Source organism: Artemia sp. Qi Xiang Cuo, chromosome 3 (genome assembly GCF_049724085.1).
Source record: "Artemia sp. Qi Xiang Cuo chromosome 3, ASM4972408v1, whole genome shotgun sequence".
NCBI classification, from domain to species: Eukaryota; Metazoa; Arthropoda; class Branchiopoda; order Anostraca; family Artemiidae; genus Artemia; species Artemia sp. Qi Xiang Cuo.
In genome coordinates, this window is record NC_142796.1 from 1,413,356 (window position 1) to 1,543,028 (window position 129,673).

Consider the following 129,673-nt stretch of genomic DNA (forward strand, 5'->3'; position numbering starts at 1 on the left):
CCACCAACTGTTTCATATAACATTGCTTACATAAATTTGTAAGGTAAATTGATTTTTAAAACTATTCTTATAGAATAACCTATTTGTAAATGTTTGTACTTTTTAAATTTCAAGCATTGTAAGTTCTAGTACATTAAAATTGTTACGACCATTTGTTTTTTGCCGTTATGGTTAAGGCCTTTAACTTTTGATTTCATTTGCTTTGCCGTTTGATTTATCATTTCACTTCTTCTAAGATGAACAAACTTCCAGTAGATTACTGGTTCTCGCTCCCATAATAGTTAACCATGACCAAGTAAGGAAGCTATTTGACGTAATACCTGGTTAAAGTCCTTTTATAAAGAAGACGCTTTACTTAAAATCGGCATGTGTAAGTTTTCTTTATTATATTATTTTTTATATGTAACATCCAAAATAGCCAAGTCTGTAAGCAGTGCTATGTTCTCTATGGTATTTAGCTCTTCTCTTACTTTCTTGTTAGGAAGTTGACCGCATATTTCCGAGCGAACTTCTCTCGTATCATCTTGTGATCAGTCTGGCCTAGAATATAGAATTAATGAGAAACATTATTCTTATGAATGTCCGATTTCTAACAACAATTTTTTACTAAGCTTCAAACTTTTTGTTTTTTTAAGCTTTTTGAATAGCAGTAATCCCTTGTTAAAATATATACAAATATTCTTGCAATTACCAGTTTTTCTGCTCTTTACGCAATTAAATTTCTTTTCATACTGCAGTCTGTTCAAAGATATTTGTTATCTGTGTGCACGCGGTAGGCTTCTATAAACAAATTCATTATATGGATTCTCATTGTCGCTTGTCTTCTACCGTAGACAATTTGTTGTCTTTTCATACTGAGGTATTTTAAAAGATATTTGTATTATCAAAGCAAGTAAAATTTCTAACAACGATTTCTACTAAGCTTCAAACTTTTGGTTGTTTTTTAGGATTTTTGAATTGTTGCAATCCCTTGTTAAAATATGTACAAATACTTTTGCAAGTACCAGTTTTTTTATTCTCTTCTCAATTGAATTTCTTTTCATGCTGCAATCTATTCAAAGATATTTGATTATTACAAAATGTCTCATTTCTAACAACGATTTCTGCTAATCTTCAAACTTTTGGCTTTATTTTTAAAGGTTTTTGAATTGTTGTAATGCTTTGTTAAAATATAAAAATATTGTTGCAATTACTAGTTTTTTGCTCTTTCCATAATTCAATGTCTTTTCATAATTGCAGTTTATTCAAAGACTTTTGATTATTAAAACAGATCCGATTTCTGAGCTTTAAGGGTTCTTTTCAAGTTTAGGGTGCTCAGATAGGTTTGGAAATTAATGTTAAGAAGACTAAGTCGCTACGGCTAGGAATAAGTGAAGATGAAAAAGCGATGTTAGGTAACGGAAAGATTGTTCAGGCGGACAGCTTCACTTACCTTGGTAGTATTAATAATAAAGACGGTGGGAGCAGTAAAGATGTTAAAAGTGGAATAGCTAAGGCTCAGGGTGTTTTTTCACAGATAAAAAAAGTTTGGGAGAATAAGAAGATAAGTCCCCCTTTATATTGATCATTTTGATGACGTTTGTCTTAAGGAGCACAGGAAAGGCAATCGGAGAATACGGAATCAGATGAGGAGGAATGACTTTCCTGGACTTAGATTACGCAGATAATTTAACCATACTAGATGAAATTTCAAGCAAAATGAATAAGCTTTAAGAGGTTTTGGGGGTTTAGTGTCCTCAGATAGGTTTGAAAATTAATGTTAAGAAGACTAAGTCGCTACGGCTAGGAATAAGTGAAGATGAAAAAGTGATGTTAGGTAACGGAAAGATTGTTCAGGCGGACAGCTTCACTTACCTTGGTAGTATTAATAATAAAGACGGTGGGAGCAGTGAAGATGTTAAAAGTGGAATAGCTAAGGCTCAGGGTGTTTTTTCACAGTTAAAAAAAGTTTGGAAGAATAGGAAAACAAGACATGCGCTTGAAGATTTCCGAATGACTTGAACGGTATGGACACAAAAATAATAATAAGTGTAATAACAAATTTATTAGAAACCAAACAAGGCAATACAACACGGTGATCAAAAATATACAGTACAAAATGCATAACTAAATACTAATTTTCGTCCCCTCCCCCTACTATTGTTTCTTCGCCACTTCATTAAGCTATTTACAAACCTGAGCAGTCCTTTCAACAGTAGTCTGAGGCTCCCCTGATGGTTCTTGGGTATCACCCTCAAAAACATTATTCACAAGAAAGGGAGTGGAGAGCTTTTGTGGAAAAATGTGGGCTACTTTTTGACTCTTAGATTACACCTGAGGCAAGAGTAATCCATATCTGAGGCCAAAATATCACTGGGTATTGTATCCTAGCCTACTGGAGGCTTTGAACTTGCTCAAAGGCTGAGTTTCTAAGTGATCACAAAACGTTCAGTGATTTTTTTCCCATTTTTTAAAATTTCAATATTTTTCAATTTCACTGTTTTTTCAACTTGTTTTTTTTTAGGTTCCTCCACAACCCTATTCTTCTTTTGCTCGGGCTGGACAAGCTATACAGTAAAAGAAAAAGCGACAGAAATGGTGAGTTATGTCTATATTGACTACACAGAGTGATGTTCCCTAAGGTTTGAATGTCCCCTGATTACATGACCATATCGATTTTATTTGTGAAAGGGATGAAAAGTCGGGGTATTTTACATTATCAAAGCTCCAGTTTTCTACAATTCTATCACTTACAAATTATCCCTTACAAAGGACGTACAGGAGGTCCAAGCTACATGAGATTATAATACTAAAACCTAGAGATATATTAACCCATAATAGCGAATAATAATCAACATTTAAATAGTCAATACTTTTTTTTCAATGTATTTTCACAAAAACTAAATATATGTTGAAGGAACAGCATAAACAAAGACTTTCTCAGTATAAAAAAAAACAACAACGGATGAGAGCTAGTCAGAAAGTGACTTCGCACAGGGATACAGATATGCAGCTAAGAGGAACAAGCTCATTCAGAACAGTTAAGTTGTAAGTCAGATCTTTTAACTATTTTTCTACAAAGTCACTGTTCAAATCGCAACCAGAAGTTCCCTTCTCATGGACATTTCCCGTCATCCCCCCTCATTTTGTGGGCTTTTCTAAAAGAATAGTTTGTTTTCTTGGAAATACTTAAAATTAGGTGTATCAAGGTAAATAAATTACTTGAGCTACGGAGGCATTTTCAAAATCAGATCTTATTCGAAGTTAAAGAAGTTTGAGCATAGACGTCAGCAGGGGGAAAAACTTGGTGTTTACAAGCCCTGGAATAACAAAAAGGAAGTCTGCTATTTTAGGGAAAATTGTGTTCATTGCAACCGCATACGCGCAACTAACGGTCTCAAATATAAAGAGGGTGGACACGGGGTGACAGGCCCAACCCCTGAATGCGCTTAAGTTTCATTGAATGCATTGTTTTTTCAAAACGTTAACTTATAATTTAATTAACGAGTTTCTTTGTTTGTAAAAAATAGAAAAAAAAGAGTGAACTATCTTAGATGAGTAAATACTCTGATTCTTGTAAATTTAAATGTCCTCAATGCTTACAATTTTCTTCGAAATTAAAAGTCAATTAAAGCATTCAGTCAGATGTTTTGCATCAATTTGACTTGTTCTGAAGGATTTAAGAGCCCAAAAATAGAATAAATATTCCGAAGAACGATTCCAAAATAAATATGAAAGCCCTGAACTACAGTAGTTTTATCTTTTAAATCTCAATGCCCTTCTCCTGCTTTGTAAGACAGAGGATACCTGAAAGGTGCGTCCTTTTAAAGTTAGCGAAAATATGTTATATTTCTTTTATGAAAATATTTACACTCTCATAAAAGAATAAATATTATGAAAATATTTATGTTATTTATGAGGGGCCAAACTTGGGCCCCTCGAAGTTTGTTTACTGCCTGTCCCTCCCCCATGGAAAACTTATGTGAGCACCCTTAGGGGTTTAAAGGAACTTGAAATACTGAGTTTTGAGTTGTTATTGTTTTTGTTTCCGTTGTAGCCTATCATGATCATGTGAATAACATTTATCATTGTTTGGTATCTTTTATATGGTTAAAACCCTTTCGTGAAATCTTCAGATTTTTCCATTTCTCCTTGTTTTGTTCATTAATATATTTTGCCTTTTGAAATTATATTGAAGTTTACCCCTCTCCAAATATACCTTCTCCCCACAAAAATTGTGCTTATGTGTAGGGTTTTATTTTGTACTAATCCAAATAGTAGCATTTTTTTACCCCCGTATGTACAAAACTCTAGGGTTTCAAAATAGTGTTTCAACACAGGTTGACCTAATATGTTTATAAGCAGTGGGTCCAAAATTTCTCACTTTTAGAGCTACTTTCTCCCGTACCAGCTGTTGCGTGAGGTGACAATGGCATCTCTTCACTATGACTTCTGAAAAGTGATGCCAAACGTGGTACAATTGTACCATTTTTGTACATTTAACATCTACTGGTACAATTTACTACAATCCCACAAAATATGGTACATTTTACTAATTTATGGTACAGTGTGGTAAAATTCAGTATTTTTGAACCTATGTTTGTATTCTTTCATCTACAAATATTTTATTTCACCCTGATCTGTTCGGCATAGTCAAGATAAATTAAAAAAAAATAAAGTTTTTCCAAGGGAAGTAAAAAGTGAAGTTGAAACTTAAAACGGACAGAAATTATTACTTCACAGCATATTTATCATAAATATTAATATAACTAGTAAAAATAAACAAACTAATTATGTTTCCCTATGCTTTTATGATTATAAAAGTTTAAACTTCGCTCTTTGCTTCCCTCGGAAAAACTTTGTTTTTTTAAAATTAATCTTTGTTGGTTTTTGATTAAAATTTAATGCAGAAACAAGTTTTCTTTCGATTTAAATTAATTATAAAAAATTAACCCCAAAAATCGGAATTGAAAAGCTTTAGTACCCTTTTTAAGTGACCAAAAAGATTGAAAATTGAAAGGTAACTAGTCCCCTTCAAAGAACCATCTTTTCCCGGAAGGCGTCCAGTCAAAATGTTGAGATAACTTTTTGAGTCAATATAGTTGAAAGGTCCTTTAACTATGCCTTTGGAGATGGTATTGACCGCAATAGTTCTTGAGGAAAGGGCTGTAAGTTATGTAATTTGCCCATAGTTCATATAGGCTATAGTATTTGTTATTGGGAAAAATACATGTTTTTGGGAGGGGGGGTATTTTTCGTGGCAAAAAGTTCCCAGGGGAATGAAAACGGATTTCTTGGCATGGTTTGACTGAGGGTCGAAAAATGGTAGGAATTTTAACCAAGGCCGTATCCAGGGGGGGGGGGTTACCCGGTTTGAACCTCCCCCCCCCGAAATTTTTGACCGAGTTAGAAATTAGTCTAAAAAATACCTATAAAGACAAAACCTTACCAAAAAAAATATGCTCCCACACTAAATCCTATTGCATTTTGTGGGTAAACGGTGCTTATCAGCTTACGCAATTAGGTAACCGTAGGTAACCCCATGTTCACCTGACCTTGCATAGTAAATTAGGGTTAATATGCGCTATTATCCCTTTGTATTTTGTGGCATACAAAATCCTATTGCAATTTTGTGGGTAAAAGGTTGTGATCAGCTTACACAATTAGGTAACCTCATGTTCGCCTTATTATGCAAGGTCAGCCCTTGCATAGTAGATTAGGATTAATGGGGGCTCGACGTAAATGTTATAAGAGTGCAAGATTGTCAGTTCAGTTCAGTTCAATTTCGGACTTGGATAAGAGAAGAGCGATTTTCAACATGAAGAGGATGTGTGACATTACGTCGTTTTTCACGCCCAAGCGGACCAGGGATGTTTCTGATGGTGGCGTTAGCGGGACGTCTGCGGAGCAATCATCTACACCTGTGGATCTGAAGGGCACTGGAGCCATCGTTGAAGCTTCTGAATCACGGACCCTGGAACCAACTACGACGCACCTGCACCAACCCAGTCTCTGTCGTTGTTTGCAAATGACATCGGTCGTTTTGTCAACAAATCATCCAGTCTCGATGCAAATTCTAAACTTCGTTTGCTGAAGAGCCCTTGGACTCCAGATATATCCTACATTTTTCAAGTATCCGAAAAACGGAAGCTGAAGTTTCAGTTAATTTGGCTCGCTCGTTTCAGTTGGTTGTCCTACTCTCCGTCTGAGGAGGCTGCTTTTTGCAGATTTTGCGTTCTGTTCTCGTCAGAGACAGCTGGCAAAGGCTGCCACTAGCGCTTGGGGAATCTAGTCACCAAACCATTCTGGAACTGGAAGGATGCGATAGAATGCTTCACAGCTCACCAACAAGCAGAGTTCCATAGAAACTGCATCGTATCAGCTGAAAACTTCATTTCTGTCTCGGAGAAAAGGCAGGACAATATCGCGCACCAACTAGACGTGGCAAGGAAAGCGCAGGTTCAATAAAATCGCCAGAAGTTTGCGACCAATTGTTGAGACGATGATATTTTGTGGGTGGCAACAGCTTGCCCTTCGTGGTGCTAACGATTCCGGCCCCATTTTGGTCTCGGATCCAGAACCTTCCCACAATGATGGCAACTTCCGAGCACTACTGCGGCTGAGGGCGAGACACGGTGACGATTTTCTGAAGAACCATCTTCTTTCTGCGGCTGGAAATGCCACATATCTTTCTCCCATCATCCACAATGGTATTATCGCCGCAACCGGGGAGCTTCTTCAGCAATCTATTGTGGAAAGAGTAAACGCAAGTCCATGCTTTTCGGTGCTTGCCGATGAAACGGCGGACGTTTCAAACACGAAGCACCTGTCTGTTTGCGTCCGGTACACATTCAAAGGGAACCTGCATGAGGACTTCCTTGGTTTTACCCCAGTTTCTGATTTGATTGGGCAAGGTCTGGCTTCATCAATCCTGCGATTTCTCGAAAGCCTTGGTCTCAATCTGAACAAGATGGTTGTTCAGGGATATGACGGTGCAGCAGCAATCTTGGGGGTGTCCAGGCTGTTATACATGAAAAGTATCCGAAGACGCTTTACGTCCACTGTAGTGCGCACAGTCTCAACTTGGTCATCTCTTCTGTATGCTCGATTCTGGCGTTTAAGCATTTGTTCGGTGTCTTGTCACAAGTCTGCAGTTTTTACCATACTTACCCACTGAGGACACATAATTTAAAAGAGAAGATCAATGAAATACTACCGGATTCGAGGAAACATACTTTAACCGGACTCTGCAAAACAAGATGGGTGGAGCGCCACGATTCAGTCGTGCGTTTTTTTTAGCTGTACCGACCAATCCTGCGATCCCTGGAAGCTCTTGAAGAGAACGGAAATGCAAAAACTTCTGCAAAAGCGGCGCAGTTGCTGGACACGATGAACCAGTCGCAATTTGTTGTGTGTCTCCATGTGGTCAAAGAACTTATCTGCCTTACACTTCCACTGTGAAACACTCTTCAGTCAGTTGACTGTTATTTGGCAGCTACATGCAGGCACATGGAACCTGTCCTTTCAAAAACAAAGAAAATGCGAGGAAATGCTGCTACTGCTTTCATGTCTATTTTCGACGAAGCTCAGCGTTTTGCCAGCAACTTAGGACTGGAGATGACTCGTCTAAGGACGGGAGGTGGCCGGAGTATGCATGCAGACGATCCAGACCTTCTCAACCACTATAGAACCTCGCTCTTTATTCGTTTCCTGGACCACTTTACTTCCAAGCTGAAACAACAATTTGTGTTTCACCAGAAACTGCTGTCAAATCTCAGCGTCCTTTCTCCTGCCAAAATTGTCTCTGTTGATCTGAAGGCATTAAACCTGGAGTCATTGGTTGAATTGTAAGGCGATATTCTTCCCGAGCCAGACTGTCTGAAGCAAGAAATTGAGCTATGGTACATCAAGTGGGAAAATGGTCCGGTATCAGAGAGGCCTACTTGTGCTGTGTCTTCGCTTCAGGCATGTGACGCCACCTTTTTTCCAAATGTTTTTCTTCTTCTGGCTGTTCTTGTGACGTTACCTGTTAGCACTGCTACGCCGGAAAGAATTTTCTCAACGCTCAGAAGGCTCAAAACCTGGCTGAAAAATTCAACAGGAGAAGAACGATTAAGTGGCTTAGCCCTCCTTGCAGTCCATAGGTACGTTGACATTTGCCCAGACAAGGTCATCGCCATTTTTGCAGGGAAGAAAATCGTCGCCTGGATTTAGTTTTATAGATATTCGCCCTTTTAGCCAAAAAAAATTAAATAAAATAAAATAAAAAATATTTGGACTACTTCTACTATTTGGCTTCTTTTTGCGTTCTGTTTTTGCTGTCTCAAAAAAAAAATTATCTTGTCTTGTTTTTGTGTTTCTAAAAAAAAAAAAAAAAAAACTTAAAGATACGAAAGTATGCCTAGTGGACGCGTCCTCGTTCGCAAGGGGCGAACTAACGGTCTCGAGCTAACGTAATGTTGTTCGAGGATGTTAGACAAAGTCCACGGGAAAAAATCGGGTAACCCCCCCTCCCCCCGAATAAAAATCCTGGATACGGCCCTGATTTTAACCAAACATATGGGTAGCACTATGGATCGATCATCTTAATTACATATTTTGACGTAAACACGTGAAGTTTAATTTGTTTTCAACTTTAAACTATTTATTATAATCCCGGAAGCATTATACCTTTATTCATGCTATAAAACAAGGAGATTGATAAAAACTAGAATTTGAAAATAGCATATCATAAATCGTAATATATTATACGAATGTCAAAATTCCTAAATAAAAAAGTTCATTACTTCTTATGGTTGAAACAAATAAGAAATTGTTTGCGAATGCAGGGAAAATCACTAAAAATTGAAATAGCTAATAGTATGCCAACTGGCGGTACTTTTTGACTTGTGAATAGCGTTTTAATTGTCTATGTCATTTGAATTATTTTTGCCAACTCAATTTTAGAGAGATCTTGACGACAGGGTTTCTGATGAGATCCCAAAAAGCAAAATTTTGATTCATGCAAGAAATTATCATAAAGCTAAAAATGCGTGTATATCCTGAGCAATTGAGCTATTACAAAAAGTTCATTCATTATATTTGTTTATTTTTGTGTGAGTCTGTGCAGCCTCAAGACGAAAAGAGAAGAAATCCTAGAGAATTTACACTGGAAAAAGCCTACGCGACTACAATATTTGGAATTTTACACCCAGTCCGTTAATTCTATTTTTGAAAAAGTTTTTTTCAAGTATTTTTCTTTCGCTAAAAATTATCTGCAGTGATTCAGAATGCATTACATTACAAGGTATAAATTTCTGAGAAGAACATAAAAAAAAGTACAGGAAAATGATCGGAAGTAACATTGGAGTGGGGTGACAACACCATACTTATTTCTGGGATTTTTCTTTAATAATAAATTATCTGCAGCATTTTAAAACGTAGCAGGTTACGGGATAAAAACTTTACAGAGGGAGCAGCAAAAAACTGAAAAATGACGGGCGGGGGGAACACTGAAGGGACAGCAACAGCATATTTATTTGTGGTAGATTTTCTTTTTGAAAACACTGCAGTAATTCAAAACACTTTGTGTTACAATATATAAATTTCACAGAGAAGCATACAAATCAGAAAATGACGGAAGGGGAAGGGGAAAACACAATACCAAAGTCAAACTAAAAATTTTGGCTGTAACTTAAAAGCCGCTGTATGTTACAATAAATTTACGTTCTTGTAGATGAGCAAAGAAACACACTGAAAATAGGGGGTGGCATTAAGGGGGAGAGGGAGAACGCCATCCTTATTTGTGAAATTCTCTGTTCGTTTTAAATTTGAGATGTGATTTGAGTGACTTCCCGCATATTTCAACATTTATTTTCGCTATTCGCTTCTAGTGGAACACAGAGAATCCATGCTAAAGGCGTCTAGAGAATAAAAGTCTAGAATTGTGCAGCTATCCAGCAGCTATTTAAAATAAATTTTACCCTCCGGGCCTCTCTGAAACTTTTTTTTGTTATTGTAAACTCTCTGCGGTACTTCAAAACACATCATATTACAAAAAACACATTTTTACAGAGTAGTGCAAAATTCCTAGGGGGTTCCAACTTTCTGAAATCACGAACACCAGGTGGCACGTGCTAAGCGTGGTCAAAGTGCACCAAGTGCTGCGGGGACTGTTTCAAAATTACAAATATGTTATTTAAGGGGAAGAAATAAAGGCTTTTAGTAGATAAACGTCTGCCCCCCCCCCTTTGTTCCTAAGCGTGCCAATAATTAGCTGACCTATGTAATTAGCGACATCAATAATTAGTTCGACCCTCTTATTTATTTAAATTTGAAATTTCTTTTTACTGTTTTTATACTGTGTTTTAACTCCATTGCCACACCCCCTTTTACCTATTTTTCACTTCGGATTTTATTTGAATTTTAGTGTTCTGACTAATGCTATTTCGTTTTAACTTTGTTTGTCGTTTTTTTTCCATATAAAACTAAATAAACTTGTATGTTGTTGTTTGTTTTGTTGACAACAACAAAACTCTTAGAAAATGGTAATTAAAATTAATTGCTTGAAAAACATTTGCTGAGTGGGAGTCGAATCTAAGGCTCCTCGGTTGCTAGCCGAGGCTAGCAGCCATGGACCATGGACCATTGTGGTGTTGGTTTACGACCTGTGTCGTTTAGTGATTTGAAGATTGACGAAAGAAAGGAATTCGTGATTTATTGCCCCTGAAATAAATTCCCGCGTATTACTTGTCCAGTATAGGCACTTACCTTCTGTGATTAGCTTTTCAGACGCATAATAATACCTATTTCTACTGCTAGACATAAAATAAATCATTTGTGATAGTAAATAGGTTCAAACACATTTAAGGATACATGAAATTAACTCTTATTTTGGCCATTTCAAATTCATTTGCATTTGCAACACCATCGATTTGAGTTCACTGAGGATTTTCCTCTTTTTATGTGTTTGACAAGGGTATGAATCGGTCTGGGTTTTTCGATCAAACAATTTTGAATAATAACTAAGCTCAGAGTATATTTTATACAATAAAGAAATAAATATGTAAAAGTATAAAAACTGGTGGTGAATAGTATACATCCGGCAAGTATAATTGCTTGCTGGCGCCTACTTAACTCCCACGGCAACAGATATTTTCAAGCAATTATTTTTAATTATTATTCATTTGCAACTTGGTTGTACCGTCACAAAGAATCAAGGTATTTATCTCGTTTAGTGACTATTAGGGTGCAAATTAAAATAGAACATTGTTAACCTTGGAACTAAAAAAAAAAAAAAAAAAAAAAAAAAAAAAAAAAAAAACTTTAGGGAATGCTTTAATTTTAGCCAGGGGCTTATCCATTCCGCCACCTGGTATATATATTAGAGAGGAGCAGAACTTTTTCTGCCATTTAGGGTGAATTTTGACCACGCAGTGCCTCTTCGTCTATAACATGCATTCTTTACGCAAGGTTTGACGCGTGCCACAAAGTGTTTACGATTGTTGGAAATGGGCAACACCATCGATTTGAGTTCACTGAGGATTTTCCTCTTTTTATGTGTTTGACAAGGGTATGAATCGGTCTGGGTTTTTCGATCAAACAATTTTGAATAATAACTAAGCTCAGAGTATATTTTATACAATAAAGAAATAAATATGTCAAAATATAAAGACTGGTGGTGAATAATATACATCCGGCAAGTATAATTGCTTGCTGGCGCCTACTTAACTCCCACGGCAACAGATATTTTCAAGCAATTATTTTTAATTATTACTTTAAATTAAAGTCAGAGGCTTGTTTCTAGGTGTATTTATATAAACTTTGGACTCATTTATGCTTGTCGAATGTGTGGCGCCTGGGGTCAGTTTGTACATTTCTTTATATTCATTTCCTTACTGTATAAATTTTTTTTTTTAATTATGTGATTTATACGGAAGCGTAAAATAAATAACAATTAAAGAATTACTAGGTGTGCCTGTTGGTTCATGGCTGCTAGCCTCGGCTAGCAACCGAGGAGCCCTGGATTCGACTCCCAAGTCAGCAAATTTTTTCAAGCAATTAATTTTAATTACCATTTTCTACGAGTTTCTATACTTCTCTTAGAAGTTTTAAGGCTAAAAGTCTAAGTATTACCTCCTTGTTAATTACTTAGAAAAGTACTGTGGTAGCCAGGTTGCGTTGGGGGAAGGTTCGTTTTGTAAGCAAATTGTTATAATCAGCTAATAATGGAAATGCTCAAAAACATACATTGAAATGAATTTATATTTTAAATACAGAGGATATGGAAATCCTCTTAATTTAATTAAAAAAATAAATATCGGTTTATGTATATTGAACCATCAATCCCCTTTCATTTGTTTATTTTCAGCAAAGTCAGACTTCACTGAACCGTAAATGAAAAATTAACCGACAAAAACGGGTTTTAATTTTATTAAGGCATTGAATAAATAACAACAAAATAAACACTTAATTAAAAAACACTCCGAATATTTCGGCCCCATTTCCGGGAGCCTTTCTCATCGGTAAAAAAGGGAGGAAAACAAAAAAAATGTTCTTTTCTTTTTTGAACATTTTTTTTCTTTTTTTTTACGATGAGAAAGGCTCCCAGAAGTAGGGCCGAAATATTCGGAGTGTTTTTTAATTAAGTATTTATTTTGTTGTTATTTATTCACTGCTTCATTAAAATTGAAATCCGTTTTCTTGCCTAATTTTTCGTAAATGAAAAAGCAGTGCGGTCTAAGAAATTATGAACCGTAAAACTTACTAAAACACGTATTAAAATTTTACATAGAGTCAGACTCGTCCCACACTTGTTCAGTCAAACATAGTATTTACTATTTCTCTTTTAGGAGAAATAGTAAATAAAACTTGATTGCAATTTATTTTGACTAGACGCAGGCTCAGGAAGAGGTTAACTTTGAAAGAATAGAAAAGTGGTCTGAAACGTCGCTTACCAAGACAAAGCTACTAGAAAAAAATATATAATCAATTAGAATGGTCTTTGTCTCAGTTACTCTAGTAAGCTTAAGCGCCGTTTCCAGCATTTCATGCTGCAATAGCAGTATAGCATTAAAGTGAATAAATCTATTGACACAGATGGTCATCCAGAAGACTTAAGTTAAAATAACCCATGACAAACCTATTACATGGCTGGTTTTAAAGAAATTTCATTGTTTCATTAAGAATATATAAGAAATCTGGAATAGAACCGCTTGGAGCACGAGAGACCTCACCAATAAGCAAGTTTTTCCTGAGACTGAAGTTTCAACAAGCAGTGATTTGAAAACTCCTTCCACAATCTGTGAAAAATCTCTACGAAAGGAATATGCAATTTTATCCGACTCTTATAGAGCAAAACCTCCCTTTCATTTCTGGGTTCGGTTCAGTTATTCAAAAAAAATAACCAGACAAATCAAAAGCTGAATCATTAGAACCATCAAAAAAAGTCTCAAACAGACCAACAACATGTGGCTGCAAAGCATTCTTTAGAATCTTAAGTTGGTCAAAAGAAGACATTAGCTCTTGAGTATTTATCTGAAGCACCGACAGTCCCCCCTCAGCACACTCAGAATCTGTTACGTATTTATTATTTCAACGAGAAAAAGTTAAATTAATCACCTAATCATTACTCCCAATTGTATTATTTAATAAGCTTTCAATATCAAGCTGTTTTCCTTCTTGAATAGGCAGTTGGTTTAATAAAACGGTGGAATAGCCTGAACCTTTATAATTAAATATGAAATATTCCTTCTTCAGGCTTCTCTAGAGCCCCCTCCCCCGGCCAGAGTCGATGAAAATATGTTTCCTAATTAAAAATCATATATGAAAACGGAACTCAAGATTTGTAAAAAAAAAACTTAAACGTGAGGTTAGATAATAAATGGAAAAAAAACATACTGGAATTCTAACATATAGAAATAAGTGGAAAGGACAATAGGAAACAAAATAAATACTGCCGACTATGCAAGTGAAATATAATTGAGTCATGAGACACACTTTTAATGACCTCAAAAAAAAAGTGAACTATTGAATAATACCAAAAAAACAGACGATAAAGAGCCAAAAAAATGACATAAATACTTCATGAATAATAATAATAATTGCGTATTATATTGACAACACTTAAGAAATGAAGTTAGGCTAATCATAATGAAATACCAAAATACGATGAATATAAAATACTTTAATAATAAAATTGTGGATACTACAACAGAGCTGTGGAAATTTAGGCCGCCCAGAACGCATTATATTATATACCTAACTTAACCAACTCCACACATTAAATATTTAATTAAAACATACCTGCATGTTAGTTTATTTCAAGAAGGATAAACTAATTATCTCCGAGTGCACACAGAGAAACTGGTTTTACAACAGATCAAGAACGACAGTGTGGTCGATATAATACGTAATAAGTAGTATAATAATCTTGAACTGTTGAGATATAGTCCATTCCAATGAAATATTTTCCGGCTCAATATGAATCCTGAGCTCGCACGACTTGTTCTATTTGAAAACCTGTGTGGAGTCTTTAGCGAAAAATTCATATGTAAAATGGCTCTTTCAAAGTACCTTCGATAATTAATGGGAACGTTTATCTTACGTGTCGTCAAACTCCACCGTCGACCAACGAAGTGGAACCGTTTTCGTCCATACAAAAATTGTTAATTAACTATTTTACTAGCAATGCCCTTTCAAAGAGCTAAAAAATAATTTTACTTTACACTGACAGCAAATTATATTTCTTGGAAATGTATATTCCATTTCTATAAGAAAAATCTTAGCCGAATATTGCTTTTGAGCTCCCAAAACCTGTGTATTTGAAAATTTTGAGGACGAATTCTGAAAAAGTGTACCTATAAAAAACGAGTCTGGCAGATGTCCAGCATCTAATGGGGACGTTAGATGTTGATTATTTAACGTTATTCCATGCTAAAGTTAGGGGTGTCTTTCTTCCATCCTTACAAAATTGTAAGTTAACTATTTTTCTAACAGTAAATATTTTTAAGCGAACATTGATTACAAATATCTCTAGCAAACCGAATTACTGTTGTAGAAAATTTTTGGAGACTTCTTAAGATGTTTATAAAGAGAGAGGGAAACCTTAAGGGAGAGCATTTTTTTTTCTTGGCTTGTATTTATTTGCATTTTTTCCCAATTTGTCTATTTCTGAGAATTGTTAGTTAATAACAGTTTTTTTTTCAGGCCCTAGCAGGAAATTGCTAACTATTATTTCATTTAGAATTTTTTTTTAAATAAACGCACAAATCTTTAAAGTCAAATGTAATGAAAATGTATACCCAAATAATAAATATTTCCAAATTCTATGCCTTGCATATAAATTTATCGTAAGATAAAACATTAAAGAAAATACAAAAAAGCATAGTTGCGGGTTTCTGTATTATGACACATTCCATTAAGGGTTTTAATTGCGATATCCGCTTTGCAATTGTTTTTTATTGTAAAAAAAACACATTATTCAAAATGTTTTACTGTTTTAAGAAATCACCTGTCATATTTTTATTTCCCAGTATAGTCGTGAAGCTGACTATAGCTATATTATTACGCAAGTATTCTTGTTTTATGTAGCCTGGAAACATCATAGTAAAATAACAGCTAAACCACAAACATTACCGGCTACCATTCCCATGCAAAAATGAAGTTTTAATGTTATTTTTGAAACTTCCGACGGTATACTTTACTCTTACTTATTTCCTGTGGTTTCCAGTTTTCCAAAAAAAAGATGTCCGTTATTTTACTTTGCCTGCCCTACAATTGTTTTCATAATTTATATTATATAACAAGTGTTAGTGGATTATGCCCCTTTAAACAACCCAGGAAGGAGAAAATGACCCTATCGTTGTTTGTTTTAAAATGCAATAGATCTTGGATTAAAAGAACTAAATTGTAGAACGCACATCACAGTCTTTTCAATATATATGTCAAAATCAAATGTTCCTAACTATACCTTAATTTTTCAGCCATTACCTAAGCTGATACCAATTCCTGCGTCTGCTCCACTGTCAATGCCTTCTACACCGTCAACCAGTGGAGTCACTCTTTCAAAGAACTCGTCTTCAAATACTGACATTCGGAAGGTAGATATATTTTGTGTCGTATACTCTAATTTATAATCGATGTTTCTGTTGTTTTTTTCTTGTTTTTTTTTCGAATACCGTGACTATAACAAACGAAAACCATTTAGGATGAAACAGCAGTTCAAATTATTAGAATGTTAAATTTTTCTAAGGGACTCTCTTCGTTTTATTTTATCATAGACAGTGCAATGGTGCTGCTTAAGTGAAAGTGAAGTGGGCTCTTTGTACTATTTTTCTTTCACCGAGGCACTTTGTATGGAAGGAGTGGTAGTGCTACTACCTGTACTAGTACTAAGGGTAAGGATATTAATATGGTTGTTTTGTTGAATCAAAACAAGTTATGGGTAAGCAGCGTGTCAAAAGGGCATATTAGCAATTTCTCAGGATCGGCTTAGAGTATTCAGTTGAAACTCCCAGGGCATGTTAAGGGAGACGATGAACTAAAGAAAAGGCACGATGTGCATACTACTACTACTACGCTGCTACTGATACTGCTACTATCACTACTATTACTAAAGCTAATGATATTGAGGTGAAACTTTCTGGGATTAATGGGTATTTTGGACTAAATCAAAACACGCTATGTTCATACAGGTTATCAAAGGGGCGTATCAGCAGTGTATTAGAAACAGTCCAGAGTATTGAGTTAAAACTATAAAGATACCAAAAAGTCACTATATTAATATTACTAATGGTATTACTACTTCTAATAAGTCTTCTTCGGCCACTGCTGCTGGTTTTGCGATCAGCTCTATTGCTAATTCTAAGGGTACAAAAGTAAATCTCTTGGAGAGTGGTGAGGGTGGTGTTGAGCTAGGGCTCAACACCAGGAACAGCTAGGGCTGTTTCGTTGGAACTTCCAGAGCCTACTATTGGACATGTTTAACTAAATCAAAAGACACTATGTTCATCCAAGTTTGTCATAAGAGCGTATTTGCAATATCTTAGAAAGTGATAAATGTATTTCTAAAATCATAATATGTTCAATGGGTTGTTGGTTCAGTCGATTAATGTGTCGTTCTTTTACCTTAGGAAATCACGGGTCTCACGTTCGATTCTTATATCAAACACAAATTTCATAAAAATCGATGGGAAGATACTTAGAATGTAAAAAATTGCATCATTGGGAAAGGAAAATGTCATCATTTGAGTACAATAAAATGACATCAATAAAAAACTATTATGTGACAATTTGCAGTAGTCAAATCCATTTTTACACCCTCCCTCTGTCCACACCTTTTTGGCAAAGTTGTATTCATCAGGGGTGCACCTACGATTGTGCAGACTGTCGTAAAACGATTCAATTGAGGGAATTTTCTCCTCAGTAAATCTCGACATGGAATTAAAATGATCATAAGCGTAAACTCCTTTGATCGTTAACAAATCATATAAAGCATTTGGAAATTTTTAATGAGAAGGGAGAAAGCGTTGCAGCCGTCATCGTTTTTCTGTACTTCAATCAATTCACTAACATATCTCTGGTAAAAGTCGAAGGAATCTAAAAGCAAATTCTATTTATTTGCTCAACGCCGACATCAGAATATTTCCACGTAAATTCTAAAACAGGCAATTTTTCATAATATTTAGGTATTATTCTGCAGGAATTGCTGTCTTCCAACCTTGCATCATCTATAACTCCATTTCTTTGAATTTGTGCCATTGCTGGTAGCACAAACTTCGGATTGTAGTTGGAATTGTGTATAAAAACCGGAAGAAAGAGTTGTTGTTTAATTTTTAAATTACAATTATTATTAGCCCACCCACGAAAGTTACTTCTCCCTGTGGAATTAGCATCAATAAGATGATTGTGATCTCGTACTTTATCGTTCTCGGCAAGAGCACCCCTACAAACCCAACAAATTGATCCTATTTCTAGAGCACATTCTTCCTCATCTGTTAGTGACATGGGATAATTGGTATGAAGCAATCTTGATATCGACTTATTCGCTGTTTTGATTAGTGCTACAAGCGTTTTTTCCATGTTTCCCCACCTCTCCCATAGTCTCAAAAAACTCTACCAGTTTCATTTTGTTGTTGTTGGGGTCTTGCTGAGCATGTGCATATGAAACAGCTACAAGTTTATGTTCTTTGACTATATTTGGCTTTGATAAGTCAGATACATCCAGTCGTCTTGCTTCACAATCTAAAACCACCTGATCACTCTGTAATAGGGACTTTCTAAAGTTTTTAAATTGTAAAATTGGTTTGTCTGCTGTTGATATTTCTGCTCTTTGATTACCGGAATTTTACAATATTTTATATGATCATTGAATGATTTCTCAGTTTTAAATGGGGAAAGACGAATGGGAAAGTAATCTCATTCCCCCTTCTTAACACCCTGAGATAACAATTTACTAACTGCTGTAATGGGGAAAAAATAACCATATGAATTTATATCTTGGGTAGGCTCATATATGATCCAAACCAAATTTTTATATTATCTACTGCCGGTGTCCTAACTGAATACAAAACTCCTTTTTTATTTGTTTTCTTCCCCCCATCCACAAATTCTGTATTGTATTGAAGAACCACTACCCCCAACCCAATATTTTCAGTTTCTTTTTCAAACATAGTTATTTCTTTTAAGGACACCGGATACTTGCCCTCCAAACAATCAAAATTTACTTTTTGGAAATTTTCTCCACCATTTCGCGCAAATTCATCTAGTTTTTTCATGCTAGCTTCCGCTGCAAGAGGTTTATGTGCAGCAGCTAAAAATGCATATTTAAAACATTTCAAACCTGCGTCAAAATTTAAACATTGAACTTCCCCTTTAGCCGACAAATCTGGATGACATTTTATTCGTCGGTGTCCACCCACCCCTCTTAAAGTAAATTGTTTTTTTAATTTACTGAGTTTCAGATCCAGATGCTCTATGAATAAAATTGTGGACCCGCTACCCTTCTCATTAAATGTATCCAAAGTGGATATTAATTTATTGACCCAATTGAATAAATTATCATCAAAGTTTTTTAAACCAGGATAAAATGTCTGATTCCGAGTTGAAAAATAAAAATGAAAAATATTACCTGACTGTCCTTTTAGCAAATATACTTTTTGACTAATTGAAGCTTTAATACCATCTCTTCCGCCCTAGTTCTGGATCTGACTCTCAATAAGTGCTCAAATTTTGTCGATGTATGTATGGAGAGTTTCAACGAATCGATTAAAATAATACCTCCATCAGTTAAATTCTCCTCGGGGGGATCAAAAACTACCCTGTGTGTTTCAATGTGACCTAGATTAGATTCTAACAGGCAAAATTTACGTTACACTCTTTCTGGGGGCGTTACAGTGTTTTCAAACCCTGCACCATTTTTCTTTGGTATCATATCCAGTAATAACTTTACCATTGCCCCAGAAACATCACTATCAACAATTTCCACAAGCTTATTAAGCTCTTCCATTGTAAACTGAAAATCAGAGGGAATATTTTGCGACATACCTTCACTAATATCCTCTTCTGATATTTGGTCCCGTGAAATGGGATATTTTTCATGGATCCTTTCTAATTCCGAACCATGGAAGGTAGTCCATTTTATTACATTCCCCTGAAACTAAAAGAAATGAATTTAGTTTTTCCCTTTGACTGGATGTCTTCAAATACACACACACACACACACACACACACACACACACACACACACACACACACACACACACACACACACACACTCACTATACAATTGTAATTAAGAGAGAGAGATAGGATAAAATTAATTCTTTCTCTGAATCGATTTTTTTTATAGATGTTGGGGGGGGGGGTGTTGGGCTTATCATACACACACGCACATTCTTCCCTCCCCTTTTTTTGTTTTTTAGATACAATTTGTACTAATCCTATTTAAGCAACAAAAGTATGATAAGAGGCTAATGTTCAAACATACACATGTAAGAGAGAGAGAGAGGATAAATTTTATTTTCTTAAGTTGTCGTTAGAAGAGTTAATTATATCTTGTGGAGAGTCCATGTTTTTTGTCATCTGAGGACTAGGAATGGTTGCTACTATATTCAAGAGTGTGTTCATAAGTGTACAATCCACGTGACAAGGAGACTGACTTTCATTTTTGTCTTCCACTGAATGTATTTCGTGTGACATAGATGTCCTAGGACTAGGGATGGTCTCAATCAGCCTCAATAAACTGTCTATAACAGAAGGATCAACATGTCCTGGTGATTGATTCTCTTCATTTTCCCTCCGACTGACTGCACGTGGAATCTCTTTCAACTCAACAATTCTTATCTTTTTTGTTTTTTTTGATCGCCTCTTCTTGGCATCCGTCTAGAAAATAATAGCAAAATCAAATTATTTTCTGCAAATATATAACGTCTTTTTAATCTTGAAAAAAAAACAGTCTCAGTTTTTTAATTTCTAAGTCATGGAATGCTTACAAACAACTGTTTCTTTCTAGGACTAGGTATAGAGTCAATCAGTCTCAATAAACTATCCATAACAGAAGGATTGACATGACCTGGTGACTGATTCTCTTCTTCATCTTCCCTCCGATTGACTGCTCGTGGAACCTCTTTCAATTCAATAATTCTTTTCTTTTTGGCATCGGTCTAGAAAAAAATATAGCAAAATCAAATATATATATATATATATATATATATATATATATATATATATATATATATATATATATATATATATATATATATATATATATATATATATATATATATATATATATATATATATATATATATATATATATATATATATATATATATATATATATATATATATATATATAATATATATATATATATATATATATATATATATATATATAATATATATATATATATATATATATATATATATATATATATATATATATATATAAATATATATATATTGAATCTTGAGAAAAAAAAACAGTCTCAGTTTTAATTTCTAGAGGCTTGTGTTCAAACATACACAAGAAAGAGAGAGAGGATAAAGAAATCTTAAAGAAAATATTTGCATAAGTAAAGGAACAGCCCCCCCCTATGAACTTCGTGGACCCTCACTACTTTTCCTTATTTATTTTACATTTTTGTGGGCTTGAGGCTGAGTTATTATAGCAGAGTAGGACACAAAGCTAAAAAAAATATTTTTTTTGTCTCTTCGAAATAAAGAAGTCCATTTTAAATCTACATGGTTATAATTTAGAGTTTGACTCCATGTTATTTAAATGAACTTCAAAACAAGTCACCCCCTCCCCCCTACTATAGTGTTGCAAAAGACTCAGGTACATGTAATGGTCTTTAGGGACTAGTAGTTCCAATAGTATGTCCCCCCCTCTATGGGTCTTGTGGAATCTAGTGAGTCTCATTTATTTTACATTTTTGGGGGCGCCTGGTTCTAATTTAGAGTTTGGTTCCATGTTATTTCAATGGAATTAAAAAAAAGAGAAACCTTGAAGGTATTTTAGACCGGAAAATCTTTCCTCCCCTAGTAGAAAATTCACTCACTTTTTCTTCTCTGTTAATAATATACGATTAATTTTCTATGTTTTATTGACTTCGGTGGTTCTTAATGAATTTACATTGGTCTATAAAAAAAAGTCTTCAAACAGGGCTCTTCAGAAAGAAAAAATCATTGACGTGGTATAAATTTGATCTCAAATAGCGAGAACTAGTGTTTTCATACTACTTCAAAAAAGCTCATTGATATGCATTAAGTTTTAACTCAAATGACTATTATTCTATTTCTAATTTTAAACTCAATAAAATAAAATAACTACTTTTCTTAAAATAAATGCTTGATTATTTCTATTCAATCTTTCCCTCTCCTTGTCTTAAAAAAAATATCATTTTTTTCAATAGTGTTAAATACGCCATCTTATATTGGGCTCAAGTGAAAATAACCCTTTGAACGCCCATTGTCTTCAAAACGTATTACTTACGTCTTTATGCTTCAAGCCGCTAAATTTCTCGAGATACGGAGCAGAGTATTATAGCGTTAGCATGTTAAAATGGAATTTTATTGAAGGAATATTGCTTAAAAAGTGAAAACATGAAATAGGATTTGATTTTTCATTGTAGTACATACTTGGAACAATTTATTACGAAAATGGTAAGAAGTAATATATATATATATATATATATATATATATATATATATATATATATATATATATATGTTTATAAATTATAATCCACTAGATATTTACTTGATAATTCCATAGCTATGAAATTTATAAATTATATATTTTAATATAACTATCTCTCTTCCACTTACATTCACTAAGAATACTAAAAAAAAACTTACCCTCTCCACAGAATCACTAAAATCCAAATTTCTTTTCTCAGACATAATTTATTCACTTAAAACTATTCTGCACCAGTCGAGTATGGTCAAACTAATGATAATATTATCAATGATTTCTTACCTTATATGTACATTTCAGAAGGTCATGGGTTTCCCCCAAAGTCCCGATTTCATCCAATCACAATACCTATTGCTTAAGTGAATTGGATTTTCCCAAAACCAGCAAACAAGTTAAGTAATTGGGTTTTCCCCTTGTTACATAGTACTTCAGTGGTGACCCCATATTGAAGGTATATTTTTCCCCAAGGTCTTCCCCTGTTGAGAAACTAATTAGGTTTTCCCAAAATTGTTCACAAAAACATGTTATGTAACTAGGGTTTTTCCCAAGGTCTCTGTTGACAAAATCATTTCTGAGTTTTCCCCAGTGACCTTGACCTCAGGGCTCAGGGACTTTTGACTCCCTAGCAAACGTGTATAGCGCCAAGCTTATTCCAAGCCCATATACTACTGTAGCCTGAGTAGCCAGCTATACTACTGTAACACTGGGGTTCAGGGATAGTTACAGGGGATGGAAGGGGGTAGTTTTCACTCTTTTTATGATAAGACGGACTGCTTTAAATCGCCAAGTGTAAGTTTTCTTCATTTTATTTAATTTTTTTATGAAAAATTTAACCTATTAACTTCCTCATTACTTTTGAAAATTATAGCATTTTCAGAAATAAGCAGTGTAAAGTTAGAGATATTTTGTTTAACGTGAAATAAAAGTGTATCTTGCTAGCAGCCGGCAAATATTATCTGATGAAGGCTCTTTATCTGAAAAAAAAGTGAAATGATAAATCAAACCGCAAAGGAAATAAAGAAAAAAGTTAAAGGCATTAACCATAACGTTAATAATGAGCATTAATTTTTTTGCGAGCAAAAGTAATTCTGTAAGATTTGAAAACTAAATCAATTGATAATTGAGTCACCGGGCTGGTGTTCTGCAGGCTGTTGGTACAAATTAGGCCCGTTTTTTAGCACTAAGATCTAAAATCTAAGATCTTACATCTTTCTGCAAAGATTATCGCTTTTTAACTCATCTTTGTTCTAAGATCTTACAGCTCACTGATGTTAGCAAAAAGTGTGAAGACCGCCACTGTTTTGCCATATAGAACAATGATGAGAGAACTTTGATAATCTACTCATCATTGTTCTCAGACCGCTGATCAGAGAAGAACGATGAAAGACGTTTGCACAAAAACGACCAAAGATGTAAGATCTTTGTTCAAAGATTTAACTCTTAAGTGTTTTCTGACAAAAGATGTAAGATCTTAGCACATCGATGAGTGAAAAAACACCCCTATTATAGCGACGGTGTATTTTTTCGTAACATGTTTTGCTACATGATAAGGGGTAATTAATGTGGTCAAATACCCTTTAATAAGTCCACTGTTTTTACCAAACCTATTAAACCGGATGATTTTTTGCGATCAAAATCATTTTCAGAGAGATTTGTAAACTGAATCAGTTGAAAGGGAAGAGTTGAAAGAAAGAGTGGCCTAAAACTATAATGTCCCAAATTTAATATCCTGATGTAAGATAAAGTAACCCGATCCCCCTGCTTCCCTTGAGTTCAGAGCTTGGAAGCTAAAAAAGAAAGTTAGGACGTTAAATAAAAGAATTTGTTCGATTAAGATTTCAGCACTTGAATAAAAACTGGAAACTTTCTTGTAGGAAGTGTTGATCCTATTGGAGAGATTCTACTTTTATTCATAGTTCCTGTTTGCTCCATCTGTAGTGGAGGGCTAATTTGTCACATTCAACAATTTCTATAATCTGAAAACATAATTTTAAAGAAAATTGTATTCCTGATAATGATACCATTTGTTTTACTTTAGGTGTAAGACCTGAACGACCTAATTAAATTTATTTGTCGACCTCAGATAGCGATCGTAAACTGAAGCCAAATTCAGCCGGATATTATAGGCAATTTAGTTTTTGGACACCAACGAAATTATACTGAGCTGGTTTTTGCAAACTATTGAAATTTTTCCACGCTTGTTAATAGTGGGGTACTCAGTAATCCTTTAATGGCAGTTACCCTGTTCTCGATACAGGAAAACCACCTGCTATGTTCAACCGTAGCAGACTAGGCTTTTACTGTCCCGTTGCTACTTGAGTATCTGTTACTATTCGCCCGGCAATTTTATTCTACATAGTATTTATTTATTTCCCTTGAAATCAAGGCGTATATAAGACCCAGGATGAAAATTGCAAATTTTTAAACAAATGGAACAAAGCTTCGGTTTACAATACACTTAAAAACATAACTGAGTAAAATATGTCACGTTAAAACAAAATATTTAATCTCTCAAACATTGTTTTATTCTGGAAAATGGAAAAGGTTATACATACTGAGAATATTTTCAGACTTATAATAAAAGCTATTTATCTTAATCATAGCTGTTTCCAGCGCCTCATTAATTTTAAATATTGAAAATATCAAAACTAAAACAAATTAAGAAAAAAATAGTAAAATTTACAATATTTAAAACAGAAAATGTGTATTGATGAAAACTGCAAAATAGAAAGCACATATAAGGGACAGAAGGGATAGAAGCCACATGAGAGGGCTACACCATTAAAAAGATAGCCAAAAAATTCACGTTGATAGATATTTCGTAGCCGTATTATTATTGATCGATTCTAATTTGTTCTATAAAATTTTAAATTACCATCACCCACCAATCTCGAGCAAAAATACGCTATTCGCAATTAATTGCGGAATTTCGTAAGTTGATATTGAGAATCATTGTTTCGTAAGAACCATTGTTTTGATGTGTATATTTTGGATGGATTATTCTATGCCAGTTAAATTATGTTTTTCAGGAGGGTTTAGTTGCAGCTGAATATGATTATAATTATTATAATTTTTTTGGGTTTTGTTTGGAGGTTCGTTGGTTCTCGGGTCCGGTAAGTTGAGCTCTAATTATGTTGTTTTTGTTGTTGTTGTTTTGTTTTTTTTATTTATAAGGAGGGTTTTCTCCCGCACAAGCATACTTCAGGGAATCAATGATGTATTTTTTTTTTTTTTAAACAAACCCAGTGTTACTTACGTAAAAAATTCAGCTTGAATATTAATATTGACAGATAAATATTGTCATTTCTTAACTCTAATAGAAAGGCTTTTATTTTTAATTTTACTCGAAAGGGTATTATAATTCTTGATTAGACCAGAGTTAGAACAGCTAAGAATCTTCATCTAAGAACACTAAAGACAAAAATGGGAATTCCAATACTAACAAGAGCTGAATAAGCGGAAGCATTCAAAATATTGTCAAAAGGTCCTTTTAACTACTCTCTTTAAACGAACAACTGTTTTGTTTATATAAATATGCATTGTTCTGGAAAATGGCTCAATAATTTTCGTTTTAACTGGCATCCAGGAATTTTCTGGCATGGAAAGACGATCTACGTAGATTGGTCACGAGTTAGAAAAAAAAACATTTAGAGCCTGAATTTTAGAAGAACACTTTTTGTGTAAATGACATCACTTTCATCCATCTTCATATTGCCGTCTCAAGCAGGGTCTAAAAAGACAGTCAAAGCCAACAGCTGACATCTAAAAAGAGAGCAAATAGATAGATAGATAGATAGATAGATTTATTTTCCATATACCAGTAAAATAATTACATAACAATCTACAAATCCCCACAAAGGCTCCATGGCCTGTAGGAGGGGGATTATGAAAAGATCAAATAAATATTAAACTGAAATTTATATATTTGAATTCATCATTGAAATCGGATTCTTTAAAAAAAAACAAATAAATAAGTATGTCTTTGAGAATTGAACCCCCCCCCCCACAGCCCTAAGGGTAAGGATTGTAAGTTTTGCCCCTGGGGTATATAATATTTTTATGGACAGTGTGGTCGTTTAAACTTTTGAGAGGACTCATTGAAATGGAAATAAGAAGTTCCACAGTCCTTAGAGTCAAACTGGTCGGAGGGCAACTTTCCGCCTACTTTTTGGATGAAACAGATCCTGTTTAACTTGTTTCTTACAATCCTTGAATAGTCAAGAACCACCAAGGCCTTGCCCCTCCTCCATGTGATTACCACTCAATCCCTTGAATATCAGGTCAATGTCGTCCAATAAAAACACAATTGCAACCAACTATATTTCCGGTTCTGCTTGATTATTTAATTTCTTGGCAATTACTGTTATGGAAAGACATTAATTATTGCAATGACTTTTCAGGGGTATCGTTTTGCAAGAAGGTGTGAGAGGGGGGCTTTGTGCCTATGTTTTTCCCAAGAACTCCAAATCTTTACTTCATTTTTCCGAATAATCCGCCTATTTTCTTGTTTCTTAAGTTACATCTTATTCTTTTTTTCTCGAGTTATACTTTTTTTTAGTTCAGACAAACCTTCTGTAGCTTGTTTTACTCGTATTAAGATTTTTTATTCATTTATATTAGTACCTGTTGTTTGTGTTTTTTTTTTTTTTTTGCTATAATTTTTATTTAATTTCTGTTTGTTTTGGGTTTCATATTTATTCTTTGATGTTTGTAGCACTACGATTTGATTGTTTCAGCCTAATATGACAATTGACAAATGTTTTTTAGCATTCAATAGGCGTGATTTAACACTATCATTTTACTGAATTAAGTCACTGAAATTGGCTTTGTATTTTTTTACATTGAAAGATAAATTGAAAACAGGATTAAAGAATAGGAAAATAGATTTAAAGAATGAATTGTTGTTAACAGTATTGAGAAACCTAAAAATACTTCGCAGTTTTCTCACGTGTAAAATTTGATTTGTTCCTTTCTGACTATCAATATTCATTGATAAAATAAAAAATAAGATCTTGTCAAAGAATAGTTTGATTTATAGAATTACAATCACACTGAATGAAAGTACATTGACTGCGTTACTTTTATTTCAGTTACCCTACTATAAGTAATTAGCCGTCCTAGCCAGGTGGTTAGCGCGCTAGAATTTAAATCCTTCGTCCGTGAGGACATAGGTTCGAGTCTTGGTGCGGCTGGTTACTAAGTTTGGAACTGATGCCAGAGTTGTGACTCTGTTAGCTAAGCCATAGCCGACCCGGCTGTAAATGGGTACCTGGAGATATCTGGGGAAGGTAAACAGGAAGGGTGTGTGAAAGCCCAGTATTGCTTGGTCCAAAGCCCCATCGCACTTCGTGGCTGACGGTCCCCATTATCTAATATTAGTGGAGCATTTTTTTTACATTTTTTTTTTCAATTTAAGGACACTATACAAGATGAGGTAGAAGAAGTAAGAAGGGCTTTGCTCCGGGCTTGATTACAGCTCTTGGTGGCCAAATAACCAGTAGCCAGAAGAGCCAACTCTTTTAGCCATTTTTGTATAGCTCCCCTTGCTGGAGCCTTGGCTCTTGCTAATATTTACTGTAACTTATGTATCAAACAATCGAGTAGCTGACTAAGTCCAATGTATGCAATTGTTTGTTATTCCAATGTTTGTCTTTTAATGTAATTATGTAATTACAGTAATAATTATGATTAACTAGACTGATCCTTTAAGAATGCTGTAGTAGCTGCCACTTTTCTTGATTTTCAAGCAATTATATTTCCCTTGCTGTTCAAGCCAAGGGATAGAAAGCTTCATATATAGAGGTTTCAGACAAGGTGGTTTAAATGGTGCACTTTCTGTTTTGATCTGACTCTTTTTTTTAGGAGTTATGGGTTTTTATATTTCTTAACACTGGACGTGATCGTCTCTTACTAGGTTACTAGCTACTGCTGCAACCCGGATAACCTGGCTACAACCTACGATTATGACGTCATTGATCAATCTTTAATATGAAATATGCAGTTTTTCGTATAAAAATTGATTATATTTTAAAAATAATTTGTTTTAATTACAAAAGTTTTTTAACGCCATTAATTTCCTTTAAAATGAGCCATTACACAACTATCTACGATGTTCCAGTTCCAAGCTATCTGTGGGAGAAAATATCTGTGGAAGAAAAAAAGAAAAAAAAGATGCCGTTTAGGCATAATGCTGTAGTAGCTGCCACTTTTCTGAATTTTCAAGCCAATGTGATTTCCTTGCTGTTCAAGCTAAGGGACAGAAAGTTTCCTATATAGGGGTTTTGGACAAGGCGGTTCTAATGATGTACTTTCTGTTTTGATCTGACTCTTTTTTAGGAGTTATGGTTTTTTATATTTCTTAACAATGGGCGTGATCGTCTCTTACCAGGTTGCTAGCTACCGCTGCAACCCGGATGTCTATGCGTCATTTCTCTCCACTGAGCTTGCTTATTACGACCGGTGGTTGAGGCCTTTGGTTCTCGTATGCTAATACTTTCTCTACGTCCAAAATAGCAATTGATTTGTTCTTTTTTATTTTTAATGTAAGCATTTTTTCCCCAGAAAGCGTTAGATTTCATGGTTATTATATTCTTATGTTTTCAGGTCTATTCACTGCCACATCACATGATTTGAGTTATAGATGACACATTTTAAACACAATCACCGGATATGGCAGTATAGACTGCATGGAATTTGATCTGGAATTTTTGAACCAAACAGGAATTATAAGAAAACACCAAGTCTTATGTCCGCTTCACAAGAACGAGAATCAGTACCATCTACTCTTGTAGACTTTTTAGACTAAATCTGTTGCGTGTATGAGTCTATGAAACTTTATTAACTGTGTAGACGCTTTTTTTTTTTTTTTTTTTTTTTTTTTTTTTTTTTTTTTTTAGCGTGAATATTCTACAAGTCAATGTAATCTGAAGGAGGTGGACGAAAGAATGCCCTCCAATACAATGATATTTTTTTATATTACTGTCTTACAACGAAAATCTTTACCCAGCCCCCCCCCCTCCGAGTGGCTTCCATCTAATAAGCTCTGAATGAACATTTTTTTCGCTTTTACTGCCAAATTTTATTTCACAACATGAATTGACCACAGGCCTGAAGATATTTCATAGTCTGATGAAAGTATTCTGACATTGAATATTAATGGATGTTTCAATATTTTTGTGCGGTGACACAGCCCTACTATTTTTATTCCTAAACTGGTTACGCCTGGTATAATTAAATATTTGATTTGCCACTACATTTTATCAGGGTTCTAGATGACTGTTAAACCTACTTTCCAAATAGTCAACAGATAAACTTTTAGGGATAATGTCCCCAAGAAGATCATTCTGAGTCAAAGTACAATGTCGAATGAAGCTGTCCGCCAGGTCTCTTGTGCCCAATCTTAAAACAGCATGCTGAAAACAGGATTTTTGCAACTGTTAAGTACAACTCACTTTTTGTCGGATTCTTTTTTTATATATATAATGCCTTACAATCTATTTTTTTCAAGAAAAATATTTTTACTTTTATAATAACCAAATACAACCAACATACAATAGCATTTGCGCGAGAGATTGTTAGAAATCTGAATTCCGAAATTTGAAACAAAAGGTTTTTTTGTATTAGCTTAAGTTAGCTCCAAAATAGAAACATCAGCTCGGAGATATGACACCTTTAGCGAGTTTTTTTTGCATCAAAATAGCACACTATGACTTCTGTAGCTCACACAATTTTGAAAATCAAAGATAGCACACAGTTTTTTACATCAAAATAGTACACCATGACTTCTGTAGCTCACACAATTTTGATAATCAAAAATAGCACACAGTTTTTTACATCAAAATAGCACACCATGACTTCTGTAGCTCACACAATTTTGATAATCAAAAATAGCACAGAGTTTTTTACATCAAAATAGCACACCATGACTTCTGTAGCTCACACAATTTTGATAATCAAAAATTGCACACAGTTTTTTACATCAAAATAGCACACCATGACTTCTGTAGCTCACACAATTTTGATAATCAAAAATAGCACACAGTTTTTTACATCAAAATAGTACACCATGACTTCTGTAGCTCACACAATTTTGATAATCAAAAATAGCGCACAGTTTTTTACATCAAAATAGCACACCATGACTTCTGTAGTTCACACAATTATGATAATCAAAAATAGCACACAGTTTTTTACATCAAAATAGCACACCATGACTTCTGTAGCTCACACAATTTTGATAATCAAAAATAGCACGCAGTTTTTTACATCAAAATAGCACACCATGACTTCTGTAGCTCACACAATTTTGATAATCAAAAATAGCACACAGTTTTTTACATCAAAATAGCACACCATAACTTCTGTAGCTCACACAATTTTGACAATCAAAAATAGCACACAGTTTTTTACATCAAAATAGCACACCATGACTTCTGTACCTCACACAATTTTGATAATCAAAAATAGCGCACAGTTTTTTACATCAAAATAGCACACCATGACTTCTGTAGTTCACACAATTTTGATAATTAAAATAGCACACAGTTTTTTACATCAAAATAGCACACCATGACTTCTGTAGCTCACACAATTTTGATAATCAAAAATACCACACAGTTTTTTACATCAAAATAGCACACCATGACTTCTGTAGCTCACACAATTATGATAATCAAAAATAGCACACAGTTTTTTACATCAAAATAGCACACCATGACTTCTGTAGCTCACACAATTTTGATAATCAAAAATAGCACACAGTTTTTTACATCAAAATAGCACACCATGATTTCTGTAGCTCACACAATTTTGATAATCAAAATAGCGCACAGTTTTTTACATCAAAATAGCACACCATGACTTCTGTAGCTCACACAATTTTGATAATAAAAAATACCACACAGTTTTTTACATCAAAATAGCACAACATGACTTCTGTAGCTCACACAATTTTGATAATCAATAATAGCGCACAGTTTTTTACATCAAAATAGCACACCATGACTTCTGTAGTTCACACAATTATGATAATTAAAAATAGCACACAGTTTTTTACATCAAAATAGCACACCATGACTTCTGTAGCTCCCACAATTTTGATAAAATGCACACAGTTTTTTACATCAAAATAGCACACCATGACTTCTGTAGCTCACACAATTTTGATAATGCCGGTATTTAATAGCTATTGCACTATTTTTAGCGATATAAGCTTTATTCAATGGCGTATAAGTCAAGCAGCCCTCAAATGGCGATTAAACCACACAGGAAAGAATTTTTTGAAACGCATTAAAAAAATTTTTTTACTATGAATTAGATTAAGTTCTTTACTAAGTATCATCACACGCCGCAATTATCAAGTGGCAATTCTTCATCATTTGATAGTTTCACGGTTGCAGCAGTAGCTGCAATCTAGTAAAAAAAAAGTATCTCTAGCCCATAGTAACCAAAATTTAAAAACGAGTTTTGAAAATAAATTTCTAAAGAGAAAAAAATTTCACTTGAAAGTACTAATGAATGGCAACTATTATTTTGATTAACCTTAATGATAAAATTCGTTGCGAAGAGATTTATGGCAACTTCAAAAATAGTCTGAAATCCTCCAAAAATAGTGCATTGTCGATTTAAAAACTACACCATTGGAATCATTATAGCCGAAAACTACATTTAGGAGAATTACAGTACCCCACCTTGAGCAATAAGGGAAATCACTTCTTATCATTGGGTTGCAGTGATATTTCTTCCTTTTTTTTCTTATTTTGTCACCGCTAGTGGGGCGCTGAAACATCAGAGAGAGAGGTTTTATGGCTTATTTGAAAGGTAATTGGTATATATATATAACGCCTTTTGAAGCTAACAAAAGATGATATTAACGCTAACAAAAGATAATATTATTTGAGTGAATCTGCAACCTGTAACCGAAAATATAAAAACGGGGTTTGGAAAGAATAGCCAGGTGAGGAAGAATTGCTAGTTGAAACGGATTCAGAAATGGTACCCATGATTTTGATTATAAAAAAAAACCATTTACATATGCATATTGTAAAAACCTGTTGCACGTCCACAACATATTATTCTATTTTCGGCTACAGTAAGCCCTGACAAGCCCTCATGTTTAGATATTTCATTGAATTTTGTGTTAGGGGGACTCTTACTGAGTAAACAGAACATTTCCCCTGACATTGCAGCAAGTGTTTTAATTTCCATCTTAGGGCAATTTGGTGGTAAATTTGTCAAAGTTCTGATAAATTCTCTAGTTAAAAGATAAACATACCGCCCGATTTACCATCCAACACTTTCCAAAATAGATAACGACTACCATGTAGCTGTGTCCCAAGTCTCGTAATGCCTTTTGGCATAGTTTAATAGCATGAAACAAGGACTAATGAGGGGTAAATAGGGTCTTATGGCTAGTTCAATATCTCCAGAGGCGTAATAGATCGGCAAACTTTTTGGCTTCGGGTCACAATCAACCAAAATACGGAAATTAAAGAAACGTTTGGATCATTAATATTATCGAGAGGGGGTTCCAGAATTTAAGTATCTTGTAAGCATCATAAACTTTAATAAAAGCTTAGAGCGCGAAATTAATAGACGCATTGCTTATGCAGGCAATGTTTTTTGCCCAACTACAAAAAGTACCAGGAATCTGTGGCTATTAGGTTGCGGACTACTGTCCTGAGCAACTCCTGAGATACTACTGATGTGCCCTTTGAAAAACCTGCATGTCCGTAATGTGTTTTGGTTTAATTCAACATCTCTCTCAACATTCCTTGAAAGTTTCGCTTTAATACCTTTACCATTTTTGGAGACCCAGGATGAAACATGCCCCTGGCCCCTTTGTCTCATAATAAAAATTATATGCAAACAATGGGCAACCTGCATAACTTAAAGCGTTTTGCCACAAGCGCTGTGGGGGTAAAGCCACCTTCTGAGGCATAGCTGTTGGATGTATAAACCATCTTTAACGAAATCCCTATGGCAAAATTTCTATTGCATGTCTTTGGGGGGAGAAGATCTAAAATAGCGATGATATTCAATTTCCAATTGAACGAGCATCCTCCAAAGCTTCCACAACTCCTTCGAAGTGAAGTAGCCTGAGAAAAAAAATTGAAGCCTCATTCCTCTTTGCTTAGGCTAAGCGATTAATAGAGGAAAACAGTGGTAAAAATTTATTCCGTATTCGATTTAGTGAGGATCAAATTTTCATATAGTTCGGGGTAACGAAATATAAGTAAGGAGCGACTCGACTCAATAGTACCAAAACTCTTGAAAACGGAATTTTTGATACCAATAGATATTTCAAAAGAATGGGCGTTTTATGCTGATTCCAATATATAAATTTCATTAAGTTTAGTCTTACCCATCAAAGGTTACGAGCATGAGAAAATTCTCCTGTTTTTGGAAAAAGGGGGAAACAGCCCCTAAGAGTCAGGTGATCTCAATGAAAATCACACCATAAGATCCAGCATATCGGAGAACCCTACTGTATTGGTTTCAAGCTCCCATCTGCAAACATGTGGAATTTTTTATTTTTTGCCAGAAGTAAGACCGCGGACGCGTGTTCATTTGCTTTTTTTTTCAGGGGTGATCGTATCGACCCAGTGGTACTAGAATATCAGGAGAGGGCTCATTCTAACGGAAATTAAAAGTTGCAGTACTCTTTCTAAGTGACCAATAAATTGGAGGGCAACTAGGCTCCCTCTCCGCCCTTTTTCCGAAAATCGTCCAATTAAAACGTTTAACTAGCTATTTTGCTAAGCATAGATAAAAGGCCAACTGACCATGCATTTGGGTATAACATGACCCCCCTCCCCATAGCCGCAGGGGAAAGGTCTTTAAGTTATAAAATTTACCCATTGTTTTTGCATAATATTTGTTATTGGGATGTAGGCTTACATTTTCAGGTGAGGGGGGGGGGGGCAAATTGTCTGCTGGGGGTTTTTCCACGGGGGAACTTGCCATGGGGAGGGAAGTTTCCAGGGAGTTAACTTGTGAGGAGAAATTATACGCTGAGGGAATTTGCCAGAATTCTTATACAAAAAATTTTTTATATGCCTTGCTTTCTCTTTTCCATCTCAATTTTACGTGCAGAGTGGTATAAGTAATTGTCCAGGGTTAATGGGCGCCAGGGTTGGATTGTCTAGATGATATTTCCGTCGGAAGGGAGTTTCTCCATAGAGATTTAATCAAATTTTAATGTATAACTTAAAAACGATAAAAGATTAAATAGAAAACAAGGTTATTTCAACTGAAAGTACGTAGCAACATTAAAACTTAAAACAAACAGAAATTACTACGTATATAAAGGGGGTTGCCCCCTCCTTGACACCTCACTGTTTACACTAAGTTTGAATTTTGTCCGAATTCTTTAATAATGACTCCTGAAACACCAAGGCCGTTTAATTAGAACAGTAAGACGTTTTTTGATAATAAAAACCTTTAGCGTAAAGAGCGAGGTTTTAAGGAGGGGGCAACCCCCTTTATATACGCAATAATTTTTGGTCGCTTTAAGTTTTAATGTTGCTTCTTCCTTTCAGTTGAAAAAACTTGTTTTTTTATATTTAATTTTAGAAAGACGCTCATATCCAAACAAAAGAATTCAAAGGATTTTGAAAAGAAGAGTCGCCAAAAACTTTTGACTCTACAAAGATGGCGAGGTTACAGCTTATGAGTTATGCCTTGCATTTTATTGAACTCTGTTCAATAAATTGTAGTTACTTTGTCACGGCGAACTCTCAGTGATTTTGTTCTACGATGAGTAGAACATAGCACCTCAAAGTTTTGGTTTATCTCCTAAGCTTAGGCTTTCCAACGTTTCTGAACAAAATTACAACATATAAAATTTTTTATCAAATACGATTGAACATATAGTATAGGCGGGTAGCTGAAAACAGCAGAGGAAAAAAGTATTTCGGTGCTTTTTAAGCGAAACAAATATTTTTTTTTCCTATCTTGTTTTCTTCAGCATTGAGGTCCTATTAACCCAAGGACCTTATGATACAAGTTTTGAGGCGATCAGAAAAATAATGACCCTTTTTCAGACCCCATGGGGTGAGGCATGCACGGGAGGTCTTTTGGCCATCTTGATTAAAATTGCCATTTCAAAATTTTAATCATATGTGTGTGGGCTATGAGGGGGGTCACGTACCAAAAAAAGGCTGAAACTACGACCTCAGACTTGTGAAGATGTAAAATACAAACTTTAGGCGTAAGAACAGATTACTCACAATTACACATTATTATTTCTAACAGTCACAAGTTGCAAATACTTACAGTCGCAAAAAGTCTCTTGGGGCTAGTTCAACATTCCCTGAAAGTTTCAATGCCCTAGGCCAGGGGTTGACAAACATTTCGGCTACGGGTCACAATCAGCCAAAATATGGAAAGTGAAGAAACGTTTGGGTCAGTAATATTTTCGAGAGGGGGGTTCAAAAATTTAAGTATCTTGTAAGCATCATAAAATCTAATGGAAACTTGGAGCACGAAATTAATAGACGCATTGCTTACGCAAGCAATGACTTTACCAAACTAAAAAAGTACCTGGGATCTGTGGCTCTTAGATCGCCAACTCCTGCCCTAAGCAATTCCTAATATACTACTAATGTGCCCTTTGAACAACCTGCATGTCGTAATGTGTTTTGATTTAGTTCAACATCTCCCTCAACATTCCCTGAAAGTTTCACCTTAATACATTAGCTTTTTTGGAGACACAGGATCAAACTTTGTCCAATAATAAAACCTATATTCAAACAGTGGGCAACTTGCATAACTTAAAGCCCTTGCCCTAAGGGCTGGTCAAGCTATCCTTAGAGACATAGTTGTTGAACATTTCACGATTTTTTTCTTTTTTTTTAAATGACTGTATCAAAATTCTTTCGGATGTCGTTGGTGGCAGGGCATCTAAAAGAATGTGACATTTAAATTCCAGTCAAATGAGCATCCTCCAAAGTTTCCCTAACAAATCATTCCATGTGAAGTGGCAGGGAAAAAAATATGAAGCATTGAAGCCTGATCACTCTTTATTTAGACTGCAGGATTAATCTAGGAAAACATGGGTGAAAATTAAATCCACCAAACTGGTGGATTTAATAAGGATGCAATGATTTTTAGAAAGACAATGATACCCAAAGAAGAGAAATCAAAGGATTTGGAAAAGAACAGCTTTTGACTCCACAAAGATAGTGAGCTTAAAAATTATGCCTTGCAGCTTATGCTGTTACTTTGTCACGACAAACTCTGAGTGACTTTGTCCTTCAATGAGTTGTTAAAAACATCACCTCAAAAATTATCTCAAATAACAAATCAAAGTTTTGTTTTATTCCCTAAGCTTTCCAACGTTTCTGAACAAAATGACAATTTATCAAAATTATGGCCAAATACCACTGAACTTACGGGGTAGCCGGGCAGCTGAAACGACAGAGGAGGAAGGATGGTCAAATTCCTCGTCTTCCTTCCTTCCACCTCATTCAAAGCGCTTTCAGCCCTTAAAAGGGCGTTGCAATTTTCAATGTCCCACCGAATAAGCCCCACAAAAAGTGACAGAGGAAAAACGTATTTTGTCCTTTTTAAGTGTAACCAATATTTTTTTTTTTTTTTTAGGCATTGAGGTCTCATTATCCCAAGAACCTTATGATATAAGTATCGAGCTGATCAGAAAAAATGATAGCCCTTTTTAGACCCCATTGGCCGAGACTTGTTCTGGAGGTCTTTCGACTCTCTTGAGAAAAATTTATATCTTAAAATTTTAATCGCACCTCTTGGGGGCTATGAGGGGGGTCAAGGACCAAAAAAGGCCTGATACTACGACCTCAGACATGTGAAGATGTCAAATACGAACTCTAGGGATGAAAACAGCAATAAAATTAAATTTGGGTGTTTTGCACCTTTTCCTTTGTGCAGGAAAACAGGCTAATATAATCAAGCTGGAAGAGTGGATAGATATGCAGAATAATTTTGGAATCATGTGGATGAACAAAGGCTACAAAAAATCTAAAAAAAAATAAAAGAAGTAAAAAAAAAAAGGTAAACCCAAACAAAATGACAAACGTGACGTTGTAACATAAGTCTAACGGGTCGGAATCGCAAGTTGCTGACCTTAAAACCACAAAGATGCAATTTGACTCTGGTATTTGAAATGGCCAAATAAGATTAAACATCTCTCCATCACCTTTCAGACCCCCCCTCCCCCGAGGACAGAAAAAAAATAAAGAAAAAAAGGAGAAACATCACTGAGTCCAATAAAAAAAAAAGTGATTTTCCTTGTTGTTCAAGATAGGAACTGTCTCCTATAAAGGGTTTACGGCTACAGTGATTCTACTGGTGCAACTTTCATTTTGATCCGACACCAGTTTTCGGGGTTTCGGGTTATTCTTTAAAATTCCCATAGGTTTTTTTTCACACCGAACTTTTTAAAAACTGTTTAGATTAATTGGAATCATAATTATCATTACTGATTATCCGCTACAAACGGCGATTCATCCCCAATTGACATTTGGGGGTACGTATTTTTAAATTTTCGGCTACTATGGGTTTACTTTACTAGCATTAAAGTCATCAAAGCCTAAAGCCACTTTTAGGCTAACAGTGCATAATCTGTGTCCGATTGATGGGCTTGTTTACCTCAAGCATCGTCCCCCCTCGAGGGAGAATTCCTCGCGACTACAAGGTTTGACCTAAAAGTGCTAATTTTTATGATTACTAGCATTTATATGCTTAGTGAAAAATCTGTGAAAATCGAAAAGAATGTCTATAATTCAGCGCAGACTGAAAAGAAAATCTTGTCTAATAGGCTGAAAAGACGATGTATATTTATGAAAAATTCATTTATTTAGATCTAAAAAACAACTTTTCATGATTTATTTTTCAGCATTAAGAATTATCGTAATTAATTCCCACGTAGCTAATCACAGCGTATCAGGCTCTGTATAAGTAAAGCAATATTTTGTGGTAGGACGAGTAAGCACACGCGCCTTAACATACCAACTAAAAACCTGAACAGTGGCGATACTCAAAATTGCTTTGCCAATTTTAGCACCAATAAACAAGGGCATATCCAGCATTTTTTTTCCGGGGGGGGGGCACTTTTTTCGGAGAGAGGGAGTTAAAAGATAAAAGCGCATAAAAATGTGTTTGTATGCATTTTTGTTAAGTTTTTACGAGTCAAACAAAAAATACAGGGGGGGGAGGGAGAGGTTCAAACCACGGTACCCCTCTGGATACGCCCTTGCCAATAAATCATAATACCACTCAATATCAACTAATAAACTCATTCAAATCAGGCATATTTTTTTCTGCGTAGGATGTGCAATACGCTTTTACGAGTCGAACAAAACTTCAGGGAGGGGGGGGGGGGTTCAAATACGGTAACCCCCCTGGATACAGCCTTTACAATAAATCAAAATACCACACAGCGTCAACTAATAAGCTCATTCAAATCAAGCGTATTTTCTCTGTATGAGATCTGCAATACAATTTATTATGATCATAAAGCACTTTATTCTAAAAGAAGTCTCTAAAACATTTTTTCAAACTTTTATTGTTCAGAATGATTACAACATGCATAAATGCCATAACGTCTTAATAATAACTTTTCAAAATTAAAGCCCTGAAACAACTGCTGTCGTTTGGTTTTAATAAAGAAGGAACCTTTTTTTGAATACTACTAGCTTAGTCTTTTCATCTTTGAAGCAGCTTCAGCACACATTATTTGTTTCTTTTTGGCACTTTCTGTTGTGGTAATTCAAGGGACTGTATGTCATAAAAGGATTTTTAGAGAAAACGAGGGAGAAACACCTTGCCTTTTTTGGCAGATTTTGAGGATCAGTTATTCACTATAACCTTCTCGTGGCAGGCGCCAGGCGTGTACACGATTTTGAAAATGGGCAGCCCTTTCTGAAAAGAGCTGAGAACAACTAATTAAAGCAGAACAAATTAAATTTTACTTACTTTAAGCCACAGGATATCAAATTTTAAAAGATAGCAGGAGCTTTGACAAATCTCGGCTAATTTAGCTCATAAATAAATTGGAAAATACTGGGTTGACGATGGTTACTTCGACAGAGTGATTAGAATTTCAATATAAAACCGATTTGGTTCTTTCCTGATGAAATATCCATACAATTTAAGCTAACTTCTGACAAAAAAAGAAGAAGAAAGAATAATGCCCCTTTGAGAGTATATGAACTTTGAAAAAAGAATATATGAACTTTGACAGAAACTTAAAATCCCTGAAGTATTCCTAGGAGATTCCACGAAAAACAAAATCATTTGAAAAGCCATACCGAGGAACATTATTCTCAGTCAGGACGTAGGGGCTTAGAATGATAGGTTTAACTTTAAATTTTGATGGCACTATAAACATAGTGGAGTGGCATCCTCTGCTTTTTTTTTCCTGCCTTTTGTCTTGTGTTTCCTTTTTAGTGTCTTAAGATTTTTGTGCTACTTGGCTTTGCTTTCCTTCTGCTTATTTGTCTGTTGCAGACCGAAATCTGCTCTTAATCGCCTATGTGTTTAATTTGGTTTTAACTGTATTTCATTTTTTTATCTCACTTTCACGTTTAATATCAATGCATTAATGGTATATTTTTACAAGGGCTTAAATAGAAATCTTTAATTTATTTTCAACACCACTTTGTCAACAGAGGTCCGATTTTTTCCAGTTCTGATCCAAGACATATGGGAATCGAATGCTTGATAGAATGAAAATATTTTTTGTCATGGAGTGACATAATATTTGGCTAACGAAGTAAGTTCAACCAATCAGAACCTGGCTTCATTTAAAGCAACTGGAAATAAGCATGCAGATCCTTATAAAATGACAAAGGCATGTCGCAAAGAGCGTAGAGCTTTAAAAAAGACGATGCATACAAATGTAACTTATCACATAAATACAAACGCTAAAAAGCGTTTTAAAACAATTCAAAAAAGTAAAGCAAGTAAGAAGGTTAAATTAGTAACGTAGCAGAAGTCACTCCCACTCCGTAGTGCCAGGCGGCTTTGCAGTCAGATCGTATAGAACTCGCGAAATTCCTCGTACGTTTGCTATCTCGGCAACCATTTGATTTACAACCTGAAAAATCAACAAACTGAGCATTTCAGAAGCCAACCTTACTTTTACTTCTGCTAATTTATGATGCAGACTGAGATCCATTTCTGTTTATACCATTTATAGCCCACCCACCTCCTTCTTGATTCAAATTAATTATTTGACAAAACATACATTACAAAGGACTTAACAGACATTCCTTTCGGCCAAAATCGATCCTGAGCATTACATAAAAAAACTAACAGCATTCATAAAAACAACGAAGCATCTACCACAACATTAAAAACCATATACACCAAATTGCACTATGATAGTAGGGATATTAATATTTATAGGATATAAGGGGACCATGGGGCTACTTTCAAAGATAATACTGAAAACCAAGAAGATTAATAAAATAACAATAAATAAAGGCCTTACATACATGAATCAATTACGGATATTTTTCGAAATGTCAAATATTAATGGTTATCGATAACACCTTAGAAATGTTAGAAACGACACCTTTTATGAATATAACGTCGTCAATGGCGAAACTTGGGCTTTGGCTCGTAGGCTTGGATTTATTTTGATATAATCGGTAAATTGCACTTTTTCAAAGGCATTTCAACTAGTTTTAAGCTGCTTTTATCCGCTCATATCCTGTATTCGCCTTTTTAAGAAGTTTGTTTGTACATCATCTTATATATATAATTCCTTAGACTCACTGTTTTTCCATTGCAAATCAAAATAGAACAAAATTATAAAACTTTTAAAGGGACATATTTTTTTAAACCGAACAAAGTTTTTAATTCAGGCAGTGAGAAAAAATATAAATACACTAGTAAAAAACCAAATTTCTCAACTTAGCACCTCAAAGCCTGGTTATCACCAGAAAAAAGAAATCAACCAGATTAAAAAAATTAACACACAATATAAAATAACGTAAAAAGATAATAAAAAAGAAAAAAATGCAAGAAAATCACAAGTGATAGACCAAAGTGTCGGTTTTGACAAAAGATGCAGTTTCGTCAAGCTTCTAAAGATTGTAGGCATCAGAGCCACAGCCTCTCCTCTCTACAACGCTAAATAATTTCTGAGGCCACAATGCCTAAGTAGGACAAAACGAGACAACTATAATAATAGAGAAAAGTCAGGTAAATCACACCCAATAAAAATAAAATGCCTTTCTACCCTAGTATTGCTTCGTTTTAATTTTTGCTTTAAGGCTCTTAACTTTTTCCTTTTTTGTTTTCACCTCCCTACACTGAGGATAGTTGAGCGGAGACCTTGGCCGAAATGTTTCGATTCTCCTCTTTTTTTTACTGGCTTTAATTTAAATCTTGTTCTCGATTGTCCTATATTTTCTCGTTTGTTCTATTACAATTATAAGATATCACCATTTGTCATTTTTCTATGAATAGGAAATACCTTGTACAATGCTAATACGTTGTACACATGCTTAATAAACTGTAATGTAATAAACTGCTAATTGATTCCAACTTGATAATTTACAAAGATTCTGAACATACGAAGCGATTATTGAACAATACACTAACAATAACTAAACATAGAGACCACAACTGAAACAAAGAAAGAAAGAGCGAGAGAGAGAGAGAGAGAGAGAGAGAGAGAGAGAGAGAGAGAGAGAGAGAGAGAGAGAGAGAGAGAGAGAGAGAGAGAGAGAGAGAGAGAGAGAGAGAGAGAGAGAGAGAGAGAGAGAGAGAGAGAGAGAGAGATAAAGCGAAGAAGAGATAGTTTATTTCTTCAATCTGTATTCTAAAGGATTAATTTTTTGAAAGCAAGAGGTTTGATTCAATTTAGTTCCATATACTAGGACCACGCATCGAATCAAACTAGTGGTTACTAGGGTAGTGATCGTTGACTTTCTTATATATAAAACTAAAAGGTAAGTTCTTTTATCGCTGTCATTTGCATACCCTTCAGGGGAGACCAGGCTTGGATCAGGGTTTTCATACAATTTTATAGACATTCTAAGAGTATATTGTCTGTGAGGTATACTGTCAAAGAATTTGACTCAAAGTACTTGACTCTTAACTGTATGCATTCACCTGTATATTTACTAAAAAATGCTTCGACTAATTGCCACTTTAGCAAAAATCCAATTCAGTTTGCCAAAAAACTCACTGAGGAGTAATCTGCATATTCCAGGGAATGCACAAATACCGAAAGATGCTGAATATTCTCTTCACTGGATTATTGATTTTCCTTAGATCCTCGTGTGCCCCCAAGATCCCTAGAGCATCGACAAGGAGTTTCCAGTCTTCTTAGAGTCTTGCTGCTGCTTGTGTTGCCTAGTATTCCCACTCGGGTTGCAGGAATGCGATTCTAGGGATGAACTCTCCTCCTCGATCCTGCAGGCTACCACAAGAAAGCTGCCTCCGGAGTTCTAAGATCTCCATTCTCAAAACATGTCCAAAATGTTGCTATCAATGTTCGCATTGTTAACAGTTGGAGTCTATTTCAATTTTGAACAATTTGAGTTTCAACGCATTTTGTGGTGAAGAGCTATCCGACAATCATGTAGAAAGGGTAAAATTTTTAGACATCTGGTAAAAGTTCCTTAATCAAAACAAACAAAAAAACACCCAAGTATTTAATAAAAAGACAATAAAGAAAAATATAAATGTATCTAAACACAAGAGTGAGAGGGACTGCACAATTCAATCATTATGCTAACTGCAGCTACATTGATTCCTTTATTGGCATGCCATAATTTTTCTTGGAGACATGTAAGGCACCCATAGAAGTTTGTTTCACGGTTTTCCCACAGCTCTACAATAAGATATGACATAGTAAAACTATAAGGCATCTAGGTTTTGAAATGGATAGTGTATAAACTCATAAATTTTTCTGTCCAACCCCTGCAAAGGTTGTAGAAAGTAAAATAAAATTTAAAAGAATTCTCCCTCTATAAATAGACTAGAGAAATCTCCTGAGTTTTACTAATTTACGTGAAATCTCTTATCTTTATAACTATATGTCCAAACATTTTAACTAGTCTGTTAAAATTTGGGGTCTTTGAACTTATTCAGGACTTTGAACTTTAAGCAAAAATTATCAATATTAAATTTTAGCTAGTAAGGCTATTTTTTCTTCGCAGAATTAAGATTAAATCACATAGGAATTATTTTAATTCCATTGAATTCGGATTTGGGTAGCCAAGGTGAATTGTACGATTTGCACAACAATTTGTCTATACATTAATGCATACAATTGTATATACATATACATTAGCGCAACCTCATTACTTTATCTATAGATGGCAGCAGCAAGCTATTACAACTGACCCTAATGCTTTTATTTACAGCCTTTTGAAAAGAAAAGCTCGTATTATATACAATTTACAATATTATGATATCACACAGTGAAATTTCACTCAACACGCAAATGTAATCGCCTAGACCATTGGTCGACAAACTTATTAGCCAAAGAGCCAAATATGAAGATTATAATAATCTTTAAAGAATTCGGAGCCAAATCTGCTTATTTAGTGAACTTTTTTTGCACTAAATAAGTAATACACTAAAAAAACTACTTTTCATGCTTAACAATATTTCCATCTTCCATCTCCATCTCCATCTCCCTTTAAAGTTTGAGTCAGTCAGGTGCAAGCTTTATCAGCTGATCGTAAGAGTCAGCTGAATACTATTTAAAGCGTTGAAACTGCTCATGTCTTCCTTCTCCAGGTCATTCAAAGCAGACCATATGTGTTGTGAATTGTGAACTAAGATCGCATTTTTTCTTTTCCAATATTTTCTGTTCAACACAAATACGTTCGAATTTAGAGCGCCATATCTCCTTGTTTTTAAGATCCAGCAACTGTATTTCAATGCTACCAGTGTCAATTTCAAAAGAAAAAAAAATTAGCCTGGTTATCGCAGCATTAAGAGGATTTTTGAAAAATGCTAAAGTTGCTCTGCTGTTTTCAAATTCCTGAAACCTGCTGAGAAATGTTTCCCTCATATTTGAAATTACTGTTTTAAAATAGAGGAATTATTTTTTTGGTGATTCTTCAGCAGGCTCGGAAGGCGAAACAATGTTTCCTTTTCGAAATCCTGAGCAAAAATGGATATATTTTCTCGAATGTTATTGCTTCGACTAACAAGGAAAAAATTAAGTTTCCTTTCCCTTGTAGTTTATAATTAAGCTGATTTAGATGAGACGTAACATCTACCATGAGATAAAAGTTTTGGATCCACTGGTTTGTTAGTCTGTTAGTTCTGGATAGTGAATGCCCTTCACAAGAAGAAAAGCATTAATTCCTGGGAAAAGGGACACGAAATGTTTCAAAACGTCCCCTCTTCATAACCAACGTACCTTGTTATGAAGCATAAGTTCAGCGTGCTCACTATCTTATGCAAATATAAATTCCAAACAAACACAACTTAAAAACAATAGGGAAATGTTTTTTTTTCTAAAACAGTGCAATTTAAATCGGTGAATATTTCGGCCCTATGCCCAAGGGCCGTCTTCAGCACAAACATTAAAGAAAAATTATATATATATATATATATATATATATATATATATATATATATATATATATATATATATATATATATATATATATATATATATATATATATATATATATATATATATATATATATATATATATATATAAGCTTACATTAAAATACGAAGTTTAAAACTAAAAATGCTCTTAAGAAAAATTATATATATATATAATTTTTCTTTAATGTTTGTGCTAAAACTAAAGAAAATAATATATATATATATATAACTTTTCTTTAATGTTTGTGCTGAAAACGGCCCTTGGACATAGGGCCGAAATATTCACCGATTTAAATTGCACTGTCTTAGAAAAACATTTCCCTATTGTTTTTAAGTTGTGTTTGTTTGACATGGAAAGGCAGTGTGGTCTTCGTCAATATTTGCAAATGTAAATTCTTTGAATTGACGATGATTAAGAGCTTTAGCTAAAATGGAGTTTGTAATGGTAATCACTCACTAATTGCATAAATTTACACATTTCTTCCAGAAATGTTTGCGCGCGAAGCGCTTCTTGATGAATGATACAATGGTAAACAAGTATCTGGTGATTAATGTTTTCTTTCAAACAGCAACAAACCCTTTTTCTTAGGCCGGTCGTACTTTCGGCCCCATCTGTTGAAATCAACATAATTTTACCGAGGGGAATATGATGCTTATCCATACACTCAATTACAGCACTTGAAATATCTTCTGACGGGTCTCACCTTTCAGTGGTGATAATCAGAAGTTCTTCTTTAGGGCCTCATATAAATGAGATATAATGAGATTTTACCGAGGGGAATATGATGCTTATCCATACACTCAATTACAGCACTTGAAATATCTTCTCATGGGTCTCACCTTTCAGTGGTGATAATCAGAAGTTCTTCTTTAGGGCCTCATATAAATGAGATATAATGATATTTTACCGAGGGGAATATGATGCTTATACTTACACTCAATTACAGCACTTGAAATATCTTCTCACGGGTCTCACCTTTCAGTGGTGATAATCAGAAGTTCTTCTTTAGGGCCTCATATAAATGAGATATAATGAGATTTTACCGAGGGGAATATGATGCTTATCCATACACTCAATTACAGCACTTGAAATATCTTCTCACTGGTCTCACCTTTCAGTGATGATAATCAGAAGTTCTTCTTTAGGGCCTCATATAAATGAGATATAATGAGATTTTACCGAGGGGAATATGATGCTTATCCATACACTCAATTACAGCACTTGAAATATCTTCTGACGGGTCTCACCTTTCAGTGGTGATAATCAGAAGTTCTTCTTTAGGGCCTCACATAAATGAGATATAATGAGATTTTACCGAGGGGAATATGATGCTTATCCATACACTCAATTACAGCACTTGAAATATCTTCTCATGGGTCTCACCTTTGAGTGGTGATAATCAGAAGTTCTTCTTTAGGGCCTCATATAAATGAGATATAATGATCAGATATAAATCTTACAAAAAGGGAAACTCGTCCTGAAGCATTTATGTCACAAGACTTGTCAGCTGCTATTGATCTAGCCAAAACCAATTTCACATCTTCGATATGTTGTGTGTTTATATTACAACAAATTTTAATTGTTCTATTCTTAATGGTTTCGGAAGACAATGGTAACTCTTTAGTTCTTTCAGAATATCTGCTTTGTTATTAATATCTTTCAACTGAAACAAAAAATTTTACATGTTCTTGATTTATAGAAGAATTTAATTTATCAAAATAAGATGCAATTTTTTTCTTACCAAGTTTTGTACTTTTTTCTTACCAATGAAAATATTATTGCGCCTCCTGTGTATATTTGTGCCAGAGTCACACTGAAGGGACCAAAGAATCACATGCGGCTCTGGAGCCGCCGCACTTTGCCGACCATTGGCATAGACAATGCAATCATAGAACCTAATTTAGCCAAAAAAAAAAACGTCTAATAAGAACACAATCGGTCATATTCACCAAATTGTCCACTATCCCCTTTACCATTATTAGATCAGATTAAATAGAAAATAATGTATCCCACCCCCTTCTAGAACATAGAATAATCAAAGTAGGCAATATCAATTTTAAAACACGGTAAACAAATTTTCACAAACAAACAAAATTTAGAGAAACTAGTCTATACAGATTTAACGACACCATTACCACTACACTAAACAACCGATTTCAATCGGTTCATCGACTGAAGCAATCAGAACAGTCCATTCACCAATTCACTCAATTGACTCATATCAGTTTTTCCTATCATATTTGGTTCGCAAGATGTTTAGATATTGATATATTTCCCAAATGCGCAATCTCCTGTTTTCTCATCCACAAAAGTAGCAGGAAACTAGATGACAGCTACTTCGACCCATGAGTCACAGCCATACAAGCGACAATATCTATTACAGCAGACTCAAGCCCTTAAAAGGTCCAGTTTTAGCAACACATATCTACAAAATCTGAGTGAAATCCAAAAGGCCATCCTTATGGATGCTAATGACAATAACAAAACAATTTTCTCTGAGCAAATACGCCCAGTCGGCTAGATTGAGCTCGTTGGTTCGACCAACGCTCGATAAAAAATTACAATTATTCTTTAGCCCTCCTCTCCTCTCTAATGCCTGAATATTGGCTGGGCCCAAATAGAAGAGCTTGTTACTCTATGGTATACAAAAGAAATCAAAAGAAAAAAATGTACCTTTTGGTTCTCACTGCAATGTTCATTCTAAATATAATAATTACTGGTATCGCAATAGCAGTAAAGTGAAGCAATACGGTTTCAGGAACGAGATAGCCAAATTAAGTATTTGTAATTTTTAGAATATCAGGCAACCATTTCTGGCAACCAATTCGATTGGTTAGATCGAGCACAGACGTCCTTCAGCTTCACCACCGTTCACCATCGGAGCCAAGTTGGTAACCACCGTAGCCCCTCAACAAAACGGCCAAACATAGCTAAGCAAGGCAAAGACTATTACTAGAGACAGAGAAGCAATTCCTATTATTCCGTCTAATAATCACATCTATGGATGAGTCAAAATATTTCTTACCTCTAATGGTAAGTCTTTCCCCGGAATAGCTGGAACACCGGTCATAAAATCATTAGTAATAAACGCACGGATAACAATGGATCTTTGGCATGAAGGCAAACGGGATATCGGATCTCGATCAAAATGTATCGGTATCATCACTATTGGCATCTGAGCAATTCGGTTCATGCACCCACTCTGAGATAAAATCTGAAACAAGAAACATTTTTGATAAATACGAATAAATACCGAAATTATTATCGAATAATTCGAAAATATTGCGTTTCGTGAAGCTGATAAACTTGGATCGATCACTTTTGGCACCTCATAAATACTGCTCATGCAACCACTCTTCCATTCTTGAGACGCAAATCAACAATATGTATAGAGGTATGTGTCTTTGGCACAATAAGCCCTGCAAAGTCATGGCTACAAAAAAAAATGAAAATAAATAAATAAAAAAAAACACATAAACAAAATTTCAGAATCAGTGAAACAATTCATTCATTAAACTATTCTTTGCTCTTTTTTTTTGGGGGGGGGGGTTACTCCACTATTTACAGTATTGTGCGGTGAATAAAAAATAAAGTATAAAGAAAACCATTTAAAAAAAAGGAAAAATTATACTACAACAATATATCATCAGATCTATACAGGGTGAGAAACAAAAGAGGGACAAAAAAAGATTCAAATTTTCTAGACAATGGCCATTGTTGCCCAAAATTCACAGATGGAACGGCGGCTCGCATTCAGGCGGCTGTCACAGCAAGTGGTTGTTTCAAGCAGGTTGGTGCACCAAATAATCGACAGCAATTTGAGAACAATTTACTTATGGTGTGCAGATGCAGAATGAAGTGCAGATGCAGATGCAATTATCGACAGTGACTTGAAACTGTTTCTTTATGAAGGGCAGATCAAGAGCAAACTCAAGCTAAGAAACCGGTCACTTCGACATTGGCCAGACAGCGACTGTATTGAGAATGGCACTGGACTTTTAGAATTCTCATCTTCAGCAACGAAACGCATATCCATTTGAGTGTGCACGTGAATACGTAGAACTTCAGGTCTTGGGGAAGTGAAAGGTTTGCCATGTTCTTTTTTAGTACGATTATGGTCGTCCAAGGACAGTAATTACTAACTGATGCACTGAAAGGCTTCGGAGACTTTCATTCTGGCATCAAGGAGGAAAAGTTTTGATATAAGCACAGATTTGTCTCAAGAGGACGGTACACTACCTCACTGTTTTTATCGCCCTCTTCAATGCTCTAGGTAATACTTTCTAGGTGACCGATTAATCTTGATAAGGACCAAAATTCCATGGTCACCCTACTCCCCTTATCTGACTCTGCCATACTACTTTGTCTGATGCTACCTAAAGGAGAGACAGTTTTGCCTCAACAGGACGGTACACTACCTCACTGTTTTTATCACCCTCTTCAATGCTCTAGGTAATACTTTCTAGGTGACCGATTAGTCTTGATAAGGACCAACATTCCATGTTGGTACACTACCTTACTCCCCCACCGTATTTGGCTTTTCCCAATTTCTTTCATGAAGTTTGCTGTTTTTCATATAATTTGTCCTTTCTATATAATTTTATTTGAACTGTTTTCTCTTGCTAAAAATGTCTCCGTACGCGTCTGACCCGAGTACACCTGAGATTTAGAGGAAACTGTGGATTTAAGCTAGACAAAGCATGCTCAGCATTATAACCATGACAAAACAGAATTTATTACAACGGAAAAGGTCCCCTCTGATTAAAGAGACTGTAACACTGGGATGGAGAAAGAAGAAGAGAGCGAGAGAGAGATAGAGAGGGAGAACAGGAGAGAGAAATATTGAGAGAGGCAAAAGATAGAGAAGAAAGAATAGAGTAAAAAATATACAAAGACCAGAAATGGTACCTTATTTGCTCGATAATCTGCTTCCCTTAAAGTTGACAGAACAACTGGGGTCAAATGAGTTGGGGTTATGTCTCCAATAGCTTCTTTAACGACATCACCAAATATGTAGCAAATTCTATTGATACTATGACATAGACGAGGTATTATCCTAGCAACCCATATTAGGTCAGTCCAGTTGGGCGGATTCTTACTTGAAATGCCAAGAACGTAATTGTACGTCCTTCGATCACCCTAGAAAGATAAAAAAAAAAAAAAATTGGAATCGAGCACTTCGTCCAAATACGCATGGGGATAGACTCAGAAGTATCTCCACTGAGGGCTACTAATGGTTCTAGACTCGGAGAAACAGAGGAACAGAGATCATGGAGAAATAGAGAGTTTACTAAAAGTCTTATGAATCAAAATCTTCTGCCCTTTTTCTGGCTAAAAAAAATCTTATAGAAACTAATCAGGTTCGAACAAGGTTATTATCCCTATCGCCCTGTCTAGGATAGGCTTAAACTACCAATAACAACAAAATATAAACATTCTTGTCCCTATACCCATCTTAGGTCTAATCACACTTGAAAGCGGTAATTTCCTAAGATCTTGATTTTGCCTTCTTCAAAATTTTGAAGTTTTTCGGACAACACCACATTTTTGTCAGTGTTGCCAGGCTGAATCAAGGAAATAAATAAACAGAACTAAATAGTTTATGTATGACAGCTTTTTGTCCGTTAAAATCCAAACATGACCAATTTGTTGATTCCCAAAGACAGCACCACCTTCAAAGGAAAGCTGTACCTTACATCGCCCAATATGATTCTAGCTCTTTTTTTGCTGATTTTTTGTCCACGTTTTTGCTTTTGAAACCTGGTAATACTAAAAAATACATAACTGTATATAGAGGTCTTTTTCGTCAAAAATTGAATTCCCGGTTTTTCCTAATCTTTTAAGTCATATACAGTAACTTTTCACTTAACCATGAGCAAACAACCGTATTTACTGTCGCTGTCCCTGGTACTTTGATGAGTAATGTGTTAGCTTACGAAAATATTTCACTCACTTAAACCACTAAACTAATAACACTTTTGTACGATTATGGGAAAGAAGTCTTTGTTTTTCTCATTAAGTTAACTCTCTGCTGCCACCGCCTTAACTTAACTTTAGCTATGGTATCTCTCTGTCCAACTCTAATGAGTGCATTGATAGATACGTTATTCTGCCACTTATTAACTGAGACACTTTAGAGTCATTTTTCCAGTTATTGAAAATTTATTCATTATATTTCCTTTTGTTTTATTCAGCTGAGACATAAAAAAACATCTTGCCGAGATACCCGTTGTTACTGCCACATCGCCACTGATTTAAGACAAAATTGAAAGCGGTTTGTATATTTATATCGACACATTATTTTATGCTATCGACAATTAAATTAAATTTTAATATTTTTTTTTAATCTTTAGCTTACCCTCATCTTCAGTAGAATTTATTATATATCTTCCAAGTATTTGTGGCGTTGTTCATATAATTTTTTTTTTTAAGATTAAGGCCCTACGCAAATTTTCCAAAAGTTGTGGCAAGACAAATATACGTATAAACCGTTATCGTCTGTTCAGTAATTTAAGATTGTTTGCATGGTAATCACGACTGGATAGGTATAAAGAACAGAGGCTAATTGAAAAAACATACACACATATATCTGCTATGGCTTACTAGCATTAGTAATTCTTTTATTATGGTCTATTTTAAAGGCGAAGGTAAATAAAGACACAAAAAGTAAAGACAAATAGTATTTTTATCCTAATTTTTATAATTAAACTTATTATGTTACCTCACAGCAGCAGATGGTGCTACTTGCTTTTCTTAGATATGAGTTTGAGCTTCTTTTCTTATTAGTTCCTATTCTATTAATGATCTGCTAATGATCTATTTCTGATCTACTAATGATCTAGTTTCTATTAATAATCTACCCCAAAGAAACACTCATTCGTCATCAGATAGTTTGAAGACCAACCTGGAGCATTGAATTCAACTAGGTCCTTTTCTGCAAGAACTAAACTGAGTTAATTTAGGTATCTATTACTAAGAGGCTTTTAGTATATATATTATTTAAGCTTCTTTAATCCTAATCCTATATCCTAATCCTAATGGGCTGATCAAACTTTAAACAATTTCAATGTAAGTCATTAAAGCGTCAGAAGGAGGAAAACATAAATCCACTTTACCAAATCTTTGCACCATATACACCAGGGCATGCAGCTAACAAATGCATCAACACATATATTGAAAGCGGACCCAGAAATCATAAAATACATTCCAATCCCCTTCAAATTGGATTACACAGGATATATGTATTGGAGACACGGAACAAGTTTTCTATCAAGCAATGTTTCATTAAATTTGCTTTTTATAAAATAATCATGAAAGTACTCAATCATGCTCAACAGAAATCACAAACAAAATGACGTCTATAGTAGATGGCAGCACTATTGAACCAATAGTAAAATGTTCCCATTTTTTATTTCCACATTCAAGGGTTTATTATTATAAAAAAAATATTCAGGTGACAGGGACATGGAGTCTTCAAATCTCAGTAAATTGGTGGTCAGGCAACTATTATGAAAACAAATTGTTTTCCTTCAGTTGTGGGTACAGATAAACCCAAACAGCAATATTATGCACTAGGAACATATATAATAGCTTTTAATGCATAAGACTTGTATACATATGCATTTTACCTGCACACCAACGCTTCTAATTGGAAGTACTGTCGCAGTTAGCTGATTTCTGGACGTAAAGCTGAGCAAGGTTCGTCGCTCTAGCTCAGACAGACCATTGTCCACACGACCAATATGAGAATGACGCTGAAAACAAAGAAATAAAAATAAAATGAAATAGAATGATAAGACTTCCCAAGCCCATCGATAGCCTTGTTGTTACAGATGAATTAAAGCATCAGCTCCGTCTTGTCTTAATTAGCAATAACGGTTTGTCTTAATAAGCAAAAAAGGTCTTAATTAGCAATAACGGTTAGGTTTGTCTTAATTAGCAAATAATGGCAATAAAGGTCTTTCATTTTTGTGCAATAAAGTGAGTATGGCAGGTAGCATAAATAACAAAAACAAAGGAAACCTTTCATTTACAAAGGAAATGAAATTAATAAAGCAAGGAAACGAGGTCATTCCTTGTCTTAAGCTTGTGCCAATTACTGTAGTAAGGCTCATAGAGATTGTACCCCTTAGTAACCTTAAGTAATATTTATGGAGAGCAGATTTTGCCTTGTCTTAATAATTTCTGTATAAAACAACTAGAAAAGACTTACTTTCCTTTATTAGTTTCCTTTCCTTTATAAGGGAAAAGATTACCTTTCCTTTATTTGTTTACTTATTAGTAAATATACGACCATTAGAAGGTTGAGAAACAATTTTTGTAATATTCTCTTCATCTATTTATTTATCGATTAATCAACAAATGATCACTGTCATTATTACCGACAGTTCAGAGGCTATTTCCTAATATTATACTCATATATTCATTTAACGATTCAGTTATTGGAGAAATGCCCATTTCGTTCAAATCATTTTCTTTCATTTATGACTTAACTTATTCAATATTTTATTTCTTATTCATATTAGTATTAAACAAATATAACGTCACAGGTTCGGAACGACTGTTAAGAGGAGGGAGAGGTCCCTTATAATAGTTCTATATCTACTAAAGAGGAAACTACTAAAGGAAAGGAAAATAAACCTTTCCGGTCGTTTTATACATGAATTAAGACAAGACGAACCCTACTCTCCGTAGGTTCTGTATAATCTTCCTGAGGGGTACAATCTTTATGAACCTTACTACACTAAATTAAGGAAACGAAGTCATGGTATTTTACTATTATTCTTTATATTTAGATCAGCAGGTATAAAGGATTTTAATTTGAACGGACCAAACGTTTTAGTATATTTGAAAAATATAAGAAACTATAATAATTCTTGAAAAAAGGAGGGGGGCTTGTCGAAATGTCCCATCGAGCATAAGTGGCTATCATCTGATGTTTTCTGCTTTCAAATAAAAAAAATATGTCTAATATTAAAAAAAGATGCATTGGCTACTTTTTATAATACCCAATTACTGGTAATTACATACTTTTTTTTATTTTCATATACTTTTCATACCTTCTTTTAGAAGAGCTAAGAGAAGATCGTTTTGGAATAGCCTCTACTCGGTTCCAGTAGAGGTCCCATTTCTATTGTTGATTGTACGCAAAACAACAGTACGTCAAACAAAGCTCTATTTACGGTACTGGAGGGGGTGACACCGTAGTTGGTAGTCTTGACGAGCAACACTATGATGAGTAGATCTCACTATTTAAGCTTTGCCATATATAAGCTTCGATAGCTCCAACAAAGGAGGGTACTGTATATATTTGCTGGCTATTGAAATAGAAGTCAATCCAGGCACGGTTATGCTTGCTATGTTTTGGATTCCCTGGAGAGAAGCAATCCGGGTTTAAGAGGTACCAACACAAGGGGTAAGCTTATTCAATCAGATGCAAGATGTCAATAAAGAAATGGATTAACTAGGAAAAGGTTTTTGTGTTGAAGGATAGCCAAAAACTTCTAGGAACAGGATGATCTCAATCGACTACGAATTTCAGCCAATATGAGAGATTCACTCTTAGAAAAGGAAGCGTAGACCATTACTGACTCTCGTTTAAAATAAACGAAACTAAAGTTTTGATATAAAATGTTTAGTCAATGTTTTAATATAATTAATATTTTTAACTAATAACTAAGTTTTAATTAAATAAAGTTATGCTTCACAGCTCTTTCTTGGCAAATCAGCAGCTTTTTGCCATGCAATTTAACGTCTTCTCAAAATGTTTCAAGGGAAGGCGTCTTCCAGTGCTCCCTATAGGAAGGCCCCCTACCTTTCACCTTCCCCTTCATTTTTCTATATCATGCATTAATCCTAGGACTTGAATGTTTTCTAAGCAAAGAAAAAAAAAACAAGAGCTTTACATAGATCAAAGTTATAAAGAAAAAGGGTTTTGAATACAAATAGAAACCGAATATTCACTAGCGTGATTTGAAAAAAAAAGTCAAAATAAAAAAACAAAAAAAAAACAAGTTTTCCAACCGAAAGTAAGAAGAAACCTTAAAATTTAAAACGAACAGAACTTATCCCAATATGAGGAGGGCTGCCCCATCCTCGACCCTCGCTCTTTACGTTAAAGTTCGACTTCTTTTCATGATTCTTTAAGAAAGAGTTCTCAAACACAAGCGCATTGAACTTGTACGAGAAGGTATATATAAAGAACTTAAGACTTTAGCGCAAAGAGCAACGGTTGAGGAAGGGACAGCCTCCTTCATTTACGGAATAATTTATGTCGGGTTTAAGTTTTTTGTTGCTCCTTACTTTCAGTTGAAACAACTTGTCTAATTATAAGTTAAGACGAGTAAAAATTAGGATGCTTTGAAGAGGAGCTCGTAACAATCCTTAGACCCCGGACCTTAGAGCGCAATAGGATTGGATTTAATTATTGCTCTCCTTTATACATTAAGACTATCCGTATATGGCACCAATTCTACCCATATCTAAATGCGTTCTATTAATGTTTTAAGTAAATAACAAATTTTATTTCTAATATATTTCTATTATCACTGAGGCATGTGACATCCTTAGCATAAAACTGATGCACTGACATGCATATTTTACCTTAACCTAAAAAAAAATAATGAAAAACACGTATCAAGCGAAAATTATGAGAAAACCGAGAAATTAAAATGTCACCTTTTGCACCATGATGGCATATTCCGTAATCAATTTCGCCATAAGTTGAGTTTCTACAAAGTCTCTTTCAATGTACGGATCCTCCGCACAGATGACTCTGATAGCTAAACCTGGACCTGGAAACGGATGACGCATCAAATACTCTTCAGTAAGCCCAAGCTCTTTTCCTAAAAGTCTTACCTATAAAAAATAAATAACTGTCAGAAAGAAGAAAACTCAAAATACCCCCTCCTCTCTCTCTTTGTTGATATTTTTTAACACTCAACCTCTGAAAAATACAATATAGCCTTTATGGAAGTACGACTGTTGTTACTATTTACAACTTAGTTCAGAACCAAGGTGCAAGAGGCCAACACAACTGCGCACGCTCCCTCCTCACGATCAGTTAAAAGCTTCACTCTCCGTACCTCTCATGAAATTCCAACTTCCTTTATATCCTTTCTCATAGCCCCCTCGCCCCACGTGTTCGTGGGTGACCGCTTTCCATTTAGCCCAAAGGACAAAAAGCACAATCTTTGGTAATCTACCAACTTTATTTCGTAAAACGTGGCACAGATATCTTAGCCAATCTTTCATTATAGCCTAAGAAAGTGGGACCAGACCATGATCTTCGTGGAGCTTGTTGGTTTATGTACGATCAGCCAAATGAACACCTACAACTATCCTGGAGGAAGAGAATTCCTCCTGAAAACATTTAGAATACCTTCCTGAGCCTTTCGAATCACATGCTTCAGAACCATACTTGATCCTCGTCATTACCGTGGCTTCCAAAGTTCTAATATTAGTTCACAACTTATCTCTTTCTCATTCAAACTCTTTTCTATTAAAATAAAAAAAAAATGAAAAAAAAATAAAAATGAAGCTGTCCACTTAATCCATTTTCGCGTTAAAGGAACACCCTCTCTTGAACCATATTTATTCTTAGTCTAGTAATAAGTCTAGTATCTAAGTGGCTTAGTATCCTTAACACTAACATCAAACCTAATTAATCATTATATATTTTTGTATTGTTTTCAAGATAATTATCATACGCAGCTTGCCTTGTATTGTATGTTCACAGTCAGAGTTCAAAGAGTGAAGAGGTAAACAAGTTTTCAATTAGATGGAATATAGCCATTGTGGAAATTTGTTGAACTTGCGTGAAAAACCAAGCGCATATTACAAACGGGTACTATCCCATTAGGCGGGCCTCTTGGGTTAATCACTTTAGAGTAGGCAATGATAAAACCCGTTTTTGACGTCTTAACTGTTATAGAGTAGGCAATGATATCAAATTTTTCATTGCGTATACGATATTAAACTGTGGTTTTTTGGGGGTTAGGGGGGGGGAAGGTACCTAGGTTAGGTTACGCATTTAATATTTACTATGATTTACCCCCCCCCCCCTAATGTGCAAATATATAGCCCAAATTTGTTTATAAACTATTATATATTCATCCTATTTTATTTTATTAGCATTCACCAAACTTGACTTTTTAGAGGCCCGCATAATGGGATAGTACCTACAAACGTGAGCAAATTCCAATGAACGTGCATTGTCAGGTTAATATACTTAAGTTGATATTTATTCATTAAAATCTTAATTAATTTTTGATTTCTTAAAGTTATAAAAGTGAAAACATTTAAGAGAATTTTATTGAGGAAAGTACAAATTATATTCTGGCTTTTAGAAAGCATAGGGGTTTTGAACCCTACTCATATTAATTTCTGCTCGTTTTGAGTTTGACTCTGTTATTTATTTTAATTTCTGTTCGTTTTGGGTTTCATTTATTTATTTATACTTATTTGTGGTAGTTGTATGCTTGGTAGATTATTTGATCCTGTTTTTGTTCATTTTTGGTTTAATGGAGTTCTTTACTTTTTTTTGAAAAACGTATTTTGTGGAAAAAGGTTGTTTTAATTAATATCTGTTCGTTTTATATTGACATATTTTTTTTAGGAAAAAAAAAAGTTTGAATCTTTCCGGTTTTCCTTTAAGAATTTATACTTTGACCTGCTATTTATATGCTGGAGAAACTTTATCAGCAATTTTTAACAACATAAACTCTTTTGAAAATCATGACAAAAATAGTAATATTTAATTTAGTCATATACATCCTCTAATTGACCTAACAAACAAAAGTTAATACCATTCCCAAAATATTATATCTATGCTCTTTCACAGTCTGGATAAAATTACACTCTTTTGATTTAGTAAAATTTTAAGAGCAGAAGTAGTAATAGAAGTAGCCTCAAAAATGTGAACTTAATACCCTCAGTCATTCTTGGTATATTGCTGAGATGTCTTACTGGCAACCAGCATACAAACAGTGTGTTTTAGTTTAATTTTAAAGCAACATTTAGTTCTTAAGCATAATGGGCAAATCAAATAACTTTCGGGGGTTGACCAACCCAATAACCCTAGAGATATAGTTACTAGACCATTCAGCTATGCTGACCAAAATGGCTGTCTAAAACTTTTGATTGTTAGTGTCTGGGAAATTATGAGCTACAGAGGAGGGCTGATTGCCCTCCAATCATTTTTGACTCTTAAGAGGGCACTAGAACTTTTGATTTTCAGTCAAATTAGCTCCTCTAAAATATTAATGATATTACTAGCTATGATAGAGCATCGCTGCCAATGTCCTTATATGCCCTATAGTGCTTATATGCCCTTTTAATGCCAGCATGCATTGAGGTTTATCGTTTAATTGAAACTCCTTCTAAACGTTCCCTAAAAGTTTCAACCTAATGCAATTAGTGTCGTTAGTTACAGTAACCGTAGAAGCAGCATAAAATGAATCCACATAGTGTCTTCTGGCTAGCTCAAAATCCAGAACCTATGAAGGGCTGAAGGTGAAATTTTCAGAGAATATGTCTGATGTACGGCTGACAACCAACCATCCCTTTGCAAGTTGTCCAAAGAACATATCAGTAATATCTTAGGAACAGTTTCGTGTGTGAAATTCAAAATTATAACACTTGTTGTGGGGAATATTGAACTAACAAAAAGACAATATTTGCACCATAACACTAATACTTCTACTCCTACAACATGCTACTCTTACTAAGACTACTACGATTAACTGTACTTCTACTGCTACTACTATATTTACTGGTGCTAATACTCCAACTAATAAATTCTAAGGGTATTAAGGCGAAAATTTTGGGCAATATTGTAACTGTATTAAAATAAATCGAAACACACTATGCGCATATAGATTGTCAAGAGGAGGCATCAGCAATGCTTCAGGACCGGTTGATAAGTTAAAAATTTCATCGTGTGTTGAAGGGGATGTTGAAAAAAGGGTGCTATTTGCAAACTGCTACTAATGCTACTACTGCTACTACAACTATTGCTACGCATAATTAATTAACATTTCAACAATGCTGAAAAAATGATGTCTCAGAACTTTGTTTGGATATTACTATGGTTATTTTTTATGGGAAATGATAGGCTGGGGGTGGGGGGGGGGACTATGACTTCTCTCAAAATGCTACTTGACTCTTAAAAAGGAACTAGGACTTCCATTTTCAACCAAACGAGCTACCTCTAAAGCTTATACAACTATCCCTTCCATAAGAACCTTAAATGCCGCAGGGGTACCTGAGCATTTAAGGTCCACCTGAATAGTCCACCTGAGCCAAGGGGCTCAGGTGGTTTGTATCAACCTTAAAAGTATTTTTATGTGATATTTGGACTATTTTGAATAAATGGGCTGTTCCAAAATATTTTATTGGATACATCTCAGGAAAACACGACGTGTTTGTGTGTGTGTGGGGGGGGGAGGAGGGGGGATTAGCTGCGCTCTGATCCCTTTAACTCTTAAAACGGGCACTACAGCTTCCGATTAGAAATCCAATGAGTCCCCTCCAAAGAATATACGACCACCCTTTTTATAAGAGCCTTATATGGCCCAAGGGCATAACTTACAACCCTTTCCCTGAAAGCTGCAAGGGATTGGGGGGGGGGGTTGTCTTCCTCACAGACATAATTTCTGAAACATTCAACTACGATGAATTAAATTGTTATCTCCAAATTTTGATTGGAGGTGTTAAGCAAATTCTGAGCGTGGAGGGGGGCGGCGGTCTGCTCTCAAATTACTTTGACTCTTAAAGAAGGTACTACAACTTCTAATTTCAAATCAAATAAGCCCCATCTAATGTTTATACGATCACCCATTCAATAAAAACCTTATGTGCCCTCATAAAATAACTTACAACACTATCCCTAAGGGTGCTTGGGGGTTTTGTCATCCTTAGAGACATTATTTTACGTTCTTTGGACTATTTAGAAAAAAATCACTATCTCGTGATTTCAATCAGATGCGTTTGGTAAAGGAGGGGTTGTAGAAGAGGGGGGGGGGGACTAAATGCTGTCCATTACTTTTGACGCTTGAAAAGAAACTAAAACTTCCAATTTTCAACCAAATGAACCTCTTCTAAAGTTAAACAACCATTCCTTCCGTAAAAATCTTAAATACTCCTTGGCATAAATTGCAACCCCTAATCTCTGAGGTTTGTTTCAACCCCAAAAGCCTTGCTATATGATCTTTAGACTATTTTGAATACAATAGATATCTCAAAATTTTTGTTAGATGCATTTTGGGACAATACGACGTGTGGGTAGCTGCCCTTTGGTCACTTTGACTCTTAAAAAAGGCACAAGAGCACCTGATTACCGATCCAATGAGCCCCCTCCGAAGTTTATATGACCACACTTTCTAGAAAAACCTTATTTGCCCCCAGAGGCACAGCTTACAACCCTTGCCCTGAGGGCTGCTGGGAAATGTCATCCTCAGACTTAATTTCCAGAACTTTCAACTACGTTGAACAAAATGGCTATGTCAAAATTTTGATTGAATATGATTTGATTGGAAATCTTTCCCTGAGGGCTGTGGGGGGAGTGTCATCCTCAAAGACATAATTGTCGAATCTTTCAACTAGGTTGAACAAAATGGCCATCTCAAAATTTTGATTGGATGTGTTTGGGTAAATGGTGGGCGCAAGAGGAAGTTTAGTTGCCCTCCAATCACTTTCGACTATTAAAAATGTGGTAACCTGTCCAATTAAGCATAAAAAACTTAATACGAAATCAAATATTTACAGCACAAAATACAAATTGCTAAGTTTCGAAATGCCACGGTTTACTAAGATGAGAGAAAACATCCTTTATGTGAGGTTGGAAAAAGAAATAGCTACTAACCACTTTCGTACGTAAATTGGTGTGTTTTGATGGGACTGATTTTTTGTAGATAACATCAGATTTTTGGGACCGAGGTTGTAGTAATCTATTTGCAGGACTGACCTCTGTCCGTTTATTTGGGGGAAACTCTTAGACTTCAATGAATTAAACAATCAAAAAAGGAAAAAAGGTGTTCAGGTTGGAAATATAAGTCGTGGCTATTAATAAATCTTTTGTTAGCCCGGTAAAAGTGAAGTGAAGGAAATTAAATAGTCTACTAGGCTTCGATATACGTGCATATTGAACTAATCAAACAAGATTAATACAAATTTTTATACTAGATTAGTATAAATAAGTGGCATATTATACTAGGGAGACACCTAGTGGCCACAGGTGTACCTATGGTGTACCAAAGACCGCTTGCGCTAATGCACGGTATATAAAAGGAAAAAAAATATGAAGACAAGGAAAAAAAAAACCTTGGGAAAAAGACACCTTTAGATTAAAAAGGAGAGCCCACGAGAAGATTGCCGCCAAAGAAAAGAGAAGAGTCTGGCTACAAATACTAGATCGTTGTATTTATATGTTCTTTATAAATCTATTAGCTTCAACAGAATCACAAGGGAAATTTTTTTGAGCCTACCAGACGCTTCTTATGGTGAACAAGCACCAAATAGATACTACTGAGATAAGGGTACAACAAGAAGGTAAAAAGCAAGAAAATTCCATCTCAAGCTTTTTCAAAGCTAATTCTCAAGCTACAAGTTTAGCTATTGTTGAATTAAATTGAAAAAAAAGATATATTTTCGTTTAGAAAACGATAAACCGTGGACCAATGAATTATAACTGTTAAACCAGGTATTATGCAAAAAAGGACTAAAAAAAATGCGAATAATTAATGTATATAATCGTGTTAACTAGTGTTGAAAAAAATTTAGTTATAACTTTATTTTGCTAACCTTTAACAACTATGGTATTATTATCGTCAAAATTGCATATGTTAAATTTTAATAGCAAAGTCGTGTTGTAAGACATGTTGCTAAGCCCTTAAATATCGGCTAATCTCAGTTCTCTGTTATCGTTTATAAATCTCTTTGTTAGAGTTGAAATTTTCTTAACGTTTTAATGGCAGTTTAAGGCTTATCAGATTAAAAGTCTTGCGGGGCTAATTTAGAATTTTTACAAAGAATAAACAATGCAATGATTAAATAAATTGTAAGGGTACAAAATTATATGTTTTTTTTTGAAAAAAATATGTTTGTCAAAAACAAAACGAATGCAGAAAATTGGGAGAAAAAATAGCGGATTTCTCAATACCGGAGGATATAAGAGGGGAAAATCCAGGTTTTTAATAACCTGAAAGACATAAATAAAAATATAGAGATTGATTACCTCCTATTTCAAACGGAAGCAGAAAGCATCACTTATTATATAAACATATTAGCCTCGACAGGGGGGTATTTCATAACTACTATCGTAACTTTAGGATTGATTATATTTGCAATTAAATGTTGGTACCATAGGAAACATCAAACCCCCGGAGGGAAGGATATAAAACTCCCTGTCTGCACAAAACCATAATCCCTCAAGGGAATACTAATTAGTTTCCTAAAAGAGATAATCACATTTAAAAAAAAAATCTTATCTGCAAACCGCAGACGTTACGGTTGACATTACGTTGCCCTAAATGGGAGAAAAAGTAAAAGAGAAATTATATGAGCTGAGCAAGTTTTTTGTTGTGTCTGTAATAATTTAACTTTGGATTTCATAATCATGTATCAACATAACTTTTGTTAGTATAAATCATCATTACAAATATATTGAACTAGTATTTTGAGTGTTTTTGGTTTTGTTAAAAAAAAATACACAAAAAGTGTTGTTTGTGTAGAACCTACAGGGAAAAAGATTTTTTTGCTTGTGTGTTTTGATCAAGTATAATCTAATCTTTACGACTTCTGATCAGTGTGTTAGTCTCTTTAATTATTAATGCTAATTTTAGCATGCAAAGATAAATGCGACTTAAAGCCGACCAGAAACAAAATGTTTGTATATTCAGCAGCAAATAGTGTTTGAAGGCGCGATTGAGATAGACTCTCGCTTAACAAAAAAAGGAATGGATATACAATTGTGTTTTTCTTTTTTCTTTTTTTTTTCGTATGTATACAAACGTTTATGTTTTATTTGTATATTGATATAAAAAAATCTTTTTTAGACCACTGACCTAGTTTTTTTTTTTTACAAGCAGCCTTATGTTCATTTATTTTGCCGAATTCAACCAAATTATGATGGACTTTAAACAAACTTTTGGTTCCTTTTGTTTCACCAATTCCTAACCCCGGAAGATAAATATTAAATCAACCACATTATCCAAGTAATTAAATGATTAACGGGAATTCAATTCCAAGTGAAATTAATCAAATAGTTTCAAATATAACTTTAAATCTAGTTTAAGTAAAAACACTGATATCAATGCTTAAGCCATTGTGGGTAAAACTAAGAGAGAAGATGCATATTAAAAAGGATTTGAAAAGAAAAGTTTATAGTAATTATGACAAAAAGAAGAAGAGAGAAAAGAGAATAACAAGGATAATCCCGAAAATCGATATCCCTGAAATCAGACCTGGAATGACATTTGGCCATAAATCATAACCCTAAATAAACCAATTGAGGTTGTATTTACATATTGACCCTTAAATAATGGCAGGATAAGGAGCATATTCAAAATACTTGAAGTTTGTTTTTCCAGAAGTAAATTATATAGAGTTATGGAAAACTCTTGCTAAAAGGGAGAGTACTGTGGTAACATATGGAATTAAGTAAAAAGAATTTAATATGAAATAAATATTTACAACGTAAAATAAAATTGCTAAGTTTCAAAATACCACTCTTTACTAAGATAAGAAAAAACATCCTTTATGTGAGGTTTGAAAAGGAAATTGCTACTAACCACTTTGTGGCTAAGTACGTAAACTGGTGGATTTTGATGTGGTTTATTTTTGGTATATAAAATTACATTTTCGGGACCGAGATTTTACTAATCTATTTTCCGGGCTGACCTCTGTCCGATTATTTTGGGAATACCTTGGAATAATCTAAGTGTTTAGATATCTTGTTGTATTGTACTTTACCATAGATTTCTTATAATTGTTTATTATTTGGGACCATTAGTTCCCGTGGCATATGTAGCCAGAACTTGTAGAGTGTTTTGCATCAATAAAAGTATTATATTATAAACAACCTCTCTACAAAATTATTTAAGCTTCTCGATTAACTCCCAGTAGGTACGCTTCAGATAATTAGTCAAGCCAAGGCCTAAGGGCACGCTAAACAGATTTACTCACCTTAGGACCATAATTATACTCCTCTGTAAAGGGTAATAGCACAACAACATAAACGTACTTTACCACAAAAGAGGCACTAGCCCTTTCAACTTCCAATCGAATGAGCCCTTTTTTAAGTTTCAACAATAACGCTTTCTATAAAACCTTATATACCCTCAGGGCATAACTTACAACCCTTGCCCTGACGGCTGTGGGAGGAGTGTCATCCTCAAAGATATAGTGTCCATACCTTTGAACTACACCGTACACAATGTCTAGCTAAAAACTTTGATTAGATGTGTTTGGGGACATGGTGGGTGTGAGAGGGGTGCTAGTTGCCTTCTAATCACTTTCAGTTATTAAAAAGGGCACAAGCCCTTCTAATTTCCAATCGAATGAGCCATTTTCGAATTTTCTACGACAACGCCTTCGATACGAAATGCTCTGGTCTAAAAGAAAAAATAATAGATTGTGCCAACATCATTCTTTACTTAGGCAGCGCTATTGTACTGCCTATGATAGATTTAAGTAAAGATTTCCTTTTGGTTCATCTGGTGACTTAAATAGACTCCAAGTAAAACCTACTTTTGTCAATATTGTAAGGCCTTGAGAGGTGCCTTTGCGAGCTCAAAAATAATCCTTTTAATATAATTAGTATCGTAAATAATGCTGTGAGTCAGGCTAATCAAAATCCAATTAATACAAACCCTATTTGTAATAGTAAATATGTCTCAGATTTAGGGGAAGAGCGGGTTACCAAAGGAAATTATTTTCTGACTGCACTTCAGCTTAACATTCAGGGTCTCTCCTCGTCAATACACAGCTTAGGACAAATTGTTCCGGAAGGACAGCCTGTTGTTGGTTTACGTGAGACGTTTTTGGATTGTGGCAATAAAATGCTATTGGATATCCAAGGTTACGAAATGGAACATATAAACCACTTCAAGATGGCTAAAGGAGGTCTTGCCATGTATATATCTTGTAATTTGCATTATTGCATGTGGGATGACTCACCAAGGAATTTTGAAAGTATTTTCGAGTTGCAATTTATAGAAAGCAGATCTAATGGTATTTATCTAATCACGGGCAATATTTATTGTTCCCCTAGTGGTGCGATTCCGTTGCTTCTTCGGAATCTTAAGGAAATACTTGATATAATACTGAAACGTCCGTGTCAGTTAATCATAATGGGTGACTTTAATATAAATTTGATGGATTCAAACTCTTCAGCTTCAGTTGATTTTTTTTCAACCATACTTGCCGCAGGAACTCTACCAACTACATCCATCCAAACACGGGTAACTAAATGTTACAGCTTCTTTGATTGATAATATCTTCTCTAGGCTTAGCTTAAAGGAAGACTCAATTTTAGTTAGTGATATCTCCCATCATTTTCCAATATATTCTCGGTTCAGCTTTCTACAGGGAAGAGTAGCCGGGCTCAAGTGCTTTATTCCTATTCTATTAGGTTTGTTGAGAAAGAGTTATCTCTTATTGGGTCTAAAGTGGCGGTAATGATAAGGATTTTTCTTGTTTATTTTAATCCTTTTATGGAACCATTTTAGAGGCTAATCTTAGCATTTGTAAAGTACCACCTTCTAATCATAGGTCTAAAAGGATTGTTCCTCTAAACCGATGGATGGCATCCGAACTTCTCAAAAGCTGGAGAAGGAAAAATTATCTCTGGAGGGCTTATAAATGCGCTACACTTTCAGTGGTTGCTATTCGTCTTTGTCAGTTCAAGATCTACTGGAATATATATAATTCCTTGTGTAGGAAAGCCAAACCTCTCTATTATCTAAATAATTTCGCTGCGTGTGGCAGCGATATTCGTAAAACTTGGAAGGTAATAAATTCTGTACTTAAACCCGGTTCTCAATCTAGCTCTTTACCTATGAGTCTGGTCATTGGTGATGAAGCCGTAGAGGGTGAGTTTAATGTCCAAAAGGCATTCACTTCATTCTTCGCTAGTACTGGTGAGATAATATTGCTTCTATAGTTACTTTGTCTCGGCCTAAGCCGGACTTTAGATCTTACCTCGGGCCGTCTTGTGTTAAGTCTGTTTCTAGAGCCAGTAACACTAAGTGAGAAAAAAAAAGATATGAAGATCATATGTTAGAACTTTTAGCAAACAATTTTATTAATAATTACGTTTTCGTGAGTCGAAAAGATTTGTAAGTTGAAATTTTTAGCGAATTCCTCTAGAGAGTGGAATTTTTGTGGAAAGAATAGTCGGAAAAGCAACCATAATGCAAAGAGAAAAAGAGAAAAAGATAGAGAAAAAGGATATAAGGATAATAAGAAACAAAGTTGATAGGATATAATCAACAGGATATAAACATAATGATAGGTTAGGCAAGGATGATAAGCAGGATGATTAAATTATAATATATAAAACAATGCGGCGACATTTGTAATGACGCCATGTACTACTCTTGTTGGTTGTAATTTTGTTCGTTTTAGATTTGACTTGAGGATTTCATTTAATTTTTCACTTGTTTTAACATTTATTTATTCATCTATATCAATACCTCAATCTTGATACTTGATTATCTACATTATTTTCAACTCGTTTTGGGTTTCATTTTCTTAAAAGTAATTTCTAGACGTTTTAAGTTTGAATTCCCAACTCTCAGATTTAGCTCACAATGTGAAATTGTGCTTCCTGTTAGTAAATCGGATAACAATTTTTGGTTTGCATCTTCTTTATCCTGGCCCATCTTGTTCTGGCACAAGCGCTCACTTTTATTTTGACTCAGAGATTCCATCCTGCTTGGGTTCAAACCTATTTCTTCTGCCTTCCCAATATTGGGCGTAGCCTCTTCTTTTCTCAGCCCTCCTTCATACAAATATGTTAGGTAGGCAGCTTTTCAGCCATTTGACAAGGGTTCTTCACTCTCATATCTACTCCAAAGCTCAACTTCTTTTTCTTATCCACTTAACAGCCAGATCGGGCCACAAACTTTTCTCTTGTTAAGGGAGGGATCTTTACTATGATTTTCCTTAATAGGATTCGGAGAAAAATCATTAGGATTTTGTTAAACCTCGTGCTAATGGTTTTCTTCTTTTTCTGGGATTCCAGGATCTACTGGAGTTCCACAAAGGTATTTTCCTCTCTTTATGCCGTGTTCTTTCTTCAAAGCTTCGAAATCTGCCTGGGTTCCAGGGGATTCCGTCATTCTTAGAAAACCTTGCATTCCTTTTTCAGTAGTATTGTTACCTTTCTCCGAAAATTTATTTTCCGTGAGCGTTTTTTTAAATTAAATTCAAACCAAAAACAGATTAGCAAAAAAAAAACAGCCTTTATGGTTGCTGGCCTTGGCAGTGTATTCACATAGTCTCAGAAATTTTTATATTACTACCACTGACAAACAGAGGGTTATTTGTAAAAAAAAAAGATGTTATGACTCAAAAACTTATTAATAGTTGACAATTTACAATAAAAGAACTAATTCCGTTTTGCTTTCGTTTCACTAGCTAAAAATTCATCATAGCGACAGCAGGAATAAAAAAAGAGGCTATTTAGCTTTCTTTTCTAACATACGCTCAAGGAATAATCTGATTGCCTTGCAAAATAACATAACAAATCTCTTTGGGGGCTCTTAGACAGAAAGTTACAATATAGTCTCTTGAATATAAGATATACTATCTTATATATCTAGGTTGTAAACATGGATAGAGAATCCTTGACTGTTAATACTCCTTACAGTCACGATTTTTTTTTTTTTTTTTTTTTTTTTTTTTTTTTTTTTTTTGCCTCCTATAAACATTATCAGATAGGCTGGCATAGTAGGTTACTGTGACTTTTTGCCAAGCTTCTATATATATATATATGTTTTTTTAAGTTTCACCAAGATTATGGGTTCTAGGAATTGTCGGCAAATACTTCTTCTTTAATAAACTAACAGAAATTGTTAGCCAAAATTGTTAGTTGACCAATGGATAGCGGAAAAAAATGTATACAATTTAAGATATTATACGAATCACATTCAAATTTTCAATTTTTTCGGTGGAGGGGGGGGACTCCCTCTTTTTGTCTGCCAAAATGTTACCGCCTTTTTTTCTCTCATCAATTTTTTTTTTTATTTATTTATTTATTTTGCCATGGAAATTCGCAATTGTGGATACAGATGTTTTAAAATTTGACATTTTATCAAAGGATTTAAACCCTGACCAAGCCAAGGTTACCTCATCCTTGTGGAAATCTTTGAGCGGTTCCACAACTTTTCCCTGAATACGCAGCTCTCTGACAAGCTCCGAGTCATTATGGTGAGTTTTAATTGCGTCAGCGTGTCCAGAGGCTAAGGACGAAGCGCTTTCAATAAGATCTGGCCTCAATGTGCCTTGCGCAATCAAAATTTCCTCCTGTCGCAAATTTAGATCTCCCATAACATCAGTTGCTACCTAAAAATAGAGAGACGATAGTAATTAATCAATAATGGTATAATATTAATTAATCCAATTGGGTGGGCACAAATGGTAAATTCTATCTCAACGAGTTAGAGAACGGAGGGGAAAATGCCACGGGTGGGACATTGCTTTGGTCTTAGAAAAGAGACCACATGCAGAATCTTCCGGTATTTTTTTTAGGTTTTTCTTTAGGTGTCGATTTACTTCCCCCCTCCCCTGAAATCAGTCAGCCCGAATAGCTATTCACGAATGTCGAGATTCAGCTACCGTTAATTTGAACAATCAGATTTTGCACAGAATATTATAAATAGTTGAAAAATTCTGATTGGCTTAAGTTATCACTAGCTAAATCTCGATATTAACAAAGTGACATTGTGAATGGGCTTTTTATCTTAAGAAACGAAAAATTCTAAGGGTGGGCAGGAGATGTAATATTTCATCCCCCTGTTATTAACATTCCCTCTCCTAAAAGAGGGAATGCCATATTTGCGAGAGCCTACAATCATAAGAAGGTGTTCCAGCTATTTTTCAGCCAACCAACACAAAAATAAATATTTCATATAAATCAATAGAAACAAAAATGCGAAACAGAAAGGGTAGGGTCATAATCAACACGGTTTAATTTACAAGCTCGTTCACATCTATAAAACAAAAATAGTGTCCTGAATAGACTGGATTACAAAGGAACATAAGAAGGTAGTATGTCTCAAACATCTATATTACTAGCGACTTACTGCAGCACCAAGCCTACTCAGACCAACAGAGGTGCGCATGCTCCTACCTCTGGCTAAATCCATTAAAAGCTCCTATAACAAAATCACTAGGATAAAATAATCTCAGAAACTGTAAGAAGGGACGGTATAGGTGTGAGGTTCACAAAAAATGGGGTATAATCTAAAAGATCTCTAAACCTTTTTTAGTCATCGAGTTCAAATTCAACAGGCCTGTTTTTGCCCGTCTGTACTTGTGCAGCAGACCTTCCTACTAATTCTTAATTTGGCTGTCAATTTTAGACAGAAAAAATTAGAAACCGTTGCAAAATAATGCTAGTAAATACTATGAACATTCCAACTGATAAGGAATTTAATTAAACGGAATGTTATTGAAATAAATTTATTCCTCTGAGAAGAATACGAGTCACATTTTTGAACAACAAATAGCCCAAAATTTTCTTTTAGAATTTAGGACACTACAAATTCTCAATCTTCTTAAAAATTAGAGCGTGAGAGATTGCGAGAGAGAGCGATTGTGAGTGAGAGCGATGAGAGAGAGAGATTGTGTGAGATTGAGCGAGAGCGAGAGAGCTAGAGTGTGCTAGCGAGAGAGAGAGTCTGCGAGAGAGATGCGAGAGAGAGAGAGAGAGCGAGAGAGAGAGAGAGCGAGAGAGAGAGAGAGAGAGCGAGATAGTGAGAGATAGAGAGTGAGAGTTATAGAGTGAGAGAGAGTTATTGTGATAGAAATAGTGTTTTAGTGTGTGATAGTTATATTGTGTGTGTGATATAGAGAGAGAGCGTGAGAGAGAGAGAGTGAGAGAGGGAGAAAGAGAGAGGGAGAGAGATAGAGAGAGAGAGAGAGAGAGAGAGAGAGAGAGAGAGAGAGAGAGAGAGAGAGAGAGAGAGAGAGAGAGAGAGAGAGAGTGGTGAGAGAGAGAGAGAGAGAGAGAGAGAGAGAGAGAGAGAGAGAGAGAGAGAGAGAGAGAGAGAGAGAGAGAGAGCGGGAGAGAGAGAGAGAGCGGGAGAGAGAGAAACAGCGGGAGAGAGAGAGACAGTGGGAGAGAGAGAGAGGTTCTATCTTACTCTCATAAACGTGTCGCCGATGATTTTCCTCTTTTCTTCTGGATTGACAGTTTGGCACAAAGGTCGGGTTAACACTTTCCTCGGCAGTTTGTCACGTGAGTCACGAGTGTGTATTACAATATCGGTTACACCTTCATAAAACGCTGGAGCTGCTCTGATCACTGCAAGGAAATAAAATTCCACACCATTAAAAAATCTTTATATAAAACCATGTAGACTCGCTAGATGTAACTAATTTGTTATTATTTTATTTCAATTGAAAAATTACTATGATATTTTAAGCATCAACATAAAAAAGAACAATAGAGAGTTTGTTTCACAAGACAGTGGATTTCTATATTTGAATGAATATTTCCACCCTATGTCCAAGGGCTGTCCTCAGAAAATCATAAGTATATAAAAGAAAAGAGACTTGTATTAAAATACGACCATTAAAACCAAAATACAAAATTTAAAAACAGTCCCAGCATCCTTACTTCAGCAAAGTTCAACCAGGACTGAACTTGAAACTAGTGAACTTCAAACTATAAAAATTATCCTACTGCTCAAAAAAGAATTTAAAGGAAAAATTCATGAGAATATATTAAAACCTGTATGTAGCACTATTATTTATATTATGTTATTAATTAGCCAATAAATAATGTATGATTACTTAAAATTTACATTAAATTATTATTTGAAAATCATTTCCCGTATTTTTACTTTTTTTCATGGGCTGAAAAAGGTTATCGTGTGCTTCGCAAGTAAGTAACATATTTCTAGTTAACAATTCAATGTTTGGCCTAGTTAATTTGATGCTGCACCTTGTTTGATGTGCAATCTGCATCAATATTGAAGCAAAGCCTTTGCTGCTCCAGCATATTTCCTTAAAAATAATTAAATGTGTTAACCCGTGTTTTTACACTATTAATTGAAAAAACTTTTTCCACAAAAAAGTTTTTCAAAGAAAAGTAAAGAACTCCATTAAACCAAAAATGAGCAAAAATAAAGTCAAATAATCTACCAAGCGTGAAACAACCACAAATCAGCATCGATAAATAAATGAAACCCAAGACGAACAGAAATTACAATAAATAAGCGAGTCAAACTCAAAACGAGCAGAAATTAACATGAGTTTGATTAAAAACCCCTATGCCTTCCCAAAGCGAGGACATAATTTGCACTTTACTGAAAAAATATAAATATTTTTACTTTTCTAACATTAATAAATCAAATAATATTAACATTTTGATTAATAAATATCAGTATGTGTAAATTAAACTGACAATGCACATTCATTTGTATTTTTTTAGTTATATTGACATAGTCTTTTCAGGGAAAAAGAAAATAATAAATTAAATCTTTTTGTTTTTTAAAGACTTTGTTTTCGTTAGTTTGGCCTGCCATTTGTATGCTGGAGAAAAATTTCCAGTAATTTTTAACAACATACACCCTTTTAAAAATCTGGAAACAAATAGTAGCGTTTAATTTAGTTTCATACCTCCTCTAGTTGACCTCCTCAGTAATTTTTAACAACATACACCCTTTTAAAAATCTGGAAACAAATAGTAGCGTTTAATTTAGTTTCATACCTCCTCTAGTTGACCTGAAATAGAAAACTTGATACCATTCGCAAAAAAATCTGTTTACTTTCTTTGAAACACTTACGCTTGGAAACATTTACGCTATTTTGATTTGGCTAAATTTTAAGAGCAGAAGTAGCCCCGACAACTTGAACATAATACCCTCAGTCGTTCTTGGGATACTGCTGAAATACCTTATTGGGAATTAGCATTAAAACGTTGCATTTTGATTTAATCTTAAGGTAAAAATTTTTTAAACATAATGGGAAAATGGGAGGGGGATTTTCGACTATTAAAAAGGGCACTAGTCCTTTCAATTTCCAATCGAATGAACTATTTTCGAGTTTCTACGACAACGCTTTTTATAAACACCTTATATACCCCCAGGGCATAAATTACAACCTTTACCCTGAGTGCTGTGAGGGGGTTATCATCCTCAAAGACCTAATTTCAAGAACCTTCAACTACGTTAAACAAAATGGCTATTTAAAAACTTTGATTGGATGTGTTTGGGGAAATGGTAGGTGCGAGAGGGCGTTAGTTGCTCTCCAATCATTTTCAACTATAAAAAAAGGCACTAGCCCTTTCAATTTCCAATCGAATGAGCCCTTTTGAAGTTTCCACGACAACACTTTCCATAAAAACCTTATACGCCCCCAGAGCATAACTTACAACCCTTGCCCTGAGGGAGGGGGGAGGGTTGTCATCCTCAACGACTAAATTTGCAGAGCTTTCAACTACGTTCTAGAAAATTGCTAACTCGAAATTTCGATTGGATGTGTTTGGTGAAATAGCGGGCGTGAGAGGGGGGTTAGTTGCCGTCCAATGACTTCAAACTATCAAAAAGGGCACTAGCCTTTTCAATTTAGAATTGAATGAGCCCTTTTTGAAGCTTCTATGACAACACTTTCTATAAAAAAAAAAAATTATATGCCCCCAGGGCATAACTTACAACCCTTGCCCTAAGGGCTGTTAGGGGGTTGTCATCCTCAAAGACATAATTTCCAGACTTTTTAACTACGTTGAAAAAAATGGCTAAATGGTGGAACGAAATGGTGGGCGTGGAAGGGGTGTTAGTTACCCTCCATTCACTTTCGACTATGAAAAAGGACACAAGCCACTCCAATTTCCAATCGAATGAGCTCTTTTTGAAGTTTCTACAACATCACTTTCAATAAAAAAAAAATAATATGCCTCGAGGGCACAACTTACAACCCTTGTCCTGAGGGCTCTGAGGAGGTTATCATCCTCAAAGACCTAATTTCTAAAACTTTTAACTACGTTGAACAAAACGGCTATCTCAAAATTTTCATTGGATGTGTTTGGGGAAAAGGTGGGCGTTAGAGGGGGTTAGTTGCCCTCAAATCACTTTCTACTATTAAAAAGGGCACTAGCCTTTAGAGTTTCCAATCGAATGAGCCCTTTACCAAGCTTCTACGACAAAGCTTTCAATAAAAACCTTATATGCCCCCAGGGCATAACTTACAACCTATTCCTGAGGGCAGTATGGGGAGTGACATCCTCAAATATATGATTTCCAGACCTTTTAACTACTTTAAACAAAATGGCTATCTCAAAATTTTGATTGGATGTGTTTGGATAAACAATGGGCGTGGAAGGGGTATTAGTTGCCTTCCAATCACTTTCGACTATAATTTCCAATCAAATGAGCCTTTTTTTGAAGTTTCTAGGACAACGCTTTCTATAAAAGCCTTGTATGCCCCCAGAGCATAACTTATAACTCTTGCCCTGAGGGCTGTGGAGGAGTGTCCTCCACAAATCTGGAAATCAACTACGCTGAACAAAATGGCTATCTCAAAGTTTTGATTGGATGTGTTTGGAAGATGGTGGGCGTGGAAGGGATGTTAGTTGCCCTCCATTCACTTTCGACTATTAAAAAGGGCACAAGCAACTCCAATTTCAAATCGAATGAGCCCTTTTCAAAGTTTCTACGACAACTCCTTCGATGCAAAGTGCCCTGGTTTAAAGAAAAAAAATACTACTTTGCGACAACATCGTTCTTTACTTAAGCAACGCTATTGGGCTGCCTATGATAAACAAAATTGAATACCTGCCTTTCTTTGTGAGAAAGGCGGGTATCTCTCTACCTAATTGTGAGACTCATGAGCCTCATATAAATATAGTAAAGAATAATGTTGGCACAATGTATTATTTTTTTTTCTTTAGATCAGGGCACTTCGTATTGAAGGAGTTGTCGTAGAAACTTTGAAAATGGCTCATTCGATTGGAAATTGGAGTGGCTTGTGCCCTTTTTAATAGTTGAAAATGATTGGAATGCAACTAACACCCCTTCCACGCGCACCATTTCCCCAAACACATCCAATCAAAATTTAGAGACAACCATTTTGTTCGGCGTCGCTGATTTCCAGATAGAAATTATGTTTTTGAGGAGGCTTTCCCCCACAGCCCTCAGGGCAAGGGTTGTAAGTTATGTCATGGGGGCATATAAGGTTTTTATAGAAGGCGCTGTCGTAGAAATTTCAAAAAAGGCTCGTTCAATTGGAAATTCAAAGGGCTACTGCCCTTTTTAATAGTCGAAAGTGATTGGAGGGCAACTAATCCCCCTCTCACGCCCACCATTTCCCAAACACATACAATCAAAATTTTGAGATAGCCATTTTGTTCAACGTAGTTAAAAATTCTGGAAATTGGGTCTTTGAGAATGATAACCCCCTCAGAACCCTCGGGGCAAGGGTTGTACGTTATGCCCTGCTTGTATATAAGGTTTTTATAGATAGTGATGTTGTACAAACTTCAAAAAGGGCTCATCCGATTGGAAATTAGAAGGGATTGGGCCCTTTTTAATAGTCGAAAGTGATTGGAGGATAAATAACACCCCAGTCACGCCCACCATTTCCCAAACACATCCAATCACAATTTTGAGATAGTCATTTTGTTCGACGTAGTTAAAAAGTCTGGAAATTGTGTCTTTAAGGATGACACTCCCCACACAGCCCTCAGGGCAAGAGTTGTAAGCACTTTACTGAAAAAAATAAAAATGAATGTGCATTGTCAGGTTACTATACATATACTGATATTTAGTAATCAAGATTTATTAAAGTTATAAAAGTAAAAACATTTATATTTTTCAGTAAAGTGCAAATTATGTTCCGGCCTTGGGAACGCATAGGGGTTTTAAGCCCTACTCATGTTGATTTCTACTCTTTTTTAGTTTGACTCGGTAATTTATTGTAATTTCTGTTCGTTTTGGGTTTCATTTATTTATCGATGCTGATTTGTGGTAGTTTCACGCTTGGTAGATTATTTGATTTTATTTTTGCTCATTTTTTGTTTAATAGAGTTCTTTACTTTTCTTGAAAAACATATTTGTGGAAAAAGTTTTTTTAAATTAACTTTTTGCAACTCAACTACAATCAAACATCGAACAATTACTATTTTGTATAAAAACTTGGTTTTCGTTCTATTTTTATGAAAATTGCATTAAGCTTTTAAGTTGCAGATATTAATGGTAACCATCAAATTAAAAGCGGTTTACGGTCAAAATATAGTAAATCACAACCAATACGGTCATGGGCGAAACTTCATTGAATGTCCCAGCGATCATTCGCTGGGACATTCAAAAATCAAAGATCTTAATTCAAAGATTATTCCATTATTTTTCTGCGAGGTCAAACTCAAGTATTTTAAGTCCGATGAGGTGATATGTATTAGGATCTATTAGGATATATATAATATGTATTAGGATAATAGATATAATATGTATTAGGATATATATGTATTAGGATCTTGTATTTTTGCTATTAGAAATACCTTTTGCATATGCCTCGTTGGCGCAAAAACCATTCGAAAGCCTGGTCCAACAATCTCTACTCTCCTACAACTCCAATCTATCACAGCTTTTAACTTGGCTATGATTTATAGAGTAGCGAATGCGTGAAGTCTTCTTTTCTTTGACAAGTCCCAGCCTTAGCTGCTTCTATTCACCGATTAATTACCTGTGACCCAGAGTGTAATGGAACGCCTATTAATGCGGTTCAATTTGCACTGAGTTTGAGGCTTCATAGCATTCTAACCAGTCGCGGTTCTTACCTCTCTTGGACAGACGGCAAGCTCCCCCCCCCCCCCCATCTTTCAATCATTAACTTTATTTCAATAAAAATAAAATTGCACACATTATAAAATGATTATAACCATTAGATTACTTATTCGTAACTTTTCGCCCCTAAAATATCTGCATGCGGGGTGCACCCGTCTGACCCCCCCCCCCTCCCCCTAAAACCGCCTCTGATTCTAACTCAATTTTTTGCCAGCTCTTAAAATTTTCAAGAGCCTAGAGGCATGCATAGTTACCTCTTAAATTTATTTTAGGCATAATGACAGGCATAAGTCTGTCAGGCATAATGAGCTTATAAGCGTGAATGCTTAAATTTCAATCCCTTACGCCAAAATAATGGTTTGAACCGTTGTCTTGTATAACCTGGTTGGGTCAGCGTTGGCTTAGGATTAGTATTTGGTATTATGTATCCCCTACTTATTCAAGTTTAGATATTGCAAGAACTTCTTTTCCCTGGGGGGCAAAAAGGATTCTTAATATATATGATTGGAGGAACAAAGGGAGCTCTAACATACCTGCTGCTTCCATCTACAATTTATAAGCAGGAATGTAGGCATGGTGTCTCTTGTTTAAGCAGAAAACACAAAATTAGGTTCAATCTATTAGCCGACAAAAATTTGTTTAAAATAGGTAAAAGCTCCCTGTTTATCGGAATTATGTAACAGGAAGCTGCTATTTGTTTTGAACAGAATATTGTCAGCACTAAAAAGGAACTTTTAAGCTGTGACCCGACATAAACCGAATAGTTCCCTTTACGTAGACATTTTGACGGTCCTATTTTGGCCTTTCCACATTTGTGCCTTTCAAAGGTTAAAAGATTGAAAATGGTTGGAAAAAAACTTTTAATCTGATTGATTTGAGCCAAAGTTACCTCCAACGCCCTCTTGCTTCCACCTCTGATTTATAAGTAGAAACATAGACATCTTGTCTCTTGTTTAGGTTGAAAACACAAAATGATGTTCAATCTGTAAGCCGATGGAAGGTAATGTAACAGGAAGCTGTTATTTATTTCAAACAAAATTTTACCCATGTTAAAAACGAACTTATGAACTGTGACCCGACATAAACCAAATAGTTCCCCTTACGAAAGACATTTCGACCTTCCTATTTGGGCCTTTCAATTTTAATTTATTCTTCCTATTAGAAGGAATATTGATTGATAGTAGATACTTACCAATATATAAACAGGAAGCTTTCACTTATTTCAGAATCATTTGTGCCAGCGTTAGAAAAGAACTTTGTTCCGATATAAACCGAATAATTCCCCTTCTGAAGATATTTCGACCGTCCTATTTTGGCCTTTCGACATTTCAGCCTTTCAATTTTAATTTATTTTGCCTATTAGAACGAATATTGATTGATAGTACATACTTACCAATATATAAACAGGAAGCTTATATTTATTTCAGAATCAGTTTTGTCAGCATTATAAAAGAACTTTGTTCAAACATAAACCGAATAGTTCCCCTTCTGAAGATATTTCAACCGTCCTATTTTGGCCTTTCAGCATTTCGGCCTTTGAAAGGTTAAACGGCCTAAACAGAATGGCTGAAATGTTGTCATATGATAACTTCGGTTTATTAGCCTATTTTTGCCTTTCAATATTTCGGCCTTTCAAAGATTGAACGACCTAAATAGGATGTCGTTATAATGGTAACTTTGGTTTATATCGGATCAAAGTTCCAAATTCGTTTCCAAAGTCAGCAAAACTATGTTTAAAATAAACAAAATCTCCACACTTATGTACCGGAAAAATATACACTATTAGTATTATTTCTTACAGACAAGACTCCTAAAAATCAAATCCAATTAAATTGTCAAGGTCATTTGCCCTTTGGATCCATCGTAGGTCAATTCATACCTGAAAAGGGCGATTTTCCCCTTTTGGTTGTTTGGGAACTACAAAAAAAATTGATGGCACTATACTTTCCATAGTTCCTTTCCCTTTGGATTTTATTAGATCTGATCATACCTGAAAACTATACTTTTTGGCTTTAAGATTTGGCTTTTACTTATTTCATAATTATGAGGTTTTTACGGCAATACCATTTTCGTCAGTGTTGCCATGTTGAACCGTAAAAACAAATAAGAGAAGCATAGTAGTTAAAACTGACTTTCTTAAGCTGTTTGGATATTTTTAGCTTATTATTTGCTGATTTTCACCTACGCCTCCTGCTTTTAAATTTGGAGCCTTTTCATTTACAATCGAGTTTCAGATTTTCTTATTTTTTTTTTAAATATATATGGTTATGAAAGTTTCCGCTCGACCAATTCAGAAAATCAGATTTCACTGTCTTTGGTGCTTGAACCGTAAATTAAAATCAAAAACTGTTTTTGAACCAAGTCTTTTTCTAAGGAAATTTTATAGGTAGTCGGCATTCAATTTCACTTGAATGAGACACGCAAGCCGGATTTCAGATGGCATTGTCTTTTGGTCGTCTACACTTGGCCAAACTTACAGTCTTCCGTTAAAATTCAGCTTACAAGACAAAAGCAATCATCAATTGTTACCTTTAACAACAAGGCCCAGCCTGAGAATATTTCTTTCGACTTGATTGACCTCACTTTTTCTAAGGAAGCCATTGTCAATGTGAATAGGGACTAGTTGATTAGGACGTAATGCTCGGGCTAACAAAGCAGCACATACTGTAGAGTCCACGCCGCCACTTAAAAGCACCTGGATAACACATCATAGTTATTAATATCATTTTAATTGCTCATTCTGACTTTACCAACTAATTGGGTTATTTACTCTTATTAATTGTACAGTTAATTAGTTCAAATTGAAAAGGCCTAAGCTCGAGCTTAACTAATAAAAGAAGAAGAAAACCGCCTTGAGCATGAACGAATGCAGAAATCCTGGTATTTGTATGATAAACCCCCTACCACTCAACTTGTTCATTCATTGACGCATTAAAGAGCCGTTTTTTTTTCTGTTAGTTTCTTTCAGCTTAGCGTGAGACAAGACAAAGAGAAGTGACAGAATAGATGGAAAATATATAATTTGGGCTATATATTTGCACATTTGGGATGGGAAGGGGAGGGGTAAAGTATTTGGACAGTGTGAAGTTAGAAAACTATTTTTACTGATTGATAATATGCAGAATGATTGTACCTAACATATTAGGCCTGCAGACCCGCTACACTTTAACCCCACCCCCTAATGTGCAAATATATAGCCCAAATTTGTTTCTAAATATCACATTTTGATCTTACCTTGTTATATTTCATTAGGATTGAGCGTCAGAGAAACATATTAGAAGAATATTAGGTAGGGGGTATATCATACAAGTACCGAAATCCGGTTTGGGAAAAGGGAGAGGGGCTAAGACCTAGAAAAACAGAAAAGAAGAACGAGCACCACTCTTTTACCTTTTAATTTAGTCCAAAAATATGGCATCAATAAGAAAAAAACTGACATAAACACAATTAATAGACATAAAATCCGTTTACTATGACAGATTCAAAACTCTGAAGTTAACAATTATCGCGTTGTCATGATTGTCAGGTAATTATTAGTTTTAAATGCTTGCTGTAATTTATAATTATCAATTGATATTAATAGTTATAGCAGGGCCGTATCCAGGGGTACCTAGTTTGAACTCCATCCCCTAAAATAGAAAAAAAATATTTCCCCGACAGATAAAGTGGTCGTAAAAATGCAGGTAAAGAACTATTTCTTCTAAAAAGCTAAACAAATTTCATCGGCTCGCAAATTGGTCTTAACTAATACGGTCTTGACTAATACGACATTTTTAATTTACATTCGATTAAAAAAAAGTCCTCCCCGGCGGGGAATCAAACCCAGGTCTCCCGTATGACAGGGGGGGGGGATACTTGCCAATATATACTCGAGGACTTGTCAGTGTACTCCGCGGGACCGGGGGGAGAGGGGGATACTAGCCACTATACTATCGAGGACTTATCTGTGTACTAACTGATATGACGAATGCTTATCTATGGTGCAATTATAATTGAATTTGTAATTCTTTTGTAAACTCAAGCGATGTGACTGGCAAAACTTATATATATTATATGTAGCATTCAGTGGCAGTAATGAGGGGTAACGGTTTTTTTCGATTCTTTCTTTAATGAAGACACAAAGGAATGTATTTTCTCAAAGCCAAGACCGGGGCTTTTTTTTAAATAAAAATACATAAAAAACAGTTACTTCCAAAATACAAATGAGGGGTCAATTACCCACTCCCCCCCCCGCATTTGGTGCCTCCTGATAATCATAATCAATACGCATTTCAACACAGCAATAACGACAGCTAAAAGGATGGCTAAATTTACAGTGTAAATAAGTCAGATGGCAAAAAAAAACACCACTTAATTCTCAATTCAGCTATGTTCCTTACAAATATAATAATCACTACCATCACAATTTCCCCTGCCCATAAAGCGCGGTGTATGCATGGGCGTAAGCAGCATCTTGTCTAGAGGGGGGCAGTCGATAAGTCGATACTGTGATGGAGGGGGAGAGGCTTATAAATGCTTTGAACATAGGTCTTTAGACACTATTCATTCTATATTACGCTAAAACTCGGCCTTTAGAATTTTCTATGTTCTACTTTTTCCGCAATACTATTATATAATAGACCAACTATCCTACTTCCAATTTCCAGAAAACATAAACACCATTAAAGCGATTTGACACAAATCACATTACCGTTAGATTAAATATCAGACAAAATTAAATATCAGAATTAGTATAGGGGAGACCAGCCCACAGAAAGCAGTCCTAGGATGCTTTAAAAAATTAAGAGTCCAATTTGGTTCTGTCTATACTCATAAATGGAGAAAGGGGGGGGGGGGGTCTTGGCCCTGCAATTATTTAGAACAATATTTATGCACCATTATGACTTCAAAGCCCACCGTCCTATTTAAAATTATTTATAAAACCTTTGTTCCAAAATTTACTATTTACAAGAATCGGGCCACTTGCCACAGGGGCTAAGGCTAAAACTGCAATCTTAGCCCCAAATGAGTAGTTAGTGACCTAAAAAAAAAACGAAACGTAATTACTTCGGCAAAAAACTCTGCTCCACCATTCTTCTGAAAAAAAGAAAGCTATTTAAAAAAAAAAAAAACTTCAAAAAATCCTTCTTTTTGCACAAAGGACATATGAATGTAGGTCTCAGCTGAACTATTGGCATTTCCCTTCTTTCTTTTCTTCACTAGCTGCAAATCACCTTGTTTTCCTACTTTTTCTCTTACTGTCATGCTTCGCCAGTGTAGTCTTAGAAAGCATTTAAGTTTTAGTTACAGTAGAATTTTAATTACAAAGCCCTACCTTTGATTTCCACTAATTATTTTGATTCAATGTCAAAACCACGCTATAGCCATTAATAAGATACAAGAATTTCTGTTTTCTGATATTTCAGAAATAAAATAATTCTTTATTTTTATTCCTCGGAGTAAATTTTAGAAGTGCTTGTTTGAAATGAGATTGTATGACGACAATAGGGATGGTCGCAGATATGGATGTAAAGTTCAGGAAAAGGTCGATGAAATTGGTAGAGCTGAAGGGATTGGTGAGTTGGCTGAAAAAAAAAACTGTTTCATGGGTAAAGTGGAGGGGGGAGTCGTTAAAATTCATATTAAAAAGTTTTAAGATAATATAAGTTACTGGGATACTTAAATAGATACTTACAAGAAATTTCATATTTACAACTGCTTTTTTAATTTCAGCGATGCAATGTTCTTCTCTGTTGCGCATCGTATACACCGGTCTTATGCCGCTAATATCATACAGGAAATTCTTAAAAATATCCTTTCCACAATCAGTCAAGTCGACCTAAAAAGCAGAATTAACCAAATTTTATCACCATCAGTATTATTATATTTCATACAGATAGCCTTATAAGCTCATCTTTAGTTTTGGAAAAATCAAGCAGTCTTGATGATCCAGCGATGACTCCAAACTTTCCTATGGTGGCCATCATTAGGGTTTTTAGAATTTGAATATGATGTCCAGAGAATTCCAATGAAAAGAATAAATCAACAAGACTGAAATCCCCAATAAGAGCAAAACAAATCCCAAAATTGTACTAGCATGACTTCGGAGCAAACTTCAATAGCTGAGGGGGAGATGGGGGAGTGTTGTGGAAGCAAAAGAGAGGTCTGGGTTTTATTAGATATTTTTTAACTCTGTTTCATGCAGGATCCCACGCGTCGCTGATTTCTTGGCAGAATGCATAAGTTTACAAAAAAACTTGAGGGCAGTCAGCAGGCACGACGGATGGATTTTTTTTGTCTGGGGAGAGGGGGATAATAAAAACAATTATTTGACAATTTTAAAAAGAAGTGCCTAGATATTTAAGAAAATTGGAGGTTTTAGGAGGTCAGGGCTAGAGATCTCCCCCCGCCGTACGTATCTGGTGGCTAGCGTAGGACTGATAAAGTTATCGTTTGGCATCAAGACTATGTAATTTAAAATATTTAATATTAAACATACGTCATCATCAAATATCATTATTATGAATTGTATAAGTCAATAAATATGATTTACCTAAACAATTGTATCCTACAGGAAATCCAAAAATGTTGGATAATCTCAATTATTAATTTAGTTAATTAATTAATTTACTGATCTAATTAATATTCTGAATTATTAATCTAAAGGTTAAAATTTAGTCGACGTATCCTTTACCCTTCCTAAAACCACACTGCCCTTTTCTTTGTTTATAACAACTCCAAGTCTAAAAAGTATCATCATACTAAGTAATTTCTTCCCTATAAAAACAAGGCTAATGTCTAATTTTTCTCATGATTATAAAAATTGGTTATAAGGATATATCAACTAGAAATTAATTGCTTAAAAGTAATATAAACACTTGTGATTTCTTGACAATTTTTCGACAAGGACCTTTGCAGAGCCGTCTTCAACTCAAAAAACTAGACTATATAATATTATTGAAAAGGCTGGCAATTTTAAAATTAAAAGTAAAAAAAGACAGCCATGAAAAAAAAAATCCAAATAAGCAATGAAGAGAAATATAAATTTGAATGTAAGAAAATAATATATAATAATTTGAAACAAGCAAGAAAACGGTTAATGTCAACACTAAAAATGATAAATCACCGAAAATTCAACGAGTAAATCAAAGGCAAAATTGTGATGACATTCAAATTAAACAAATCAAGGGAAAACCTACAGGTGGTCATTTTGAATTTTAATTTTTTCTTCTAGAAGTTTCGTTTTATCTTTTTGTAATCATCCCCTATGTTTTGATTCACGCTAAATTGTCTGAACTTTTTTTTATTCCTTTTCCAATGAAAACTAGGCACATACATACGTATCTTTCACAGGGGATGGTATAACATAAAAAAAGGCGAACCACAAAGAAAATATGAAAAATTAAGGAGAATTCGAGAAATAAAAAGATTTCCGGGGAAGAGAGCACAAATCCAACTCCTCCCCCACCTTTGTATGTTCAAGCTGAAGAAAGTTTGACACAAATCATAGTCAAAACACTTGGAATTCACTGATTATCCTTTTTTTCTTTTTAGCAATGGTTTTTCATCTCACAATGGTTTTTCAACCTGTATTTGATAATAACAAATAGCAAAAAGAGAGATTACAATCTTATATTTCCATGTTAAAAAACAAAAAGGATCGAATTACATTGGTCTATTTTTGAGGATGTATTTTCGTACTAGCCAGTTATATTATTTGTCAGAAATAGAGAAGTATGTCTTAAAAGAGTATGTCAGAAAAGAGAATCTAGCAAATCAGATTTTTTTTTAAACCTGATAAGTACTCTTATCTCCAATCATATAATTTTGGTATAAATTATTCAGAGGAAGATTTGCTAGATGTTTTCCACAAAAATTCATTATGGATTTTTAATCTCAAAGAGAATCTGAACCACATTGATTTTTTTTTTATTATAACAGTCAAAAGGAAAAGAGTTTTTGAGTCACGAGATTTTTTGAAGTACACTCTTTGCTTTTCTGTGCTATAAGCTCGGAACCGACAAAAATGATAAATTTTGTGAAGGAAACGCGACTTCGCTACGAAAATTCTGACTAACAAATCTGATTGAAAGGGAATTCTCCAAAGTTTCCCTATAGAATTGCCAAAAAAAAGTTGTTTGAATATCTAAAAAGCATGGATGTGGAGTCGGTTCTAAGTTATATCCAACTCCACCTCCTCCGACTCCAGACATTTTAAAAATACCGACTCCAATTCCAACTACATTCATCAAAAACTTACTAAAACTCTGATACCACGACTCTGACTCCACAGCCCTTCTAGAAAGATGTCAAGAGTACAGGGTGGCTGTCAAAACCTTATATCTAAACAAAAATTTTGATGCTGAGTTAAGCATAGACCTCCCCTAATCTCAACATGGTCAGTCCAAAGCTGCAGTCAGATTGTTTATACCTGCTATACTTTCCGAGATACAAACGAGCATCTATAGGGGCTAAAACAGATTTAAACAGACACGGCCCGTTCAAAATGAGATTCGACAAATATCAAAATTTAGCTAGTGCCAATTTTAGCCAATTAGATTTTTCATAGGATTTTTGATTGGCTGAAATTAGCTTTAGTTAAATCTTTCTATCAGTAAAATCTCATTATGAATGGGGCAATAGCCAAAACTTGTTAAAAGCACATTATAATTACAAAGCCTATTACTCACATCCAACAGCAAAGAGAGTGGCTAAGCCACAAACAGTGGCTAGGAAAACTTTGGAAAATTTCACTCTCAATCGGAAGCCCCCCCCCCCGTTAATTTGGAAAAATGAATTCGCCCCCACCCAATACTTCCTTGACAAGGCGCCACTATTTTTACCCTATTAAATCAAAATTCAAGTCCTGTCAGAATCTAGTTTAGCTGGACCTAGTATAAAAAGCATTATCATCATTTTATTACAATAATTAAAGAGTGCAAAAAAATTTATTACAGGAAATCAGGATATAGATATTTTGCTTACCTCTGGATGAAACTGGAGACCATAGATCCTCAGTCTCTCACTCGGAAGCCCCCCCCGTTAATTTGGAAAAATGAATTCGCCCCCACCCAATACTTCCTTGACAAGGCGCCACTATTTTTACCCTATTAAATCAAAATTCAAGTCCTGTCAGAATCTAGTTTAGCTGGACCTAGTATAAAAAGCATTATCATCATTTTATTACAATAATTAAAGAGTGCAAAAAAATTTATTACAGGAAATCAGGATATAGATATTTTGCTTACCTCTGGATGAAACTGGAGACCATAGATCCTCAGTTTCTCATTACCAATTCCGGCTACGATTGATCCAGACTGAGCAATAATTGAAAATGAATCTGCAACTTCGTCAATACTATCACCATGCGTAAGCAGCACATTTTGTACGTTACTTAAACCCCTATAAAGCAAAGTAAAATTTTAAAAAGATAAGAAGAACATATAAAATTTTAAAAAGATAACAAGAACATATACAACAAAGGATATCAATAAAAAAAACAGTCAGTTCTTTCTCTTTTTAGATTTTTCCTTACCTAAAAAGTGTTCAATCCATTTTACTATTATTTTTTTCCACCTTATTTGCTTTTTTGTCTTAAAGCTTCACAACTACTTTCTTTAAAAAAAAGTGACAAGAAATAACACAATTCTATTCTATTTATAAATAAAATGAAAATATCGGAACCTACAAACAACTATTCAATGTTTTGATTAGAAGTTTTGCAGTTATATATATATATATATATATATATATATATATATATATATATATATATATATATATATATATATATATATATATATATGTATATATATATGTAATATAAATTAATAGCCACAAATTCGAAATTCAAAAACTCATCTTCAATAGTCTCCCCCGTAAGGTTCCACAACTAGCTATTCACTAGCTATAAACAACTAGTTTTTATGTAAATTCTTTGTTGTAGTTATTACTATTCCGTGTATATGTCTACCAAGTGTTGCTTTTTATCCATTTATTCTTTTATGAGTTTTTTTACTGCATTAAAAAAGTTTTTTTATTTATTATTAATAAATAAAAAAAAGTCAGGGTCCCAATCCGAACCACAACCCATAGCATCTCAAAATTAAAAATTCAGTGGAAGTTCCAAATTCATAACCTAAGCTGCTCCTGAGATACCTACAATATAAGGATAGGACCTTCGTTAAGGCTCTTCTATCGACTTAAAATACGGGAGGGGTTTGCATGAACGTTTCTTGATGTATTCAAAGAAGATATATTTTTCTACCTATTCATAGAAAAGAGACATTTTTTCATCAAATCACGTGTCGAAAGTCTGAAGAATCAGCAGTGGCAAAACCAGAAATATTATATCTCGTATAATCTATTTGTCAGTTGCACTAATAAGCTTCCCATATTTTTTTAGCCTAGACACAGCTAGCTTGATTTTGGGCTAAGAGATGGTGTAGATAATGCTTTAAGAGATGAACTATTAGTTTTAGAGATGAGAAAAGAGGCGTTTGTTTTTCACAGATAGATTAACTTGAAGTGTTGATTCATGAGAATTAAACCATTGTATTCTAAGAAGTATGTGGATCATTTTCTAACATATTTTCGCCCAAAACGGCAAGCATTCAGTGCTTGTCATAAACTCCTTTGCCATCCCTTTACAACCATTATTAAACCCTTAATTCCTGAATTAAGGAGAAAGAAAAAGAAACAGGAAAGAAAAATTTACATATTTTATTAGATTTATCAAGCCTAGTCACAATATAGTAGAGAGAAAAAGAGAGAGACGAGAGAGAGAAAATGAATAATATCTAAGGCCATGTGATGAACCAGTAATGATTAAATTTGAAGTAGAACAAAAAGATAGTTCCAAAATCTGGAAGCCAAAAGCCAAATACTGTCGAGCCTTCTAGACCTAGCATGCCTGGGTATGACCTAGTATATCCTCCGTTCCTTTTTCAACATCACTCCCAACATGCCTTTAAAGTTTCAACACCACCCCTAAGTCGTTCCAGAGATATTGCAGATACGCAATTTCGATGACCCAATACGCATAGAATATTTTGATTTACCTCTACCGCTACTCTAAGTCAAACTGTGATGTCCACTTTGACTAGAACCCTTGTCAACCTTACGACCCCTTGACAACCATTATCAAAACCCTTAATTCCTGAATTTTATAAATATGAAGAAAAAAAAAAAAAAAAATTGCCGTAGCTAAGGTAGAAAGTGAAGCTAGTAGCTGGTTCGATGTCGAATCCAGAGTTAAGCAGAATTGTGCTTCATCCCCGTTTATATGGAATATTATGCCCCGACTAACAGAGTAAAAGCTATGGGAGAACATGATATTATGGGAAGGTAAGGACCAAGATTTTTGAGTCCTGGCTAAAAATACAAGGGAATTTAATAAATTTTTGGAGGTTTTGACAGCTCAGGATGTGAAAATTAGTTTTAAATTTAATATTAGGAAGATATATCACTTAAATTAGGAATAAACGAGGATGAAGAGAACTCCACGATGGGCTGTGTTTGTATCATAATAATGATCGCAATTTTTATTGCTCTAGGCCCATAACAAAACAAAGTTGAAAATTCAATTCTAAGTATTTTCAGATACTGAACAAATCCATTACATAAATTTATTTCTGTGCTCCTTTATTAAATTATATTCAAATCTATTAGTCGTAAAAAGAAAATGAAAAGTCCGAAGCTGAAAGGGAACTCTTAAAAACATCACAGGGATTTTTTGTTCTCTGTTGAAGAAAAAGAGGTGATACTATGAAATGAGAAAATTGATACATACACTTACCAAGACAGATTATTAGCAAGGATGAAGCAAAAATGTGAGAAGTGGAATGAGCGGCCAAATAAAAAAAAAAATAATATTTTGTATGGAACCTCAAGTCTGACCTTACTTTCAATGCATACAATGAAACCAAGTTTTTTTTTTTTTTTTTTTTTTTTTTTTTTTTTTACAGAAACAAGACTTAGCTATATCTAGTGGATAAACGAATCAAAAGAGAATTTTTGGATGAGGAATTAACCTATGGTCGGGAAAAGGCGTCAGATACAACATTTGTTATTGATTGTAACAATATAATAGCTTTGTCTTAGAGAGGAATAGGAGGGGGCAGAACCCAAACATTTATTATTGAATCTACAATGGCTCTACTTGAATGTGTTAGCGTATCAGAAAAAAATAACAGCTAACTTGGAAAATTGACTAATTGATACTTACTTGAAGAGAGGGGCTTTAGGATCAATGTCTACTGTAAACTGGCCATCCTCCCTCACATTCTTTTTGACCACAGTTCCTCCAAATTCCTTGTTAATTATTTGCATTCCATAGCATATGCCTTTAAAAGACGTTGATTAAATAAAATATTAAAAGGTTTACTTGGACTACGAGAAAAAATGGTAAGGGAATGACAAAATGTTTTGCAAAAGAGACAATTTCTTTAGATTTTTGCATAAAAAAGGTAAAAGTAAAGAGACCCGAATTTGGCGAGCGTTTAAAATCCACCAAAAGGACACTTTAGCGTACCACATCAATAGGTTTTTTTCCATTTTTTGAATTTTTGAACTGAGAATTACACTTTCACAACTGGAGAAGCTTCTCAATTTTTTAAATTTACAACATAAAAAGAGACCCTTAAAAATGTAAAAAAAAAAGATGCTGGCAATAATAATGGCTGGTAATAATAAAACTTACAATTGAAAGATCCCCTGTCTTACAACAAGGGAAACCACTGTAATGCCCGAAAACGATAGTACTTAAGCATTTGCTATTCATTTCAACAAAGAGGTCCCCACAGTGCATAGAGGAAGGCCTAGAGTGTGCAAGTTGCATGAGAAGACACGTTTCAAGAAGGAACTTGTACTTATGTTTACCAAATCCTAACTAAAGGAGGCTATAAGGTCTTCCAATTCCTCTTCAGCATCACGAGAAGACGAAACAAGTATCCAGTGAAGCATAAATGCAGGAGAAATTTTTCATGATGCCCTACTTCATGTATATAACTGCGCATGGACTACAAAAATATTCCCAAGGATATGGAAATAGGTCATTATAATCCCAATTAGAAAACAAGGTAAACCTTCAGATTTACTCAATTCCTAAAGGCCTATCTCACTACTACCAGTGCTTGGAAAACTTTTTGAAAAGATACTACATAGGAGGTTAGAACGGCTTGTGGAAATTATTAGAATTCTATCTAATTCCCAGGCTGGCTTTCATAAGGGGCGTAATACTCTAGACAAAGTAATCCAGCTTGAAGCAGCTGCAAGAAATACCATAAATAGCGGTGAGACCATGATAGCAGTCTCAGTTGACTTTGAATCAGCTTTTGACCGCGTTTGCAAGCGTCTCACTTGTCCCATTCTAAAATGGATGGATTTCCTGGATGGAGTCATTAAGTTCCTCTTCAATTATCTATCTGACAGAAGCTACAAAGTCCGGGTGCAAAATGAGCTATTCAGTATTTCAGCATTGCATGTTGGGCTCCCACAGGGGTCCATACTCAACCCCCTTCTTTTCTTATTAGTTTGAAGTGAGCTTCAGTTCAGCAGTGATTTAATATCAAAGCTTGAATTTGCTGATGACCTAGTTCTTTGGTCAGTAGGTAGAGATATAAATATTATTGCAAATAATATTAACTTAGCATTAGAGGAGTTGGCAGCCTTTTCTGCTGAATTTTCCCTACCTGTCTTCAAGTATAAGACAAATGCAATCATATTTCACAACAAAAAGTCCCTCATACCACCAAAATTATTCAATTAACAATGTGGAAATAGAATACGCTGTAGCACCCAAATTTCTAGGAGTATACCTGGATCTAAGACTGACTTGGCAAAATCAAATCAACTGTGTAAAAAAAAAGTCATATGTGCAAAGGTTACTCATCCTCAAGCGCCTGGTGCGGTCAAAGTGGACTAATTCCCGAGAAATACCCTTTGATTTTTACAAGAGGTTTATTTATTCAAAGATTGAGTATGTCATTGAATCATATGGACAATGTAGTAAGACTAATCTTGCCAAATTAGAAACAATCCAAAATATGGCTAGCAAAATTGCCCCAGGGCTTATGCTCAGTGCCCCTCTAACAAAGTGAAACACTTAAACGGCCTACCCTCTATTTTAGAAAGACGGAAAACGCTGATCATCAAATATTACAGCAAGATACAAGCTATAGGTCACGGGCATGATATTTTTCAGTTCACTTTTGCCAAAGATGCTATCTCCCATAGTTTAACATCTATAAGGTCATGGAAAACATTTATCGAGCTTGTCCCATCTCGTAAACTTGACTCACCCTGTTTCAGTCATTTTCTTGCCCCCCCCCCCCCCGGGATGGCAAATGTCACCTCCAAGTGTTTCAATAGAGTTGATACCCTTGGAAAAGACATATTACCTGCCAATCCAAATTCAGACATTTGTTCATGAGAAAATGACCGCTTTGTATCTAGATTCTCTCCAAATTTACACTGATGGCTCGGTTAAAGGCAGCAAATGCGGCTCTGCATCTGTTTTCCCGAATTATTCACTGAATATAAAACCAAACTTCCTGACAATAATTCCATCCCCACTGCAGAGCTATCGGCAATAAAAGAGGCTTTAAAGGTCATCAATATTAATCAACCGGCTTCCAAAAGAGTAGTATTGCTCTCAGACTCGAAAGGCGCCCTTCAGCTCATTGAAAATATCTATTATACAGCTATGGATACAGATCTGAGGACAATCAGAGATCAATTAATCAGTCTCCAAAATAGCCTTATTGAAGTCAAGTTCCAGCATATCCCCAACCACCAAGGCATAAAATATAATGAGGTAGTAGACCAGCTAGCTAGTAGCTCCTTGAACAATTCAACTAATCCCAATTTGAAGGCCCAGACCTTCAGAGACATAATCAGAAGAAGAGTTCCTTCAAAAACAAAAATGCCCATTCCATCTCATTTTCATCACGGGCAGAAAACATTCTTTACTATAGAATCAAAAGCAACTCTTTGATCCTGCGAAAAGAGGAGTTTACTTGGCATAAACGAGCCGATACATATTGCAGACTTTGCAACTCATTTCCAGAATCACTGAACCACCTGATTGTTGGAATGCCAATGCATCCAGCAGGAAGTAATCAATATTAGGATAATCTTCAGTGAGGCAAACCTCCGGCCTGACATCAACGTGTTGCTGCTCTCAAGCCTACCAGCTAACAGTGAAAGACATCTATACAAAAGTATTTTCGATTTTTTAAGACATAATAATATCTGCGAGTAGATCACATAGATGGTAGCAAGACTTATTACTGACCCACCATCCCCTGCAGATTGAAAATCGTCGTGAAGCCAAAAGGAGACCGAAGTGGGCTCCAGAAGGCTTGGCATTCCAAGAAGAAGACCTCAGACTATGAATACATTGGAAAAAAAAGTAAGAAGACTTTTATAAAAGCTTGTATGTTGGGATATTATAGGATAATGGTTTGCTTTGTTATTAGACCAAATAAAATGTTATTAGCTTTGTTACTACTGTAAATTATTAATAATGAAACTACTTTTATGACAAACGAAACAACAAATGCTTCAAAATTCCCTTCCTCATGCCGCAACAACAAACAAGTGTTGGTAACGATAGAAGGGCAGATCATTATCTTTTCTCTTTTTTTTTTTAATTCTAAATTTTCGACCCAAATACAAAAGTGATTTTTCCTTGAAGCTAAAATGTGTAGCAATATTGCTACGAGACTTTGATAATATTTAACGACGAAGTATTTTGTAGTTTTTTTCGGATGGTTGGATAATTCTGATCCGATAATTCAGAAATGTAAACCAATGGGATTAAAGAACACTTTTTATCATATAATTCTAGAAAAGTAATCTCTCTGTTTCTATTCGATTTGAACTATTAGTACTAAAATATAAGAAAATCTAGAAATTCTGCGGAAATAAAGAATTATCCCGAAAAATGTTATCAGTAGGTCGTATTTCATTTTGATTCGTCCATATTTGCTATATTTTGTCTAAGCTGCACCCTCAACGTTCACCAACTATTTATACCCGTTTCGTGTATTATATAAAGCTGTTAGAATTTGTACTAAAGTTTGCCCCGGATTTCAGTACAATCAAGTAGTTAGTGACTCAAAATACTATTGTTTTTTAGGGGGGGGGGGGGGTAATAAAAGAGAAAAAGGAGAGATTACTTTGCTATAGTTGCATGGTAAAAACTTTGCTTTACTTACACTGACCTACGCCTTTGACATATTTTCTTAGAAAAACCGAAAAGCCAAATTCCCTTTTATCGATTCTCATGTGTGAGATTTCAAAGAATAAAACGATTTGTTGTAACAAAATTTTTACAAGTAAACTCTCTGTGATTGAATTTTATGGAAAAGTGTGAAACTTTTTTTTCAAAATTCTTAACCGAATAATTTTCTGAATCTTTTCAAAAGAGGAACAGAGTAATACCAAAAGATCAATCCCGTGCTTATTTGCGAAATATCTGCTTTACCCAAAAAATTATTGGAGTAATGGACTAATGATTGGAAAAACTGGAAAAATTGATGTTTGAAAAAATTGGACTAATGATTAAAATAAATGATTATTTTTGGAGTGATAGTGCTTTTATGAGCATTAAAGTAAGATTTATGTAGATTTAAGTAGGTGAGTGCCAGCATTGGTTAGAAAGCCTGTAGACTATGACTAGATGGGTTTCATCCGAGCTCTATCAACATATCATTTTCAGGAGCTCGTTACATGCTTTGTAGGGACGAAAGAAAGAGAGAGAAGGGTGAGAATAGTTTTGTTTTGTTTTTATGGAAAAGGCGCATAAAATCCCTGCAATGATTTTGTTTTATTTATTTAAAGGGGAAAGGGAGGAGGAGTCCCAAAGAGGCAGATATGTGTCGGGAATTGAAAAAAAAACGGTAGCGATTTCGCTTAGTTTTGTTTAGTTTTGTTAAATACATTTGTCGTTATGTTTTCTTTGTCGCCCATTTTTCAATAAATAAAGAAATAGATATAGGTATATATGAAAGTAAGTATGTAGGCATTTATAGTATAGAAGCAGATGTCTATGTAAGGCAGCAACACTTTTACTTTTTCTTATTGTAGACTAAACATGACTTATTCATTTGTAAAGATCTTTTACATATAAATAATATAATTTTTTAATTCATTATTTATTTTGAACTAACTTTCAATTTTCGATTTGTTTTCTATTTTCAATTTCAACTCTTTATTTAACCAAATAAAACATACTTAAACTGAAACCAGAATGAATCTGTACCCCTGAACCCTTTGAATAAAATTGATTGTTCTATTTTATTTTGCTTTTGACAACCTTCTTTACAGATGATTCGCTCCCCCTCCCTTCTGTAAATCACACCCAAACTGAAAAACAATCTTCATAGATTTGCTTTGGTTTAGCAGAAACACAAAATCAGACAAAACAGAGACCTGAGACAAGGAAATGGAAATTCTACATATGTTCGCTAGTTTCTTTTTTATCACTATTTTATTACAATTCTTTTCTATTATAATTTTCAATTTTTTCTATTTTCGATTATAGTTCTTTTTGTCTAATTTCACCCAATTTCAAAACAAGTACATTCCAAACTCCTTTAATGTACAGCACTAAAGAACTATATAAAACAAAACATTGGATTACCTAATATTGGTAGACCAAGGCGAAATATATTGGGGTCACAAGTGGGAGCATCTGGGGAGTTTACTGAGCCAGGTCCACCTGAGATAATGATTGCCCTGAAATAAAATGCAAACAATTAATTGTATTCTTTATACAAACACAGGAGTGAATCACATAGGTGAAAACATATCTTTCTTGACATATAAATAAAACAATCTTTCCTAAGTTTGGTATGAGAAACTCCTCGCCGAGTCTCAAGTGTGAAACGTACTATTTTCAAGTATCAGGTCATTTTCTTTAAAATATCCATTGACCTGCAGTGTCTAGGTTTCAATTGCTTGCAAATATAAGCTTTCAGTAACCAAGGTACTACTTTGCGGCCTTTACGTTCCATGGCAGCTTTCCAAGGCATAGTCTACAGCCAGAGGTTATTTGGCAATGTATAATGTCCTCAAACAGGTTTTTTTTCTGTTTTTGTTGTCAATTACACAATGAATGTAGGTCATGAGTTCACATGCACATTCTTAAAACTACACGTGATTAAACACGTTATAAAACTACGTGCTATTTGCTTATGTCCTGTTGGTACCATTCCAAACGAGTGGGGATTCCCCGCCTGTTCCTAAACATTGCAAAAAAGATAGCAGTATGAATGGGGGATTCCCCGCACAAATTTGTTTCAAACTCCAAGTTTTTTTTTCAACCAGACTGGTTTTTTGAAAGCATAGTGTGTACATGTGTGTAGGCTTTGTTATTAAAAACTTGGACACTACAATCAGAATTGTTTGATCGACATTTAAAAAGGGGTATTGAGATTAGCGAATTGGAATAAAACTTTTTAACTAGAAATGGCTGAAAAGTGTATTTGGGGAGTTGAGGCGATTGTGTACTTTATAATACACTTGTGATATTTGGACAGTTTTGTCATTTTAAAATAGTTTAACGTTCCCTTCGTTCCCACATTTCTAAGAACAGGGGAGGGGGGGGTCAATTTTGGAGGGAAAACCAAAAATACTCAGAATCCAAAATAAAGCGTGATCTGCCACAAGGGGAAGGCTCAGAGGCCCTTCGTTCACCCATTCCTGAGGGCAGGGGAGGGGGGGGGGTCAATTTTGGAGGGAAAACCAAAAATACTCAGAAGCGAAAATAAATGGGATCTGCCTCAAGGGGGAGGCTCAGAAGCCCTTCATTCCCCCATTTCTGATGGCAGGGGAGGGGGGGTCAATTTTAGAGGGAAAACAAAAAATACTCAGAATCGAAAATAAATGGGATCTGCCTCAAGGGGAAGGCTCAGAGGCCCTTCGTTCTCCCATTTCTAAGGGCAGGGGGGGAGGGGTCAATTTTGGAGGGAAAACCAAAAATACTCAGAATCGAAAATAAATGGGATCTGCCTCAAGGGGGAGGCTCAGAGGCCCTTCATTCCCCCATTTCTGAGGGCAGGGGAGGAGGGGTCAATTTTGGAGGGAAAACCAAAAATACTCAGAATTGAAAATAAATGGGATCTGCCTCAAGGGCAAGGCTCAGAGGCCCCTCGTTCCTCCATTTCTGAGGGTTCGTTCCCCCATTTATGAGGGCAGGGGACGGGGGGGGTCAATTTTGGAGGGAAAACCAAAAATACTCAGAATAGAAAATAAAGGGGATCTGCCTCAAGGGGAAGGCTCAGAGGCCCATCGGTCCCCCATTTCTGAGGGCAGGGGAGGGGGAGTCAATTTTGGAGGAAAATCAAAAATGCTCAGAATCAAAAATAAATGGGATCTGCCTCAAGGGGCAAGGCTCAGAGGCCCTTCGTGCCCCCATTTGTGAGGGCAGGGGAGGGGGGGGTCAATTTTGGAAGGAAAACCAAAAATACTCAGAATCGAAAATAAACAGGATCTGCCTCAAGGGCAAGGCTCAGAGGCCCCTCCGTCCCCCTCATAAAAAGTTTTAACAAAAAAAGTCTGAAAAGTATTTTTTTGGGGGGATGGAGCGATGACAGAATGGATGTCTCAGACTGGTGATAGTGCTGTACCGTGGTACGAATTGCTTGTGAAAAACCCAAATGAATTAGTTGAAAATAAAGTTTTAACAAGAAATGTCTGAAAAGTATTTTTTTTGGGGGGGTGGGGGGCATGACAGAATGGATGTCTTAGACTAGTTAAAGTGCTGTACTCTGGCATGAATTGCTTTCGAAAACCCGGATGAATTAGTTGAAAATAAAGTTTTAACAAGAAATGTCTGAAAAGTATATTTTTTTTTGGGTGGGGGGGTGAGGGCGATGACAGAGTGGATGTCTTAGACTAGTTATAGTGCTGTACTGTGGTACGAATTTCTTGTTAAAAACCCGGATGAATTAGTTGAAAATAAAGTTTTAACAAGAAATGTCTGAAAAGTATTTTTTTGGGAGATGGGACGATGACAGAGTGGATGTCTTAGACTGGTGATAGTGCTCTACTGTGGTACGAATTGCTTTTGGAATCCCGGATGAATTAGTTGAAATAAAGTTTTAACAGGAACTGTCCGACAAGTATTTTTTTTGGGGTGGGGGCGACGACAGAGTGGATGTCTTAGACTAGTTATAGTGCTGTACTCTGGCATGAATTGCTTTCGAAAACCCGGATGAATTAGTTGAAATAAAGTTTTAACAAGAAATGCTTTCGAAAACCCGGATGAATTAGTTGAAATAAAGTTTTAACAAGAAAGGTCTGAAAAGTAATTTTTGTTGGGGGGTGGGGGCGATGACAGAGGGAGTGCTGTACTCTGGCATGACTTGATTTCGAAAACCCGGATGAATTAGTTGAAATAAAGTTTTAACAATAAATGTCTGAAAAGTATTTTCTTAGGGGGAGGGGGGCGATGACAGAGGGGATGTCTTAGACTAGTTATAGTTCTGTACTCTGGCATAAATTGCTTTCGAAAACTCGGATGAATTAGATGAAATAAAGTTTTAACAAGAAATGTCTGAAAAGTATTTTTTTTTGGGGGTGGGGGCGAGAACAGAGGGAAGTTCTTTGACTAGTTATATTGCTGTACTCTGGCATGAACTGCTTTCGAAAACCCGGATGAATTAGTTGAAAATAAAGTTGTAACAAGAAATGTCTGAAAAGTATTTTTTTGGGGGGATCAGGGCGATGACAAAGTGGATGTCTTAGACTAGTGATAGTGCTGTACTGTGGTACGAATTGCTTGTGAAAAACCCGGATGAATTAGTTGAAAATAAAGTTTTAACAAGAAATGTCTGAAAAGTATTTTTTTGGGGATGGGACGATGACAGAGTGGATGTCTTAGAATAGTGATAGTGCTTTACTCTGGTATGAATTGCTTTCAAAAACCCGTATGAATTAGTTGAAAATAAAGTTTTAACAAGAAATGTCTGAAAGGTTTTTTTTTTTGTTAAACAAAATTGGCTTAAATAAAAGCGGAACTCTTAAAATCACAACTCAAGGTCATTAAATAATTCCTTTTTTTTTGTTATTTTTTTTTGTTGAACACAATTGGCTTAAATAAAAGCGGAACTTTTAAAATCACAACAACTAAAGGTCAGTATATAATTCCTTTGTTGTTGTTTTTTTGTTAAACACGAACTTTTGTAGAAAATAATTTCAAAGTACCAAGTCACATGATAGTTACGCTTTTGTAGAAAATAATTTCAAAGTACCAAGTCACATTATAGTTACGCTATTGTAGAAAATAATTTCAAAGTACAAAGTCACATTATAGTTACGCTATCTTAGAAAATAATTTCAAAGTACCAATTCACATGATAGTTAAGCTATTTTATAAAATAATATAAAAGTACCAAGTCACATGATAGTTACGCCATCGTAGAAAATAATTTCAAAGTACCAAGTCACATGATAGTTACGCTATTATAGAAAATAATTTCAAAGTACCAAGTCACATGATAGTTACGCTATTATAGAAAATAATTTCAAAGTACCAAGTCACATTATAGTTACGCTATTGTAGAAAATAATTTCAAAGTACCAAGTCACATGATAGTTACCCTTTTGTAGAAAATAATTTCAAAGTACCAAGTCAGATGATAGTTACACTATTGTAGAAAATAATTTCAAAGTACCAAGTCAAATTATAGTTACGTTCTTGTAAAAAATAATTTCAAAGTACCAAGTCATATGATAGTTAAGCTATTGTAGAAAATAGTTTCAAACTACCATGTCACATGATAGTTACGATATTGTAGAAATTAATTTCAAAGTACGAAGTCACATAATAGTTAAGCTATTGTAGAAAATAATTTCAAAATACCAAGTCACATTATAGTTACGCAATTGTAGAAAATAATCTCAAAGTGCCAAGTCACATGATAGTTACGCTATTCTAGAAAATAATTTCAAAGTACCAAGTCACATTATAGTTACGCTATTGTAGAAAATAATTTCAAACTACCAAGTCACATGATAGTTACGCTTTTGTACAAAATAATTTCAAAGTACCAAGTCACATTATAGTTACGCAATTGTAGAAAATAATCTCAAAGTGCCAAGTCACATGATAGTTACGCTATTATAGAAAATAATTTCAAAGTACCAAGTCACATTATAGTTACGCAATTGTAGAAAATAATCTCAAAGTGCCAAGTCACATGATAGTTACGCTATTATAGAAAATAATTTCAAAGTATCAAGTCACATTATAGTTACGCTATTGTAGAAAATAAATTCAAACTACCAAATCACATGATACTTACGCTTTTCTAGAAAATAATTTCAAAGTACCAAGTCACATTATAGTTACGCTATTGTATAAAATAATTTCAAAGTACCAAGTCACATTATAGTTACGCTATTGTAAAAAATAATTTCAAAGTACCAAGTCACATGATAGTTACGCTTTTGTAGAAAATAATTTCAAAGTACCTAGTCACATGATAGTTACACTATTGTAGAAAATAATTTCAAAGTACCAAGTCAAATGATAGTTAAACTATTGTAGAAAATAATTTCAAAGTACCAAGTCACATGATAGTCACGGTATTGTAGAAAATAATTTCAAAGTACCAAGTCACATTATAGTTACGCTATTGTAGAAAATAATTTCAAAGTACAAAGTCACATGATAGTTACGCTATTATAGAAAATAATTTCAAAGTACCAAGTCACATTATAGTTACAATATTGTAGAAAATAATTTCAAACTACCAATACACATGATAGTTACGCTTTTGTAGAAAATAATTTCAAACTAACAACTCACATTATATTTACTATATTTCATAAAATAATGTCAAAATACCATATAAAATGTTATTTACCATATTGTAGAAAATAATTTTAAAAAACAAAGTTACCTGCTTGTTAAGCTATTGTATAAAATAATTTCTATGAGCCAAGTCATTTTATAGTTAATTAATTATATAAAATTATTTCAAAGTTCAAAGTCAAATTATAGTTACGCTATTATAGAAAATAATATCCAAGAACTAAGTAACATGATAGATGAGCTATTTTAAAATATAAATTCAATGTACCAAGTCACATGATAGTTAGGCTTTTGTAGAAAATAATTTCAAAGTACCAAGTCACATGATAGTTACGCTATTGTAGAAAATAATTTCAAAGTACCAAGTCACATTATAGTTACGCTATTGTAGAAAATAATTTCAAAGTACCAAGTCACTTGATAGTTACGCTTTTATAGAAAATAATTTCACAGTACCAAGTCACATGATAGTTACACTTTTGTAGAAAATAATTTCAAAGTACCATGTCAGATGATAGTTACGCTATTGTAGAAAATAATTTCAAAATACCAACTCACATGATAGTTACGCTATTTTAGAAAATAATTTCAAAGTACCAAGTCACATGATAGTTACGTTATTGTAGAAAATAATTTCAAAGTACCAAGTCACGTGATAGTTACGGTTTTGTAGAAAATAATTTCAAAGTACAAAGTCACATAATAGTTACGTTATTTTAGATAATCATTTCAAAGTACCATGTCACATGATAGTTACGCTATTGTAGAAAATAATTTCAAAGAACCGACTCCCAGTATAGTTGAGCTATTATAGAAAATAATTTCAAAGTACCAAGTCACATGATAGTTATGCTATTATAGAAAATAATTTCAAAGTGCCAAGTCACATGATAGAGTTATGCTATTGTAGAAAATAATTTCAAAGTACCAAGTCACATGATAGTTATGCTTTTGTAGAAAATAATTTCAAAGTACCAAGTCACATGATAGTTACGCTATTATAGAAAATAATTTCAAAGTACCAAGTCACATGATAGTTAGGTTATTATAGAAAATAATTTCAAAGTACCAACTCACATGATAGTTACGCTTTTGTAGAAAACAATTTCAAAGTACCAAGTCACATAATAGTTATTCTATTTTAGAAAATAATTTCAAAGTACCAACTCACATTACAGTTACTCTTTTATAGAAAATAATTTCAAAGTACCAAATCAAATGATACTTACGCTATTTTAGAAATTAATTTAAAAGTACCAAGTCACATGATAGTTACTCTATTGTAGAAAATAATTTCAAAGTACCATGTCACATAATAGTTACGCTATTGTAGTACCAAGTCACATGATAGTTACAGTAGTATAGAAAATAATTTTAAAGTACCAATTCACATGATAGTTACGCTATTATATAAAATAATTTCAAAGTACCAAGTCACATTATAGGTACGCTATAGTAGAAAATAATTTCAAAGTACCAACTCACATGATAGTTACGCTATTTTAGAAAATAATATCAAAGTACCAAGTCACATGATAGTTACGTTATTTTAGAAAATAATTTCAAAGTACCATGTCACATGATAGTTACGATATTATAGAAAATAATTTCAAAGTACCAAGTCACATGATAGTTACGCTATTGTAGAAAATAATTTCAAAGTACCAAGTCACATTATAGTTACGCTATTGTAGAAAATAATTTCAAAGTACCAAGTCACATGATATTTACGCTATTGTTTAAAATAATTTCAAAGTACCATGTCACATGATAGTTACGATATTGTAGAAAATAATATCAAAGTACAAAGTCACATGATATTTACGCTATTATAGAAAATAATTTCAAAGTACCAAGTCACATGATAGTTACGCTATTGTAGAAAATAATTTCAAAGTACCAAGTCACATTATAGTTACGATTTTCTATAAAATAATTTCAAAGTACCAAATCAAATGATACTTAAGATATTTTAGAAAATAATTTAAAAGTACCAAGTCAAATGATAGTTACGCTATTGTAGAAAATAATTGCAAAGTCCCATGTGACATAATAGTTACGCGATTATAGAAAATATTTTACAATTACCAAGTAACAGGATAGTTTCGCTATTATAGAAAATAATTTCCAAGTACCAAGTCACATTATTGTTACTCTATTATATAAAATAATTTCAAAGTACCAAGTCACATTATAGTAACGCTATTTTAGAAAATAATTCCAAAGTACCAAGTCACATTATAGTTACGCTATTGTAGAAAATAATTTCAAAGTACCAAATCACATGATAGTTACGATATTTTAGAAAATAATTTAAAAGTAGCAAGTCACATGATAGTTATTCCATTCTAGAAAATAATTTCAAAGTACCAAGTCACATGATAGTTACGATATTATAGAAAATAATTTCAAAGTACCAAGTCACATGATAGTTACGCTATTGTAGAAAATAATTTCAAAGTACCAAGTCACACGATAGTTACGCTATTGTAGAAAATGATTTCAAAGTACCAAGTCCCATGATAGTTACACTATTTTAAGAAATAATTTAAAAGTACCAAGTCACATGATTGTTACGATATTATAGAAAATAATTTCAAAGTACCAAGTCACATGATAGTTATGCGATTGTAGAAAATAATTTCAAAGTACCATGTCACATTATAGTTACGCTAGTGTAGAAAATAATTTCAAAGTACCAAGTCACATGATAGTTACGCTTCTTTAGAAAATAATTTCAAAGTACCAAGTCACATGATAGTTACGCTATTATAGAAAATAATTTCAAAGTACCAAATCACATGATAGTTACGCTATTATAGAAAATAATTTAAAAGAACCAAGTCACATGATAGTTACGCCATTGTAGAAAATAATTTCAAAGTACCAAGTCACATGATATTTACGATATTATAGAAAATAATTTCAAAGTACCAAGTAACATGATTGTTACGCTATTTAAGAAAATAAATTCAAAGTACCAAGTCACATGATAGTTACGCTATTGTAGAAAATAATTTCAAAGTACCCTGTAACATGATAGTTACGCTATTGTAGAAAATGATTTCAAAGTACCATGTCACATGATAATTACGCTTTTTTAGAAAATAATTTCAAAGTCCCAAGTCACATGATCGATTCGCTTTTATTGGAAATAATATCAAAGTACCAACTCACATGATAGTTACGCTACTGTAGAAAATAATTTCAAAGTACCATGTCACATTATAGTTACGCTATTGTAGAAAATCATTTCAAAGTACCAAGTCACATGATAGTTACGCTATTATAGAAAATAATTTCAAAGTACCAAGTCACATTATAGTTACACTATTTTTTAAAATAATTTCAAAGCACCAACTCACATGATAGTTACGCTATTATAGAAAATAATTTTAAAGTACCAACTCAAATTATAGGTACTCTATTGTAGAACATAATTTCAAAGTACAAATTCACATGATAGTTACGATATTATAGAAAATAATTTCAAAGTACCAAGTCACATGATTGTTACGCTATTGTAGAAAATAATTTCAAAGTACCAAGTCGCATTATAGTTTCGCTATTGTAGAAAATAATTTCAAAGTACCAAGTCACATGATAGTTATGCTATTGTAGAAAATAATTTCAAAGTACCAAGTCAAATGATAGTTACGATATTTTATAAAATAATTTCAAAGTACCAAGTCACTTTATAGTTAAGATATATAGAAAATAATATAAAAGTAACAAGTCACATGATAGTCACGCTATTGTAGAAAATAATTTCAAAGTACCAACTCACATGATAGTTACGCTATTATAAAATATGATTTCAAAGTACCAAATCAAATGATACTTACGCTATTATAGAAAATAATTTAAAAATACCAAGTCAAACGAGTTACGCTATTTTAGAAAATAATTGTAAAGTACCATGTGACATAATAGTTACGCGATTGTAGAAAATATTTTAAAATTACCAAGTAACATGATAGTTTCGCTATTATAGAAAATAATTTCAAAGTACCAAGTCACATTATAGTTACGCTATTATAGAAAATAATTTCAAAGTACCAAGTCACATTATAGTCACGCTATTGTGGAAAATAATTTCAAAGTACCAAGTCACATTATAGTTACGCTATTGTAGAAAATAATTTCAAAGTACCAAATCACATGATAGTTACGCTATTTTAAAAAATAATTTCAAAGTAGCAAGTCACATGATAGTTATGCCATTTTAGAAAATAATTTCAAAGTACCAAGTCACATGATAGTTACGATATTTTATAAAATAATTTCAAAGTACCAATTCACATTATATTTAAGATATTGTAGAAAATAATTTCAAAGTACCAAGTCACATGATAGTTACACTATTGTAGAAAATTATGTCAAAGTACATACTCACAAGATAGTTTTGTTATTGTGCAACAAAGTATCAAAGTACCTAGTGACATTATCGTTTCACTTCTTTAGAAAATAATTTAAAATTAACATGTCACTTTATATTTAAACGATTGTAGAAAAAAAATTAAATGTACAAAGTCACATGATAGTTACGCTACTGTAGAAAATAATTTCAAAGTACCAAGTCACATGATAGTTACGCTTTTGTAGAAAATAATTTCAAAGTACCAAGTCACATGATAGTTACGCTATTGTAGAAAATAATTTCAAAGTACCAAATCACATGATAGTTACGATATTATAGAAAATAATTTAAAAGTACCAAGTCACATGATAGTTATGACATTTTTTAAAATAATTTCGAAGTAACAAATCACAGTATATTTACGATATTATAGAAAATAATATCAAAGTACAAAGTCACATGAATGTTACTATATTTTAGAAAATAAATTCAAAGTATAAAGTCACATGATAGTTACGCTATTGTAGAAAATAATTTCAAAGTACCAAGTCACATGATAGTTACGCTTTTGTAGAAAATAATTTCAAAGTACCAAGTCACATGATAGTTACGCTATTGTAGAAAATAATTTCCAAGTACCATGTCACATTATAGTTACGCTATTGTAGAAAATAATTTCAAAGTACCAAGTCACATGATAGTTACGCTTTTGTAGAAAATAATTTCAAAGTACCAAGTCACATGATAGTTACGCTATTATAGAAAATAATTTCAAAGTACCAAGTCACATGATAGTTACGCTATTATAGAAAATAATTTCAAAGTACCAAGTCACATTATAGTTATGCTGTTATAGAAAATAATTTCAAAGTACCAAGTCACATGATAGTTACGATATTATAGAAAATAGTTTCAAAGTACCAAGTCACATGATAGTTACGCTATTTTAGAAAATAATTACAAAGTAACAAGTCACATGATAGTTACGCTATTGTAGAAAATAATTTCAAACTACCAAGTCACATGATAGTTACGCTATTGTAGAAAATAATTTCAAAGTACCAATTCACATGATAGTTACGCTTTTGTAGAAAATAATTTCAAAGTACCAAGTCACATGATAGTTACGCTTTTGTAGAAAATAATTTCAAAGTACCAAGTCACATGATAGTTACGCTATTGTAGAAAATAATTTCAAAGTACCATGTCACATTATAGTTACGCTATTGTAGAAAATAATTTCAAAGTGCCAAGTCACATGATAGTTACACTATTGTAGAAAATAATTTCAAAGTACCAAGTCACATTATAGTTACGTTATTATAGAAAATAATTTCAAAGTACCAAGTCACATGATAGTTACGCTATTGTAGAAAATAATTTCAAAGTACCAAGTCACATGATAGTTACTCTTTTGTAGAAAACAATTTCAAAGTACCAAGTCAAATGATAGTTACGTTATTTTAGAAAATAATTTTAAAGTACAAAGTGACATTATATTTACTCTTTTAAAGAAAAAAAATTTCAAATTACCAAATCAAATGATACTTGCGCTATTATAGAAAATAATTTAAAAGTACCAAGTCACATGATAGTTACGCTATTGTAGAAAATAATTTCAAAGTACCATGTCACATGATAGTTACGCTATTGTAGTACCAAGTCACATGATAGTTACACTATTATATAAAATAATTTTAAAGTACCAAGTCACATGATATTTACGCTATTATAGAAAATAATTTCAAAGTACCAAGTCACATTATAGTTACGCTATAGTAGAAAATAATTTCAAAGTACCAACTCACATGATAGTTACGCTATTATAGAAAATAATATAAAATTACAAAGTCACAAGATCGTTACGTTATTTTAGAAAATAATTTCAAAGCACCATGTCACATGATAGTTACGCTATTATAGAAAATAATTTCAAAGTACCAAGTCACATGATAGTTACGCTATTGTAGAAAATAATTTCAAAGTACCAAGTCGCATAATAGTTACTCTATTGTAGAAAATAATTTCAAAGTAAAAAGTCACATGATATTTATGCTTTTGTATAAAATAATTTAAAATTACAAATTAACATTATAGTTTCGATATTTTATAAAATAATTAAAAAGTACAAAGTAACATTATAGTTAATAAATATAGAAACTATAATAAAATTTACAATTATAAATATAGTTAAGCTTTTATAATATAAAAGTACGAAGTCACATGATAGTTACGCTATTATAGAAAATAATTTCAAAGTACCAAGTCACATTATAGTTATGCTTTTATAGAAAATAATTTCAAATTATCCAATCAAATGATACTTACGATATTATAGAAATTAATTTAAAAGTACCAAGTCAAATGATAGCTCCGCTATTGTAGAAAATAAGTGTAAAGTCCCATATGACATAATAGTTACGCGATTTTAGAAAATATTTTAAAATTACCCAGTCACAGGATAGTTGCGCTATTATAGAAAATGATTTCAAAGTACCAAGTCACATGATAGTTACGCTATTATAGAAAATAATTTCAAAGTACCAATTCACATTATAGTCACGCTATTGTAGAAAATAATTTCAAAGTACCAACTCACATTATAGTTATGCTTTTATAGAAAAAAAATTTCAAAGTACCAAATCAAATGATACTTACTCTATTATAGAAAATAATTTAAAAGTACCAAGTCAAATTATAGTTACACTATTTTAGAAAATAATTGTAAAGTACCAAGTGACATAATAGTTACGCGTTTGTAGAAAATATTTTAAAATTACCAAGTAACAGGATAGTTTCGCTATTATAGAAAATAATTTCAAAGTACCAAGTCACATGATGGTTACGCTATTATAGAAAATAGTTTCAAAGTACCAAGTCACATTATAGTCACGCTATTGTAGAAAATAATTTCAAAGTACCAAGTCACATTATAGTTACGCTATTGTAGAAAATAATTTCAAAGTACCAAATCACATGAGAGTTACGCTATTATAGAAAATAATTTCAAAGTAGAAAGTCAAATGATAGTTACGCTATTGTAGAAAATAATTTCAAAGTACCAAGTCACATGATAGTTACTATATTATATAAAAAAATTTCAAAGTACCAATTCACATTATATTTACGCTATTTTATAAAATAATTTCAAACTACCAAGTAATATGATAGTTATGCTATTTTAGAAAATAATTTCAAAGTACCAAGTAACATGACAGTTACGCTTTTGTAGAAAATAAATTCAAAGTACCAAGTCACATGATAGTTACGCTATTATAGAAAATAATTTCAAAGTACCAAGTCACATGATAGTTACGCTATTATATAAAATAATTTCAAAGTACCATGTCACATTATAGTTACGCTACTGTAGAAAATAATTTCAAAGTACCAAGTCCCATGATAGTTACGCTTTTGTAGAAAATAATTTCAAAGTACCAAGTCACATGATAGTTACGCTATTGTAGAAAATAATTTCAAAGTACCAAATCACATGATAGTTACGGTATTTTATAAAATAATTTAAAAGTAGCAAGTCACATGATAGTTATGACATTGTAGAAAATAATTTCAAAGTACCAAGTCACATGATATTTAAGTTATTTTATAAAATAATTTCAAATTACCAAGTCACATGATAGTTACGCTATTATAGAAAATAATTTCAAAGTACCAAGTCACATTATAGTTACGCTATTGTAGAAAATAATTTCAAACTACCAAGCCACATGATAGTTACGCTATTGTAGAAAATAATTTCAAAGTACCAAGTCACATGATAGTTACGCTATTGTAGAAAATAATTTCAAAGTACCAGGTCACATGATAGTTACGCTTTTGTAGAAAATAATTTCAAAGTACCAAGTCACATGATAGTTACGCTATTGTAGAAAATAATTTCAAAGTACCATCTCACATTATAGTTACGCTATTGTAGAAAATAATTTCAAAGTACCAAGTCACATGATAGTTACGCTATTGTATAGAATAATTTAAAAGTACCATGTCACATGATATTTACGCTATTATAGAAAATAATTTCAAAGTACCAAGTCGCATGATAGTTACGCTATTATAGAAAATAATTTCAAAGTACCAAGTCACATGATAGTTACTCTATTATAGAAAATAATATCAAAGTACCAAGTCACATGATAGTTACGATATTATAGAAAATAATTTCAAAGTACCGAGTCACATGATTGTTACGCTATTATAGAAAATAAATTCAAAGTACCAAGTCACATGATAGTTACGATATTGTAGAAAATAATTTCAAAGTACCAAGTCACATGATAGTTACACTATTGTAGAAAATAATTTCAAAGTACCAAGTCACATGATAGTTACTCTATTGTAGAAAATAATTTAAAAATAGCAAGTCACATGATAGTTACACTTTTGTAGAAAACAATTTGAAAGTACCAAGTCACATGATAGTTACGCTCTTGTAGAAAATAATTTCAAAGTACCATGTCACATGATAGTTACGCTATTGTAGAAAATAATTTCAAAGTACCAAGTCACATGATAGTTACTCTTTTGTAGAAAATAATTTCAAAGTACCAAGTCACATGATAGTTACGCTTTTGTAGAAAATAATTTCAAAGTACCAAGTCGCATGATAGTTACGCTATTGTAGAAAATAATTTCAAACTATCAAGTCACATTATAGTTACGCTATTGTAGAACGTAATTTCGAAGTACCAACAAATTTAATTCAGGAAATTATGAAAAAAAAATTTAGCCGGGTTTACGGGCGCGCCCGAAACCTCGGCTAAATTTTTTTTTTAATAATTTACTTAATTAAATTTATTGGTAATTCGTAATTATGTTCAAAAATATCGTAACTATCATGTGACTTGGTAATTTGAAATTATTTTCTACAATAGCGTAACTATCATGCGACTTGGTACTTTGAAATTATTTTCTACAATAGCGTAACTATCATGTGACTTGGTACTTTGAAATTATTTTCTACAAAAGCGTAACTATCATGTGACTTGGTACTTTGAAATTATTTTCTACAATAGTGTAACTATAATGTGACTTGGTACTTTGAAACTATTTTCTACAAAAGCGTAACTATCATGTGACTTGGTACTTTGAAATTATTTTCTACAATAGTTCGTTTAACAAAAAAAAAAAAAAACAAAGGAATTATTTACTGACCTTTAGTTGTTGTGATTTTAAATGTTCCGCTTTTATTTCAGCCAATCGTGTTTAACAAAAAAAATAAAAAAAAACAAAAGGAATTATTTACTGACCTTGAGTTGTGATTTTAAGAGTTCCGCTTTTATTTAAGCCAATTGTGTTTAACAAAAAAAAAAAAATTTTCAGACATTTCTTGTTAAAACTTTATTTTCAACTAATTCATCCGGGTTTTCGAAAGCAATTCGTACCACAGTACAGCGCTATCACTAGTCTAAAACATCCACTCTGTCATCGTCCCATCCCCCACAAAAATACTTTTCAGACATTTCTTTTTAAAACTTTATTTTCAACACCTTCATCCGTGTTTTTAACAAGCAATTTGTACTACCGTACAGCACTATAACTAGTCTAAGACATCCACTCTGTCATCGCCCGCATCCCCCCGAAAAAAAAACTTTTCAGACATTTCTTGTTAAAACTTTATTTTCAACTAATTCATCCGGGTTTTCGAAAGCAATTCATGCCAGAGTACAGCACTATAACTAGTGTAAGACATCCCCTCTGTCATCGCCCCCACCCCCCCAAAAAAGATACTTTTCAGACATTTCTTGTTAAAAATTTATTTCATCTAATTCATCCGAGTTTTCGAAAGCAATTTTTTCCAGAGTACAGCACTATAACTAGTATAAGACATCCACTCTGTCATCACCCCCCAGCCCCTAAAAAAAAACTTTTCAGATATTTATTGTTAAAACTTTATTTCAACTAATTCATCCGGTTTTTCGAAAGCAATTCATGCCAGAGTACAGCACTCCCTCTGTCATCGCCCCCACCCCCCAAAAAAAATTACTTTTCAGACCCTTCTTGTTAAAACTTTATTTCAACTAATTCATCCGGGTTTTCGATAGCATTTCTTGTTAAAACTTTATTTCAACTAATTCACCCGGGTTTTCGAAAGCAATTCATGCCAGAGTACAGCACTATAACTAGTCTAAGACATCCACTCTGTCATCGCCCCCACCCCAAAAAAAAAAATACTTTTCAGATAGTTCTTGTTAAAACTTTATTTCAACTAATTCATCCGGGTTTTCGAAAGCAATTCGTACCACAGTAGAGCACTATCACCAGTCTAAAACATCCATTCTGTCATCGTCCCATCTCCCAAAAAAATACTTTTCAGACATTTCTTGTTAAAACTTTATTTTCAACTAATTCATCCGGGTTTTTAACAAGAAATTCGTACCACAGTACAGCACTATAACTAGTCTAATACATCCTCTCTGTCATCACCCACACCCCCCCCCCCCCCAAAAAAATTACTTTTCAGACATTTCTTGTTAAAAGTTTATTTTCAACTAATTCATCCGGGTTTTCGAAAGCCCTTCATGCCAGAGTACAGCACTATAACTAGTCTAAGACATCCACTCTGTCATCGCCCCCACCCCCCAAAAAAAATACTTTTCAGACATTTCTTGTTAAACTTTATTTTCAACTAATTCATTTGGGTTTTTCACAAGCAATTCGTACCACGGTACAGCACTATCACCAGTCTGAGACATCCAATCTGTCATCGCTCCATCCCCCCAAAAAAATACTTTTCAGACATTTCTTGTTAAAACTTTTTCTGAGGGGGAAGGAGGGGCCTCTGAGCCTTGCCCTTGAGGCAGATCCCGTTTATTTTCGATTCTGAGTATTTTTGGTTTTCCTTCCAAAATTGACCCCCCTCCCCTGCCCTCAGAAATGGGGGAACGAAGGGCCTCTGAGCCTTCCCCTTGAGGCAGATCCCGCATTATTTTTGATTGTGAGTATTTTGGGTTTTCCCTCCAAAATTGACCCCTCTCCCTCCCCTGCCCTCAGAAATGGGGGAACGAACCCTCAGAAATGGTGGAAGGAGGGGCCTCTGAGCCTTGCCCTTGAGGCAGTTGACCCCCCCCCCCCTCCCCTGTCCTTAGAAATGGGGGAACGAAGGGAACGTTAAACTATTTTAAACTGACAACACTGTCCAAATATCACATGTGTATTATACAGTACACAATCGCCTCATCTCCCCCAATACACTTTTCAGCCATTTCTAGTTAAAAATTTTTATTCCATTTCGCAAATCTCATTACCCCTTTTTAAATGTCGATCAAACAATTCTGATTGTAGTGTCCAAGTTTTTAATAACAAAGCCTACACACATGTACACACTATGCTTTCAAAAAACCAGTCTGGTTGAAAAAAAAACTTGGAGTTGAAACAAATTTGTGCGGGGAATCCCCCATTCATACTGCTATCTTTTTTGCAATGTTTAGGAACAGGCGGGGAATCCCCACTCGTTTGGAATGGTACCAACAGGACATAAGCAAATAGCACGTAGTTTTATAACGTGTTTAATCACGTGTAGTTTTAAGAATGTGTATGTGAACTTATGACCTACATTCATTGTGTAATTGACAACAAAAACAGAAAAAAACCTGTTTGAGGACATTATACACTGCCAAATAACCTCTGGCTGTAGACTATGCCTTGGAAAGCTGCCATGGAACGTAAAGGCCGCAAAGTAGTACCTTGGTTACTACTGACATCGTCCTGCTAGTGAACAACATTAATGATGCACAAGTCATGCTATACAACGTAACTGTCACGACAAAATTGGTCGGACTGCATGGGGGGGGAAGGTGAATTTACCAGGGGAAATTTTACACTGAGGTGATTTGACAGAAGTCCTATGCGGACTTCTTTTTAATTGTCTTACATTCTATTTGACAACTCAATTTTTCCGGGGGAAATATCCTGGAGGTATTTTCCGCGGTTTTTGATTTCCAGGAAAAAAAATTCTACGGAAGGGGGCATTTCACGAGTGATCGATAAACCGATTAGAGATTAAAGTCTTTTTCAAATAGAAGTATGCTAAGGAAAATTTTTCAGGCTGAATCGTCCACAAAAAAATTTAAGGGGAGGAGGGATTTTCAGCAAGGATGGAACCGTAAGGAAGGAATTTGACGGGGCGGCTGCCCTTTATGTTAGATGAGGCTTCCACGGAGTTTCCTGTAACGGGGGGGGGTTATAGTTCATGGAGGGTGAGCCATATTTACCGGCATTATTTGAAAAACGATCAAAATTAATTTTTTTTAACAAGTTTGTTTTAACTGAAAGTAAAGAGCAACATTAAAATTCAAAACGAACAGAAATTATTCCATATATGAAGTGTAGCCCCCTCCTCAATACCTTGCTCTTTACGTTAAATTTTGAGTGTTTGTTCCTTTTTTTACGAAGGCCTACTGAAACACAGGGGCCTTTTAATTAAAATTAATTTAAAAAACTTTTTCCACAAAGTAAGTTTTTCAAAAAAGAGTAAACAATTCCATCAAACCAAAAATGAACAAAAATAGAATCAGATAATCTACCAAGAATAAAACTACCAAAACGAACAGAAATTAAATAAATAGAAAGAGTCAAACTAAATTAATATGAATAGGGTTCAACGCCACTATGCTTTCTAAATGCCAGAATATAATTTGTACTTTACTGAAAAAATAAATCAAATGAATGTACATTTTTCAGTTTAATTCAATTCAATTCAATTTATTTATAACCTGTCAAAACAAAAAAAGGGCGCAAGTACCCTAAATGACAGAGTACATAAGAGAAACAAAAGAAAAAAGACAAGAAAAATTATACACTGAACAAAAATAAGTAGTTTTTACATTGATAATAATCATAGACATAATCACTAATCATATATCATAATCACAAGATAAGACATAAATCAAAAGACATAAAATAAAAATAAAGAAAATAAAGAGGACCAATCCTGACTTAGTTTACTGGAGGAATATTTAACATTTTTCACTCCTTTATCAATAATTATCGAAGGTAAAATGAGCTTAAATTTTTGGGACAAAAAAGAGTTACTAGTCCAAGGGGGCATATATAAAAGGAATTTAGCAAATTTAAAATAAATCCGATGAACTGTTTTTTTTTTTAAGCAGGAAAAAATTGCCAAATAGGAGACAGAGCAAGAAGATGAGGCAAATTTAGACTATTATAAAGTTTAGAAAGATGGAAACGACCAAGGTGTGTAACATTAGAGACAAGTGACGCATAAGCTAACCTAGTCTTTTTTCAAGATTTTGAATGGCAAGCTTAATAGTTAATTGCATTTCCAATGGGCATTCCCATGTAAATAAGGCTTTTAGAGTGGGGGATACAAGTTTCAGTAAGTTGGAGGGATTTATCAGAGTATCCTTTGAGGTTGAAACCGACAGCTACAGTTTTATCCACGTCAAAAATTAAACCAATATGCTGATATTCTAGTTTTAACTTCGAGAAAGTGCTCCCACAACCAGAGAAAGTGCGACTCAGATTTCGGATATCATACGCATACGTAAGTAAAGAGACGTCTAGACCCCCTTAAATATAGGTGGACTCAATAGAACTTTGAGCTGGAATGACTGAATTATTAAAAAGCGCGTGGGAAGTGAGACCTCCTTGTCTAACGCCCTTTAGCACACTAAAAAGCTCTGAACCGCGCTAGTAGAAAGGCCTCATGAGCTCCCGTACGAACACCGTGCTGCCATGTACAATTGAGTCTAACGCCTACGGGCTATAATTTATTCAAGGATTATCGATCGAGTCTAATGGAGGGTGTCAAGGTAAATTTATTTGTTGTTGTTCGTCCAGGTGTAATGACACGAGGAGTGATTTAGATAATCGGTGGGGAATTTATTGATCTAGGGGAGTGAATTTCCAAAGACATGATTTACATAATCGCTAGGGAGAATTTATTGATCCAGGGGAAGTGAATTTCCGCAAAATTGATTTACATAATCGCTAGGGAGAATGTGTTGATCCAGGACTCGACTAGGACAAGTAAATTCCCGAGAAATTGATTTACATAATCGATGGGGAGAATGTATTGATCCGATAACGAGAAACAGGATCACATTTCTCCTTCTAAGCCAATCAGGGAGTTGGTTAAATCTCCTTCTAAGCCAATCAGAGAGTCGATTACAAATTGTTTACCAATACAATAAAAATAACCCGTGAGATTTAGTATATAAAGGATATGCGTTGTGATTAAAAAATCAGAAATTTACAAGACACAATGGATATAACATTGGAATATATTTATGAGCTTGAAGTCTTGGCTACATCGATTAACAATGTGAGTTATGTTTAGTAAATTTTCATAGTTTATTTTCAAATAGATTTATTTTACATAGTAGCCCCTCCAGTAAATTCACATTTAGGTAACCACCCCCCCACACAATACAAACCTCACTATATATTTCTTATAATCGCTGGAAAGCTTAACAAACGTTCTTTTTTACCACGCAAACCTAACCTCCCCCCTCCACATCCCTCTCAGTTTATGACTAATTCTTCCAATGGAAATAATTCTGTTTTTGATAAATTTATTCTTACTGTAAGCCTATCTATAATGGACAGCCAACTTCTGTCACCTCTTAGATATTTATATACTGTTGCCATTTAAGCCGCCGCTAACTTGACTTAAACATTTCCGCAATGATTTAAACAGGAGATAATTACTGTCACCCTTTTAAAGTACATCCGGCCTCATAATCCTTACGTTAGCAGCTGAACCAAAAGGTTTCACAGAAAAAAAAAGAGGATACTTTTGATCAAATTAACATCATAGCTTCTTCATCGCAAATTGGACTTTTGCTTTACTGAAAAGGAGCCGGTATTTCTTAGAAAAAGACTACAGAGCTTTATTATGCGTAAAATGAATAGCATTTGATTTCTGAGTTTAGTATATTTCTCGTAAATTTTTACTTTTTGCTTTGCTGAAAATGGGGGGAGGGGACTTCTTTGTGATAAATGCTTTCGAGACAAAATTATGGTTAGGGGGTACTAATTTTTCTTCTGTGAAAAAGGGAATCATTTTTTTAATACTAACATTTTTCTCTTCTTTAAGGACAATTATGAAGAATGTATTTCCCCTCCAAGAAAGAGGACAAGGATTAATGATGCTACTCCTTTAGAACCATCAGTAATCAAATACACTGGCCCATTCAACCCCCATATCGGCTATTCAAGACCGACGCTGCCTACACAAGCAGCAGCCCAATCTGCGCAAGAACATACCGCCGCCGGCCCGTCTGCCCTCCATCATGTGTTGCCAGAGCCTTTAAGAGCTGCCCCACCTACGCAAGGTCAGGAGGTTGCTCTCCAGCATGCTTCGCCAGGGCCTTCTAACACGCAACTACAGCCAAAATATAAAAATGTACGCATTTTTTACCTGGTTATAGAAATATCTAAACAAACCCATTTTTCATCACTGTAAAAGTGTGTGTCAGAGATATTAAAATGTTATTTTCTCTATAACCCCCACCTCTTGTTTTAAATTTCTCTGCTCCCCTCTCCCATCAGAGATATCTAAATATAATGTAATTTTTTTTTGCTTGTCAAAGAAACCGCTTTTTTTTTAATCTTTCCTATTTTCTCTGCCCACTGTAGGCATCTTCGCTATTTTTCAACCTCATAATAATATTTTAGTTAGTTTTTAGTTTAGTGTTAGAGAGCCTTTTTAATGTGAATTGCATTTTTTTGCTATAATATTATAGCTTTAAGAGGCCTTCCAACAATCGATTCATTTCATCACAGTAAAAGCGTGTCAGAGATATAAAAAGAAATTGTTCCTTCTTTTAAATCAGGTCAATTATCGTATACATTCAGTCTGCTGAATTCTCATAGTGAAGCCAAAAAAAGGCGCTATATTCCAATCATATTTCCTCATAGCAAATTCTTTACGCTATAAACTGCTTTTATTTAAAAACCATTTTCTATCGGAAAGAGTTGGGCTATCAATTAAATACTATGTTTTATTCCAAAGCATATAAAGAGTATTAATATGAATTATTTTTTGAGGAGTTGTTTGAATTAAATAAAAAACATCCGTGTTCTCTTGTTGATTGTATTAAGTTGTAACTTTCAGAACATATACAGAGTTACTAGGCTACTGCTAAGTAGAGACTTAACTGCTACTGCTAAGTACGTTTTTAAATAATTATCCAATTTTAAAAATGAGTATGATTTAGGCACATTGAAAATAAGCTATTTTCCTTTATAGGTTGTTCTGGATCCTTATTAACAACCCCCCTTTTCATCGTCAGTTGGAGAAGGAGAAGACACGCCTGTGGAGTTTTATGACAATGAAATGTCACAGCAAGGTATCATTAACGATATTCCAAATAACATTGATGAGTTTTTAGCTGATTTTTTAATGTTGATTATAGCGCAGTTGAGCAGGGGGACTTACCTTCGCTAAGTCCAAATACCTTAGAGCTTTTAGAGGATTTTACAAATGAATTAACTGGGAACCCTCGCCCCACTGATAACATACTTCCACTTCAAACAACTGAAGTGGCTTCCCATAGCCCTATTATTGAACAACGTGGGGGAGTGGGTGGTGATAATATACAAGAGGAGGAGGTGGAGGAGGGTAATATCTAATTTACACCATTTCCTGAGTTTCAACTCACAAACACAATTTTAAATACGATAGTTGTCTACACTGCAACTTTTGGAGACCCTTTTAATTCGCTTTTGGGTGGTAATTTTGTGTTTGACCATGTAGAAATTGTTCATGAATATGTAGATAGAATTCGTGCGCTGCTAGAAAATCAAGTTCAGTTGTTGGGAGGGGGTAGGAATTCAGTTAAGGTTTCTATTGTTTTAAAGGTGTTTTATTTAAATGAGGGAAAAAGTGAGGTATATCATCATTATGTACATACCGAGATGCGACTGGTCTATCCAAATTTAGAGAATTTTGAGGGTGTTTTTTCAGAGTGGATAGGCGACATTATTACGCATCTCGAGAATTATAACGAAAATGGGAGCGGGTCTGTAGTTCTTTATGTTGAAAATTTAAACGTTAAAATCTGTAAATTTAAGAAAGATTTTATTTTAAGAGGGGGGGCAGGTGGGGCATCTGAGGGGTCAATAGTTTTAAAGTATAATCCCGATTTAGTAGGTTGTCAAGGTGTAGAGCGAATCTGTTTTGAAACAGATCGAAAATGTTTCAAGTACGCTTTCCTCATATCAGCCTTCGAACCTCTAGCACGTGACGCTACCAAGACGAATTTAGATCACTGGGCTATACATGGGAAGGAGGGTCCGATTTTCCCATTGTAGATTTTTCTTGTTTAGAGGAGAAATACCCAGTAACGCTCAGGTCTATTGATATTTTTGAAAGGGCCAATGCCCATTTAAATGTCGGCGTTACTGTGGTTCAGTATGAAACTGAATTTGAAGATCGGGTTCGTTCTAAAAAGAAGGGGTGGTGTTCCCAGTAAGAGACCCGTCGATTGAATTGGTGAAACACTGGGTATGGCTGTTGTACACACCACCCAGTAACACGAATGCAATAGACCATTTTAACTATATTAAAGATATCAATAGACTTCTGTGAGACGGTAAGACGCGGGAGACATGTTTCTAATGTTTAACATGTCCATCTTGGTTTTGGACTTAATGAAAATTACAAAATCATATGAAGCATTGGAGATGACATGGCTACTAGTCAGTGGAAACGGTTTCAGGGGATAGGGCCATTTTACGCTTTAAAAATTTTCAAAACACCTTCCTCCAGAGCCATAAAATCTCGTTGGGTTGTGAAGCGAAGCTGGTGGAAGTGAACGATCGTCAATTTCCAAACCGAATCAAAGAACATCCAGCTATTGCAGCTTCCTACGCCCACGCGCAAAGAGACAGTTCTAACACTATGCAGTTGTTAGAAATAGTTGAAACGTTGGATGAGGGAGAGTGTATGTTCAAGGCACTGACTAAATTAATTGGCACCGCTAATGGCACTATTTCTCGTTTGAGAAATAAGCATTACCCTATGGTGTTGTCTGCAGATGATCGTCTCGCTATTAAAAATAAAAAAATATGCTGGGTTTGTAAGGGGGAGTTTGAAGAGGGGGATAAGAGGAACGGGAAAAGAGGGGGGACGGGGAAAGTCCGAGACCACAATCCCTTGTGGCAGGAAACATCCTCTGGGGGTAGTAATTTTAGAGGGGTAGCGCATCAATCATGAAACTTATACGTTAGCCAGCAGTTTTTTATTCCAGTTTTTATTCATAATTCAAATTAAGATTTAAAATTTATTTTACCGGCACTGGCACGTATGCACAGGGAGGGAGGGGGAGTAGATAGTCCATGGGTAAATAATTCATTTACTTATAACATCATTCCCAAATCGGCCGAGAAGCTAGTGCTTCTCGAGTTGAAATGGCAGGTAGTAAATAATGGGCATACGTGTTGGAATAAAATCAGGTTTTTAGATTCTTTTAGTTTTTTTCCCAAGGCATTGTGTCAACTGATTAAAGTGCAGAAAACTGAAAAGTTTGATAGTTTTACTTTGTTTTAAAATAAATTTCCAGAACATAAGGTTTATGACCTATCGATCTTTAAAGGTGTATACACATGCGACTATTACTTACTTGGCATTTAATTAAGCGAGGAGAAACTACTTTCAATTAAAGCTTTCTATGATTTCCTCAACAACGGTGAATCCAATGCTGAGGACTACGAGTTTTCCAAGAAAGTCCGGGCTAAGGGGAATTGTACAAATGGGTGGGATTATTGTAGACTGTACTTGGCCAGTAACGTTTTAACTCTGTTAGATATTGTCTGCAAGAACACAGACCAAATTTATTCAGAGTTTGGACTAGATATAGGTTATTATTTTTCCACACCACATTTGGTGATGGACTTGATTTTAAAAATTAGTAGGGAGGAAATAGGCTTAATCACTGATGTGGATCAACACCTTTTTGTAGAAAAATCAATGGGGGGGTGGTATGTTTTTCATGGGGATCGCGTCTTGACAACTGATCCAAGCGGATAAAACAGCACCGGTGCAAAGTCAAATGCAGTGTTCTTGGACATGAACTCATTGTACCCCTCGGCAATTTCTCACTACTCTTTGCCGTGTGGGAACTATAAATGGCTTGAGAATCCTTGTGAGTTCCCCGACATTAAAACCGTCGAGGAGAATGGGCCACAAGGATGGTTCTTTGAAATTGACGGGCACATTCCATTGGCGCTTCATGATTCAGTCAGATATTTTGTTTTTCCCTGTATCAATCGACCAGTGACCAGGGACTCACTGAGCCCCTACAATCGATCATTGGTTGAGGATATGGGGATGCACTGGATCCCCTCTAAGCAAAAACTGATTGCAGATCTGGACCCTAAAGAGAATAGCGTTGATCATCATGTACTTTTGCACTGGATGGTGAACAATGGTTGCAAGATCACCAAAATACATAGGGTCCTGCAATTCAGTCAAAAACCCTACTTAAAAGACGTTTATCGACACTTGTTGATAAACGCTCTCAGGCAAACACTAAAGTAGAGAAGGAAGTGTACAAACTCATTCTAAATTCAGCGTTTGGCAAAATGTGTGAAAGTGTACGGAACAAATCTCGTTGCGACGTCGTGACTGACCCTCAGGAGTGTGCACGAATTATTGCTGACCCTAATTTTACATCGTTCACGAGCATAGAGGCTGGCATGGTTTTTCTACACAAGAAAAAGAGAAACGTGGTACTGAACAAGAATATAGCAGGAGGTAGTTCAGTACTTGAAAATTCAAAAAAAGCTCATGTTGTAGTTTTTTACAATGTGTGCAAGGTGCAATGGCCAAGGGAGGGGGAGACTCAAGTTTACTATGGGGATACAGATTCTCTGCTGTTAAAGGTATAAACCGGGGATTTACTGGGAGACTTAGAAAATGGGGAACACATCAGCTCGCGAATGGATTTCACTAGCTGGAATCGCATCCCTCTACCCCGAGTTGGTGAAACGTCAGGCCCCCAATCAGCTACTAATGTTAAAATCAGAGACGGGGAGTGATTTGATATCCAGGGGGGTGTTCCCGGTTCCTAAAGTTTATTGCGTAGAAACTCATAATGGGGATGTAAAGCAGGCCTGTAAAGGGGTGCCTACACATTTTGTAAAGAGTAATTTCAACATGAGTGTGTACAGTGACTGTGTAGAAAGTAGCCTAGTGCCGAGAGCACAAGTGCTTGCAATTCGCTCTCTACAGTATACAAATTATACTGTAAGAGTGGAAAAGAATGCAATGTCATGCATATCTGACAAAGTCTTTGTGCTCGAGAATGGTGTAAGTGTACTGTCCCATGGCCACTACCGTATTTCAGACCGGGTTGAATGCATAGACTATCGCAATCAACTTGGTCTGGATAAATTAACCTGAGTTTGACTCTAACCCAACCTCAACCCTAAACGTAACCTAACCTGTAGCAGCAGCAGTGACGACGACTATTGTATACATTTTTTCCGCGGGGGTGGGGGGTCCCTCCCGCGGCCGGCTTTCGGCCCGCAGCCCCGGGGGGTGGGGGGTCCTGCTCGCGGCGACTCCCGGGGGGTGGGGGTCCCGCCCGCGGGGGCTCCCGGGGGGTGGGGGTCCCTTTAAATTCATAATGTTCAACAGTGCTATTTTTTAAAGTTCATGGTCATGTTCATGTTTTACAAATATTTAAAAAAAAAGGTTGTTGTACAAATAGTGTGTGTTTGTACAAATAGTGATGCTGAACAAAAAGTGTTTTTTTAGGAATATAAGTGTTAGTGTTGTACAAATAGTGTTATTGTTGATGGACAAAAAGTGTTTTTTTTATGATAATAAGTGTTAGTGTTGTACAAATAGTGTTATTGTTGATGGACAAAAAGTGTTTTTTTTATGTCAAAAATGTTTGAACATATAGTGTTTGTTCTTCTTGAACAGGTGTTTTTTTTATGTTATTCATGTTGAAAAAATAGTGTTTTCATGTCGAATAAATGACCATGAAATATTGTTTTTGTTGTTAACGTACTAGATAGATCAATGGTGAAATTATTAGTACTTATTGATTGGATAAGTATGATTTACAGTTAGTTGTAGTCCGACTGTTGTCAACAGCAGCGGCAACATGTATCAATTAAAAACACCCTTCAGATCGTTTCTGTGTGGTCAACCAATGTCGGGGAAAACGACACTTTTAGCTAAAATAATTCAAAATTGTAATAAAATGATTTTGGAAAAACCAAAGAAAATTTTTATTGCTATAGTATTTGGCAGGAGTCCCATGATCAAATAAAAGCCATTGCCAAACCAATACCAATACAATTCAGACGGGGACTTGATGTTTTCAATAGTATTGAACCGAACTCGTGGCTGATTATTGAAAATTTGGCTGAATCCATTGAACAGTTCTCACAGGAAATGCTACAGCTGTTCACCGTTCGCTCTCACCATGAACAGATTTCCATAACCCTAGTTCTACACAATCTGTTTCATCAGAGCAAATTTATGCGAACCCTTGCTTTGAATTATATCATCTTTATTATCTACCGAGTTGTTCGTGATTCTAGCTCGCTAATAACTTTCAATAAGCAAATATACCCCGGAGCCCCTAAATGTCTGTTCTCACTTTACCCTCAGGTGACAAAAAAGCCCTACGGCTAAATTTTGAAAGCTCTTAATCAGAGCACACCCGAGGATCTACGTGTAGCCAACGACATTTTTGACAATGAAATTACCGTATATCTTCCAGTGAACAGTAGAAAAAGTTACTAGTTGTCATTATGACACTGAAGAAACTAAACGAACAACGGCATTTATTTTCCGTTTTAGGCACTTCAAAACCTCCACTCAGGAAGGCCATACTCAAACCTGGTGTTGACAATGATTTCATTAATCTAATATCTGAACTTTGTTTAAATTTAACTGAGGGCAATGTACACTTGCCAGAAGGTGTTAGACAACAGACAAAGCAACATCGTTCCATTGTACGTGCATTGGCTTGCAAAAACAAGGAAAAAATTTTTAAAGAAGACGTCTCCTTCAAGCGGGCGGTAGCTTTTTTACACTTTTACTGCCAATAATTGCAGGACTTGTAAAGATTTATTTCTAGAGAATGGCAAATACCTATAAATTGAAACCATTTTAGCTTGTCTTCTTTCCCGTCGAACATTTTGAAGATAAACTAAGCAAATTCATTAATGATAAGAATATTATGAATGATAAAAAACTGCTTTTACTTCAAGATGCATTGCGACGTGTGGAAAAACATAGACCTTATCGTGAGAGACCCGCTGTTATCACAGTATCTCTCTAAACAGGAAACATTTCCTCAAGATTCTGCAGCAGTACAATCAAAGGAGAAGGAATTGAATTCTATAGTGACAACAATTGGAAACCTATTGCCAGTGACCTATCGAGAACAGAGTAAAAGAGTATTATCATATCTCATGTTGGAAACTGGTGGTGCTCTTTCCGTTCAAGTCGATAGCGCAGGGAAGCGAATTATAATGAAGTGAAAAAGTATTAATCTAGTTGATTTAATTTTTGATATGATGACTAATCTTAAAGGACATTTATCATTTGACAATAATCTATACAAATATCTAAATGCATCAAACTTTCCCAAAAGTCTTATTGGCAATAAGAAAATTCTAAAGAAACTAAGAGAATATAGTCCTCCAACAACGCCAACACCAACACCATTTAAAAAAGAAGAAGATTCAATATTGGAAAATACTAGCAGCAGCAGCAGCAATGATTTTATAACACCTGTGGCTGCTAGTCAAACGCGAAGACGGGTTGATTCACCCTCCAGTGTGCAAAAGGGGAGTGGATATTACACTACGTGTTTGCGTTCAAAATGGTTGAAGTTATGAAACATGTCTATGAAAATATTGGTGAAGCGGGAAGTTTAAGTTCCCCCAAAACACTTTCTAAAGTTGCCTCTGACATAGACGGCGGCAGCATATTAAAAAAAGCAAAAAAGTGTCTACAGAATGAACCGAGTTACACACTGCATCGGAATCGCAGGCTTCGTGGCAAACAATATCGGCAAACTAAAGCCTTTCCCCTCTGCATATAATGCAAACTGATCTTTTAACTTTAGACGCGATTCAACGGCGTCACAATACACCCTATAAATATATTCTAGTGGCAATCAGTGTCTTTAGTCGCTATGCCTATGCCATCCCATTACGGTCAAAGAGAGGTGTTGAAGTTGCTCATGCTTTAGAACATATTCTTGAACAGGATTGCTATAGAAAAATTCAATCGGATCGTGGTAGCGAATTTGTTAATCCACATGTGCAAAAGGTTCTATTGAAATATAATACAACACTCTATCATAGTCACAGTCCGATAAAGGCTGCATTGGCTGAACGATTAATAATAACGATTCGTCTATTAATTTCAAGATATTGTACACTGAAAAATACACCTGCTTTTATTCAAGATTTAGATAAAATCATGCAGATATATAACCATCGACCCCATCGATCTCTGTCCAAATCAAGCTCTTGGGAAGTTCATTGCAGTGAAAATACATTTGATGCTTTTCTAAGGCAATATTCCAATGGTGAAAAAGAAAAAAATGTGAAGAAGAAGAAATTAAATGTCGGTGATATTGTTTGAATTAATAGAACCAGCAATATTTTTGAAAAAGGAAATTATTAATGGCGCACTGAATTTTTTAAAGTTTCCAAAATCCTGGACACCGAGCCCACGACATATCGACTGCGAGACACCAAAGATGATGAGATTCTCGGCGGTTTTTATGAATATGAACTGCAAAAAGTTGGAAGCACTAGCAAAATTTATCAAATTGAAAAGATATTAAAGAGTCGTACTCTTAGGGGCCAGAGACAGTTGCTTGTTCGCTGGCTAGGATACAACTCTGATTTTGATTCTTGGGTCAGTGCTGAAGATATTAACAATGCCCAATGATTTCTATGTGACCTTCATGTCCAATGTTTCTGATCCTCTCTACAATGACTTGAATAGAACAAGTGATTTTTGGACGAAACTCTCTCCCACCATCAAATTCGACGACAATGGAAAGTATGAAGTGGAAAGTATCTTGTCGACTGTATTCTCAAAAATACCTACGACATCCTGAGAAAAGATCGTAAATATGAAATAAAAATTTGACGTTATGATTGGCTGCCACCACCCTCAGGTGATCAAGAACAACTTCAAAAGATCAATTGGATGGATTATCCATTTATTAATTTACCCTACGAGGAACTCACCTGTATGAATGATTTATGTCTATCTATTAATAAAAGAATTTCCGCTCGTAAAAAAGGAGCTTTTCATTTCAACTATTCAAAGGAGGAGGGCAAGATCTACATTAGTTCACCTATTGCCAATGAAAAGGTTATTCTCAGTGATAATCTAAAGGATGTTCTTGGCTTTAAGCTCAATATAATCAACGGTAAAAGTGTCGGAAACACAAATTTCATTTTTGCTGACTACCCGCCTGCCTTCTCCACGGACACATGTATATTTCTCTACGCTTCATTTGTGGAAACATCCCGGGTTGGTAATTCAAATGTTCCCCTCCTACGAAAAACCAATCAAGAACATATTCACCACTACAATATAAAGCATCTTCAGTATATTCCCGTAAACACTTCCCATTTGGAACTCTGTCAGTTAACACTAAGAACTGAATTAGGTGATCCCCTAGAAATATCAAAAGGTTTGGCTGTGATTAAATGCCATTTTCGTCCCATCGTTCAAAAACAAGATGTCTAATAATAGAAAAGTGAAATACATTTGTCCTGATATTGACTGCTATGTAATACTCTTGACCCAAGACAACAGGGCAATGGAATGGAGTATTACAAAGGGCGTACTACAATGTCTGGTTATGGTCTTGGCAGTTGGTTTGCTAAGCTGTTTCGCTCTTCACTACCTCTGGCTAGAAAATATCTTGTACCGGCTGCAACAGATTTTGCATCCTCTACACTATTGGATTGGGGCTCTGGCAAGGATTTTAAAAAAAGTGCTACGGAAAATCTTATGTCAAGTGCGCGAACCGTTGGTGAGAGATTAAAACAAAATAGAAAAGGTTTAAAAAGGTCGAGAAACAATGCATCACTCATCAGTCTCTACTCAGGTCAGAAACGAAAGACATCACCCCTGTCAAATAAAAGAAGGAAAAAGCTGACATGTACTGTAAACAGTAGTAGAAGAAGAAGAAGAAGCCCCAGGAAGAGAATTGTTAGATCAAAACTAGATTTCTGTTCCTAAGATGTCCTACCTACCACATAAGGATTCTCAACCTTCAATCACCGCCTCATTGAATCTACCTACCTACCATAAGGATTCTCAACCTTCAATCACCGCCTCATTGAATCTATTCAATGCTGAAAATGTTGATGTGAGTGTCAAGCATGTATACTATGAACAATTTTATCCTCAACAACCCCTCTCCGATAATATCCACTTTCAAATTTATTCCAATGAAGACTACTTTATGGAAATGTCTTCAACATTTATAGATTTACAAATGAAAGTCCGGAAACCTGATAATACATTGTCAATTCTTGCCGATGGAATATCCTATGAAAATTGTATATTACATAATTTATTTCGTCAAATCAGTGTCTACATCAATGGCATGCTGGTGAGCACAAGCAGCAATCTCTCAAATTATACAAGCTATATGCAATTCATGCTGATGACACCCAAGTCATACAAGGAATTGAGAGGCACCTCCAATGGATATGAATACATTACTAATACTGATAGTACAGATGCACTTAAAAATGCTACAACTAGTGAATTACATCTAGTTGGAAAAATATATCATGAAATATTTAATATACCCCAATGGCTACCGCCCAATGTTAAAGTGGATATAAAATTAACGCTTGCACCATCCAATTTCATATTGACAAAAGAACTTGCTGCCAATCCTGATGTGACTCTCTCCCTCACCTCGGCAATACTTCATGTACGCAAACAACAAGTTATGAGTTCTGTTGCTTTGGCAGTGGAAAAATTGAGAGTCAGTGGAAATAATATTAAACTACTTGTTCCTCATACAATCACCAATCAACGTCATATTGCCATGGGGTCACGCACCTTTACCGACTCATCCTTTATCAATGGCGAAATTCCGTCAAACCTCGCTTTGGCATTTGTAAAAACCGCTAGTGCAATAGGATCTAGGACTGGATGTCCACATAAATTCAAAATGTTTGGACTTTCATCTCTTGTCTGCAAAGTAAACGGTATGCCACTCTACAATCTATCTTTTGATAAATCCTATAGAACATTGTATGAGTTGACCATGCAAACCTTAGATCATGATTCGCAACTATTTGAAAATGGTATAACCGAAGAAATGTTTGCTAAAACACATGGTATCATTGTATTGGATTTGTCTGGCACGCAGGATATGAGTATAGTACGTACGGGGAGTGTGCGTTTAGAGTGTACATTTGCCGACCCATTGGTTGAGAGTATTGCACTAATCTCACTAAATCAATATGAAACCTATTGGGAAATCACTCCCGAAGGTAGTGTTCTACTAGACTTGGCACCATGAACACCATTCAAATAATCAATGTATTTAATATGGATCCATACATGTCCCAGTACAAATCCTATTGTCTACCCTCGGACTTTCTTGGAAAAATTCAAAGTGGCAACAATACCTTAATTATTGTTGATAGCAGTCCGTCGACTGTGCTGACGGTCATTGGTTGTGCATCTTTCAAACAATGAAGACGATTGAATTTTTTGATCCTCTTGGTCTACCCTTTACATTCTACACACCACAGATCAGCAACTATATTGAGAGCAGTGGGAAAACTATTATTCAAAATCAGAGGAGAGTGCAGGATCTGACGACTAAAACCTTTGGCCTCAATGCGCTGCTATATTTTGTGCTCCTATGTCGTGGCTATACATACAAGCAGTTTCTCAACATTTATGTAGCCAATCCACATCTAAACCACTTTCTAGTGGAAAATATCCTCTCAGATCTGTATAATATATATTTCAGTGCCCTAAGAATAAAGTGACTTAAAAATGTTTGTGAATTTGTTTATTAATAAAATGTATATATACAACAATGTCTTTAAATCTTCACTTTAGATTTCTTCTTCTTCATCGGTGTTTAGGCAACTTTCGTAAACCACTAATGCCAGTAAATCATTTGAATTCACTGTATATTGATCTTGATTGACTGCAAAGTCAGGGTCACATTTTCTACAGTATAATGTAGCTTCACTCTTGTCAGATCTATTTGTATAGTCAATGATACTATTTACTTTCATATTATGAAGTTCACGAGTTTCAATATGTCTATTTGAAGCAATATCACATACAGTGTTTTCAAATGGTGAATCACATTCGGTAACTGCCAAATAAAAATCACTTGGTTTATAGTCATAATAGGCAGCGTCGTCACAACGATGACGTAGAAACCAAAGTGTCTTGTTACCCCAACAGTTGAATCGTAGACCAGATTCTTCCTCCCAAAATAATTTAAATCCACGACGATACCAGTCTCGTAGAAATAAACTAAAATCACGTTTGGGATTCTTTCCAATCATAGCGGGGTAAGTATTCTCCCACTGATCACATTTGTTGTAGTGACAATTAGAGCACAGATGTCCTTTAAGGTGAGAGCTGCAAATTTCTTTCAAACATGAATTATATTCTTGAATTTGCACTGTATAGCCTCTATGTAATTTACAAGGATTACATAATTTACACTTTTCACAATAGTCATCAATAATTGTACAATTCTCACATTGATTCAAACTGCCAAGATTGTACATGCATAGTGGACATGTATAGAAAATTTTTTGGTTTCCGATTTCAACTCTCTCTCACAGCTAAAACGAAACTGATCGTCCTCGCTCGATAAATTCAGGGTGGAGGAATGGGAGAGGAGTAACTCTGTGACGTCACCTCTTTCGAATGGTAGGGGAGCCATCTACATTGAATCTATGGCAATGTTTTAAAAAGTATATCTACGATATTATTCTGCTTTGTTCCAATTAATAAATCAATAAATTGAGTATAAGCATTTGATTCAAATTAACAAAGCCTCATACAATAGTCCAATGGGGAAAAATCAGACCTCATTATATTTTCCAGTGTCTCTTAAGAGAATATACTCCGTTGAAGAGATAACTCGAGAAAATCATCATCCAAAATAAAATATTTTTCCATAAACACAAGATCAGATATAATTATCTCTTTCTCAAATTTATTCATTGTTCAATTCATTGACTCTGACTGCTGACTCTATACTGACCATGATTATTCGGCCTAACTTTCTAACAACAAAAATAAAGGGAACATTTTGTACTTCTAAGTAGTTTTAATAGATAATTACAGCAGTCATACTAAGCATACACGATAAGCAATGCTTTTTATGATCTTCGACATGCTTTACTAACACATTCAAAGCATATTGAAGTCCATTCACATATGCTATGTTAACTTTTGCAGCAAAAAATAATTGATCCTCCATTTTAAATTTGCTCAAGGATATCACATATCTTGCATATACTTCATTCCATTCCAGACAAAGCCGTGATCCTCTCGTGATTTCCACCGCAATTGTTGGTGCTCTTGTATTATTGCTACCAACTCCTCTATCAACTTCTAATAGGGTAAACATTCCACTCATCATCAGCACAAATATATCCGAATGAGTAAAGTCAAACTGTTCTCACTCCTTTGAATTCTATTCAAAGACTAATAAAAACTATAGCAAAAATCCTTTCCTTACATTCTCTGCAATCCTCTCCCGCTAATATTTTCGGCCCTCTGATTGGCTTAGAAGGAGACAAGTGATCTTGTTTCCCGTAATCGCATCAATAAATTCTCCCCAACGATTATGTAATCAATTTCTCAGAAATCCATTTGTCCTAGTCGATTACGCAATCAATTTCTCGGAAATTTAGTTCCCCTTCGATAATGCAATCAATTTCTCGGAAATTCACTTGTCCTAGTCGATTACGCAATCAATTTCTCGGAAATCCCTTTCCCCCTCGTGTCCGAGATCAATATATCTCTTCCCCACCGTTAATGCGCCTGTGCAAACTTCGCCCCGGAGATTATACACTTGGAAACAACAAATAAATCGACGTTGACACCAATCATTAGACTCGAAAGATAATCCTTGAATAAATTATATCCCGTCAGCGTTAGACTCAATTGTAGATGGCAGCACGGTGTTCGTACGGGAGCTCATGAGGCCTTTCTACTCGCGCTTCATTTTGGCACGAAGATGTTCATACATGTATCGAAGACACTTTATAACTAAGAAGTAAACCCCTCACTTTAAAGATTGTACCAAAATCTGGGCAAAAATACTCAAATCAAATGCTCTGGCTATGTCCAGTGCACAAAGAACAAGAAACTCCCCGGAACCTTCCACATCTGCAAGAACCGTAAAAAGGGAAAAAAGAGCATGCTCACGACTGAAAACCGAACCGATGTTTTCAGAAAGTTCTCAGAAAGTTCTTTCTGGTTTTCAGAAAGTTCTTTCTGAAAACCGAACCGATGCGCAGGCACAGAACATTTTTGGGAAATAGCTCTAAGAATAATAGACTCAAATATTTTAAAAGTAGTGCTTGAGACGGTTATAGACCGATACGATCGACAATCTTCAAGATCCTTTTTCCCTTTTTTCGGTATAGGCTTAATCTGGCCTATAAAAAACTTTTGAAGCACAATACCAGAAGAAATAGACATTGGAAAAGGTAACGAAAGGTGCTGCAACAAAAGACTACTACAATGTTCAAATATACATATGCTTATATTTATTCCTTAAAATCTTAATTACTTTTTGATTTCTTAAAGTTATAAAGGTTAAAACATTTAAAAGAATTTTTTTCAGTGAAGTACAAATCATATTCTGGCATTTAGAAAGCATAGGCTATAACAAAAAAATAATCGGAAGTGTTTGGGGAAATGAAGGGCTTGGGGGGAGGGTGGTTTTCCCTCTGATTACCTTCGACTATCAAAAAGGGCTATAACTCTCCCAATTTCCAATCGAATGAGCCATTTTTGAAGTTTTCAAAACATCGCTTTCTAGAAGAGCCTTATATGCAAACAGGGGATAACTTACAACCTTAGCCCTGAGGGCTGTGGGGGATCGTTATACTAAAAGATGCAATTTTCCGACCCTTCAACTACGTTCAACAAAAAGGGCTATATAAAAATGTTGATCGGAAGTGTGTGGGGAAATGATGAGCGTGGGGGGGGGCATTCGCCCTCCGGTCACTTTTGACTAATAATAAGGGCACTAGCCCTCTCAATTCCTAATTGAATGAACCCTTTTGTATGTTTCTAAAACAACACTTTCTATAAAAGCCTTATATGCCCCCAGGGCATAACTTACAACCTTTGCCCAGGGGGCTATGGGGAGTTCGTCATCCTGAAAGACATTATTTCCAGACCTTTCAACTACGTCAAATAAAATGGCTATCTCAAAATTTTGATTGGATGAATTTGGGGAAATTGTGGCCATGAAGGGGGGGTCAGTTGCCCTCCAATCACTTTTGACAATTAAAAAGGGCACTAGTCCTTTGAATTTCCAATCAAATGAGCCCTTTTTGAGGTTTCTACGACAACACTACCTTATATGCCCCCAGGGCCTAACTTACAACCCTTGCCCTGAGGGATGGGGGGCTGTCGTCCTCAAAGACCTAATTTACATAACTTTCAACTACATTGACAATAATAGCTATCTCAAAATTATGATTGGATGTGCTTGGGGAAATGGTGGGCGTGAGAGGGGGGTTAGTTGACCTCAAATCATTTTTTACTATAAA

At 34.7% G+C, this 129,673-nt stretch overlaps 1 protein-coding gene across 1 annotated transcript; it reads right to left on the minus strand.

Annotated features, from left to right (window-relative positions):
• Window positions 1–38,674: 38,674 nt before the first annotated feature.
• bur (GMP synthase burgundy) lies at window positions 38,675–98,667 on the minus strand. Its single transcript, XM_089087267.1, has 13 exons — window positions 98,621–98,667; window positions 93,355–93,449; window positions 87,934–88,051; window positions 84,956–85,109; window positions 81,403–81,546; window positions 78,258–78,423; window positions 70,089–70,249; window positions 68,071–68,286; window positions 55,399–55,578; window positions 52,350–52,475; window positions 49,630–49,860; window positions 47,747–47,935; window positions 38,675–40,226 (listed from the first exon to the last, which is right to left on the minus strand). The coding sequence occupies exons 1-13, from the start codon at window positions 98,665–98,667 to the stop codon at window positions 40,125–40,127; spliced, it is 1,929 nt and encodes a 642-aa protein (XP_088943393.1). The 3' UTR covers window positions 38,675–40,124.
• Window positions 98,668–129,673: the final 31,006 nt, after the last annotated feature.

What these genes read in the sequence shown, in the direction of transcription:
- bur (XM_089087267.1), bottom strand. Translation starts at nt 98,667, where the DNA reads ATGACTTGGCTCATAGAAATTATTTTATACAATAGCTTAACAAGCAG. An exon ending in GTCTCCAGTTTCATCCAGAG is followed by an intron (nt 81,547 to 84,955) that starts GTAAGCAAAATA and finishes TCTGCTTTTTAG; the next exon opens with GTCGACTTGACTGATTGTGG. An exon ending in GGAAAGACTTACCATTAGAG is followed by an intron (nt 40,227 to 47,746) that starts GTAAGAAATATT and finishes TTGATTTTTCAG; the next exon opens with GTTGTAAATCAAATGGTTGC.